Consider the following 144,179-nt stretch of genomic DNA (forward strand, 5'->3'; position numbering starts at 1 on the left):
ATTAGGCTGCGGGCCGGCAATGCCAAAAGCTACGAAATACTACAAACTGCTTACGTCAATGCGTAGAGCTCTTACCTACGGTTGCAATTTAACAAACGCAGTCGCAACATGACAACTGGGGAGGGAGTAGAAAGCGCGAGAAGGAGAGGAGTGAGCGCCGTTAGCTTACGCTGTGTATTTCTTATCCAAAACTTGTAAAAAAATTACACAAATTGGCTTTTATACCTTAGCCAAGGTTTTTGGGTGGTCAAAACTAATAATCTGGAGTTCTACCAAAGTTGGGAAATAATTGGCTAATACAATCTGGAATCTTGTAGTTTATCCGAGAAAATAAGAGTTACAATATTCCCGATTTATCAAAATAATAAATGTTTTACAAAGAGAACTCCAAAAAATGGTGTTCGTGTAAGCTGCTGCTAACATTACCCTTGTGTCGTCCCTTGACACAGCTTTATGGGCTGAAATAGTCTTCGGGTTGATGACTCGCGAGGTGGTCTTTAAGCGCATCCAGTGCCTTCTGGTATGTGATTCTTCTTTCTTTGTCGGGAACTTGCAAAAATTGCATGGTCACTGTATTCTTCAGCTCCACCATTGAGTAGCCTACAAACCTGGATGTAAGGTTGCTAATCACCGGCGCAAATATCTTCGTTCACCAGGTGAAGAATTCAGTGTAGATAGCTTCTTCAAATGCCAACATATTATTCGATGGCAAGAACATACATCTGGCATACAAGCCGTAAAGGACTTCTTCCGAAGGTTGACCACTCAGATATCGTAGCATAAGCCTTTGTTACGTTTTAAAAATGACATCCATGGGGCTCCTGTTTGCTCAGGCTCATTAAAAACTTGGATGCATGCGAGCAACATTCTGTAGATCTTATATAACATGGCACATGAGAGATCCGGTAGACTCTTGAAGAAAGACACGGCGCCCGGTAGGGTTTTCACCATGTATTCCTTGGTTGCTTGTCCTCTCTCGGGAGCTGGCAGTCTAGGGTAGTTTAGCCAAGTTGGCCTCTTCTTTGTCAGTGATTCATGCGCTTGCCATGTCCTTACTCTGGGTACAGGACAGAAAGTTGGATCTCTTTGAAGGGTTGCAGGTGCTCTTGTGAACAGAATGAGATATCTCGGATTCTTGTTCAACCAGCTTAACCTCCACTTTGGGTGGTCTTTATTTGCACCATCTTCTTGCATGTCTTTGTACATCCTCTCTTTTACCTATAGTAATTCCACTTTGATGAGAGGGTATGGCAAGGATTGCTGATGCCATTAAGCATTGATCTAATTGGGAGTGAGTTGAGTGACGTTGACAGAGTGTAGAACTCTCAACTCCCAATCCATTGCGGCTTTCCAGTGCTCATCCACTTCTAGGGTGATCTTCTCTTTCAATGCGTCTTCTTCAGCTTTTGACATATGGACCATTGGCACTGTGTCTGCATCTGTGATGTGAATTTGAAAATCCTCATCACCCACTTGGCTCTGTTGTGGGTTGTGTCTCAAACTCAGCAAATGAGACCGAAGGTATGTCTATCTGTGGCGGCTCTGAAGGGCCTGCCTCTTCCAGTGTTTCTGGCTTTCCATCTCTAGGGAGTTGGTTAACTCGCTTGAGCTCTGCTATTTCCTTTAGGAGCTCCTCTGCTCTCTGAACCCGCATCAGTGCCAGGTCCCAGCGCTGTGATTGTTTGAGCTTTAATTCCAAATCAAGATCTTTGTTCTTCTTTTTGAGTGCCTGGTATACTTCGTCAGTCCCTTTGATCAAGGCCACGGCAGGATTTTCTCTTATTTGCCGTAAGAAGATTGCCTGATCATTGATCCGCTGTTTAGAGTATTATAGAGAAGCATTGGCAACATCTAATTGCACCTAAATTTTTGGAGTTGACAAATATTTCATAAGAAGTTCATGCGTAACTTTTGTCAGCTGCTCGTCTTTTGCTTTGCAAGCATCATATAATTTGGTGAGAAAATCACCTACCTCCTCCATTTCTTTTTGTTTCCTATCTCTAGCTAGCTGATGCTGTTCAGCTTCTGCTTTCATCTCTTGCACCTCCGAAGATCGGTGATGATAGTCATCATGTCTTCTAACTCTCCTTGGAGAGCGTCGATCACCATCTCAAGCTCTTTGGCCTTTGTGCTGCAGCTTAGTGCTGCTGAACGGAGTCTCTCCGTCATTTCTTGCATATTCATTTACTTGTAGTATAACCTCGTCGTTTGACTGCCAATCCTCTTGTCTTGCTAGCTGAGATGTGCATGCAGCCTCATGTGTGTGTCTTTCTGTTGCGTCATAGCTGTTGGTTCCTCTTGTGTGGAGGTAGAGGATCGGTCTTCTTCTTTGTCATCCCGAGGCCTTGTTGCCTCGGTGGTTTTTGGCTAAGTGGAAGTAGAGGGTGTTTCATCCTTCTCTTGCTGTGCTGCAATAGAGGATGTTGGATCATATCTTGCTATCTCTTTTGGTGCCGAACTTTCTTCCTTCTCTGGCTCGGGTTATTTCTCTTGTGCAGTGGTAGCCCCTTTTTTTGGCTCTGCTTCTTTATCGTTTTATTTCTCTCGCTAGTCCACATCTTGTGCAGATTCTGCTTCTTTGTTGGATTTAGATTCATTGGTTCTCTTTCTCAGGTGATGGTGGTGGGCTTGGCATGGGATGGTCATGTTGTTTTGTAGGGGGTGAGGTGGGTCTGGGAGATCAGTAACTTTGTTCTTGTGCTTCTTCTCTAGCCGTCTCCTTGACTTGTCTTTGTTCCTCTGCCTCTTTGGCTTTCCTTGCTACGTCTTATGCCTCCTTCAGCTTGAGGGCTTCAGCCGATGAGAATGAAGAGCTCCCAATTTGAGCAGGTGAACGACTTGCTGCAAGTGGAAAAAACTTCAACCCTAAGAGCCATCCCATATTATGCCCGGACAAAAACTATGCTAGTTCATAGTATATTATAGTAGTTTACTATATCCTATAGTAATTATATGGATAATATATAGTATATAATATAATATACGTTTACTAATCAATATATAGTTTATAATCGATCTATATGCTATGTACATTATATAGTATATAATATTTTTTAGGTATAGGAGTTAATCTATAGTATGTAATATATAAATCTTCTATATTATAAAGTATAAAATATAGTATACGTATATTGGTATATGATAATAATGTTAATTAGTATATACAATATATGATAGTATTATATAATTACATAATACATTATACGTTCAATATAATATGATATTTTAACATATAATATTATATGTTAAATATATATTACAAACATAGTAATATTTTATTAGTATACTGCATCTTATATTATAGATACGTATAAATATATATAATAAGCATATGATGTACGTTTGTAAACTATAATTATATAAAACGTATACTTTATATCTTTACAATATAATATAGTACGTATAGTTAAGATACTATATTATATATCTAATTATATAGTAGGTATGGTTAAGATAATATATACTCTATATTTTATTCATGGTTTTATTTTAAATAAGTATATAATATAGCTATAGCTATTACTATTTATTGAACGTGGTATATATTGTAAGTATAGGTTATTATATATAAAACTATAATTATATATTTATACTTATAATAATAGTTTATAGAGTTATACTCGTAGTTATTATATTCATACTATTACATTAAGCAAGTACATCTAAAACTATAAGCATATATTATAGGTATAATTATTCTATGTAGGTATTAGTTAGAGCTAATAAGTATATGACAAGTATAAATATACCTCTATATATATTATCTACTATTATTCTATATTATGTACGTACTATATTCTATATTCTATATATACCAAATATAAGTATAAATTATATATATTGTAATTATAATTATAGTACCTAATTATAGTTATATTACCTAATCATAATATTAAGTATATATTATATCATTATAGTTTATACAATATAATATACCAATATATTGTATACCACAATAAGACTATATTATTGTAGTATAGTTCTATATACTATATACTTAAATACCATATATACTATGTCCATTTTGCTTTTAGAGTGCTTAATTAGGGATATATAGAACTATACTCTACACAATATATATACTCTATATTCTATTCTATATATAATTTTTAAAACATCGTATATTTTATATATTAGATTATATTTTTAAATGAAAATATTTTGAAAACTCTAAAGGTTAACAGGTGGATTTGACAAAATGCTGATTCAAATGAATCTTAATGGCTATGATTGTTCAAATCTTAAAGACTAAATATTCCGAATCTACTTAGAACAGTTTTCAATGAACACATTAACTTCGTGCAGATGCATGCTTTTACTCTTTCTTTGTACCTTATACACATTTTCTTCCTTCTCTTTTCGTCATTCTATTTACCTCAAGTATTATTCCTCCAACATGACAGCTACTACTACAACTATGCTTTCATGGACGATTAATGATGCTCAAATGGATTACAGAGTCTCATTACAAAATGGAGAGCTCCTGCTTAGTGAATATTTTCTTCAAAGTTTTTTGCCTCCTTCTATTAAGTTTGAAATCTTGCTTGCAGTAGTTCAGACAGGGAGCTGAGAGTCTACGGTCAACTTTTTGCAAGATGGGATCATGAAGATAAAAAACATTACCTTCTTGACCATACTCTATCCTCCGCTTACCACATTATTCATTCAAATGACTTTGTTTATGTAGCTGACATTTTAAAAACAAATGAAGAAGTCGGTGATTCTTTTGTGCTAGCTACACCATGTAACAAAATATTGACTACATCACATTTAAATGTTGATATTGATGAGGGTACAGAAGAAGTTGTTTTAAAGGAATTAACCAGGCCAATAGAGGCCTTTCAAGACACACAAGATGGGGTGGAGCATACAAGGTAGTATATATCCATCATTTCATGGATGAAGGACAGAGGTAAAGCGTGCAGGTTGTCTAAACTTTTAGGATTTTTGTGGACCTCCCAAAAAGGTTGATGAGATCCCAAATTTTTATAATGGCAATGTCTGTTTCGAGCTTCCTCCAGTTCAATACAATAAAAGGATGCTCGGTAAAAAGGAGAAGTATGACGGTCACCTTTGGTCTTGCCCAACATCGACAAACATGGCCATAGATTGCATTGTGCATTTGAGTTATTGTCTTGGAAGCCTTCAATGTTGCAGAGTGACCTGCCCTTTTTAACTTGGTGAGATACAATGATTCCTTCTTTCATGGACATTTGGACAGACAAATCAGCAAGGGATATCTTGATAGCGAAGGTAAATCTGGAAAAACATGCCACTATTGTGACAGAACGGTCACCTGTTTAAATGTCGATAAGTGTATGATCTATTATGTGATGCCAAAGGAAACATCAATAACACGTTTGGTGATCCATCTGGGAGTGCATGACCACAATGTACAGCTAGGAACTAGAAGGGTAGCTCTTGAAAAGGTACGCAATCTTATTAACACTAGGTTGGTAACCTAACAGGACATAAAAGTGTCCTTTCAGGGTTTTGAAAAAAACCTCCAAAACCATAGTAGATCCACTCATTTTGTAAAATCCTTTCATGAGGTTATAGTTCAAGGCCTACTACACATGGAAAAAATAAGAAACTTGTAAAATTTCTCATCTTTTGGTCACACCAAGCCTCCAAAGTTGATTGACCAGTACATTTTCATCAAAACAGTCATTTCTTACGTTTTGTTGCATAAAACTAAGATTAGGGATTTTTGTAGGACTTGAGATAAATTCCCTAGCTAACTTCAATGGGTTGGTGATCAGAACATATGATTGCTTCTCACTCACTATTTTTTGTTTTGCCAAAAGAAATAGGTACAAAAAAGCTGAATTTTTACCATTCTACAAACCTATCATCAAAGTTTCTATAGCCACGCTCAATACAAATAATATATGCATGTTTTCTTAGTTTCCTATTGTCCTTTAGGTTTATAAGGAGCCATGGAGCATGTCAAAATAATGATACATCTCTTACCAAGGGGAATCTTGGGGACAAAGATGAAGTGCTAAATACAGCAAACATGAAAAAATTGGGTTCAACATTATGAGTTGTAGAATCCCATAAAAACTATTCAATATCTAGCCAAATTTGATCCTTATGAGTAGATATGGTTACTACCTACAAAATGCATGTAGTTGTCACAAGAAACTAACAATATTGAAAAAGCTATACTTGATATACTAGAATGTTTCGTTTTCTTCTATAATTGAAAAAATCAACCATCGTTGTCTACTATGCAAAATAGGGTATTAGGTGCCCCAAAACTCAAGGAATATTAGCTTTAGGTTACAATATGCGACATAGAAAATCAAAACTGCATTTGGATATCATGAAAGCCACCAAAAAAAGCATAGAAGAGCTAAAATTGGCTAAATAACAGGATTTGACAAATTTTGTAATTTGGTCATAACTTACAACTTTAACATTTATTTCTTCCTAGAAGCATCAAGCCATGTTGAGGACTACTAAAGATAGTTCTCTAGCATTATAGACCTCACAAACATGAATTCTACAGTGGTATAGTTGCAAAAAGTTGAAAAAAGCCAAAATCAGGACCCGTTTTTTCACACAGTTTAGGTTGTGAAATGTGTGTAAGGACAAGGTTAACACTAGGTTGGTAACCTAACAGGACATAAAAGTGTCCTTTTAGGGTTTTGAAAAAAACCTCCAAAACCATAGTAGATCCACTCATTTTGTAAAATCCTTTCATGAGGTTATAGTTCAAGGCCTACTACACATAGAAAAAATAAGACACTTGTAAAATTTCTCATCTTTTGGTCACACAAAGCCTCCAAAGTTGATGGACCAGTGCATTTTCATCAAAACAGTAATTTCTTATGTTTTGTTGCATAAAAATAAGATTAGGGATTTTTGTAAGACTTGAGATAAATTCCCTAGTTAACTTCAATGGGTTGGTGATCAGAACATATGATTGCTTCTCACTCACTATTTTTTGTTTTTCCAAAATAAATAGGTACAAAAAAGTTGAATTTTTACCATTCTACAAACCTATCATCAAAGTTTCTATAGCCACGCTCAATACAAATTATATATGCATGTTTTCTTAGTTCCCTATTGTCCTTTATGTTCATAAGGAGCCATGGAGCGTGTCAAAAGAATAATACATCTCTTACCAAGGGGAATCTTGGGGACAAAGATGAAGTGCTAAATACAGCAAACATGAAAAAACTGGGTTCAACATTATGAGTTGTAGAATCCCATAGAAACTATTCAATATCTAGCCAAATTTGATCTTTATGACTAGATATGGTTACTACCTACAAAATGCATGTAGTTGTCACAAGAAACTAACAATATTGAAAAAGCTATACTTGATATACTAGAATGTTTCGTTTTCTTCTATAATTGAAAAAATCAACCATCGTTGTATACTATGCAAAATAGGGGATTAGGTGCCCCAAAACTCAAGGAATATTAGCTTTATGTTACAATATGCGACAGAGAAAATAAAAAATGCATTTGGATATCATGAAATCCACCAAAAAAATCATAGAAGGGCAAAAATTGGCTAAAAAACAGGATTTGACAATTTTTGTAATTTGGTCATAACTTACAACTTTAATATTTATTTCTCCCTAGAAGCATCAGGACATGTTGAGGCCTACTAAAGATAGTTCTCTAGCATTATAGACCTCACAAAAATGAATTCTACAGTGGTATAGTTGCAAATAGTTGAAAAAAGCCAAAAACAGGACCCGTTTTTTCACACAGTTTAGGTTGTGAAATGTTGTGCAAGGACAAGGTTAAAGATGGAATTGATATTCCAAAAAAATGTCGAGTTTTTTTCAGCTCATGAGACAACTTTATAGATAGATAGCACCTCAAAATCCATTTTGAAACTCTTGACATAATTCAAGGAAAATGGCCACTTGACAGGACATAAGAAGATGATGTAGAACCCACTGATGTAGAGCTTAACCATTTCCTTGAGGAAATGATGCCCCTTGTTCAGAATACGGCCTTCAAAAGTATTGTGGCAAATGAGAAAGCTAAACAGGGTCAAGTTGTCATGGATGGATACGACAATATACTATTGCTACAAAAACGGTGTGTTTTTCCATTCTTTCATGGAAGTCGTTTTCTAGGCCAAGGTGGGCCTGTCGATAAATGCTACGTATTCAAAATGTCCACAAAAGGACCAGCTTCTAGAGTTGAGCTAGTCAATAGAATGAGGTGAGGAGGGACAGGAAATTTGAGTAGTGCTTGGGTGCACTTTGATCATACTCATCGGATTGAAGGATGGGCAACTATGTCCTTCTCGGTTTATGATCCTGGGTAAGTGAATTTATAAAAATATGATAGATAAAGTGTTTTTTTATAAGTTAACTTTTATAACTTATTTGTTCTATGTGTATAGAATGAGAGCATTGTAGGTGATAGCAATATGTGAATGTAAAGAACAACATGAAGATACACAAATCTTGTTTTGGAGAAATTTAGACTCAGTTATGGAGAGGCGTGGGCATGAACCAACAAACTTTGTTGGGTTTATGTCTGATGAAGCCGGGGCTAATTGGTTGGCAATATGAGCTGTATACAATGGAGGATGGAATAATGTAATGGAGGGGAGGGAGAACTTGTGTCTTATCCATTGGGAATAGAGTCTACACAAACACACAAAAAACATGTCGCTACAGATAGACAAACGCATCATATTGAACTGTGTGGAGCACGGTGCCTAGCAAAGACTACAAATGAGGCCTCCCATATAGCTTCCACAATACGAGAATGGTGGGTGGAAAATATGAAAGGGGGTAATAAAAAGGTTTTAGAGAGATGGTGTAATTGGTGGGAGCAATGGATTTCTCATTGGGGAAGCTCTGAGACAATGGTATATCAGCGAGCTTTTTATTCTCATTATATACATGAGAACAGATATTTACATGTTTATGGTTTTACTCATTTTGTATTTATAGGTCGGTAAGAGTCCATGGGAGAAAGCTCAAATACCAAGCATAAACTTGTCAGAGAGCATCCATGCTAGTTGCCTGGAAGGTGAAGGTGGTAAACATAGAATATCACTATATAATGCATGTGTCAGTGATGTTTTGAATGCATATATTCAATGTGCAAAAAGATTGGGATACACCACAGGTAGATACATCAGAACGGGTCGTTCCATAGAAGCAATGATTGCCAGCTTCAAACGTAGAGAATCTCCAAATCCAATTCAATTTGCGAGTACCTTAAAAGGCTTGATTGTTGGTAGTCCTTTGATAAGGAGCCTTTTATGGAAGGTGACCAAAGAGATAGTACAACTGAGTAAGAAAAATAGTGTAGTCGGTACAAGCTCACATAAACCTCGATATGTAATGGAAGCAAGAAAGCGCAAAACTAGAGGGAGACCACAGAGTATACATTTTGATAGAGAGGATAATGAAGAAGTATATGTTGTCATTGACAGTGAAGCAGGAGAGAGCATTCTAGTGCAGTCTGGGGAGAACTCAGCAAGGTGTATTCAAGAGGTCAAAGTTGCCCACGAAGAGTGGGCTTTACGAAGGATGCCGGCCAATTGCATGAGGAAATGTTTCGGAATGGTAAGGAAGAAAAGTTGTGGTAACAAATTACAGAGCCGTCAAGTGGGAATGGTTGCTCCCTGTTTTTGAATTGAGAGAACTTTTAAAGACAAGACAATCTCCCAGTGGGTATGGTTCTGCAATTTTGAAGTTGGCCACACACAAAAAGTACAAAGACAAGTAAAATTATCGTCATACGTTCCTACTTTCTAGCAAGTGGATATTCGAACAAACTTATCAAAGGAAGAAAAAGACAGTTTGGTACAAAGTGGATTTCAATTTGCAGATTTTGCAACACCACTACGATGCATAATCAACACAAATACTGCTCTTACACAAGGAGGCTCAAGTAGCATGAAGCACAAGTGGAGACATGGTATTTCCAAAAAAGCACAAAAGAGATTAGAGTCAGCTGCAAGTATGGTTGCAACGGTCTTGGATAAGAAACTAGAAAATGATGTGAGGCCCTTGCCCCTTGTTGAGAGGAGCGGAGTACCTTTGATAGGTCTCCAATCCTGAGAAGGAAAAACCAACGGACATTGCCTTAGCTACTACGTAGCCACAGGCATGAACCGTTAGTGAAGGATTGGTCCTATCTCGCTATGGCGGAGCGTGACCACCATAACCCTATCTAAAAACTATCGATAATCAATTATACCTAAAAGTATAAATCTTAGAGTGACCAACCTGTGCGCTTATTTCCCCATGTTTCAGAAGCACAGCCGCAAAGGTTTGTCTCTTTTAAGATTTATGACTTAAAAGAAATAATTTCTAGTGTTGGAAAGTTACCCGACTCATCGGGTCCACCCGTCCATAGAATGATACCGTCCGGGTATCATTCTCCCACTTTCCACACCACACTCACCCTTCTTTTGTTATCTAATTACTACCACACTGTTAAAACATACATGTTCCTTTACTTTATTTATGATACTGGTTCGTTAAAATAGCCCTTCAAATAGTATTACAAACAATAGTCAAACAAGAAGTCGTCCGATTTTAAACCAACAACCCTTGGATTAGGTTTACTCAAGAATCTCTATTGGTGCTATTATGTCGGATCAATGTATACATTATTTATAAAAACCCTTGTCCTCATGAGCATCCCATACCGCTCGACAAGTACTCGTTGTGCTAATGTCGACGTACTCCCGCCACAGCAACAATGGTGCCAAGCTGGGCGTCATCCTCACGCCACGAAAAAACAAAACTACAGTATCCAGCTGGGCTAATCTGGGTGTGCTCCCACCACAGCATCAGCGGTGCCATCTTGGGCGTCATCTCATGCCTCGGCAACTGCCACATAATACCAACGCTAATAAGTAGAGAGACTTGAGAGAAACCATACCGAAGGTTTTGGACAAACATTCTTTCCTATAGCAACCAGTTTAACCAGACTATCTTTCCTACTTGTCAAACATATACCGAGTTTCTTGGGGTTAAGCCCCTTGGTTTCTGTCCGTGTTTTCTTTTCATAAGGTAAATAATATATTCCTATGGTCTCGCATATACAATGATGCATAACTTGAAACAGCAATACTAACCTATACCATACCTCCGATTGGTCCGATTGGTGGAGACATAGCATGTTCCGCAGGAGTTCCCCCATTACTTGTACCGGCTTCATGATCATTAGCGCCTTGTGTTCGTGCACGCTTTGGAGCCATTTTTTTTGTACTACACTTATGTTATACACTTAGAACTTTAAATTGGTCAATTTCCCTAGTAGTCTCCTTGTTTCCAAAGAGAGTCTGTAATTTGAACCCTCGCCAACTCGGATTCACACTTAGTGTTGTTGTTTTACATCTAATTTCTATACATCAAATATTTGCTAATCTTAATTGAATCTTACTAATCCATTAGAAAGATTAGAGTAAAAGAGAACACACACACATCCTTTTCTAAAGCTAATTGAATCTTACTAATCTATTAGAGAAATTAGAGTAAGAGATAGCATGCACACACACATAGCTAATTGAATCTTACTAATCTATTAGAGAGATTAGAGTAAGAGATAGCACACACACATGCATATCCTTCTTAAAACTATTTGAATCTTACTAATCTATTAGAGAGATTAGAGTAAGAGATAGCACACACACACACACACATATCCTTCTTAAAACTAATTGAATCTTACTAATCTATTAGAGAGATTAGAGTAAGAGATAGCACACACACATACATATCTTAAAGTTAATTGAATACTTAATTAATACGCACCTTATTAGTCCACTAGAGTTTTTGCTCTCATAGTGGTTTGTGGACGCCTTCTCTCTAAGAGAAGTGGCGTGGCAGCACTTCGTGAGCGCTATAGAGGCAATCTCTATGTCTAAAGTGTGAGCATGGATGCTCTATTTATAGCAGAAAAAAAACGTCCAACTTTTTTTTTTTCCAAAAATCATACCCGCGTTTTTGGTACCCTTGTGGTACCCATCAACTTGACCACTTTGTCATTATCATCAAAAGATAAGGCCACACAGTCCCCCCTCATTATGATTAGTCAAGACTAGCCTCTCCTTTTCATGTGGCAGTGCGTCCCACTTTGTCCCCTCCTATGTGAGTCCAGGTGAGTCCATGTGCCTTCATTTTTTATCCCTGTGTATTCTTTTATCTTTATAATTATTTTATTTATTTCCTTAATGATAATTTACTTTATATTTTTAAGTTAAACTTTACAGTCTTATATTAACTTTACAGTAGTAAAAGAAAATTTTACAATCAGTAAATAAGTCTTGCAATAAGTTAGTTAGTGATTTATATAGCTAAACAGGTCAGAATTTTGTATCATAAATTTTAAATTCTAGGTTTTCTCAGCCTTCAATTCATAATTTGAACTCGAATATCTTAAATAATGAGTGATGGTTTTAAAAAAATTCAAATGCATAATAGAACTTGTGTGAAATTTGAAAGTAGAGACCTTACAATCTCCCCAACTTAGAATTTGAGATGCCCTCATCTCAAGAACAGTGAAGGGTAATCCTTAAGAAGGGATGTCTCATCTTCCCAAGTAGCATCTTCTATAGGGAAATCCTTCCATAAGATAAGATGTTCTTTGATGGATCTATTCCTAAGATTTCTCTCTCGAGTTTCTAGGATAGTATCACGTTGGAGTTGTAGAACATCCTGAGTAGGTAAAATGATTTTCTCATCATCAAGGACATGGCCAGGGTTATATACATAAGGTTTTAATAGACTTACATGAAATACATCATGCACTTTGAGATGAGAAGGGAGTTTTAGTCTATAAGTTTGATCACTTAAAACCTTGATTATTTCGTAAGGTCCACAATATCGGTAGCTAAGTTTCTTATACCTTCCGAGAGACAGATTTCTCTTTTTGGGCTTTACTCGTAAGAAAACTTTGTCACCTTCTTTGAAAATCCGATCAGATCTTTTTAAGTCGGCGTACTTCTTTTGTCGATCTTGAGCCGCTTGAATATCCCTTTGAATAGCTTTAGTTTGAGCTTCCATTTCTTCAAGCATTTTCTTTGAGGCTTCTACCCTTATAGTGGGGTAAGAAAAGTTAAGAGGTGATAAACATTATTGACCATAAAGAGCATTAAAAGGTGTCATTCCAATACTTCTATGAGTAGAGGAATTGTATGCATACTCTACCAAGGGTAGGTATTGAATCCACTTGCGAGGTTCTCTATTGCAGTAGGCTCTGAGAATGTCTTCAATTACTTGATTGACTCTTTTAGTTTGGCCATCAGTTTGAGGATGATAAGCAGTACTAAAACATAACTGGGTTCCAATAGCTTGAAACAATGATACCCAAAACTTAGAAGTAAACTTGGCATCACGATCGTCATCGATGACAATCCTCTTGGGTAAACCATGAATTTTGAAAACCTCCTTCACAAACACACAAGCAATATCTGAAGCTGTAAAGGTTGTCTTGACTGGGATTAAGTGAGCCACTTTAGTAAGCAAGTCGACTATGACCATGATTGAATCATAGCCAGCTTGGATAGAAGGAAACCCGGTGATAAAGTCCATGCTAATACATTCCCATTTCATTTGGGGAATATCTAAAGGATGTAATTTACCTGGCATCTTTAGTCTCTCTGCTTTAATCCTTTGACAAGACAAACACTGCTTGACATAGCGAAGGACATCACCCTTCATACCTTGCCAATAGTAACTTCTACGAATTGCATTGATGGTTTTGGCATAACCTGGATGTCCTGAAGTTGGGCCATCATGTGCTTCATATAGGATAGCATTCCTTAGGGTAGAATCCTTAGGTATGCATAGTCGATTCCTATAGTAAATTTTCCCATCTTCTAAGGAGTAATGTAGATGTTTAGGCTGATTTGATGATACCCTCTCTTCACGTAGGATACTAGCAAGCATTTGGTAATTTGCATCTCTGACAGTAGCATCCGAGACCTTGTCTAAAATAGGGTTGTTAGCCATGGAAATTGCCCCCAGAAAAACTTTACGACTTAGGGAATCTGCCACAACATTATCCTTACCTAGTCTAAATTTAATATCAAAATCATATTCGTGCATGAGCTCTATCCATCTCCTCTATCTCATGTTAAGGTTAGGTTGGGTAAAAATCCACTTAAGGCTCTTGTGATCTGTTACCAACTGGAATTTGCGTCCCAATAGATAATGTCTCCATAGCTTGAGAGCATGCATAATTGCCAGCAATTCTAAATCATGTGTAGCATAATTCACTTCATGAATCCGAAGCTTTCGAGAAGTATAAGCTACAGGCCTTCCTTCTTGAGTAAGGACTCCTCCTAATGCAAGGTTACTAGCATATGTGATCACCTTGAATTCTTGGGTGAAGTCTGGAAGTTTTAAGAGAGGTTATGAAGCAAGATACTCCTTAAGCTGTTGGAAGCAAGATTCATGTTTTTCTTCCTAGAGTATCGTAGCTCCTTTCTTTAGCAAGTCAGTTAGTGGTGCAGCTTTAAGAGCATAGTCCTTTACAAAGATCCTGTACCACCCTGTGATACCTAAGAACCCTCTAACTTCGGTTTGTGAAGTGGGTTGAGGCCATTCCACAATATCTTTGACTTTGTCAGGGTCAACAGAGACTCCTTCAGGTGAAATGATAAACCCTAAGTAATAGACCTTAGAGGTAAAGAAGGTACATTTGCTTTTCTTTGCATACAGCTTATTTCGGCGTAAAAGCTCTAACACTTTCCTAACATGTCCTTCATGCTCTTCCTCTGATTTGGAATAAATAAAGATATCGTCAAAGAATACTAGGACAAAATCATCCAAGAATTCTCTAAAGATATCGTGCATCAGACGATTGAAAGTTGCAGGAGCATTCGTAAGTCCGAAAGCCATCACCGTAAATTCGTAATGACCATAAGGAGTGTTGAAAGCTGTTTTGGAGATATCAGCCTCCTGGATTCGGATTTGATGATAGCTAGATCGAAGATCAATCTTCGTGAATATTTTGGCTCCATGTAATCTGTCCAGCATCTCATCAATACGAGGAATTGGATATTTATACTTGATGGTGATAGCCGTTTTTCGGCTCTCCGTAATTGCCATAGTGAGTTAACCCACCCTACCAAAATCATCCAAACACTGTGGCTATCCCTACCATTTCACTGTATATAGGTGTGTGTGAGTTAGGAGACTTCTCCCATATCTTCTTAAAAACCCTCAATTAGCTAGTCACTGGGCTAGTTGAGGCAAAAATTAAAAAAATTTAAAAAAATTATAAGTATATTATGGCCCATTTGTGTGTAAATTTTATTGTATATAGGGCCTAAATAAAAGGATTTTTCATAATTATTTTGGTATTCACTTAAATATTTCTACCTATGGTGTGTTATTTATGCTATGTACATTGACTCACCATTACCATATTTTTTCTTACCATTTTGCATACTCTTTATTCCATATAAAAATAATTTCATGCAAGCTTCTCTTATTTTTGGTGTAACTCCATACCAACAAAAATCATATTTTTTCACTATTGTGATTTTTTCCTTCCTACATCTATTCTCTATTACTCTCATAAATTAGACCGCCAAAAATATTCATCTTTTCATGGTAGACTTATAATGAGAGAGCTTTATTTTGACCCCTTTATATTTTTTCCACCTATATTATTTATATTTGACATGTACATATTTTTTTAGACCCCTCAATATTTGATTTTCTTAGTTGTACTATGCACTTATATCATGATCTCAAAAATATCTTCAATTATAGACCTACCAAATAAGGTCAAGGGTATGTGGCATGCATGCATGCACTATGGGGGACTCACTCTTGGAGGTATTCAAAAGAATCATCCAAAGAAGGACCTCACAAGGACTTTCTGCAAAGGAAAAAAACAGCGGGTTTTGCTGAATTTTTAAAGATCACATGATCTCCGAATTTGAAAAGGTGATACAAACAAAAGTTGTAGCTGGTGTGCTGAACTTTTACGTCAAATTTTTTCATATTTGTTTGAGCTACGAGCTGTGAGCTATGATTTTATTGGTGGACCCCAGTTTGCCCATGCTATGCAGCCACACTCCCTCTTCCACTTTATCATTTTCCTCTTTCACACACACTTCTCCACTCATCATCCCTACCTCTCTCACCACTCCTCTCTGCACCCTATTCACCTTCTTCTCAACCTTGAAGAATAAGAGAAACCATGGTGAACTCATGTCTCCTACTCGCACTTCCATTCCAAAATTGACCACCTAGTCTCATTTTTCCTCTTTCATATTACCCATATCTATCAAGAAAACCACAAAATTCAGCCTCTTCTCTTGAAAGACAACACCATGTTGATTGATTACTCATATTCAATCACCTTGGCTCTCAAGGAAGGTCAAGAGTGGAGAAAAAACTTACCGTCAAAGCTAGTGGACCGTCAACAAGCGTCAAAATTGACCCTACTCAAGACACTTGGAGCATCAACATTGTAGGAAATCCATATTTTCTTACCTATTAAGAGTTTTTACTTTCTTATTTGTATCCTATATAGATATTCCCATTGTAAAATCCAATTTTATTTGTAAATCAATAAAAATATTAACTCTACTAGTTTACTAACACTAACCTACTATGAAAACTCCTATCACCTCCACTTCTCTCCTCTCTCTCTTCTTCATCTATCCCCACCAACTTCTTGATAATTCCAAGCAAAAGAAATTAGATAAGTGCTGAAAATCTAACTCAACCATGGTTAGAGGAGTAACCCTAGCCCTCAAAATTGCTATAAAAAGAGGGTGTAGCTAGCACAAAAGGGGGGGAGCCATAAGCAAGAGCACTATGCTATAGCTTGAGAAGCCAAGCTCAACCTCTCTAGAAGGAGCTCTTGAGTGGAATCTCATTGTCTTATGCAAATGCATGTGTTGTAATAGGGATGATTAGCAAGGGAACGCTATGCCATTGTAAGAGAGAGTGGTCATTCAATTGAGAGTAGGAAATCTATCATTTCTCTTACTAGTGTAAGCCCAATATTTGCTGAATCAAGGAGGGTGGATTTGGACTAAGCTTGGATACTTTGTCTCTCTTCCAACGTGAAGTAATGGAAAACAATGATGTGTAACTGTCTTGGTGTTTTTTTAAAGTTCTTGATAGCTTGTCTCTGGGTGTTGTCATCAATTTAGCCATAAATCCCACATATTGTAAGAGGGCGACAGGGTGGAGAGGACTCCCTTGGCCTTAAGACATTGATTGGGGTGGCTTTTCTTGTGATGTGTTGTGGTGAAATTTACTGAAGCTATGTTGAACAAATACTAATCTCACTTTGATTGGTCATGACAGATTTGTAAGAAGGTATTAATGCAACAAGCACCCCCTCCCCCTTCTCTCTCTTTCTTACATAAATAATTGTGTTTGCTTGATCATTGCCGATACATTTCAAAGCAGCCCGAGCACTCTCTCTCTCTCTCTCTCTCTCTCTCTCTCTCTCTCTCTCTCTTTACGCGTCGTAGTTCGCATCCAAAACTAGGTGGTGCCCCAAATTTGTGTAAGGTTAGGTTGCGGGTTTGTGTGTGTGTTTGTTTTTTTTTCCAACCCCAACCCAATTGAGCAGCACGGGAGCCTAGAAGGGTTCTTAGAGGCCACTCTTCTTGTTGCCCACCCCGGTCTGCCTTCAAATTGGTGCCCCTACGGAGGAACCAACTTGTGTATGTTTTTGTGTAGGATCAATCTTTAGAATAGTCAAGTAGTTTGCATGAATCATGTGAATTTGTATGATCCTTTCATTCTGATTGCAAGGCAAAAGGTACACATAATTGTTAGTACTAAGTTACAATTTCAACGCGTAATTCGTAGAATTTTAGGTTCTCTTAGGTTAGCCGAAATAAATGGCTCGATAAATCTTTTTATTTTGCCTCTCATTAGGTACGATCTTAGTTTTGATGTATATATCTTTGTTCTATTTTAGGCATTAGGTTATGTATAGAGCATGGATAATGGCCCAGAAATTTTCCCTTTTTACTTCACACCACATATTAGGATAAATATTGCACTCAGTAGAAAGATACATTTTTAGCAGCGTATGGTGCTTATGTTTGGGGCTGAAAGAACAGGGAAAATTCTTGGATCTCCACAACCTGTCATTCTACCTCTCATCAACTACCACACTTCTTTTGATGTACATGTGTTCATTTTATTTTAAAATGAAGTGCAGCCAAACAAAATAGTGTGTATGTTAGCTTTTTCTTTGTCCATGTTTGTTACAAAAACAAAAAAAACAATCATTTGTTCTAACAATGAGTGTGTGTGCAGTGAAAATTCAATCCTTAGAGATCTAGCTCTTTTACCGATTGAGTTGCAGGAGCAGGTAGTAAAGTGTCTCCCTCATAACAAGAGGGTGGTGAAGCTAAGACGAAAGGTCCTGCGTGTGGATTCCATTTTCCTTTTGCTGTTGGACACTAAGAAAGACCGTACATTCATCCAAATAGTGTGTGCGCTAAGATTGGTAAATAGAGTAAAATTTGGTGTTTGGCAAGTGCATTTCACCATTGAGGAAGACTCTTCGGGAAACTTGAGGCCAGAGTTCATTCTTCATAGACTCACATTTGGTGATTTTTTTTCTCAATTGCGTCTTATTAATAGTCTTCCTTTCACTTTCAACAAAGGAGATAGGGAGCTATTTAGGGCTTGTCTTAATAAAGAGAGCATAGAGAAGATTGCAAATTTGTATAAATTCTCATCCTTCTCTACTTTCTATGACACTTTGTTCATAGAGACATTGTAAATCTCTTGATGCTTATGAATGATTTAACCATAATCCTAAGGAGTTTTTGTCCAGGAGTTTTGTAGCACAAGTGGAGTCTTTAAATCTTGCAAGCTTGATTGGACTTGAGGAGGATGTTCTTTATGAAATTGTGAGAAGGTTGCCTCATTCCGACTATGTGGAACTGGAAGGAAAGGAGCTCCTAGTCAATTGCTACTTTCTCACAGCCTTCAACGAGCATGAAGATCTAGTTTTTATACAAACCGCTTGTGCATTGGGAATTGTAGAGCAAGTGCAATTCATTACTTGGGACGTGGTTGCTCTTCTAGATCCAGAAAATGAAGTTTTAGAGATTTCTGTATATCGCCTTAGCTTTGAAGAATTTCAACCCTTCTTAGAGCTCATAAATAGTCTACCCTTTTGTTTTGATCAAACAAATCGAGACCTCATTGAAGCTTGGATAGGTGAAGAAGAAAACCTAGAGTGGTACTTTCTTACTTCTTCATTTGCAGGCGAGTGGTTCTAAATTTCTATTGTATCCCTTGTTGCAACTCATGTTGTAATCTTTCATAATAATGGAAAGCCAACGCCAAATGTCCGGATACCCTCTTTTCTTTGGAGAGCCTGGAGAGGATGCTGAATTATTTTTAGCAAATTTCAAGATGTCTTGCCGTATCAAGAGGATAGTAACTGATCAAGAGCTTGTAGAAATGTTTGAGGTGGTCCTTAGGAAAGATTCTAGCACTTGGTTTGACTCTTTGACTGAGGAAGTTAAGGGGAATTACACAGAAGTTTTGAATCATTTCAAGAGATACTTCTTTGATTCCCAAAACACTCAAAAACTATGGAAAGACATTGTTTCTCATAAGCAAAAAGATTTAGATGACTACTACTTATACAAGCAAGAGTTTCTATGTCTTTGGGCTCTATGGATACGAAATGTTGCTAACCCTGGTGATGGTGTAGAATTTCTAAATAAGGAGAGATTCATAGTTGGACTCTTTCCTAATCTTAAGGTAAAGGTGGAGGTGGATGCACCTGCCACCTATGATGCAGTTGAAATTAGAGCTTCCAAGAAGTATAGGAAACTCAAGTGCCTAAGGGGAGAGGTTCCAATAGAAGGTCTTCGACCCAAAGGTAAGTCACAAGCATCGACATCTAGGGAGCTTCCTGAGGTAACAGCTAAAGTAATCAAGAAGTTAAATGAATCTTTAAGTAGCCTGTCAATTCACCTTGCACAAGCTGTAGGTCCAAAAGGACAAGCAAGGAAGTCTGAAGAGCGAGATCCACGACCTAGGAGAGTCTTACAATGTTGGAATTGTAGAGAGTCTGGACATGGGATGTATAATTGTCCTTGGCCCCGTGGGGAGCCAGGGAGACCTAACTTGAACTACCCAGTGATGAATGCAGGTGAAGGAACTAGTCAGGAACCACGACTTCTACAAAGGCCAAATGGAGCAAGACCACCTCCACAAGGAGTGGAAGGAGTTCCACCTTTGCCAGACCCAAATTTTCATGTGGTAGAGGGGACAAATTCAAAAGAGGTTGACATGGAAGAAAATGGCATTAAGCGTGGCCGTGGAAAAGGGAAGGAGAAATAAGGAGTCACGTCACAAAGTGATCATGGACGAGAAAAGAAGGCAAAGGAGACCAAGGAAACCAAGAGGACTCGACGTCGTATCAACCTCCAAGACTTCCCTCTTGGATATGGTATGGCTCCATACAACTTGTTGGAAGATATGAGAGGTAAGGGTCCTGATATCTCATGGCCTCAGTTTCTTGCATTATGCCCACAAGTTAGGAGGGATTTAACAAAGGCAGTTAGCACTAGGAGAAAGGTAAAAGAGAGAGTGCCTGTTGTAAAAATTTCACAAGCTGAAATGAATGAGGATATTACACCGGTGCTAGATTGTTACATCAAAGGAAGATTGGTTAGGAAAGGTCTAGTGGATGGGGGTGCACAAATTTTCATCATGACAGAGGGACTTATGCAAAGACTAGGCATGCACATCCATGAGACACCTGAAGTCAAAGTGAAAATGGAAAACAATAGCAAGGCTAGGTGCGTAGGCATTTGTAAAAATGTTTTTGTGGAGGTCTTTGGAAATAAGAAGGCACTGGATTTCTATGTCATGTCTACCAAAGGAAATGGTTACCCATTTATCCTAGGAAGACCATGGCTAATGAAAATGCGAGCTTTGCAGGATTGGGAGAGTGGAAAGCTAATTTGTAGGAATGACAATCATAAGAAGGTTGTCTTTGACATGAAGGAGCAACGCCAAGAGGAGCTCCATGAAGAATCATCTCAAAGTGAGACGGAGGAAGGCTGGACCGATAGCACTTCAGAAGGAGAAAGTAGCGGCATCATTACTAAAGAGGAGTCTTCCATTGAAGTCATGGGGGTAAGGATTAAGCCAAACAACCAAGAGATCTCTTGCCCATGTTTGGAAGAGGTAGGTTCCCAAGAGAACCAAAAGTGGAAGATGAAAGAATGCTAGAAGGTATGTTATCTACAACACTTACAAAGGATGAAAGAGAGGAGCTCAAAGGTGTGTTAAGAAAATTTCCTAGGATTTTTGCTAAAGACTACACCGATGTGCGTGGAGTAGATGCTGTTCAATACAAAATTGAGTTGAAGCCAGAGGCCACACCTAAGGCTCAGAAGCTACTAAGGCTAGGAGTCATCAAGGAGCAAGATTTACTCAAGGAGGTAAGAAAGCTTCTAGCAACAGGTTTCATTTATCCAGTGGAGAATTCAGAGTGGGTCTCTCTCGTTGTTGTCACTCCTAAGAAAAACAGCAAGTGGAGGGTGTGTGTGGATTACCGTCCACTCAATGAGGCAACAACAAGAGATCACTTTCCCCTCCCATTTCAAGATGAGATACTAAATGAGGTAGCTGGTCATGAGAAGTACACTGTGTGTGATGGCTACTCGGGCTACTTTCAAATAGGTATGGCATTGGAAGATCAGTTGAAAACAACCTTCATCACTCCTTGGGGTTGTTATGCTTTTAGAGTCATGCCATTTGGACTGACAAATGCTCCTGCAACTTTCCAACGCTTCATGAACATGGTGTTTCAAGCATTCTTTGGAAAGTCCATTAGGGTTTTTATTGATGATTTTTGCATTTATAGCTCAAAATCATTGCATCTACAAAGTGTAGAAGAAGGTTTAAAGAAGCTCTACGACATGGGAGGTCAACTCAACTCCAACAAGTGTCACATAGGTGAGGATGAAGTGATCTTGCTTGGTCACAAGGTTTCCTATAAAGGCATTGAGGTAGATCCTTCAAAGGCAAAGGCTCTTATTGAGCTCCCATCACCCAAGAATCTCAAAGAGGTCATCTCATTCATTCAAAAGGTGAAGTATATGTCACGCTTTATTCACTTAGCTTCGGAGTTGCTTCATCCTTTGCAAAAGTTGACACAACAAGTAGAATTTGCATGGTCTTATGAGCTTGAAGAGTACTTTTGTAACATTAAAGTCATTTTGTCAGAGCTACCAACACTCATGCCTCCTTGTTGGGGGTACACGTTCTTTGTTAGCTCTAGTGTTGGGAAGAAAACAATTGGTGCAATTTTACTACAACAAGATCCCCACATTACCAGGATGCGACCGATCTACTTTGCTAGTAGGGTCATGAATGATTTGGAGAGAGGCTACATGAAGGCAGAACTCATGATGCTTTCTCTCATGTTTGCGGTGAGAAAGTTTAGATCCTACTTGGTACCAAAACCTTTTGTAATTCTCACTGCAGAAAATTTGTTTCCTTGGGTGTCATCTCAAATGAATCTTAGCACTAGGATCTGAAAGTGGATTATGGAATTGCAAGAGTTCCAATACTCTTTCAAGGTAGAAGATAGTGTGCGTGCACAATTGGCATGGATCCTTACTTATAGGATACATGAGAAGGAGATTAAGGTGCCTGAAGTAAAGACCCTACCATTGCCACCACCTAAAAGTATTCCTAATGCTTTTACCTTGTTCTTTGATGGAGCTTTTCGACGAGCCACAGGAAAAGCAGGGGGAGGGCTAGCGTTGCTCAATCCAAGTGGGGAGGTGGTCATGAAAGAGAAGGTCAATCTACCAGGTTCAACTAGCAACAATGAAGCAGAATACGACACACTACTTCATGGTTTAAAGATATGCATTGGCCAAGGTATACAACGTCTCATGGTAAAAGGGGATGCACTTCTCATTGTGAAGCAAATTTTAGGCGTTTGGGAATGCAAGAATGAAAGCCTAAGGACAAAAGTTCATGCCATTCGTAGATTGTTTAATCAATTTGAAGAAGTGCAACTGTATCATATTCCTAGGAAACAGAATGAAGATGCCGATTTACTTGCACAGCAAGTAGTTACATGTGTTGAGAAAGAAGTGCGGGTCATCATGGTGGCAGCAACTGTCAAGCAACCGAGATACCAGGGATTGGAGTCATTGACTCCCATTATTAGATAAATTTTGGAGGGTGAGTTTCCACAAGACTTCACGAAGGCAAGCACATATCTCTTCCTAGAAGGATCCCTCTATCAAAGAGGGAAGGATCAAGTGTGCAGAAGAGTACCAACTATCAAGGAGATTCCAGCCATTCTAAAAGGTTTGCATGAAGAGGCATGTGGTGGTCATTTTGCCCAAGAGTTAACTGTGAAGAAGATTTTGCTTGCGGGGTATGTTTGGCCAAGTCTACATGTGGATGTCCAGCATTGGTGTAAAAGTTGTCACAATTGTCAGGTAAATGGGAATAGAAGATTGGTTTATGGTCCAAGGCAAATCGTACTTGCAAATGGACCCTTTGAAAAGTGGGGCATTGATGCTATGGGTCCTCTGCCTAGGACAAAAAATGATAAACTCTACATTCTAGTTGCTGTAGACTATATGACTAGGTGGGTGGAAGCACAAAGCGTGGCAAAGGTAAATGAGAGGACAGTGAGCAAATTTGTGTACACTCACATTTGTTGTAGATTTGGCACACCTTTGGAGATTGTTTCTGATAATGGTCCAGGGTTTAGAAAGGGCTTGCTCACAGAAGTCTGTGAAGAACTTCACATTCTACATCGTCATAGTACACCCTACTATCCCCAATCAAATGGTTTGGTAGAAAAAGCTAATGGTGTCATTGCAGGCATCATTAGAAAGATGGTGAAAAACAAGACAAAGTAGTGGGATGACTTCTTAGATGTTGCCTTGTGGGCGTATCGAACCACATATAGGGAAGCCACGGAGTTCACACTATTTCACTTGGTCTATGGTCAAGAGGCTTTACAACCAATTGAGCTCAACATTCCAACAATGCGACTTCATGGCAAAGCAACACAAGATGATCAACAAGCATGGATGGATCGACTTCTTACCTTAGCTGAGCTTGAGTGGAAAAGAGAAGCAGCATACGAGTGCTACAAGAGGAAATCCACACAGACGAAAGAAAAGCTTGATAAGAAACTGAAGGACAAAGGCATCAATGAAGGAGATCTTGTGCTAAGGTATGACAATCGACTCGATAATCGTTTTGATGCCAAGTTTGAAACTAGATGGCAGGGGCCATACATAGTCAAGAAGTTACTATCAACTTATGGACTTGAATGGGAAAGAGCACTCTAGGAAGGTAAACAGGTATCGCTTGCAGCCTTATTTGAGTCGCCTTCTACCAAAGGATCTACCAAAGATCTGTTAAGGTCAGCTGTCTCATGTAAGTATTGTTACATGAAGCATGAGTGTAACTCCAGCCAAAATTCTGAGGGTCCAAACAATGAAGATCTCGTCAAGGACTCTGAATCACTCTCTTCGGAAAAGATGCTCTATGATGGTACATGAATATACCATCATCCTGGGGGAGGGCTAACGATAGCCATTTTTCGGCTCTCCGTAATTGCCATAGTGAGTTAACCCACCCTACCATAATCATCCGAACACTGTGGCTATCCCTACCATTTCACTGTATATAGGTGTGTGTGAGTTAGAGGACTTTTCCCATATCTTCTTAAAAACCCTCAATTAGCTAATCACTAAGCTAGTTGAGCCAAAAAAATAAATAAATTATAAGTATATTATGGCCCATTTTTGTGTAAATATTTCATTGTATATAGGGCCTAAATAAAAGGATTTTTCATAATTATTTTGGTATTTATTTAAATATTTCTACCTGTGGTGAGTTATTTATGTTATGTACATTGACTCACCATTATCATATTTTTTCTTACCATTTTGCATACTCTTTATTCCATATAAAAATAATTTCATGCAAGCTTCTCTTATTTTTGGTGTAACTCCATCCCACCAAAAATCCAAAAAAACTAGTTCTATATTTTTTCACTATTGTGATTTTTTCCTTCCTACATCTATTCTCTATAGATTACTCTCATAAATTAGACCACCAAAAATATTCATCTTTTTATGGTAGACTTATAATGAGAGAGATTTATTTTGACCCCTTTATATTTTTTCCACCTATATTATTTATATTTGACATGTACATATTTTTTTAGACCCCTCAATATTTGATTTTCTTAGTTGTACTATTCACTTATATCATGATCTCAAAAATATCTTCAATTATAGACCTACCAAATAAGGTCAAGGGTATGTGGCATGCATGCATGCACTATGGGGGGCTCACTCTTGGAGGTATTCAAAAGAATCATCCAAAGAAGGACCTCACAAGGACTTTGTGCAGTGGAAACAAACAGTGGGTTTTGCTGAATTTTTAAAGATCACATGCTCTCCGAATTTGAAAAGGTGATACAAACAAAAGTTGCAGCTCATGGAATGAACTTTTACCTCAAATTTTTTCATATTTTTTTGAGGTAGAAGGTGTGAGCTATGATTTTATCGGTGGACCCCAGTTTGCCCATGCTATGCAGCCACACTCTCTCTTCCACTTTATCATTTTCCTCTGTCACACACACTTCTCCACTCATCATCCCCACCTCTCTCACCACTCCTCTCTGCACCCTACTCACCTTCTTCTCAACATTGAAGAATAATGGAAACCATGGTGAACTCATTTCTCCTACACACACTTCCATTCCAAAATTGACCACCTAGTCTCATTTTTCCTCTTCCATATTACCCATATCTATCAAGAAAACCACAAAATTCAGCCTCTTCTCTTGAAAGACAGCACCATGTTGATTGATTACTCATATTCAATCACCTTGGCTCTCAAGGAAGGTCAAAGTAGAGAAAAAACGTATCGTCAAAGCTAGTGGACCGTCAACAAGCGTCAAAATTGACCCTACTCAAGACACTTGGAGCATCAACATTGTAAGAAATCCATATTTTCTTACCTATTAAGAGTTTATTCTTCTTTATTTGTATCCTATATGGATACTCCCATTGTAAATATCCAATTCCATTTGTAAATCAATAAAAATACTAACTCTACTAGTTTACTAACACTAACCTACTATGAAAAGTCCTATCACCTCCACTTCTCTCCTCTCTCTCTTCTTCATCTATCCCCACCAACTTCTTGATAATTCCAAGCAAAAGAAATTAGATAAGTGCTAAAAATATAACCCAACCACGGTTAGAGGAGTAACCCTAGCCCTCAAAATTGCTATAAAAAGAGGGTGTAGTTAGCACAAAAGGGGGGGAGCCATAAGCAAGAGCACTATGCTATAGCTTGAGAATCCAAGCTCAACCTCTCTAGAAGGAGCTCTTGAGTGGAATCTCATTGTCTTATGCATGTGCATGTGTTGTAATAGGGGTGATTAGCAAGAGAACGCTATGCCATTGTAAGAGAGTGATCATTCAATTGAGAGTAGGAAATCTATCATTTCTCTTACTAGTGTAAGCCCAATATTTGTTGAATCAAGGATGGTGGATTTGGATTAAGCTTGGATACTTTGTCTCTCTTCCAACGTGAAGTAATGGACAACAATGATGTGTAACTGTCTTGGTGTTCTTTTTAAGTTCTTGATAGCTTGTCTCTGGGTGTTGTCATCAATTTAGCCATAAATCCCACATATTGTAAGAGGGCGACAGGGTGGAGAGGACTCCCCTGGCCTTAAGACAGTGATTTGGGTGCCTTTTCTTGTGATGTGTTGTGGTGAAATTTAATCAAGCTATGTTGAACAAATACTAATCTCACTTTGATTGGTCATGACAGATTTGTAAGAAGGTATTAATGCAACAAGCACCCCCTCCCCCTTCTCTCTCTTTCTTACATATATAATTGTGTTTGCTTGATCATTGCCGATACATTTCAAAGCAGCCCGAGAACTATCTCTCTCTCTCTCTCTCTCTCTCTCTCTCTCTCTCTCTCTCTCTCTCTCTCTCTCTCTCTCTCTCTCTCTTTACGCGTCCTAGTTCGCATCCAAAACTAGGTGGTGCTTCAAATTTGTGTAGGGTTAGGTTGCGGGTTTGTGTGTCTGGTTGTTGTTTTTTCCAACCCCAACCCAATTGAGCAGCACGGGAGCCTAGAAGGGTGCTTAGAGGCCACTCTTCTTGTTGCCCGCCGCCCCGGACCGCCTTCAATGGTAACGTGATTTAAGCCCCTATAATCTATGCAAAGTCGAAGAGAGCCATCATTTTTCTTTTGGAAGAGAACAGGTGCACCCCATGGAGATGAACTAGGTCGGATAAAGCCTTGCTCAATCAACTACTTGAGCTGCTCCTTGAGTTCTATAGCCTCTAAAAGTGACATCTTGTACGGCGCTCTTGAGACTAGTTCACTACCTGGAAAAATATTGATTTCATGGTTTACCTCCCTAGGTAATGGTAGCATCCGGATTCTTAGTAACAATTAAAAGATAAACTTCGATGACTTTTAATTCCTCTGCCCATCGAAGTTTCTTGAGGTTGGTATCCATGCACCATATCTTGTCAGCATCGATGGTATAGATGGACTCCAGTTGATGCCCCATCCTCTATGCACCCTTGGGATAGGTGGTGCAAACACCCTATCCAAAATCATCATCACCCTTTTTCGAAACTGATAATTTGGTGATTGGCATGCATTTTCAAACATGATGGTGAACACCTAGAATTTTTGGTAGGCTGAATGACAATTTTCCTATAAGTTCAGTCTTCAATACCCTATAAAAACTCAAAACAATTTTTCTAGGTTCTTGTGTTATTTCAAACATTCGCATCATTTAATATCCAAACATCAATCTAAAAATCTCCCCAAGCTTTAACCTAGGCTCTGATCATGATACCAGTGTGAGGTCCCTGCCCCTTGTCGAGAGGAGCGGAGTACCTTTGATAGGTCTCCAATCCTGAGAAGGAAAAACCAACGGACATTGCCTTAGCTACTACGTAGCCACGGGCATGAACCATTAGTGAAGGATTGGTCCTATCTCGCTATGGCGGAGCGTGACCACCATAACCCTATCTAAAAACTATCTATATTCAATTATACCTAAAAGTAAAAATCTTAGAGTGACCAACTTGTGCCCTTTTTTCCCCATGTTCAGAAGCACAACCGCCAAGGTTTGTCTCTTTTAAGATTTATGACTTTAAAAAAATAACTTCTAGTGTTGGAAAGTTACCCGACTCATCGGGTCCACCCGTCCATAGAATGATACCATCGGGGTATCATTCTCCCACTTTCCACACCACACTCACTCTTCTTTTGTTATCTAATTACTACCACATTGTTTAAACATACATGTTCCTTTACTTTATTTATGATACTGGTTCGTTAAAATAGCCCTTCAAATAGTATTACAAACAATAGTCAAACAATATGTCGTCCAATTTTAAACCAGCAACCTTTGGATTAGGTTTACTCAAGAATCTCTACTGATGCTATTATGTCCGATCGGTGTATACATTATTTATAAAAACCCTTGTCCTCAAGAGCGTCCCATACCGCTCGACAAGTACTCGTTCTGCTAATGTCGACGTACTCCCGCCACAGCAACAATGGTGCCAATCTGAGCGTCATCCTCACGCCATGGCAAAACAAAACTACAATATCCAGCTGGGCTAATCTGGGTGTACTCCCACCACAGCATCAGCGGTGCCATCCTGGGCGTCATCTCACGCCTCGGCAACTGCCACATAATACTAGCGCTAATAAGTAGAGAGACTTGAGAGAAACCATACCGAAGGTTTTGGACAAACATTCTTTCCTATAGCAACCAGTTTAACCACACTATCTTTCCTACTTGTCAAACATATGCCGAGTTTCTTGGGGTTAAGCCCCTTGCTTTCGGTCCGTGTTTTCTTTCCATAAGGTAAATAATATATTCCTATGGTCTCGCATATGCAATGATGCATAACTTGAAACAACAATACTAACCTATACCATACCTCCGATTGGTCCGATTGGTGGAGACATAGCATGTTCCGCAGGAGTTCCCCCGTTACTTGTACCGGCTACATGATCATTAGCACCTTGTGTTCGAGCACGCTTTGGAGCCATTTTGTTTGTACTACACTTATGTTATACACTTAGAACTTTAAATTGGTCAATTTTCCTAGTAGTTTCCTTGTTTCCAAAGAGAGTCTGTAATTTGAACCCTCACCAACTCGGATTCACACTTAGTGTTGTTGTTTTACATCTAATTTCTATACATCAAATATTTGCTAATCGTGATTAATCAAAAATTAAGTGTGTAAACTATGAGTGAAAGTTTAGGACTGCATTACTTTTATGCATGACATTTCTAATCCAATTCTAACTTCCATTTCTATACGTCAACTGAATCAATTTTTAGTATTATTCAAAATTCTTCTTAATCTAATTGACAACAAAATTTTTGAATGATAATTTCATCATGTATAGTAAGAATATGATGAGTTCCCATATGTATTAACTTTCAATTAACTATACATAAGTTAATAGTGAAGATGTACTAATTAGAGAGAGTAGGTATACTTAGAGAGATTAGAGTAAGAGAAAACATACATACACATCTTTTCTAAAGTTAATTGAATCTTACTCATCCATTAGAAAGATTAGAGTAAAAGAGAACACACACACATCCTTTCCTAAAGCTATTTGAATCTTACTAATCTATTAGAGAAATTAGAGTAAGAGATAGCACGCACACACACATAGCTAATTGAATCTTACCAATCTATTAGAGAGATTAGAGTAAGAGATAGCACACACACACACACACACACATATCCTTCTTAAAACTAATTGAATCTTACTAATCTATTAGAGAGATTAGAGTAAGAGATAGCACACACACACACACACACACACACACACACACATCCTTCTTAAAACTAATTGAATCTTACTAATCTATTAGAGAGATTAGAGTAAGAGATAACACACACACATATTCTTCTTAAAACTGATTCAATATTACTAATCTATTAGAGAGATTAGAGTAAGAGATAGCACACACACATACATATCTTAAAGTTAATTGAATGCTTAATTAATACGCACCTTATTAATCCACTAGATTTTTTGCTCTCTTAGTGGTTTGTGGTCGCCTTCTCTCTAAGAGAAGTGGCAGCACTTTGTGAGCGCTATAGAGGCAATCTCTCTGTCTAAAGTGTGAGCATGGATGCTCTATTTATAGGAGAAAAAAAACGTCCAACTTTTTTCTTTTTCCAAAAATCATATCCGCGTTTTTGGTACCCTTGTGGTACCCATCAGCTTGACCACTTTGTCATTATCATCAAAAGATAAGGCCACAAACCCCCCCCCCCCCCCCCCCCCCCCCCCCTCATTATGATTAGTCAAGACTAGCCTCTCCTTTTCATGTGACAATGTGTCCCATTTTGTCTCCTCCTATGTGAGTCCAAGTGAGTCCATGTGCCTTCATTTGTCATCCCTGTGTATTCTTTTTTCTTTATAATTATTTTATTTATTTCCTTAATGATAATTTACTTTACATTTTTAAGTTAAACTATACAGTCTTATATTAACTTTACAGTAGTAAAAGAAAATTCTGTCTTTTGAAAATCAAAAGAGCACATGGTCATTGATCATCCTGCACTAACTCCCACAGACCTAGCATTTGTATTGGGGCAAACCCGCAAGATAAAGCATGTGGTGTAGTAAACTTAAATCTTGGAGAATGTCATGTAGATGTATGCAGTCAGGGAGATTTCTCTTTTGTATTAGATGTGGAGTAGCTTTTCTAGACCAATGAGACTTTATTTGAATTCCTTTTTGAAAGAGAAGCATGCTTGGTGGTATCTACCTAGACAATTGTACAAGCTCAAAACTATGGCTTTTGGAAACTTGTACATGTTTTTTGTGTGTATTGTTGAGACGGGAGGCGGAGGTGGGGGAGGGGGAGGAGGCGGGGAAGGCGGAGCGGTAGCGTTTGAGGAAGGAGGAGGTGGAGATGGAGGAGCTGAAGTGGACAGGGCCTCCTCAGACAGGTCCTGCTAAAAGGAGTCAAAACGGTTCCCTCTCAGAACCCAATGCTGTTGAGATGTAGAAGGTCAGCCACCAAGGGGAGCAGTGGGGCGAGCCCTCCCCTAGCGGTGGTGCCAAGGAACCTACTTCCAACCATCAACTGTCTCATTTCTGGTCTCAGTCGAGGTACCAGCCTACACATCCTATGTGTTTGGCTATTGTGCATGCTCAGCCTTCGTAGGCTACATCTGTGCTATGGGTTGAGGTCTCTTGCCAGGACAGGCCTTTGCCAAATGGCCCATCTGTCTGCAAATGAAATATTGATACATGAGGCTGAGTACACCACACTCTGGCAAAACCAACCCCCACTCACCCTAGGGAGTAGGATGACCTTTGGGAGAGTGTGGGTGTTCCAAACTAGAACACGTATTGTAGGTATGCCGGCTACCTTGGCAGTTATAGAGGCAGTGGTGCGACGTGTCTCCAGGACAGTCCTAACCTCGACAAAAGTGGCAGGTATTCCCTTCTCAAACCGGGAAAGCAGATGGAGATGGGCAGGTCTTCATCCTCTACCAGAACATCTATAGCAGGATCCAAACCATGCCTCCATTGTCGAAAGTGGGCTCAAACTTCTCTGATGGACAAGGGACTCATTGCGATGACCTTGGATGCCATGTCGGAGGTCTTGAACTCTATTTGATGGTAGCCATGTTTGAGAAACTGAACATCCAAGATTTTTCCCACCTCAACAAGAAGGCGGGCCTGGAGAAGATTGTGCACCTCTCCTCTAATGGGTTTGGTGTCAAGAATCTTGCAAATGATGGATGTCGCCTTCAGGTGTGCCACCTCTACTGCTGCAAGGCTTGCTTACTCTGTTTTGGCAAGAGAGAAAGTCAGATGGTGGACTCTGCGGGGTTGTGCGAGGGGGCTTCCTGAGAGTCCCTCTAAGGTGGAGCATGAGCCTCCATCATTGTCTGCTACCATGAAGAAAGGTAAAAATGTCGATGATGAGTGGTGGCCCTCTGCTAGCCGATCGACCCGAGCGCAACAAAATTGCTGACGAATTCATCCAAGCCAAACCAGAGGGGGGGGGGGGGGGGGGGGGGGGGGGGGGGGTGCGATGCAGGAAAAACAAGAGTGCAGGCCTAGGGTGGGCGGGCGGCTGAGGCATTGCGGGAGGGGGGCTGAGGTGCAGTGGGCTGAGATGGATATGTTGCCCGCTGTGGGGCTGATGCGCGTTGGTGCTAATTGTAGACAGTGGGCGGGTAGGACAGGGCAGGCAGCACGAGGGAGATGACGGGATGCACGCTGGCACAATCCAAGCAGAGTAGGGCACGGCAGGGCAGACAATGCGAGGGAGGTAGGGAGGGGGGGTCTAGAGCGTGGGTAGAGGAGAAGGGCGAGGGCAGCAGCAAACCTCCAAAACTTGATCACATCAAGAGTTTAAATTTTGGACCCTTTAAGAGTGCTACCTCTAAAAAAACTTGGGCGGATGATAGAATTTTCACAAATAATATCAAAATTTGTTTGAGTTTGTACATCTTGATTCCTTGTTTCATCATCTTTCTATTGAAATATCATGCACCATAGATCTTAGAGATCTAACTCGTGTCACTATACTACTTAGCATATGTTGTTCTAATTAGCACTATCTGAGACAACTTAAAACATATCACGCTAACATGATTTCACCCTTCAAGACCCGTGTGCCAAAGCGATCCTGGCTTGACAAGGAATATTGGAAGAAACAAAAGAAAAAGCCACATGAAAACCTTGACAAATACAAGCATTTTAAAGAGAAAGTGAAGGCACGATGGAGTCGGGAGTTTGTACCACTCAGGGGGGTTACTAGAACAAAAAGATGCATATCACGTGGGTGCGACATTGGGGATTATTTTATTCTATATATTTTCACATTTTTACAAATAGAAGGGTCTTGTAAAAATGTCCTTGAAAAAAAATTACAGATTGAATAGGAAAAGGGCCCTCTTATTGATGAGAAATTTACAGATAAGGGGTTTTATAAATAATGCTTGAACACACACGATATATAAATTTTAAGTATAGTGACCCCCCTGAGTTATACCACTTGGGCAGTGTTGGATGGGTGAGCTTTGAGGGGGTGATTTTGTAAGTACGATTGCATTTAATATTTTTAAGTAATCATCACTTGATTTTTGTGTTACATCTTAATTCTTTTAAACAGTGAGTGATGACAAAATCACAAAACTATCCCATTTGAGCACATTTATGGTGTAATCCACGGTCTTGCTGAGCTCATGGAGATTTCAAAATCTCAACCCGGTCTAGTAAAACATATAAACTTTGATTACTAATTTCATTTGTGTTAAACTATGTGTTTGTATATAGTTTTGTTAACTAAACTTCTTTAATTTCCTTTTTTTGTCTCGCAAAATATGACTTGAGGCCCCTTGGACTGTGAGGAAACCTTTTCACTAGAGTCACTATAAAACTTTCTCAAAGTTTATTGCGGCCATTTACTACATTTTGTACTGAGAGAGTTCAAAATGGGGTGGTCAAAGAGGAGAGAGGGGCTGAGAAGGATTTTTTTTGTAAGTTAACCATTACCATGTATATTTTTTTGTAAGTTAACCATTACCATGTATATTATCACATATTACCGCTCTTATTATCGTGCTTGTAACTACTATTATTACCTCTATCATTACCGCACAATGCTTTGGAGTTAAAATACTCAAATTTGGGTATGTATTTCTATTTTACAAAAATAAATAGAGCCACAGTAAATGATGGATGTTTAGATAGATAACCTTTTGCAAGGCATCCAGCCACTTTGTTTTACTAGTGATGGTCCGCAAGTAGGACAAGCATTGTGGCCCAATGTGGACAACCCTGCACTCACATAATTTGAGAAAATCTCTACACTTCAAATAATAAAGAACATTGAGAGGAATGAGGTGGACAAATCTCCTCCTTGGTGTTAGCTGGACCAATCTCCTGTGTGTAACTAAGGAATGTTCTTTTAGTTAACCTTGAGCTAGACGTGTTTTTGTTCCTAGTTGGAGCAATGTCATCATCAGTTAGAGTGCTGACACATCCTTGTGCGCACTCTCATCTTCTACTCCATTCAATGTCCATTTGAGACCTCAACAAATTGATCTTTTTGGGCCCTCTTGGAATGAACAAAGTCAAATCATTTTTCACACAATAGAAGAGGTTTGCACTCTTTTCCCAAACTCCGCACACACTTTACCCAAGCGAGTACATCCTCACTATTCTGAGAGGATTTATACACTGGGGGGTGGAAAGCTCTCTTGCTATGAAGAGATACTAAGAAAGAGGCACAATAAAGGAGCTCTTTTTCAAAGCACTCTTGCACTACGAAAAACACAAAATGCTGGCTCCACTTGCAACCATAACTCTTCAAACAACAACATAATAAAATGTATGAAGGTGCATGTGTGTGTGTGTGTGTGTGTGTGTGTGTGTGTGTGTGTGAGAGAGAGAGAGAGAGAGAGAGAGAGAGAGAGAGAGAGAGAGAGAGAGAGAAGTTATACCCTCAATATTACCTCTAGCATTAGCCCATAATACTTGGCCTCATCACTATCTATGTCAAAGCTACCCATGATGGTACAATCCATGATGGTTCAATGCTTGTCCTCAAGGGGGGTCACTACAATAAAAAATGCCTATGATGTGGATTCAATAGTAGGGACTATTTTATTCTACATTTTTTCACATTTTCACATACAGAAGGGTGTTGGAAATATGATCTTGAAAAACAACTTACTGATTGAATAGACAAAGGTAACCTTTTATTGTTAAAAAGGTCACAACTACGGGGTTTTATAAATAGTCCTTGAATGCACGTGATGTATAGGTTTTAGATATAGTGACTCCCCGAGCTCATGAATATGGCATGTACAAAAGTGTCGACCCTTTGACCACATAGCGTTAAAGTAAAGACACTATATAATAGAAAAAAGTATACAATCAGTTACAAAGATAAAATCAAGTAAAAACTATGATATGGTTTAGGTGTATGAGTACTCTACCTTTGGCATGCAATCTCTTGCATACTCCCATTCCTTGTGGGTGATGTCCTCTCTAGGTGCCTTTGCTTCATTCATTCTCTTATGGATCCACTCAAAATTAATGAGTTTTGGAGAACATGCAAGGTGTTGAGGAACTAGGGGTGGCCTTGTACCTCCATGGTCTTGCTTCCATGCTTTCCTTTATTAAAAATGTGTTGCCTTGTACACAAGTCCATCCACTTGGTCATAATCTTCGTATTGAGGATGCAAAAATTATTGACCACTTGGCATAGATCCATGTCCATGTTTTTTTTTTTTTCTTTCCACTTGGCAAGTGTGAAGTCATTCTTACACCCTCCTCATCTGACCACATCCAAGGCATAGAGGGATCAATAGAAACCAAATAATATGAGATATATACAAATGCCTCTTGCACAATCCATCCTTCTACCATGTATGCCTTTGGACCTAGCCTGCGGTCCAAAGGCGTTCCAAAGGCATAGAGGGATCATAGAAACCAAATAATATGAGATATATAAAAATACTCTTGCACAATCCATCTTTCTACCATGTATTCCTTTGGACCTAGCCTGCGGTCACTCAAGAAAGAACATCCATCGTGAATGGACTAGTCCACATATAGCTATCTCCTCAACCACATGAAATAGGAGGTGGACTTGACTAGCAAGTACGGATCAAGGGAATACACCCTCAATGGCACACATTGTTTCCACAACAAGCATGCATGTCATCTATTTCTATTTCTTTGGAGCTTACAAATCTACAAGATAACACAAAAGAGTACACTAAGTACATGTTTAGGATTTACTGTATATTGAATAGAGATATGATTCACCTTAGTAACTCACAAAGTTAGAAAATAACTTCCCTCACTTTCTTGTCCCGGCATGCCCACATACTCACGAGCAAAATGAACTACAATGTGAAAAGATTAAGACAAATTTTTTTTTTCATACACAAATTTCAAGACATAGACTAAATGAGGGACAACATGAACATTGAAGTATTACATGTATATCTTGTTCCAATCATGTGACTTCAGTCCATACAATTGAATGCTTCCATCTTTCTTTGCCTTTGGGAATCTTGCTGGTGTATGAATAGAGGCAATGGAACCCTCCACTAAATCAAGCTTGTCTCTGGTTAGAATTTATAGGGATTTAGGAAGAATGATCTTTCCATTGGGTCCTCAACTTGGAGTGACTGATTCAAGGTCCTCAAATCCTCCCTCACCCCCAATGCATCCCTTTTTCCCTATAATGTGGTCCTAAAATGTGTGAGAAACATTTTTGAAGCATGGGATCCAAGAGGTGTTGAATTTTTAAGTCCTTCCACTATAGAATATTTAAAAATATGTAGTACCTTGTCATACCTTTTTGTGGAGTAGATGAAGGTGGATCGCTATTGTATTTCTCTTCCAATTTCTTGCCCAATCTCCCATTGTACACTTTAGGGGGTCTTCTTATTTGTAGGAACCTTGTATTTTCTATGACTTCATGAGGTAGGAGATTATTATTGTTTGGACATATTACCTTGCACAAGGCATCTTGCCGCCTTGTCACCAATAATGGTTTGTAAGTAGGATAAACATTTTGGCCCAATGTGGACAACCTTGCATTCATATTGTTAGAGAAAAGCTCTACTCCTCAAATAATAAAACAAAGAGTAATGAACACAATATACCAAAAATCTCTTTGAGGCCAAGATAGTCATGCATAGTCTACATAAGGATACCCCTCACAATGTCCTCTCTTATCTCCTTTGGAAGTGATACATCCACAACATAAATGTCCTTCCATGATTCCTCCAACTCCTCAATGAGAGGCTTGAGGTAGACATCAGTGTTTACTAATTTTTACTTCTTTGGCACAAGCAAAGAAAGAAGTATATTTCTCTTCTTAATTGTCTCCCATAGTGAAATATTGTATTTGATGATCACCACTTTTAGTGGGAATTTTTGGCTCTTCTAGTGTAGTGCTACAGAGAGCAGAAGAAGAGTCACAAAGTTGTGTATGTACACACATACACACACCCACACCCAAATATTTGGAAGAGAAAGAACTCAACCTGGAGCACTACAAAGAGCTAGATAGATAGATAGAGAGAGAGAGAGAGAGAGAGAGAGAGAGAGAGAGAGAGGAGTGTGATTACTACTGCTCGACGTGTGTGTTCCTTACGATTGGCTCTGCTCACGAGCTGTTGTACATACAAGTTTTTTTTCTTTTTTAAGGTATGGTGTAACCTGTTGCTTTCAATTAGACCCTCAAGCTACTGCTTCGCACGTAGTTTTAGGTGATTCCTCTGTATAGTTCATTCCGAGTTGATGGGCTCTTTGCTTAAGGATGCCCTCACCCCTGATCCTCAAATCACTAGTGAACATTGAGTTACCTTGACTCCCAAGACTGTTTGGCCGTAGCTATCCATCTTTCAAGAGAGAGGATTGGTCCTCTTTTTTACAGGCAAAATCCCCACTATACAAGATATTGCAAGGAATCTTGATGGGGGTTTTCAGCATCCAGCAGTTGTGATAAGATTTTTTACTCAGGTGCAAGGTTATTCGAGTTGCTGTTCTTTAAGCCAGAGGATAAAAATACTTTGCTTTCGACTTCGACTATCATTCTCTGTGTTCAAGCTGTTCATATTATTCCTTGGCAGCCAATTAAGCTTATTAAGGAGGAGCTTGATCTCACAAAGTGTCCGGTATGGGTTGAGCTCATTGATCTGCCATCCTTTTTACGGCCATGCATTGGTGAATTGGGGACATCTTTAGGGAAAGTTCTTTTTTTACCTTCTTTACACTGTCCCAATAGAAATTGAGTTTGTGTGCTTTGGCAAACAGATAAAAAGTTACCTTCCACTATGGAATTTGACTTGATGCACGTTGGAAAGCTGGTGATTTCACTTAAGTGAGGTACTCTTGCGGGGCCTTGTTTTCATTGTGGCAATGTGGGGAATTTCTCTAAAAATTGTCCTAATAATGTGCCCAACTCCCTAGTACTTATTCCGTCCTATCCTGGTAGTAAGACTTTGGTGCCCAAGGAGCAGATCTTTGGTAAGGTTGTTGCTCATGTGGATAAACCTACACCTACTTCTGCTCAGCCCACGATGACTACCTCCAGCTCTCCTGTTTATGCCAAGGTTCCTGGACCACCTAAGAATGCTACAGGTAAATCTCGAGGCTTATCCAAACCTCTCTCTGATAAAGACAAAAAAAATTCACTTGCAAATGTGACTCTTGTTTCTTTTAATAAAGGGAAAAGAGTTGCGGATGATGATGGATGCACTCCACCCAAAAAAACTTTTAAGCCTAAGGGTCCCTTTTCTGGCTATACTACACCAAATTACTACGAGATACTCATGGAGGATTTGCCCTTACCTAGTAATCTTGATGATATAGATAGGATTATTGAGAAACATGCTTCCGCTAAGGAATAGACCTCCTCACTCCCTATGCAGGATGGTGTTCATCTTGAGGTTAACATGCATGATGCTGTTTGTGAGGGGGACACGCAAGTTGTTAAGTCCTCAATATGAAGTTTGCCTCTTTTAATGTAAGGGGTTTGAACAACCCCACACGTCTATATACCTTTAACAGATGGTTGGTGTCTCAGAATCTTGATGTATGCTTTGCTCAAGAGCACACGATGCATCATAGAGAATCTAAAACTTTGTTTTATAGAGGTTCCTGTTGTTTTTATGGGGGTAAACCCAATGCTTATTCTGGGGTGCTCACCTTGATTAAGGCCTCTCTCAATCCCCAATGACTTGTTGACCACCCCTCAGGCAGAGGATCTCTTTTTCTTATTGATTCTCCTTGGGGTCCTCTTACTCTCCTTAATGTATATGTTGATAATGGTTCTAGGTTGAGAAGCATGATGTGGGATTGGGCTTCTGCTTTGCCCTTGTCGCAAGGGCTCATTGGAGGAGACTTCAATATGGTCTGTAATGGTTCTGCCACTACTTCTTGTGCTTCGGTTACTTCTTTGTTTGAAAAGGAGTTTTGGGATCGATTTGTTGTCTCAGCTGGTCTTGTTGATGCTTGGCAGTCTATTGCCACCCTACCTAGCATGGGTTCATGTTTCATTTTTTATTCCACTTATTGTCTTGGCCTCGTCATGATAGGTTTTATTTTGTTCAGTCTCAATGGTTGCTTCATGCTACTACAATGCAAGTGGATATGCAAATTGCTTTATCTGATCAGTTTTTGTTGTTATTAACCTTGTCTGATGCTGATATCGGTATGGACGATATTGGATATGTCAAGCCCTTGATGATTAATAATACCTTGCTTCATCATCCTGACTTTGAATCTTAGGTGGTTGCTTTAGTTAATCCCATCAAGGCTGATCATGCCCTTGCTCCCGCTGGTGCTTGGATCACTTGTGTATTGGCATGCAACAATGTATGAAATCTGTGGGCATGGCTATAGCTAATCAGGGCAGGCAGGAAGTTAAAGCAACATGTAAAACCATTGAGACTCTTTTGCATCGGGATGTATAATGCTTGACGGATCAGAATTTGGTTTGTTTGGCTGATGCAAGGGATGTATTGTCCACTTTTGATGTGAAACTGGCTAAAAGAGCCAGTTTTATGTAGACAAAAGGAACTGCAGGATACTCAGGGGACCTCGAAAGCCTTTTATGCCAGGCTCAGACAAAACAATGCAAGAGAATGTATATCCTTGCTTCGTAAGGAAACTCGGGAGCTCATTGATACCCTAGAAGGCATTATGCAGGAGTGTGTTCACTACTATGAACATATGTTGAATCAGCCTGCAGATACCTCCAAGGAAAAATACAAAGCTATAGATCTCATGCTATATACTGTGGATGTATGTGTGGATCCTTTCACTGTTGCAAGACTTGACCAATTATTTGATGAGCGTGAATTGCGATGGGCTCTATTGAAGTTACCTAATGATAAGACTCCTAGTATATGTGGGCTTTCAAAGGAGTTTGTGTTGGCTAACTGGGAGCAACTCAAAGATTTGGTGGTTGAGTTGGTTAATAGTATTTGGATGGATCGGGACATGCATCCGAGCCTCAAGCAGGGAATTATTAAGCTTGTACCTAAACAGATGTTCCTCTCTTCCTTGAATCACTGAAGACCAATACCAATGATGGGCACCCTTTATAAAATACTTGCAAAGGCTAGTTCTTTGAGACTCACTCATGTTCTTAGCAAGAATATACATAGGGCACAATCAGGCTTCATAGCAGGAAGATCTATTTACGATAACATTATTACAAAGATGCTTGTCATGGAGGTAGCTAGAAAAAAAAAAACAAAAGCTTGTTTTACTTCAGTTGGATTTTGCGAAGGCTTTTGACTCCGTGCAGTGGGACTTTATTGTGCTGGTTATGCTGAAGCTTGGATTTGGCCCTCGAATGGCATCTTGCATAATCTTATTAGGAAATGGAGAAATTTCGAGGGTCATTATCAATGGTAACCTGATTGCTCCCGTCAATATATGCAGATATGTGAGGCAGGGTTGTCCACTTAGTCCTCTTCTTTTTGCCATTGCCACACATCCCCTATTTTGCTTTTTGGAATTGCAAGCCAAATTGGGTAAATTGCATGGTGTGACTATTGCCCAACATCATTTGGTTGCTCTTGGGTTTGCTGATGACACTTCTGTCTTTCTCCGAGCAGATAATGTAAATACTAGTAAATTTATGTCATATGTTTTCGTCTTTGCTTTAGCAGCTGGTTTGTCCCTTAACTTGGATAAGTCTCAGCTTATAAATATTTTAGCTGATAGCTTTGACAGATTGATTTGGAGTGGTAAAAGAGTTCCTTGGGGGGTTGTCTGTAGACATCTTTGTTAACCTTTGGGGGTTGATATATCTCGCAAACAGCTTACTGAATGGGTTCTCACTCGAGTCTTTGGCAAGATTGCCTCTTGGCACTCTGATTGAATGGCCCTTGCTTGTAAGGTTAAAGATACTGAAATCGATTTTGCATCCCTAAATCATGTACTATCTTCCCCTTTTGTCTTGGTCTCATGCAGCACTCAAGCCGTTTCATTCTACTATTTTGACGTTTTTCTGGGGCTCTTCCCATTTTGCATGGTTAGCTTGGCAATATAAGCAAATTCCCATGAATCGAGGCTGGTTGGGAGTTTCTTGATTTGTCTAAGCATGTGGAGGCTCGCAGAGCTACTTTATTGCAACACATGCTCTACAGAGATCGAATTTGGGCTAATATCATTTGGGACATTCTGGAGACTTCTATTGTTTACTTTCATGGTCATTGTCACCTATTTGTATGGGACAAACTGTTTACTGCCGCTCTAGTTAAGTCAGGTTGTGATATTGTTGATCTGCTTGTTGCATCTTGGAAAGTTATACTATCTAAACTTGAATGGAAAGGTAGGTAGAGGTATACAGGTAAGTCATTGGGCTTGGAAAATATGTTCTGGAGATATGTATTTAAAACTCCCCCTGATCTAATTATTAGCAGCAAGCCCTCTCCCTTTCTAAAAAGGGGTTAGGGTCAATCCAGCAAGTGTTAGATTTGGAAAGAAATTTTATTGCTTCTGTGATTGCTAGGAGGCAATTTCGGCTTGGATTTGGACTCAGGATTTCTTGGAATAAGTTGGGGGAGTGTTTGTCGGATCTTCAACTACCATGTAATTTGAATGTAGAGGATAGACTCCACGATTTCTCATTACTTGCTTCTGAAGCCAATTGGTGGTTATTGTCTACCAAAAAATTATACTTTGCTTTGCCTCCTGATGTTTTTCTACATGTAAGATGCAATCAAATTTGGTCCATGACCAATGGGTCTGAATGGTGGACTGCTAAACTCACTAGTATCTGGTCTCTGCAATGCTCGTTTAGGCACAAAGTGCTGAAAAAAAATATTACGGATGGAAGCTTCTCTCGTTGTCGCAAACTTGAATCTGCTAAACACCTCTCATGGTCCTACCCTATAGTACATCATTGGTGGAAATGCATGCATGATCATTGGAGGAATGCTTGGCAGATCACGCTTACAAAGCTTAATGTTACTTTTGGTGCTTTCTTGCATCATGACCAAGGTATCACTCTATGCGTTTTCCTGGTGAGAATCTGGAGGTTGTCTTTCATTTGGTTTGCTTGTAATTCTGCAGTTTTTGGCACCTCTACATTTAGTAGCTATTCTCTTCCTTGGTCTCGCCTCTTCATTAAGATCAAGGAAGATCTTATAGCTATGGATATGTATCATGATTCTGGTGTATAGTTGGTTTTATTTGTTCTTTGTTGTAATATAACAATCGAGAGAGAGAGAGAGAGAGAGAGAGAGAGAGAGAGAGAGAGCAAAGTCATTACCACACATAGTGTGTGTGGGCTTCTTTGACATTGGCATCTCACTCACTCTGGACTCTCCGACATTGAGCTATCTGATTTTGACTTCGTCTTCTTCGGCTTTGCATCGACATGCACAATGTGTGTGTGCACATTGATTTTGGCATCAACTCTCATTGACATCAGCTTCGGTGTCTTTGACATCTCCGGCATCATCCTCTTTAGCTCCCACATTTCCCACATCACTTTTTTGGCATCAACATCACTCCCACACACATATATAGATTGGATTTATGTCTTTTGTGGATTGATTGATGCATATACCTGTGGATTTTTCTTGAGTCCACAATTCCCACTGCAAGATAAACTTTTGCTCGATTAGTGGGACACAAAGATCAGCTACTCTATGTGCTATTGATCTCTCAAGAGATGCAATTTCTTGAGCACACTGCTTGGAGGCATAGATTCGACATTGACACTACAAGTGGAGTTAGCATTGGAAATATGATCGTAGATTGTTTTCCAGTTGAGGGGTAGCGTTTTGCATAAAAATTATAGGTGGAGTTTTACAAGTTTTATAGGTTTTTAGATACGCATAGGTACAATGCCTTTCACGCATTCTTGGTAATCATTTTGGCTACAGTTTCTCTCCAGATGGTCATGCCTTGAGACATGCATCTTGAGATCACACAATGCCATTGAGCTCTTTTGAGACCAGATATGTAATGGAATATGACTATGACATGGATAGTAGCGGAATTTAAATAGCCATAGTGAACATTTCCTTTAAGAGGGTTTTTCAAGGAGCATAAGAAGAGTAATTCATTAAAAGTTTATACCTAAATAGATTGGCATGAACAATACTTGTAAAAGAGAGAGAGAAAGGATTAGAAAAATTGCCAACAGTTGAGGATTGGATTTACTTAGAGCCAGTCCCCCCTCCACGGTCCCCCCTCCAAAAGGCTGTTGTATTATAGATTCTCCCATGTAGAGAGACTTGGTACAATACAATAATTGTGCTCCTTCAGACCTCATTGGTGCAATGAAGATGGAAAGCTTCATGCACCAAAATTATGCCCTTAATTGTCTTACCAAAGCATTAACTTGTCCCCGGCCTCATCCCCAAGACCTCAAACTCCTTTGAAGGTGGAGAGAGCTAGCAGGGAATGAGGGTAGGGAAGAGGAAGAAGAAGTAACATACCATTATACATAGAGCTTAGCATAGTAATGGAGATGAAGAAGATGGCTAGAATAGCATTGAAGGATGGCTCTTGGTTGGATTTGCATTCCATAGCCAAGAGTTGTTGGTGAAGGCTCTCAACTTCTTAAGATTGGAGAAGGAGATTGTGTTCTTGCACACCACACTATGAGAATGAGAGTGTATGCGAATGAATGCGAGAGGGTACATGGTCAAGCACCCCCCGTCCTTGCTTGGGTCGACCCGCTCTTCTACCTCTAGCTTGGAGATGATTGGACCTCCTCAAGCCTGGCCAATTACATGCTTTGTGCATATCCAACAACAAGGGTAGCATTAGGACAAGTGTCCTTCATACCCCTTTGAGAGAGAGGGCTTTAATAATGGTTAAACAATTAATCAAATAAACTAAATTCTCATTGGACCCCTTTAGAGGTCAACCAATAGACTTTAGGCACTACATGAGGGTAGCATGTGTAGGTGCTTGACATGTGTCATTGTTGCCTCTTAGGTCTTGGGCTTGCCTTGAGTGAGTGTGTGTGCTCTCTCTTTCATGTCCCTAGATTTAGGGCTCACCCCCCTTCTTGTAGGGATATTGACTTTGGAACACCTCACCTCTTGAGCTTATTAGTCATGAAGCCCCTCAAGCACCTCAATCATCAACCATGACAACCACCTCAAGCTCCTTAGTCAGCAAGCACGACAAGCACCTCAAGAACCTTAGTCAGCAAGCATGACAAGCACCTCAAGATTGGGCCGGGTTCCCACCTCAATCCTAGCTTGCCTAAGGTCCTAGGTCAAAGGACTTTTGACACTAAGCTTTGGAGGTCTTTAATGAAGCTAAACCTAATGTCTTTCAAGCTCCATTAGCTAGCATTGCTCTTTAACAAACCATATCTCATTTGGACCCACTGACTTTGGTCCCGTGTTAAGATAGATCCATAAGCACATGTATATATTCTAAATCTTGTTCCCATTTATTCTCCCACATTAAATGATCAATTTAGTATGAGAAAATCATTTGGTTTAGTTAGATATTAGATGTTATGACATTACCTCTCTCTTGAAATCATAGTCATCCTCGACTATGAGGTAGAGGAAATAAAGCCTTAGTCATTAATCTATATTTATTAGTGGGTAGAGGATCCCTTTTAACCCTACAACATCTTTCCAGAATGTATGATTAACCCATTTGGTGCTTGGGAGACTTAGCTTCCACAAGCATGTCTGCTCTTGAGTCCATATCATAGTCCTAAAGTAAAGTGACAAATTCTACTTGGTGTTTGAGAGACGTCGTCATGACAAACATGATTCTAAGCATGCATACTACTTAAACTTATGCACAATAAAAAGAGAGACCTAGTCTTACAAGACAGAAATATCGATCATTTAAAAGAAACATTTATATTTTCTTATTCTAGTGTAGCAAAGTAAGCATTGACAAGGTTCATACTATCTTTACGTTGTGTTACTTGCATCCATCTAGCATCTTGAAAAGGATAATTTTTAAATTTAATAAGATGATTGTCAGATAATCTTACCCTGCTGTAGTACCTTGTCCTCATGTCAAAGGATAGCTTTGGATGTAGCACCTGTTCTTGATCTTCGATCTCTGGGGGGTCTTCAATAATCGGGTTTGTTGGTGGCTCTCCTTTGTAAGGCTTTAGTAGGCTCACATAAAGAGCATTGTGTAGGAGCCAATGGATGGGCAACTTGAGTTGATAGGCCATCCATTGATTGTCTTAAAATTTGAAAAAACCATAGTATCTTTTTGCTAATTTAGCATAATACTTTTGGTGGCCCGTAGGATTTTTGCCCATAGTCTGCTCTAATCGAGCCTTGGGAAACGTAAGTAAGACCCAATCATTTTCTTTGAACATTAAGGCCCTTATGTGCTTGTTAACAACAACTTTTTGCCTTTGTTGGGAGATGGATATAGCCTCCTTAATCTTTTGGAAAGATTCTTGTAGGTTTCGGCCATACTCATCTACAACGAAGATCTTCCCATATACCTTAAATAGCAAGGGACTTTTAGGCCTTTCCTCTATGATTTAAAAAGGTACCTTTACTATAGTAGTATGGACAATGTTATTCTATGCATACTCTACAAGTGGTAGTAGATACTTCTCCCATTGTGAGCGTTGATCTATTTCTGTAACATAAGTCTTTAGTAGATCAAGAATCATAAGGTTAGCTATCTCACTTTGGCCATCCGTTTGTGGGAGATAGGCTAAAGATAAATTCAACCTTGTACCTAGATTTTCAAAGAGACCTTTTCAAGAATTACTAGTCATTCTAAGATCCTATCTAACAGGATGGATGTTGGCAATCCATGGTGTTTGAAAATTTGAGATATGAAGAGGGTTTCCATTTGGTGTGCCTTAATATTCTTTTGACAGGAATAAAGTGTTCTTGCTTGCTATACCTTTTGACTATTGTCCATATTCATGTATCCAAAGATAAAATCCATGGATGTAATCTCCCATGGAGAATTAGAAATTGGTAATGGTTGGAGTAGTCCATGTTGCTTCCCTCTATCATACTTGGTCTTTTGGTATACCACACATTTTGAGACATACTCTTGTATGTCCACTTTCATGGTGGGCCAATAAAAATATGTCTCTACTCCTCAAAGAGTAGTTTGAATCCCTCTATGCCAAGCATACGGAGGAGCATGGGATTCATACATCACTTTCTCACACGAAGGGAGTGAGTAAGACATAGCCTGTTGCCATGGAGAAGATAACCATCCTGCAAGGTGAATGGTTCCTCTTTCTTCCCTAAGGCAAGGACTGACATTATTTCTTTAAAATCGGGTTCAGTAGCGTACTCATCTATCATGGAAGATAGATCATTGTGAGTTGTTATAGACACCTCATTTGCCCTCGATTGTTGTGATAGTGCATCGGCCACTTGTTATGCTTACCAACAATATGAGCAATATGAAAATTGAATTACAAAAGAAAATTTTACCATCTCATTTGTCTATCGGAGAGCTTGGTTTGTGTCATGAAGTACTTGAGACTTTGGTGGCCTGTTTGTAAGATGAATCTAGTCCTCAATAGATAGTGATTACAAGTGTCGAGGGCATGTAGGACAGCTAGTAGCTCCTTCTCGTAGATGCCCAAAACTCACTCATTGAAATTGATTCTTCGACTCTCATATGCTATGGCATGCCCTTCTTGAAGCAAAACTGCTCCAAGGCAATCTCCATAATCATCACATTGGACCTCAAATGGTTTTGAGAGATCTGGTAGTGTAAGTAGGGGTTAAGCGGTAAGATTTTCTTTAAGCTTCTCAAAAGCATTTTTCTCTTTAGCAGTCCATATGTACTTAACATTTTTCTTGGTTAAGTCATGTAGTGGTCCTGCTATTTAAAAGAATTCAGCTATGAAGAGTCTATAGTATGCACACATACCAATACAGCTTCATAGCTCATGTAGATTCCTTGGATTAGGCCATCCTTTTATTACCTCAAGCATGGCTTGATCCATATGGATACCATCTTGAGTGATAATATGACCTTGGTATTGAATCTCTTGGAGAAAAAATTCACTCTTATTTTGGTAAATGAAAAGTTTATTCTCCCTCATAGCTTAAAAAACTACCTGGAGGTGTTGCTTATGCTCCTCCAAAGATTTGGAGTAGATGATAATATCGTCGAAGAACACTCCAGTGAACTTGCAGTAGGGTCTAAAGATTTTCTCCATTAGACAGTTGAACGTGGCTAGAGCATTTGTCAAACCAAAAGGCATGACAAGATATTCATAAAGATTAAACATTGTACATAATGCGGTCTTTACGATATCTTCATTCACTATTCTTATTATGAGTGTGTGTTTTACGAGCTTCTGATTTCAAGTTTTTGCAATGAAAACCATTTTTGCAAGCTTTTTGACATTTAATTTGAAGCCTTTTCTAACGGCACAAAAACATTAACAAAAAAAACAAACATTACTCACATGATACACACCAAAAAACCGGGTATAAGTTTTAAAAAGTCCTAACTTTGAGCTTGAACATCTAGCAAGATATGAACCGCAAAGCATACATCTATATATATAATTTTACTATATGAAATTATATAGATATATAGCTTAGAATAACATATAACTGTACCATATATATAGCTATACTATATATAATGATATCATTTAATTATATCGTATAAAAATATATGCATGAAAACCTTGCATATGTACCTATTCATGCTCATCTCAGAGAAGATTATCACTGTCCATAATGTTGATGACACTTAAAGGAAGATGAGAACACATAGTGGATGGAAATTCCATGTTTGCAAAAAACAAAAATGATGTTTTGGCCACCATTTAAAACTATGTTGTCTTCAAGAAGGAAGATATGGGCTGGAGATTGCAATCTATGTTGAAAACATCCTTGATTGTGATGTTTATTGTTAAAAATACAAGAAAATGTTAACTTTTAGTCTAGCTTACGTTTCCTGACAAGGTATATGAATTATGATAGTGTCGATGGCCAAGTAGCTAATGGTGTATTGAATACAAACAGGTACTGTAAGTCATGCATGTTGGTAAAGGAAGTGTACAAACCGATACACAAAATTAAGCACAACCCTTCTCCTGTCTAACGGAGCCCGTACATTTCAAACTTGTCATTCAAAAGTTTACACATCTTGCAATAGATTCTATCTGCAAATTTTACCCAGAAGACAGTCCATGCTTAGACACTATTTTCTGTTTCTAGACTACATCCATAATTAAGAAAAAAAATTGACTATTGTTTACTACTCACCTTGTTAGATCTTTTGATTCTAATTAATCCTTGGCAACATCTCAATAATAATAAAAATAATTCTCTTAAGGAAGAGTGCATAATGTATACTACAATTCTCCCTTTTGGTTTCTTGTCTTACAATGCCAATCATGCTACATATAGAGAGGTTTAAAGAAGAGCCTGGTTTAAATCAATTTCATGTGTATTTATTCTACACTACAACACATCGTGCAAAACTTGGCGTAGATACCGATGAGACAAAGCTTCTTTTAAAAGTAAAATGCATTGGAATCCCGGGGGATTCACTCTATATACAAAATGGGATGCCACCTGCAAGCGGACAACTTTGATAAAACCCCTATATAAGACTCATATTAGGGAATATCACCTCCCTTTCTACGCTTATATGACAATCAATGCAAAAAACTACTATACCCTTGTCTTACATATAAATTTTAGGTCTCACATGATCTAACTGAGTAAAACTAGCCAAAAAGCGTGTAGCATAGTGACTGGCAATGTTCTAAGGAATCTCTTTTGTTGATAACTATATGTACCCTCAATGCGTATTAGTTTTACTTTCAAACTATGTGCTCGTTCAACCTGCACTCTAGCTACTCGTCCAATTCAAACCCATCTAAATACATGATTATAAAGTTACGTTAGGTTCTCCATGTAAATTTGCATCTATACAAACTCTTTATAGATTTCATCCCTCAACAAATGAACTATAATCACAAAACAAGTGATTGACACAAAGCAGTGTTAGTTCTTGCATGTATCTTTATAGCTATTGACTCACAAGTTTGATGGAAGAATCTTTTGGGAAGCCATGATTTTGAAACACAAAAACTTCCTCTCCTTTTTCCCTTTTATCACTTCTCCCCCCCACCCCCTCCCAAAAATATGATACCCCCTCCCTTATTTTTAATCTTGGGAGATAAATTATTTGGGGCCTACCCCTAGCTTATATGCTTATGTAACTTGTAAAAAAAAAACCCCTCCCCTGCACTTACGGGGTGCGATAAGTGCAGGGGTGCGATAAGTTTTCCATGGTGAATCCCTCGGGATTGGAATAAGCAGCGAAATACATGCCGGTATCGTGTCGTCTCAGTATATAAACTTATCGCACTTACGGGGTGCGATAAGTTTTCCATGGTGAATCCCTCGGGATTGGAATAAGCAGCGGAATACATGCCGGTATCGTGTCGTCTCAGTATATGCACCGGTAAAGAAACCGTCAAAATGCACGTTGTTACATGCATCGAAACACATGTAGTTACATGCACCGATATATTTTTTAATATACCGATGGTTGTTCGGAGGCCCATACCAGCGCGTGTATCAAATTTTGTATCGACGACCAAATCTGCAAAAAAAAAATTTGCGTAGAGAGGGCTAGGAACTGATGCTGCATGTAGTGCAACAATAGAAAACAACCCTCTCTGCCCAAAGGAAGAGTGCACAAGAAAACGCACTCCACCTACAAGTTAACACTGAAGAGCAAGTGTATACAGATTAGAAAAATTATAAAAAGAACAAAACCACAAAATCAAAAGCTTAATCATGACAAGTTCTCAAAAGCATAACCATAACGTCAACTCCCAAACCATTGGCACAACGACATAAAGATCTTATAGCCATAATTAAAACATGATTCAAAAACTTCAAAACCATAAAGATAACCCACTTCCCATACCATAACCATTACCATAACTTGCTTGTCATACCATAACCATAACAACCATACCATCATTGCAAAATTATAACCATAACCATAATCTGATTGCCAAACCATAACCATCACATGATTTCCGTACCATCATTGAAAAACTATAATCATAACTTGATTGCCAAGCCCTAACCATACCATGATTGCCATACCATCATTGCAAAACCATAACCATAACTTGATTGTTGCCAAACCATGACCAAAACCTCTGTGCCATACCATAACCATAACCTCTTTGCCATACCATAATTGTGAAACCATAACCATAACCTAATTGTCATACCAAAATCATAATCGAAAACAAAATGAAAAACCATAAAAGTAAGCACTAGAAAATTGTACATGCAAACAATCACTGAGTAAGACTGTATCAAGAAGACCACATCTACAAAAAAGACTATATCAAGATGACTGAGTAAGACTGTTCAAGAAGACCCTCATGGTAATGCCTCCCAGTCGAAGTCCTCTCCCTCCTCCTGTAGCTGGGTCAAAAGGGCCACAAGTCCATGCTTGTACCCATACTTGTCCTTTCGGCGTGTTGGAAGGCGCTTCACGGCAACCTCCTACAAAATTATGATTTAATCATGAGATAAATCTTCAAATAACATATATATTTTCAACAATGCAAAGCATATGTATAATAGTTACAAACTCATGTCGAAGTGTTTCATAGCCTCCACTCTCAAGATGTGACACTCGAGAAGACTCCAAACGTGGTTTAGTTGCATCTCTCTACCGCTGAAATCTGTCAAGATTGTCTTGTGTCTCTCATGCAATCCTCGCCCACTCCTCTACGTCCAACCATGCTGGCTTTGAACTATCATCATTGTATCTGTCTCTCACCTTTGACCGACGATGTGACATTGTGGCCTTCCCCACGTTCAAAATCCATCCATTCGAGACTGCATCGTACCCCTCTACCGGCCTGTACTCTCTGTGAATGGCCTCAATGATGTAACTCTTTCTTTCATCGTCAAGATTATCCCAAATCTCCATCACAGATTAACCAAACTAAATTGTACAAAGCTATCAAATCCTCTGTCGCATGGCATTTTTGTTGCACTCTGAAGTGTTTCCCATATTTGCAATACTGCAACCACAAAATTGAAACAGATTTAAAGACGTTATTAAAGTAATGTGATCATGTGGAGCTCAAAAAGGAAGTTGTGAAAATATACATGCCAATTGCAACACCTTGACATCTCCTCTTCCTCTTTAATAATCAACACCCCATTCCTCTTTTTCTCTAAGATTGTTGCATCTAACCATCGCCCAGTTGGAAAGTCAAGTAATTTTTGAATGATTTGGAAAAGAAAGTTTTTTAGTGGCATGATTGCGCTTGAATCGCAGGTGATCTATCAAGCATTGTTGCTTTTCCCCTTCGTACCTCTCTAGCCATTTTTGAATGATGTCTGAGTTGAGAAGGCAAAATCTCATAACGTTTTCTTGCATTGTGATGTCCATATTTCTAATGATGCCTTTTCCCTGCAGCTCGTCCCCTGTCACCTTGATGTTGACCTCAATAGTACACATTTGGGGCATCTCTGGATCAATTGAGCCCAAAAATTCATTGGATGAGGACAAGATACTCTTGTAAAAGCCATGCTTCATCCATGCTAACCTTGGGGCGAGCCCGTTGATGAACGAACCCCTTTAAAGTCTTCATAAATCTCTCCAAGAAGAACATCCACCTGCTATGGATTACCCTAGCAACTGCAACTTCATCGACCACATGCACAAGTACATGCATTTGGATGGTATAAATGTTTGTTGGAAAGTACTTCTCCACCATGCACAATCCTTCAATAGCATTTAAGTGTGCTACAATGATGTTGTCTTCTCTTATCTCTTTTGAACTGATCCAACATACCAACTCACTGATTTTGTAGATTGTTATTCTAATGTCATGTGTCAAACAATCCTTTACAACAATTGGTAAGATAAACTGTAAAAATTTGTGCCAATCGTAGGACTTAAGACCACTAAGATTGTCATCTTGCATAAAATCCGTTTTCAAACATCGCATGCACCCAGTGGGAGTCTTGAATGAAGATATAGTCTTCTTCACTTGTTGCTCTTTTGCATGACTCAAAACCCATGGACCTTTTGGTATAGCAAACTTTCCATTGGGTTTAAGTCGAGGCCACATCTCTAGCATTCGACCCATAGCGAGCACGTCATCTCTTTGGGCCTTGCTCTCCCTTTTTCTAGTGATGGTTTTCCATATGATCTTCCCCACATTCTTGAAGATGTGCATTAGGTTGAGCAGATGATTAATCAACAGGCCACTCTAGTATGGAAGCTCATGGAAAATAGAAAGTCTTTTTATTCCAGGTGGCATGAAATCTCCCCTCTTCAGCCACATGTTTTTCCAATCGGTCGCGTTCAGTGGATGCATTTCATGTTTGCATATGTTTGGTCCACGTGGCCCATGCCCTTCACGTAAAAATCTGCCATGCTCCTTGTAAATTTTCTTGCTCAAATGCTAGAGCGACGTAAGCCAAGTCAAGGACCACATTTTGGACATGCATGATTGCCCGAGTAACTCAAGTGTGAAAAATCACAAAATTAAAATATAACAGCGTTGGCATAGCTAGGTGTAACATGTCTGTGAGGTTTCAAAGGAACTTACCTTAACACTCACCAAAGCAGCCTGGCCAATCATGCATGGTCCACATGAGAATGCCTTGCACATGTACATTCTGTCAACCGATTGGCTAGGGCATATCAACCACATCGATTCCTGTCCACAAGATTTGGAGCTCTTCTATAAGTGGCTCCAGATAGACGTCCATGTTCTTTGTTTTGTACTTTCCTGGGATGATTAGTGACAACAATAGATGGCCCTTCTTGATAGCTATCCATGGTGAAAGATTATAATTAACTAGACAAATAGGCCACATGATCCATGATGAACTTCGTAATCCAAATGGGTTTACTCCATCCACTGCCAGATCAAAGCGGATATATCGAGGCTCATTCTTAAATGTAGGCCAACTTTCTTCTATGTGCTTCCATGCACAATAGTCAGCAGGTACCCGCATCACATCATCTGTCGATCTAGTATTTGAGTGCCATGTCATCAAAGCGTCTAGACTTGCACCTGAACATGCTCTTTATTCTTGGAATGATAGGAAAGTGTCGAAGGACCTTTGTAGGGATAAATTTTCCTTATGTGTCCTCTCTATAGTTGTTTGATCCACAATTGAAACACTGCTACAAATTTTCATACTCATTGCGAAAAAGTATACAATCATTAAGACATGCATGTATTTTGTGATAATCCAAGCCCAAATTAGTAGTAAGAAGCTTTTTAGTGGCTCAATGGGTAGGGGGCATGTGATTCCCTTCCGACAAGATTTTCTCGTTGAGCAACCTATTGTTACATGAACAAGCTAGCCCCTTGATCACATTATTGAACTATAATTTGCACTTTATCATGCTTAGGATACAATGTATTTACCTGAAAAGCTCTGTGATAGAGACGTTAGACCACCCGTAGACAGCATACTACAAATTAAGCATTGCCAAAGTGGTACAAAGAACTGATATTTTTGCACCATTGTAAAGCGGTATGCGTGCAAGAGTTTGCATCATCTCACCCTCTTTATCATTGCTATCATGCTGTTGATATGGACGGGATGCTGAGGTTGGTTGACAGTACTACCTTGATTATTGTCGTCTTTTATGTTTTCAATGATGGGATCCATGTCAAAGAACGCGTCTAACATATGCTCCATCTCTACTTCTTAAAATTCCACATCAGGTATTGGTTGGGAGGACTTTGATGGGCTATTCGTTTGAAATCCATCTTCTCTGGAATGAAGTTGGAGCAATATCTACTTGCGGAGTTTGATCTATTGTCTCTAGACCATGAGATAGATAACGTAGATTTTGTAGTTTCTCTATCAAAAAGAGACTGTGATTGCGTATGCGCTGGTCGTAGATTTTTTGTTTTCAACAGATCTAATGCTTGCAATGTGCACAAGGACATGCCATCCTATCGTCCATACTTTATCTACCAATGATGCAACAAATGATTAAAACACTCTTGTTATAACTACACACTACTAACTACATGACAACCTCACATTCTCTAGCTGCACACCTTGGTCTAGAGGTACACAAAGATTAGGACCACAAAGTACTAATCTCGTCTTTATTGGTCAATGATTATATATTAGGGTTTTTGAAGTTTGTGTACGCTTTTGAAGTTTGTTAGTTTAATTTTTTTATTGATGTCCATTTGCGTTTTGAAGTACACAAGTCATTTTTGAAGTCTGTTTATGTTTTTTCAACTATTTGCCACTAGCTCTAACAACTTCACATTCTCTAGCCATGTTTGATCCTGGCACACCTTGGTCTAGAGGTGCATGGAGATTAGGACCGTAGGGTAATAATGTCATCTTTATTGGTCAATGACTATTTATTAATGTTTTTGAAGTCTGTGTGCGATTTTGAAGTCCAATTGCGCTTTTGAAACCTAGAACCTAAACCTAACCTAACCTAACCTATAACCTATAACCTAACCTAACCTAATCTATAAACTAACTTATAGCCTAAACCTAACCTATAACCTAAACTATAACATAACCTAACTGAAGTTTGTTTGCGTTTTTGAAGTACATGAGTCATTTTCGAAGTCTGTTTGCGTTTTTTCTACTATTAATTTGCTGCTAGCTTTAACCTAACCTATAACTTAAACTTGACCTAACATAACCTATATCCTAACCTAGCCTATAATTTTTATAAGCTAACCTATAATCTAAACCTAACCTATAACCTAAACCTAACCTATAATCTAACCTATAACCTAACCTAACCTAACTAAAGTACGTTTGCATTTTTTGAAGTACACGAGTCATTTCCGAAGTTCGTTTGTGTTTTTTCTACTATTTTTCGCTAGCTCTAACCTAACCTATAACCTAAACATTACTTAACTTAACAAATAACCTATCCTAACCTTTTACATACAACCTAACCTAACCTTTTATGTACAGCTTAACCTAACCTAACCTTTTACGTACATTCTATAACCTAAACCTAACCTAGCATAACCTATAACCTAAACCTAACCTAACATAACCTATAACCTAAACCTAATCTAACATAACCTATAACTTAACCTAACCTATAACCTATAACCTAACATAACCTATAACCTATAACCTAAACCTAACCTAACCAAAGACCGTTTGCGTTTTTTGAAGTACATCAGTCATTTTTGAAATCGTTTGTATTTTTTCTACTATTTGTCGCTATCTCTAACTCAACCTATAACCTAACCTAATCTATAACCTAAATCTAACCTATAAGCTAATATAACCTAACCTATAGCATAACCTAACTTAAAACATATACCTAATCTATAACCTAGCTTAACTGAAGTCCGTTCACGTTTTTTGAAGTACACGAGTCATTTTCAAAGTTCGTTTGCATTTTTTCCACTATTTGCCGCTAGCTCTGACCTAACCTATAACCTAACATAACCTAGCCTAACATATAACCTAACCTATAACGTATAACTTAACATATAACCTATACCCTAACCTAGCCTATAACTTAAAACCTAAACCTAACCGAAACCTATAACCTAAACCTCATCAATCCCATGATGATCATGATATGGTAGCGTAATTTTAAAAAACAATTTCTCCAAAGCATAATTTCAAAACAAACTTTCCCCATAGCATAATTTCAAAACAAACTTTCTCCAAAGCATAATTTCAAAACAAAATTTTCCCATAGCATAATTTCAAAACAAAATTACCCCAAAGAATAATTTCAAAACAAAATTGCATAAAAATTTAAACCATTGAAAACCTAAACTTTTGAGCACTCACATGCGTCCAATTTGAGAAAGAAAGGGTCTAAACGCGCACACACACATACTATGTTAGTCTCGAACTAGAGCCCATCATGATTGCATGTTGTACTCTTGCCTGTCAATAAAGTGTCATCCTTTAGCTCATCAACATCAATACATGTGTCTTCTTAAGGATGATTTTATCTACCAAAAATAGAAGAATCGTTTGGATCATGAGTCCAGCAAGCATACCTATGCATTGTTCTTTTGAGAGGGGTTTTTTTACGGGGGGAGGAAGGTAGTTTTTTTTTTTTTTTTTTTTTTTGTGGGGGGGGGGGGGGGGGTATATAACCTCTACAATGTTTGGAGGCATGACATTCAAATAAACAGAGTCTCAAAAAAGATCACTTGTATCCTCACAAAAACTCGAAGCAACACATTTACAACTCCATTTCAATTGAAAAAATAGTCTAGCTCTGTAGTTGAAGGATCTGTACCTAGCATTGGTAGAAGCAACCCAACACATCGCCTTACCTTGAGTTACCACATGCCGTCAAGATGCAAGCATAGGTGATTTCATTTGAAGAGATGCTCTCGATTGTCATTCGCTCAAAAAATCCCAAAGCTTCTTGGCCTCATCCCTTTAGGGAAAATCCCGTACTTAGTGCATTCCAAGTGATGATGTTCCAGATAAGAAGCTCCTCAAGCACTTATTGTGCTTTTTGACATTACACTTAATATACATGTCCATCAAGGCATTGCCAAGCATTATATTCTTTCTCAACAACATCTGACTAGCAATTTAATCCCTTATTCTTTTGCACAAATCAACATCTTGTGTAGTGCCACATCCTTCAAGATCCAAGCAGAGAGACACCCTCACTTTGCATCCATCAAAAGCATCCCATAGAATCTTGGCCATATCCTGAGAAAAATGTGTGTCAGGAGATGACATCCCAAAGAGAATCCTCCACAAGCATTTTTTGCGCTTTCTAAACTATAGCACAATTGGCATACAAGTCGACCAAGGCATTGCCAAGCATTATCCTTCTTTTTAACAACCCCTGAAAAAAATATTATCATTGGTTCTCCTGCCCATATTAGCATCTTGCCTTATGCCACATTCTATCAAGATGCAAGCATAGGTGATTGCATTTTGAGAGATGCCCTCACTTAACATCCCCTCAAAATAGCCTAGAGCTTCTTTGCCATGCTCCTTTACGATATACCCCACAATCAATGCATTCCAAAAGACAACATTCTAGATAAGAAACTCCTCAAGTACTTGTTGTGCTTTCTCAACTACTTAACATACAACAACAACTTCCTAACAATATCATCCTCAATTATATTGCCAACGTTAGCATCTTATGTACTGCCACATGCCTTCAAGATGCAAGAATAGATTATTGCAACCAGAGAGACACCCTTCCTTGGCATCCATTGAAAGGATCCATGCCCTTCTTGGGAATATCCTACAATCAGTGTGTGTCAAGAGATTGAATACTTGAGAGGAACCTACTCAAGTGCTTTTTGTGCTTTCTAAAATACAACACATTTGGCATACATGTCAACCCATGGAGCACTCACCTATCTGGTGATTTAGGATCATAGAGCGCATCAAGAACCATGAATCCTCTGCCTTGTCTGGCAAGGACTCTCTAGCCTTCAACACCAAACTCCAAGCCTTGAAAACGCAATGGAGCTCGCAAAGCTTGCATACACACAGCCGTGAGGAACGTGCTCAACTAACACATCTAGAGGTAGTGGAATACTGGTGGACATAATAAGAAACTAAAGCACCAATCTCCTCTTCCTGACCTCTCGCCATCGCCAACAACTTTCCATCCTCTTATTAGGTTGGTTAGTTGTGTGTGTGTGTGTGTGTGTGTGTGTGTGTGTGTGTGTGTGTGTGTGTGTGTGTGTGTGTGTGTGTGTGTGTGTGTGAGAGAGAGAGAGAGAGAGAGAGAGAGAGAGATAAATATCACATGTACGGACCAATTCTAGAGCGGATTTCCCTTCCACTCATGGGAGATAATCAACTTATTTTCACCTCATTTTAAATATTATATACTACAGTATGATATATACTATATATTATATAGTAATTAATATTATATATTATGTAACAAGTAAAATAAGTTCGATAAAGATCAAGGGATTTGCAAAAAATGGCAGAGTTGGGTGAAATTTTACGTATTTGCAAATACAGATTTGCAAAAAGAAAGGGGAAGGCAGAGCTACCCCATCATCAAAGGGAGAGGTGGAGATGCCCCATCATCCATGCAGGGGGAGCTTTGCCTCCCCCTTTTTTGGTTTTTTTTTGGCAATTTTCAAAAAATGTAGGTGAAATGTAATAAATTTTCTTGAAACGTAACCCTAAACCCGACATGTCTTGCGTTGTGCTGTAAGAGAAGGTGGTTATCCCTTTCAAATCCTAGCCATGAAACATGGTTGGCAATGAAACATGGTCAGGCAAGGGTCACATACCTTCACACAAGAGGCAGGCCCCATCGGGCATGAGGATACCATGAGGCTTGCTCCATCAGGCACGAGCCACGCATAGGCATCATCACGTAAACCATTGATAGAAAAAACTCCTAGCACAAAAGGTCTTGAAAAAAAAGGGGGAGGCTTTGGAGCCCTCCTCGTGGATGATGGGGAAGCTCCAACCCCCCCCCCCCCCCCCCCTCTTTTTTGTTTTACATTACTTTTATAAAAAAAAATTTCCGTGGTAATGGTGATGGCAATAGCAGCGGGCTCCTCCTAAATATATCATGCCCCCCTCCCTCCTTTGATATTCCCACTTCTCTTGAGCGTGTTTATAACCCACATGCACGCACGCATGCAACGGTTGCGACTGGCTAGCTCTCAAGAGTCAATTTTTGTTGCAGAACATGGTGGTGTCGACTCCTCTCATCCCATCCACTAACTCCTTTCTTCAGGGCACTCTCCTCCCTCTCTTTTTGTAGGGACTGCAAAGGTAGCCCATTCCCTCCAACCTCCCTCAAAAGGTCTTGCTCTTGGGTCCTCTTTTGCAGCTCTTGGAGCCTCCCATCTCCTATGAAGAACCACCTTCTTTGCCTTGCTCACAGTTATCTGTAGCATGTATCGCACTTTGTGTTTCAATTCCTCTCACCCCCTCCATGGCCAACTTCCTCTCCTCTTGCTCATATGTCGATAGTGGACCTCTTGGCCATCTCTGTAGCTATTCCCTGCATGGTCTCCCTCCCCTTTAAGTGGCGGCCCGACATGGAGGCCCGGCTTTTCTCTTATATGGGTGCATTGTAGGAATGCGGAGAGTGCAGTCCCCACCTTCTGAGACTGGATGAATAGGGTGTTTGGTCCCTATTTGGGCAGGTTCATTATAGTTTTCATGGATAGCATTGGATGTTATAGTTCAAGGCTGGATCATTTGTCAAAGCTGCTGCTATGTTTTCAAAGACCTGACAAAGAAGGAGGTCAGTTGAATCCTAAGAAGTGCAAGCTAGCAAAAACTCGAACACAGTTGCTAGGCCATGTGGTGTCACAAAATGGAATTGAGGCAGATCCGGAAAAGGTCAAGGTGCTAGTCTTGATGGAGCCTCCCTCTAGTGCGCAAGGCTTGGCCTCCTTTGTGCATAAGCTAAAGTACTTGTCACATTTTTTCTAGATGCTGTCACAATATGTGCATCCTCTCCAAAAGAGGGCTCAACAGGTGCATGGCTTTGAATGGAATAAAGATGCTCAAGAAGCTTTTGACAAGGTCAAAGAAATTTTGTGTCATCTGCCAACTATGTGCCCTCCAAGCCAAGAGGAAGAGCATACATCTCCTCATGATGACATGGAATTATCATTTCATCACACATCCCTTAGCCCGTTCAAACTCCCTGCATTACCCTCCCCAAAGCCCCCCCTCCTAGCCTTACTCGGTCACGTTCCAAGGCAACACACACCCTCCCCCATGCAACCACTTCCCCTTTTCATGTCTACTTGCATCCCTCCTCCATACACCTGTTGCGGTTGGTGGTGGCCCTTATTTTAGGAAATTCTTATATGCTTCTATGAATGCACCACAAGTGACACGCTTTAAACTTGCTACTACAAGAATAACCCCAATATAATCATTGTAGCTTCATATAGGTGCACCATTGCACCATTAGTCATGGCATCTCCACCACTAGCTACCGCAGCCAAGCTCATGACGGCGGCGATGTTGTCGAGCTAAAGTACTTAAAGGCTCTTTGGATGGGTCTCTTTGTGGCATGTTTGCAGTTTCCCTATGGTCTGTTTTTCAATTATTAGCTTTAAATCTACATGAAAACTTTAAAATATGATCTTGAATATGTTTGATTATTGTCCTTACATTTTGTGTTACATGCTTTCAATGCCAGTTTCTATAAGTTTCTTGTTGACGTCATCTCATTGCTTGCCAATGATCTTGAATATGTTTGATTATTGTCCTTACATTTTGTGTTACATGCTTTCAATGCCAATTTCTATAAGTTTCTTGTTGACGTCATCTCATTGCTTGCCAATGATACTCGTTATAATGGTATTATGTTTCTTTTGTTGATCACTTAAGATGTAATCAAAAGGATTATGATCCAGAACCCATGGATTTTATCTGATGCTTTTGGTACCTTTTTAGTGGAATTCATCTAGGAAGTTCTTGACTACATTACCAAATCATTGATTGTTTCTATATTTCCTATTTTTGTGAAGGATATTATTTGCACTGACTCTACATAACACTATCTGACTACATATGTAGAAACATTGATGAAGCCTCTCTCTCTCTCTCTCTCTCTCTCTCTCTCTCTCTCTCTCTCTCTCTCTCTCTCTCTCTCTCTCTCTCTCTCTCTCTCTCTCTCTCTCTCTCTCTCTCTCTCTCTCTCCCACATTGATGGTTTGGCGGGTTGCATTCTCGACACATTGACATAGGAGCCCTCAACCTCTGAATGCTATTATCGAAGCTTGTTGGTGTGGAAGATGCCCACTGGCATCCCGTGAGAAGCTGGAGGTAGAGGCTACAATCGCTTCATGCATGTATGCACTGTCTTGACTTCATCTCGGGCCCAATATAGCAAGTTAGGACGGTTGGGAATTATTGGCAAAAGGGCACCTGAACTTACCTCACCACTTCCTTGAAAGAGAGTGCTAATAATCTGTGATGTATGAATAATTTGTGACCATATACGAGGGAATCAGAGTAGTAGAGCCGAGGCACTTGGATACTAATAGCATTAAAATAAAGTCCATGAATTTCATGCCGATTTGAATCTATATTAATAGGATATGAGCAACAGATATTGTCATGCTCAAATTTTAAGGAATTCTTGACAGAGATGAGAAGCCTAAATCCATCATTTGCCTCAGGAATCAAATCACCTATACTTGCAAGTAGAAGGCATGCAATTATGTAGATTTTTGAATACAAAACAACAATTCATCTTGACACTTATACTTGAGAGAGGTTCAAAATTTATTTTATTTTGTAGTGCTGATCTATGTATGACAAATTTTGCTACTTTTGAAAGCCCGACAAAACTATTTACTTAATAAACATTGCATATATTATCTTCTATTTATGTTTCTCCTTCCATCCCGTCTAGAAGACAAGTTTACACACTAGTAAATTGAAAAGTGAGAGAAAGAAAGGGCATGGTCTCCATCTCGACGTTTCCCATATTCTTTTGTATTGTCAGCCTCTTGCTCTTCCCTTTTTGTTCTAAAATTAATGAGCCTATTTTTTTACTTAAAATCACTTGGTACCCCTACACCAATATCAAGAAAGGATGTCGAGAAAATTTTGAAAATGGATGGAACTTCCATATGGTGTAACGGGCAGGGCTAAGATGATAATCTAAACCATTGGATGGATGGTGCTCTAATTACTAGGTTCAAAGTGCAAACAAGGGTAGTTTTTTATTGAGTCATGAAAAAGTGAGCTAATGGGAAGTCATTAGAGGTGGTCAGTTGTTGTGTTTGATAGAATACATGAAAATAATAGCTGGCTAGACATATATAATGTGCCAATAGCCGTAAAATTGATCAATCATATTGAAAATATTAAAAATATGTAGCAACTTTCAAGGAGGATCCATCAATACTTCCATTAGGGTACCCCGTAAGAGACTTTAAGGGATTAAAAAGTAAAATCAATATTCTACTATAGTGTGATTGACAAGAGAGGAAGGAAAGACTTGTGTGTGTGTGTGTGTGTGTGTGTATGTGTGAGTGTGTGTGTGTGTGTGTGTGTGTGTGTGTGTGTGTGTGTGTGTGTGTGTATGTGTGAGTGTGTGTGTGTGTGTGTGTGTGAGAGAGAGAGAGAGAGAGAGAGAGAGAGAGAGAGAATATGAGATGCATGTCATACTACCACTTGGAATGTAGTTTGGTTTTGAGGTTTCTTGAGTCAATACTCTCTAGACATTGCATTTTGATGTTTTGATTTGTGTGTTTTGTGTACATGATGGACAGAGGAAGTGGACATGGCATTCTGGTAATTGTTTGACTAGATTATGTAATTGGAGGTTTACTATGTGTAGTAGGATATGCATGTCACACTACTACTCAAAATCTAGTTTGGTTTTGGGGCTATTGGAGTTGACTTAGTAGGTTACTTTGACACTACATGTGTTGTTTGGTATTCTTCATAGTGGGATATTCACTCAAAGATAATTACAAATGGCTCTTTTTTTAACGTTACATTTTTTTCTAATAAGAGAGTGCTTAAGCTTACATCTTCTCAAGCATCGACATGCATGCATGTCACATTTGATTGTCTACTAGTAATTGAAGGAATACATAATCCGGTGTAGACTTTTTGCATGCCACAATCATGTTTTAAGATATCCTTGGTGTAATGCGAGTGTTAAATCTTAAAAATAAAATTTGGATTGCAAAGGGTCAAAAATGAAAGCTCGCAAAATATAAAATCCTCCCTTATTTGATGATAGCCACTTTTAAGGTCAATCCTACTAAAGTAGGTCGAGCCTCGTAGCTTATCAAACATGTCTTCTACTTGCAGCACGGGTAATTTGTTTTTGATAGTGCTCGATATTCCACACACATGCGATATGGAGAACAAAAGGGAGAGGATCTAGGCCTCACCATCCCCTTGCCTACCAACTCATGCACTTGCCTCATAATCTCCTCTTGTTGAGCTCGAGAAACTCTATAAGGAGGTTTATTAGGCGCTAAGTTCTTGGGTAGAAGCTCTATCATATGGTCATCATCTCCTCGTTTTGGAGGTAATTCCGTAGGGATGTCATCAATAAATACATCTTGAAATCCATTTAAAAAATTAGACAAGTCTAATTCTTCTTGATTCCTATCACTTTGTTTTGTTAAAACATTAGCATCATTTAGAGACTCTTTGACAAAAAACATGTACGAGGAAACCCATATTTTCATTGACTTATCAAAAGTATGGGAATTTACAAGTGGTATAGTATGACTAGATGCATTAGAATCTATATACATGTTATTTTTCTTGATGGTGGTGAAGTAGATTCTCCTTTTAGGGATCTTCATGTTGGCAGCCATGCGGTTGAACCATGGTGCCCCTAAGATAATATCCTCATGTTGGAGAGGAGAGATGAAAAGTCTCATGTGTCGATGTAGCTTTGGACATGAAGCCTCAACTTACCAATCAAGGGACTAACAGAGGCTTGTTGTCCCTTGAAAGCCCCACCGGCAGTTACAGTATCTCCCATCTTGAAAGCTTGTATGCCTAGTTTTGTGAGTAACTTCGTTGATATGAAGTTGTGAGTAGAGCCAGGATCAAATAGGATGAAAGCATCATGATCCCTCACCTTCCCTCAAGCATATGAAAGGGATGATCCTTTGCAATGAGCATCCTCTTTTGGAGGTTCAATTGTGGAAGCTCTAGGAGTCTCATTGCAGGCATTTATTTTGGAAAAAGAATGATAGGCATGTCCTTGCTCCCCACACTTAAATCATTTGTGATCTTTGCGAAAAGCCTCTAGATCTTTAGGAGAGAGTTTGTTTTTACCTTTGTAAAATCCTTTCTCCTTGGTCTTGTTGTTGTTGTTGTCCTCAACTAGTAGACCAATCTCCAACAAAATGATCAATCCCTTCGAAGAAGAACCTAGGCAAAGTAAAAGGACTGAAGCTAGAGAAGGATTGGGAGAGTCTATGGTTAGACTTGTAGAAAATCAGTGAGTTAGACCGTCCCAAGTCCAAAAATGGATAAACAAGAAATAATCAGAAGATAAAGATCCAAGAGATCAAGTAGCAGCTTTCAAAAGATTAACTAGAGCAGAGGAAGTTTTGGATTTTGTGACATAGTTTGCGGGATTTGGACTGACTCTGGAAGATGACACACCTACATGGTTTGACTTAATGGAAAGATGCAATTTTGAGACTCTAGACGATCTATTTGAGGAATTCATAAAAGAATTATCACAAAAATAAATGCGCACAATACGGTCTCAAAAATCCATAGATTCAAACAAAAAGAGGGTCAATCAGTACACAACACGACATTATGACTCAAGAGATATGCCAAATTTTGTCCGAGAGCGGAACTACCTACGCAAGCACGGTTGATGTTGAACTTTATCCAAGGAATGAGTCATGTGGGTCTTCAGAAGGTATGCATATGATAAGGTCTGATTGACCCTCATGACCTTGCTGTCAAATTTTACACTTTTTCCATGTATTGTTTGGTTAGACTTTGACCTTTAAATCATACCATGTGTTTAATTTTCACTTTAAGGCTTCTCCTCCCCAAAACCTTAACTTTTGGCACCTTGACACTCTAAAGTTGAAAATCTCTTGGAATTTTGATGAATCTTGCTCAATCCCCATGACTTGATGATTTTCACAATTGGGACCCAAAATTTGCCAACTCTGCACCTAGGGAACATGGATTGCGATTCATGTTGAGAGCCCAATTTTCACCAAACTTGTGGGGGAGCATCTAGATGTGTCCCCTAAGACTTTGGTAATCAACTTTTGTGGTTTGTACCATTTTTTCATGGCCTATGTCAAAATGAACATTTGCAAATAGAAATTCAGAGAATTTAGGGTTTTTGGTTCTAATGATATCCATGGTGACACTTAATCATGTTCTGGCATGTTGGGGGGCATGGATAGCAATGCATCAAGTCCTAGCCCAAACTCCCACCATGGATTAAGATCCATATAGCCTTTTCAAATTTCAATACCAGGACTAAGCGATCATGACCCCCTATTTAACACCTAACCCCAAGTCTTCAATCCATTTGAACATCAAAATACCAGTGAAAGTCCCAGAATTCTCCAAGTCTATGGAAAATTTGTACAATTTGGCTTAGGATCCAAACAAATGATCCAAATCACAAAAGGTTTCACCCATAGAATCCTTTGATCATGCTAAACCAGATAGTGCAAAGATCATTCCAAAATGTGTTCCAACGTGGGTACATCTGGCCTAGGATTGACTTGAACTAGTTTGACCTAGTGCTTGTAGATGTTCTAGACACACTAGTGAAGTTTTGTTAAGTTTGGAGCTAATTTGATCAATTAATGTTCATTTTTCATTTAATGGTTAGGTTTGTGTTGTATCAAATTTTTCGACAACATTTTGATCAACTTTTGGACACTAAACAACTAAAAGTTTGGTAGTAGAAGGACTTGGCTGCATGCTTAAAAGGAGTGGGAAGCAGCCCTCTATGAGAATATTGACATCTTATCAAATGAAAATACTCATGTCGCGGATAGAGAGCTAGAGTAGATCCCATGCAATCTCTTCATTGTAAAATTCTAGGCGGTTGAAGGCACTAAAGTTAAAGCTATCATCTTTCCAAAGGAGCTCTAGACACTACATCAAAGACTAGAGGTGATAGACAGTGCAAGATGTTCACAATTAGAGAAATGTTTTAGATTACAAACATGGGGGATAGACTTACAGAGATCCCACGAGCTCATGAGCACCATACAATATAATGGATAAGCAACCTTGACAGATAAAGATGGATCCACAGTTTGAGTCAAAGTCACAAGTGATCTTATTTTCCAAGCACTATATCTACCAGTAGGCAACCACAATCTCTTGCTAAAGACCAAAGCCATAGATAATGATAAAGCTCTCATCAAGCATCAAGGACACAAGCTAACCTACAAGGATTTGATATACTAAAAAACAACTCTACCTTTAAGAATGATATCCCAACATCTGAAAGTACCAAAACTACCTCACTATACACAACCCTTACTACATGTAGCAGTGGCCATGACTATTGGGTTAGCAGAGAGAAGGGTCATCAAGTGCGACCTTGGCAGATATATCCTCGATAATCTAGTAGAAGCTAATCTGAAGAGCAGCAAAAGGAACAATTCCTATATGAATGTTGGGCCAATACTTACAAGGATTTCTTATTTGGACCTGGGGATGATAGAGGATTTATCAAAAGGTGAATCTCAATTAACCTCCTACATAGAGCAAAGAAAGCAGTTAAGGTGGTGAGTAGCTCTTTGACAACACCAACAAAGAGAAGAACACGTGGCCAAAGCTCCACAACACCGACTACTATTGATAGTGAAGCTACAAAGCCTAATTTTGATATTCAACGTGAGAGGAAAGACTAGAAAAGAGAATGGAGGAAAAGAAGAAAGAAGAGGAAACAGTGAAAGAATTATCCACATCAAAATCCGATGATGTTGGCCTAGATGCCCAGCTCAAGAAACTTAAAGAGGAGAGATGCCAAAGGTGATAACACAACTACCAATACGAGATGTCAAGGATACTAAAGGTGATACACAATGAGAAAATTACAAGATAGAGAAACTCAAATAGCAAATTGTCAGGCTGCAAAAAGATAAGGAGAAGCTCCTCTAGACATCCCTGAAGAGAGAAAAAGAAGATGTTGCAAGTATATACCGAGATCTGGAGAAACAGGTTGAAGCCAACATAGAAATCCAAGTGGAGCGGAAAGCTCTAGAAGAGGCTCTAGAGTGGAAAAAGAAGAATTTCGCAAAGCTTTGTGACTCATACAATGTCATCAAGCATACCCTCTCCACTCTCCTTAGAACAATTCAAGACATAGTTGCACCCGTGTCCACATCACAATTTGCAGTAAATTTTGTAGAAATCAAAGCATTGAAGGTGGAGCTTGAGAAAGAGAAGTGTAGAGGAAACTTTCAATGGTAGGAATGGTTGCTCAATAATGCTCTCAATAATTTCACAAAGAGAGCAACACATCAAAGAACTTCAAGAGAAACTAGCAAAAGGTAAAACAAACTTTACTGCCCAAGCAAAGATGCATGCCAAAGAGATGGAAGCTAAAGCTATGGAATTGGGTGCTCTACAAACAACGATACATCTACCGATCACACAGACATCATCTTGAGTTTGAAAGTACTGAGGTATCCCCAGTGAACCTACCATGCACATAATCTAGGGGATAAATGCAAGAGCTGAAAGAAGAAAAAGAATTAGTGGATGCCAGAGATATGCTTAGCACTAGACTGGTAACAGGACACTTTTATGTCCTTGGACACTTTTATGTCTTCTTAACTCAGCAACTTCCTAGAATTATTGCTTGAGATGCCAAGGAAGTTCTAAAGTGCTCTATATCCACAAAGCTATCTTATGACTTGAAAACACTTTGGAATTTCTTAGAGCTACTAATTCCACATTTCGAGTTGGGTTTGAATAAATTTTTAAAACCTAACTTGAGGGAGAAAAAAAATGTGTGCTTTTTTTGGCCAATTTTTATGAAATTGGCATTAGATTTCCCTAAAACACTACTTACTGACCTCTAAAATGCTACATAGCTAGCATAGGTAGCTCTAAAGGTGCTCTTGTTTTTCTACAAAATAGAAATCCTATCTATTGGAAGCTATGGTTCATTTGTAGAAACATTCTTTGTGCTAATTTACTATTAAAATTCACATTTTGATAATTTTTTTGGAAGCACTTTTCCTTGATGACATTGCAAAGATGCTTGTAATCCAAGAGAATGAATCACTCTCTACGCTCGCTATCTATGTGGCCACAAAGAATCCATGGGGAAAGGAAGCTCCCACACAATTTGAAATTGATTTTGAAGACCAAACTCTCTCTAAAAGACTCTCCTATCTAGATGAGGTAGATAGGAGAGTCTTCTATCTACCCAACTCTCCCAACAAGACTCTCTTACCTACCCAAGGAAGATAAGAAAAATTTGATGAAATTAATAGCATTAAACACCCTAGAGGAAATCAATGTCATGCTTGTTTTTATGAGAATGTGCCCAAAAGAGATTTCAACTCACAGACTATTGATTCCAATTACTGGAGATGATCATTAAAGAATCATCCTAACAGAAAAATCACTTAAAGAAATGGATGAGGGTACTGAGGAAAAATTTACTTAAACAATCGTCTACACTTTTTGTACAAATAGAAGTAATGATCATTAAAATGTTTTGCATACCACATATCATGTTGATAAAATATCTATGGAGTCTCTTCACAATGTGTTCGTTGGCAAGGATAGTTTGCTATGACACTGCTCAAGCCATCTGGGAGCTTCCATTCTTTGAGTAGTTCACACAGAGAACTTGGGGCATAGTGTGTGTGGAGCTCCTAACGTGCAAGGCAATTGAGAGCCATCCTCAAAAAATATTTTCTCACTCTTAATGCCAATAAATGTATACTAGTGTATCATGAAGCCACCCTATATGCCTTTGCAAGCAAGCAGCATGGGTTTGTTCTATCCCACTATGCTCAAAGCTTAGGTCAAGGAGTAAGAAAACTTGAACATTTGTAATTTTTTTTGGGATGAGGCTTGTAATTCATTCCATTGTAGCTGATGTAATTTGTAGAATGGCACACACTCCTTGATATAAATGCAACTACAAAATCCGAATGTCTGCTTGCCCTATTCTGACACTAGAGAGGGAGAAATTGGCAAAAAAACCTAAAAAATGGGTTTTTGACAAAAGGTACGCAAGGGGCACTCCAATTTTTTGAAAAAGGACCTCTGCATGCTGTTGCAAAAAAAAATTGGAGTACCCCTCCCACGCCTTTCGTCAAAAACCCATTTTTAAGGGATTTTTGGCAATTCTCCTACTCCGGGTATTAGAACAAGCCAAGTAGACTATTGCTTTTTAGGTTTCTGGGCATTCCAAACAAATTAGTGGTGTCAAAATATTTAAATTTTGACACAAATTGACAGTTTTGTGAATTTTTTCTTCATTTCAGTGATGACAAAATCCATATTGAATGAGCCACGCCGACTTCGTGAAAAAGACACTCCCATTTAATGAAAAGGTGGCCGTTTTTAAGGACCGTTCAATCATTGAATGAGTTGGTGATACCTTTTTCACATCTTTGTTAATGTTAGCCTTTGTTTCTACGTAGCGTTGGCCCTTCTCTCATTGGAAGAACTCATTTTTCTCTCTCTACTAAAAGGTCCTCTAAAAGAGCTCCGAAATTTCCTAATGGTTCAAGAGGTGCTCACAAGGTCTTGAGGAGATACATAGATCATGGAGTTGAAGCAAACTCAGATGATAAGCGGCTAGCAAACATGCAACATTTGTATATAGCTTCTCAACTGGAAGCTAGAGATAAGATTATCTCAATCGAGGTTTCCTACAAAATGTACATCCCTTAAAGCATGTTAACCTGTCGCGCTTTTTGTGCTAGTTAGCAGTTTCAAGTTAGCACATCTTCAAAAATTTGGGCGTCCGGTAAATTTTTTACAAATAATATCAAAATTTGTCGGAGGTTATACATTTGGATTCCTTGTTTCAAGTGCTTTCTATTGATATATCATATGTCATAGATCTTGGAGATGTAGCTCAAGTTATTGTACTAGTTAGCATATGTCAAAATTGTGCTAGTTAGCATTGTCCGGGACATGAAAAAGCATGACAGGTTAACATGCTTTCATACTATGTATTGTTTTAGTTTTGCTTTCATCTCATAGGATGCTTCAAATGTGCAGATGATATATATTGTTTTTTCGTTCTTGCTGATATTTTTTCATCCAGATTTTAGAGCGGGAGACAATAGGATCCTTCGTATGCACCTTCAAAGCCATTTATGTGGAACAGCTTGCGAAGCTCTATATAGTTGCACTTATCTTAATCAGAGATATACATTGCCCAAGTAATACAGTTTTATTTGTGAAGACATCATGTTCCATTGATGTATTATCGTAAAAGTTATGAATTTTTTTTCCTAATTTGATTAATACAATTTTTTGTATCTCTTTCCTAAGCACATTTGTTCATTTTTTAAGTTTTGTGGATTATTCTAGCTTTTACATTTTTGAATGAAATTGTTCAGGTCGATTACGGTTGTCAAATAGTTGAGATGGTGTCTTGTGTATTGTTTTAGCACAAAAACTTATTTTAATTTTAAAATCTTAGTTTTATTTTGGATTTTTAAAAAACGTTTGTTAAGTGACATGGCAACATAAGTCACTTTAAAAGTTTTTAAAGTTCATTCCTCAATTTCACCAAACTCTATCTCTAAGCTCTCATTCATGGTGGCTCGTGGCATAGTGCAAAAGAATGTTTGTACTATTGCTGAATCCTTTGGTTTGTTATCTCTTATACCCTCTACTTACTAGCATTGATATGAGGTGGCAGTTGTTTTGGCATGAGATGATGCCCAAGGCCATTGTTGTTGTGATGGGAGTATGTTTAGGTTGGCCCAATGGAATACTACCAACTTCTTGTTTTGCCATGTTGTGAGATAATGTGCAAGTTGACACCGACGTTTTTGTGGCAAGAGTACACCCAGGCTGGCTCAACGAGCTACTTGCCGAGCAGTATGGAGCACTTGGGAATGACAAGGATATTTTTAATGGATAATGTATATATAAATATGTGCTCATCATGCAAGTTGAATCTATAAGAGAAACCTATTCCAAGAGTGTCTTGGAGAAGACTAATGTACTCGTCTATTTTTAAAGAATATCTTCAATATTGTTTGAAAGGAATATGTAACAAACATGTGAAAGCTACAAGTATAGCAAGGGAAATGTCCACTGGTTATCTCTTAGTCTATGAAAATAGAGTTGGAGACTTACCAAAGGTATCCCATACTTCATATTGATTGGGTGGGGACCTCATACTTTTTGGCTTTTGTCCCCTTTTGCACAACTCCCCGGTGGCTTGATTCCGACAAAAAATTCTCGTCGAGTTCGCTCGCCACTATGGATTTGTACTTAAGTTAAAGAACTTGCTGGAAAAAAACTAAACAGCTTAAAATGTGTAGTTGCAAAACATGAGACAAGATGAGTCATTCATGTTATATAAAATAGTTACATTTCTCAAAAGAGTTTGGTTTAATGGGAATAATCTATTTCTTATGGAGAAAGCTCTCATTTTGTAAATTTATGGCTAGAGTTATGTCTGTGTTCTTCAAGGTGACCCTCTTAGCGTGCACTATACAAAAGACTCCATCTTGAAAAAGCTACAACCAAAACGTCCTCTGTTGAGGACAATTGCTCTATTGGTCCCATAATTTATTTGACTACTTGAGAAAAAGTTACTTTAGGAATTATAATCTCTCTCCTCTCTAATATTTCCTTATCTCTCAAAGCCATGATTCTTGGCTTTCATCTCCGTTTCTTTTGAGTCGTTGGGGGTGGTGGTGAAGCTGGCTATTGGGCCCATTGAGTAAGTTCCTTTTTGTATTGTTTCCTCCTCTCCTCTTGTACCTACTACTCTTCAAGATCTGACTTGTCTTTTTTACTTTTGGACCGTTTTGTGGACATTGTGGGATCCTTGTGGAGTTGGAGATCCCAGCTACACCTTGCTAAGTAGCTCTCGCTTGGCCCTCATTGTCTTTCTTTATGCCTATGTCCTTGCTTGTAAACTAGCAAGTCGATCTCTCTCAGTCTTTGCCCTTGTCCACTCCTCTTGTTCCCACCGTCTCTCTTCCTCTTGCTTCATTGAGTCTCTTTTTTTTCTTCCTCCTTATTTTGCTTCTCTTCCACTCTCTTGATCCGTTTTCTTCTCTTGCATCTAATCTAGGGTCACTGGGCATGAACTTCTTAACTTTGTGCTTCGTGCATGGGGCAAACTCCTTTTTGTGGGTTGATCGGGTGCATGTTCTATAGGCACAATATATGCATTTAGAAGATAGCCCCATGCACTTCTTTGGTGGCACTTCTTTCATCCTCTACTCATTTTTCTTCCTCCCTCTGCCTTTCGATCTAGAGCTCTTCTTCCGTTTGAAGTACCAAAAGGGCGGGGGGAGGGCAAAGGGTGCAGACCTACCATGCGTCAAGGGGTAATGATTATCAAAAATTTGTTGCATGAGAGAGAGAGAGAGAGAGAGAGAGAGAGAGAGCATTGGTGCCCTAAAGAGAGATTGAGACTACCTTAAGCATCCAACTATCAAAGGATTAGGGGCCCCCTTTCAATGTCCATTTCACGATTAGAATCTAAAATACAAATATGGTGGCCTAGACCTAGAGAACAATCCCTTTATCCTTTAATGAACGAACACCCATCGTTGGTCATGAGAGAGGTATATACCACTAAGTGCATAGAATGTCCCTATAATACGCACTCACACGCTCAAATTGCAAAAGCATTGCGAATTCTCATGTACCTTTTCTAACGTGAAAAACAACCATCTTCCATCTAGGGTAGCTCTTTGAGGTCTCTTGAACTTGTTCCTATGACTTGTGTTCCTTTTCTCTCTCTCTCTCTCTCTCTCTCTCTCTCCACACACACACACACACACACACACCCACAAAGAAGCCCAACACCCCACCACAAAGTGTGGTCTCTTGGGATTGCTCCTAGTTCAAGACTCGTTGAGGTTCCTTGGACTTGTTCCTATGACTTGTGTTCTCTCTCTCTCTCTCTCTCTCTCTCTCTCTGTCTCTCTGTCCCCCCACAGACACACACACCCAACACCCCACCACAAAGTGTAGTCCCTTGGGATTGCTCCTAGCACATTAAAACCTCTCTCTCTCTCTCTCTCTCTCTCTCTCTCTCTCTCTCTCTCTCACACACACACACACACACACACACACACACACACACCCAAAATAGGCTATACTAACGCTATATAGTGTTGTTAATGTCTTATCGTTGGCATCAATACTTGTCCAAAAGACGATGTAAGCCTAGCATGTTGCACAAGCCTTCTTTTTCGTAGACTACCCACAAGGAAAGCAAGGGGGCCATCCTGGATTTTTAGAAGGTAAACAAGGGTGGGAACTTCGGAGGTTCACAAGGGCCTACCTATGTGTGTGTGTGTGTGTGTGTGTGTGTGTGTGTGTGTGTGTGTGTGTGAGAGAGAGAGAGAGAGAGAGAGAGAGAGAGAGCCACTTGGCTGTGATTGAATAGAGAGAGAGAGTGTGTGTGTGAAGTTAAGTTTTGGTGAGAAGTTAAGTTAAAGAAAGGAGAGAGAGAGTGGTGTGAAGTTAAGTTAAAGAAAGGAGAGAGAGAGTGTGTGTGAAGTTAAGTTTTGGTTGCATTAAAAAAATGACTTGATAATGTTCACTCTTGCTACCTCCACTCCATGCTTGCTCATATAATTGCCATTCAGATTACATTGATCTCTCTTCGTCTCTTTCTCTTTCATGGTACCTTGTTGAGGTAAGGCGTGCTACTCGGATGCCAAATAAGACTCTCTTCGTCTCTTTCTCTTTCATGGTACACCTTGTTGAGGTAAGGCGTGCTACTTGGATGCCAAATAAGCAGGCCCAACCCTGATGCCAAAGAAGTTTATGAAAGAGCACACATGCACGGCCTTATCTTTGATCACTACATTGCCATGTTGTCAAGTCCATCAACTTCAACAATAGCATTGCAACAATGTTGTCCATGACATACTTCCCCATTAGAGTCATTGCCCACTTGTTTGAATGACGGAGAGGAGGAAAGCTCAAGAACAAAAGAGTGATTGATGGCAATCACACCTTACTAAAGATGTTCAGGAATAAAACAAACAAATTGAGAGAGAGAGAGAGAGAGAGAGAGAGAGAGAGAGAGAGAGAGAGAGAGACAGCCACTTGGCTGTGATTGAATAGTTTGTCTATCTCCTCGCTCTCTAGACTCTGTCTCACTTTTTCTCTAACCCTCCATGGAATTAAAGCCACAGAATCACATGGCTATGAGAGAGGACCACTTGGCCATGGTTGAACAGTTTGTCCCATACTTTAATTAAAGTCGTGACCCAAAACATTGAAAACATTATGCTTCTCAAAACGGCCATGAATTTCTTGTCCAAGACCTCTTAGATTGCTTTTTCATGGAGCTAACCCATGAGCACATTAAGCAGCACATAGCCCAGATCTTCAAGCCAAGCATTCTCTGCATATCAAAAGGCAAGTTAAAAGCGAGTACTTTTGAATGCGGGATAGAGATTCTGATACATATCATGACATTATACCCATGTACAGGGATTTCATTCAATGTTGGACGGAGAGCGATTCACACACCTATGAAGTGCATGCAAACACTAGCTAGATCAACATAATGTCAATCGAGGACACAGATGACACGATAGGCACACGGAGGAAATCTCTTTAGCTTGTCAGGTTGAGACCATCCTACACATACAACACTCAGGAAGGTCAACTAAACCACAATCAAGAACCTCACTGCTCTCAACTACAATACCTAGCCACATACACACATACGGAAGGTAACTCACCTAATCATGCCAAATTCATACGAAACGTAAGGAACACCATCCCCTCATTAGGATACACCTGTCCCTAAGCTTCTACACTCAAAACCCTCACTCTAAATCCATATGCGGAAAACGCGTAGGATGACAGAGCTGAATTTTGAAAGTGCCCGAAACTGAGATTTATGAGTACCTATGCGTAGCTTATGTCGCCACGATTCTATAGACTACTAGCACGCAGAAAACAGACATCGTTTGATACACTTACGACCACAAATAGCTCGTAGATGCGTCGACGTGTGCGTTTCGTCTCGCATGGAATGCTTGGCGTTGTCGCGTAGCTCTCCTCGAGTCTATAGAAATGGTGCAGTCGGATCTCAAACAAACAAATTGAGAGAGAGAGAGAGAGAGAGAGAGAGAGAGAGAGAGAGAGCCCCACTTGGCTGTGATTGAATAGTTTGTCTATCTCCTCACTCTCTAGAATCTGTCTCACTTTTTCTCTAACCCTCCATGGAATTAAAGCCACAAAATCACATGGCTATGAGAGAGGATCACTTGGCCGTGGTTGAACAATTTGTCCCATATTTTAATTAAAGTCGTGGCCCAAAACATTGAAAACATTATGCGTCTCAAAACGGCCATGAATTTTGTTAATTAACACTGTGGTCACACAAAAAAACACATGATGGCGTGAATATGAAATCCCTGCCATGTGCGACCTACAAAGCTCACTGAAATTCTTGATAGGAAACTAGCCGTGAGTGAGAAAGACTCTAGACTCTAGAGTGGCCATTGTCTCCATGTCTATCGAGCTCGAGCTTTCCTAGATCATGGCGCTCCGTCATATTCTTGCTAATGTTTGTGCCACAATGAATGCCCACTAACCTATAATGCACGAGGCTATTTGGTTCGCCCCTTTGAATAAACAATTGAAGAATCAATGGCTGGAATCTCGATGGAATGAGGTCACGAAGAACATTTGGAATCCACAATGGCCGTATTTTATGAAGGTATTTATGTGGAAGGTGTTGTGGGGGCCTTTGCCGACAACAAGATTTAGGCACGTGGTATTGGATCTGATAGATGTTCAGGGTGCAGATCTCGGCGCTAGCAAAGACATCGCCCACCTTTTCATGGAATGCCTGGCAATTAGAGCCCTGGCAGGGAAGGTGTGGAAATGGGTACAAAGAACGTGGAAGATAGGGTTTTTCAAGAAGGACATGTGCCTTGGTGGGAAGCAGTTTTGAAGCCCTGCACTTCTAATCTGCACGCAAATGTTTCTTCAGTAATATCTGGAAGGCCATGAATTGCCGGTGACTTTGATAGTGTCCTCTATGTGGCTAGCTTCTGAGAGATAGTGCAAGAAAGCAAAGAGTTCATATTTGTGTTAGGAAAAAGGCAAAGCCCGGATGATTGGCTTAGGACGACTCTTGCCATCTGCTCAAACCTTGCAGTGTGAAGGATTGGGCTTTTGGTAATAGTGTAATAGTAGATACTTCTCTGATGTAATTATGTGGCCCTCAAGGCTTGGCATGAGCTTGAGGCTTATTTGTAATTTTTTTGTGGCATTCTAATACACTCACAATTGTGAGTTTAGATATTTTTATTTACAAAAGTATCATGTTTTCACTAACTCATGAGGGGTATCAATTAAGGAAGTTCAAGAAGTAATTTATATATTGAATAAAGGGTGTGTTTTAACCTTTAAAATTTCATAGGTAAGAGATTTTCATAATACCCCTTGGATGCACTCGATATTGTACTTTTTACATGTAGTAAACACCCCAAGGAAACCCTCTACTTTTTTCCTTTGCCTCCATGGCGATTGTGCAAAGAGCTAAGTCTATCTCTTTTTCCATTGACACCAGATTCTTTATCCTTCCAATGACATTATTTATGTATTTGAGAGAGATATGCATCCTCTACCCAATAAAAAATCCATTGTCCATGCTAGTTGTTGGTCCCTCCATTTGCCCAATAAAAGAAGATTTCTTAGTGTCGAGACCCTCATAGTCTTTAATGAATTGCGAGATCTTCTTTGTTGGAATTAGGGTTGCAGGGATGCACACACAACTTGGATAAGATGATGAAGCTCAAGGAACACAACAAAGAGTATATTGCTTAGTGCATAATAGAAAGATAAGTTAGCTCTAGAATAATGGGCGTATATACAATGCATGGGGAAAAAACCTCCTAGTGAGAGAAAAATGCCACGGCGTTTCTAAGTTAGTTCACACACATCAGTGCCACATATATGGTAAAAAATCCCCTTGGGAGTGACACAGTGAACGAGAGTTGACACATAGAGTATAAGGAATTGTCATGCCCTGAGGACATGAATTTCAAAGCTTTGTAAAAATCTTCATACTTCTCATGAGACAGTGCCTTTGTGAATAGATATGCAAGTTTATCCTGCATTGGCACATAAGCCAAGTTGATCTCTCCTGCTGAGAGTCTCTCTCTGACATAGTGATAATGCACCTTAATGTGCTTTGTGCGAGCATGAAAGACTGGGTTTCTCACAACTGCCAGTGCGCTTTGACTGTCAGTGTAGATGATGTTAGCAGTGCCCTATCCAACACCCAAATCAACCGTAATGCGTCTAAGCCACACACACTTAATCGTGGTTGTAAAGACTACCCTGTACTCAGCTTCACAATTGGAAGTGGCCATAGTAGGTTGCTTCTTGCTCAACCATGATATGCATGAACTGTCGAGCATGAAAAAAAAACTACTTGTGGACAATCTCGTGTCATAATAACCAACCCAGTTAGAGTCTAAAAAGCATGAAAACTTGCATCAAAAGGGTGTTATCCAACATCATTCATCATCGATGAGCTATCATTGTCCATTTATCTCCAAAACTCATATACACGATGTACAGGGTATCTAGATGGCTATCATGGCTTTAGATTTGAAAAAAATGCAGCTTTGACTAGGCATTAGACTTATTTTTTTAATAAACCCTTAGCTTATGTTCTCTAGTCATAGCCTTCTGACAAAGTTTGACTGGATTTGGACTTTTATTTGGCACTTTTTCGGATGTCAGTCTCAGGAATGAGTGATGGGTATCTCTAGCACCTTATGCCTTCCAATTATATGTAGAGCTAATGATAATGACCAGAATTTGGCTTGACCCTTGGTTGGTCTTGCAAACATCTATCACGATAGATGAATGAACCATCACTTTTGCCCCTTTTGTTCTTGTCAGATTTGTTAGTCTTTTTTGTTTGTTAGGCTTCATTAAGTGACATATAACATAAAAGATTATAGTATAAAGATCTACTTCCTGTATACGGCCTTGTAGTCACATAAAGTGTTTCATAGGCAGCTTTGCACTTGATGGTTGCTTTTGTTTAGTTGATCACCAACTTTCTTTGTCCTTGTAGTCGATCCCCGATTTTATGACCATTCTCATGTAATGTTTGGCCTCGCGTTGTTGTGATCGATGGTTGATAAGTGTTTTTTTCTTACCTTTGGGAATTACCCATTGTGTATATGGCTTTCGAGACACGCTTTGTGAAGTGTCATTATTTTCTTGGACCTTCTTCTTTTTGTATGGCTCAGCATCTCTTCAGTATTTTCTTCATCTGGATTATGTTTTTTTTTTCATGTTTTTTGTTGAAGATCACAAAAATAACAAAAAAAAACCAAAAAATCAAGTCAACCAAAAAGAAAAATCATTAAATATTCATATAATAGGTTCACATTTAGAATGCCTCCCCCCTCCTATTTGGAGCCCTCCTTGACGACAGAGTATCACCAAGGGTATGTGTTGTACTTGGGCAATCAAAAATTGTGCCTATGTAGGCCTTGTAATGTAACCCTATTATGCATACACAGTCAATGCATGGAAAAAGTTTATATTGTGCAAGATGTGGGTATAAGCAATTTTCTTATTCACATTTGCTGACGAGGCTTCCTCTTCTAAGCAATATGATGGTCTTTGAAGCTCCTGTGCAGCTTGCTTGAATGAAGGTTGTAGAGATTTTTGAAGGCTAACTTATCTGTTTGATGCTTCTTTGGGATCCATTTTAGCCTTGTGTTGGTTGTCGTGTTTGGCCTTGTTCCTCAAAGTGGGTTCTCTTCTAGCTATATTGTAATCGTAGGAGGAATTAAAAAAATTCAAGCGGTGATGCAGTGACGGTAGGTTTATTGATTTCCTTTGGGACCCACTTTGTCATGATTACTGGTTGTTTGCTTGATGCTGCTTGTTTTGAAACCCACACTTGTCGTTGCTTCTTTTGTGTTTGAAGAGACTTCTTTGGAATCCACCTTTTCTTTGCATGATTCAATAGCGGCTTTTGCTTCATCCCTTGTACGCTTGGTTGGGGATGGGATTCAAACTTTGGGAGTTCATACTTTAATTGTTTTGGAATCCACATAATTTCTTGACCTCTTTGTGCCCGAGTCAACTTCTTTGGAACCCAAATCTAATTTGCGACTTTGGGGTTTGCTTAGCCGTTCTTGCAGACTTTGACTGTTTTTCTTTCGGTGTTGGATCTTGTGATTTTTCATCCGAGATCTTCGTCCTCTTGATCCATACCTGCTTTTGGTCAATTTGGCTCTTTGGTATCCAAATTTGTCAAACTTTTTGGTTCTGACTTGTTGTTCTTTGCTTTTGGCCTTCTTTGGCTGTTATGGAAGTTGCTAGTCATGGTGATGACCTAAGTTTCTGGTAAGGAATGTCATAAGAATCATCACTATCATTGCTATCCTCAGCAAGGTTGCATTCTAGCACTTTCCCTTTGTGGTTTGGCTGGTTATGGAAAGCTACTCTTTGCTTACTCTTGGGTTGTTGTTTCTGGGATGACTTTGGTATCCACTTGATTAGAGCGTAGTTAGCCGGTTGACATGGTTGTGTTCTTCTTGAATGAGTCTTTTCTTCATGTATAGGAGCCACATATAAGGATGCTTGTTGAGGTTGCGTTTTCACCATTAGAGATTTTGGAATCCGCTTCTAATGCACTTTATTCTTGTAGCGATGACATTGGTTCCTGGGTCTTTGATCTAGACAATCATAAAACCGTGCATTTGTTAAATTCTCTTCATGTCACCTAATGAATTGTCTGGAATTTCATTGTCGGCATAATCTTGAAGCTCCAAGTGTTCTACATAGTCGTAGAACTCATCTTCGTCTTTGTCTTCTTTTTCTTGGATCTCACTCACTGCAAAGTAAGGAATGACATCATAGCCATCTTCATCACAAACTTCATTGTTGGATCGTCTTGAATAGCGCACACATCCAGAGTAGCCAAGATGTGTTCCCATTCAAGTGGATCTAAAGCTTCCTTAAGAAAGGCTTCTGGGAAATAATCATTATCTTCAAATTCCCTTTCTAGGATGAATTCCTCTCGCTTTAAGCTTGTGCATTGTGAAGCTCCACACATTCACAATTCTTTAGGCTTACCCAACCATGCTAGAAGTTCTGATCCTGCTACAGTAGCGGAATCAAACTCCTCCATAAGTATTCTCGTCACATCCCTATAACTATGGTCCTCCATATTTATTCTTGTTGTTATTTCTATATGTCTCAAGTAGATATGGTCGTATCCCCAGTCCTGGATCATTTTCAGTTGTCGCATGAATGGTCTTCCTAGAATGATGTCATGTCAACAATAGCAAAGGTTTTCTCATATTCAATTCAACAAGAAGTAACAACTGCTTTTTCTAGTAGTCTTATGGGCCTTTCCATGTGTCCGTTTGCAAGTTGCAGTTTCATCCTTGTAGCCCTCATTGTTGGTTTTCCCCATTTTTTCCAAACCTCTTTTGTTGCGATGGCAACACCAGCTCCGTTTTCAAGGATTGTCATGGTTTTTACACCTTCAAATTCCAAAGGAAGAGTGATGTTCCCATCTTCTCCCTCATAATACTCTTTGACCTTGTTTAATGGAACTGGACTAGTGTTTAGCTAAGGCATTTCTAGCTCTTTGATCCCTTCCTCGATTTGAGTCATTGGTTTTTTTACACCAAATTTTTTTAGGCATTTTTCCACAATAGCCCACATGTTTGGTCGTATTCTGAGCATCTCGGCTAACGTTACAAGTGTCTGATGTTGACAAAATGTCTATAAATCCTTTTGAATCAATGACCTTGTTGGAAGACAGTCTTTGTGATGGACGATAGGACGGTAGTGTTCTTAGCGAATGGGGTTGATTGTCCATAGATTGTATAGATCCTTTGTCTCCCCAATACAATTCCACTTCTAGATTCATTTGAGAACCATTCTCAAATTCCTCTATTGGTGGTGGAAGAGACACTCCTCTTCCATCACCCATCTACTTAGCTCGCTTTCTTCATTGGCCTCCACAATTCGTCAAGACCATCTATTTCTTTATAGCTGTGAGGTACAGCTATGTGAAATCCCTTGGAAGAGTTATCTGTGGTATTTAACACTATTTTTGGTTCTAATTTTGGGTCCTTAATCTTTGGTCAATGCTTGTGACTAGAATCTGGCTCTATTCGTTCCTTGTTTGGTGGGATTACTGATGTAGTTGGGACAAAGATCACACCCTCGGGTTTTCCAACTTGTGATTCTACTAAAGCTTGGGCTGTTTGAATCATTTTCTTGCACATTGCAAACCTGTCCTTTTTTAGATCCGCATATGGATATGTCATCCACATCTATTCTTGGGTTTGGTTGTTTTTGAGCCGCACTTCATAGGCTTTCAAGAGGGCATCCTAATGGGTCATAACCTTTTCGACCAACACTGATCCTCTAGAACTAGCAATTCTTGGTTTCTCATCTGTGGATGGTTCATTTCGAGGTTGAATTGCCTCTGTAAGAGAGGGTGAAACACTCTCCTCATGTTGTATTATCTTCTCTTTAGCTTGGGTAAGCTCCTCAGCTAGGTATCTCTACTCTTGTTCTCTATGTGCTTTCATCCTAGCCTTTCTAGCTTTCCAAATGTTCCATTTGCTCTTGGTTTTCTGACTAGGTGCATCGATATTTGGTTCACCCGTCTCTAGATTCACCTCAGTCTCTGTTTTCTCTGTCTCTTGGTTCTCATCATCTTCCTTTTGAGCTTGCACTCTCGTAGCTACTTAAACTAATACAACGTTTTCATTTTTTGAGCTACTGGGTAGCTGAATGATTCCTGAGACATTCATTGTGATCTTTATCACTCGGTTTGGGTTTTTTGGACAGTCGGTAATCTAGTGAATGACACCACAATCAAGACAATAGGCATTCTCTTGAGTGATCTCCGTTGAGGACATTGTTTGACCAAGTGGTTGTCATGGATTTTGTGACAATCTATCTCTAGTTGAGGATCTTCTTCTTGCAATTCCTCTTGGTTGTAAATAGGCTCTGACCTAGATAATCCTCTATTCACAATGAACCACAATGTCCTTTTGTTCATCTCATACCTTCTTTCTTCAGGCTGAAACGTAGGAGGTGGAGGTTGTACCTGCCTCACCACTCCATTCGTTTCTCTCATCTTCTGTCGCCTTGAAGGGCAGTACCCGCTTTGGTTGTTATAATATATTATAGTTGGGACTAGCGCTTATTCATTAGATGCTTCCATCATCTGTGTGTATCTCATGTCTATAAGAATTCTTGAACTTGGCAATAGAGTTTGTTGTCCTAAGACAGACTGTGGTCTTGTAACTCCTATTGGAACTGGTGCATTTTCCATAGCGTATCTAGGTAGAGGAGATGCTACTAGATTAGGTTGTACATACCTCTCCTTATCATATTCCATGCCATAGTAGCACTGTTCTCTTGTATGGTTTTCCATTTTCTCTCAGTTTCATACCACTTAAGCTCTCTCGGATCAACATTTACAAATTAAGGAGCTAGCCTCTTGACCATTTAGTTGATAAACTTTTCTTGATCGATAGGTGCCGTTGGTTTTGCAATGGACACACTCATCTGTGAATCAATGTGCTGAGAGGATGTGACATCCTCTTGACTATTACAATCCTTTTCTTTATATTCCTCACAGTTATCCACCAGATAAAGAGCTTCTTTGATCAATTCATTTAGCATCAAGCTCCTTATCATGTGAAAATCTTTTTGAAAACCCTCATGTCTCATCCCTTGGATAAAGAAAAACATTAATCATGCTTGCATAGGAAGTTTTGCTCTCGGATAGAACTTGACATATCTCTTGGGCCATAATGTCGCTTTGCATATTGATTCACTCTCTTTATGTTTGAATCTGTGGATTTGTGAGACCGTATTTTGAGCTATGCCTTTTTGTGATAATTCTTCAATGAATTCCTTAGACAGCTTGTGTAGAGTCTCAAAATCACATCTTTGCATTGAGTCGAACCATGCAGCTGCATCATCTTTCAGAGTTAGTCCAAATCTTGCAAACTATGTTACAAAATCCAAAACTTCCTCTGCTCTAATTACTCTCCTAAAATACACTATGTGATCTCTGTGATCTTTATCTTTGGTGTAATTCTTGTTTACCCATTTGTGGATCTAGAATGGTCTAACTCGCCGATTGTCTACAAGTCTAACCATACACTCTCCCAATTCTGCTCTCGCTTCAGGCCTTCTACTATGGTTGGGTTCTTCTTCAAAGGGATTGGTCGTTCTGTTGGAAATTGGTCCTTGAGAAGACATGTTTGCCATCTCTGTGATCACTGTATCTCTCCTTATCGCTCTAGAAGGAATCCAGGTGGCTCTCTTTTTGGAATTCTCGTAGGAATTTTCGTGTTTGGTGGAGGTATCTATGGTCCTTCATTGACCAAATATCCACCTATGTCTAATGCAGTCCATGGATTTGTGCTTTCTACTACAACTCTGTATTCTCATCCATACTTTTCAACAACTATAGATTTCCATTGATAGTCGACTCCGTATGTATAGACATATAAGAGCTTCTAATTTGTCAGCTCTTCTGGGTAGGGCTTTGAGCACCTATAGATGCTGAACTCATTGTCGTCAACGTATCTATATAGTCCTTTACTCTCCTGACTTTTCATCCAAAATCTCACAACAAAATTGGTCTTTATCAATTGTAATCTTGGCAAATCCATTATGGGCAGACGCTCCTCTATCACCGGGATTCTGAATCTTATATAAGCTGAGTTTGACTCTAAAGATAATATGATCTCTGGGATTAACTCCTCTAGCTTGATGTAAGAAGGCTTATTCCAAAGTGTTCAAGTGCTTTGGTTAGGGAAAAGTTGAAACTATGTCCAAAACTACGACCATTTTCTCACAATTCTCTCAAATTGTTGATTTTAAACACCCCTAACTTCCGGATGAATTTTGAGGCTTTAAACAACATTTTTTTGGACACTGACCAACGATGAATGACCCGTAGAGTCTTTGACTTTTGTTCAAGATTGACACTGAATGTTGTAGAGCTACTCTAGAGCTTTGTTTTGATATAAAAAAGTTCTTCTCTTGAATCTCCATATAGATAGCATCATTCTAAGGGTTTTCCATTATAGGAGTGATTTGAGGGTTCTCCTGAGTGTACGCATATATTAACGTTAATATTCATAATAAAACATTAAGGTATTTTCTAGACCTAGACTTATCCAGTCCACTAAAAGTTCAACCACATGACTTTACCAATCATGACTTATCCACTCTATTAAAATTTAAATCACATGACTTAACTAATCACCACTTATCCAATCCACTAAGACTCAATTAAATGACTTAACCAGTCAAGCAATTCATTTTAAGCAAACCATTACTATACATAAATTCATATAGGAGTCTACAAAAGATCTCTCCATGAAAATATATAATAGAGGTTCCAACCACAATTGTCATACACATCAACTGACGTGTCGTAATATCTTCGTGAGCCGGGTAATGGATCTCTTCACATCAAAAATTTATATAGGAGTCTACAAAAGATCTCTCCATGAGAATATATAATAGAGATTCCAACCACAACTGTGATACGCATCAACTGACATGTCATAAGATCTCTCTGAGTCAGGGTAATGGGTATAGAAAATCATACATATGAGGAAGCTTGAAGTAGCCAATTAAATCTTTTTAACCTAAGCTTTGATAAAAATTGTGAGGTCCCCAACCTCCAAAATATTGGGAGACTTGATAGATGGACTTCCTTTATTCTCAAGTTCCGTTGATGACACCCTACTCCATTTCCACAAAGTAGAGATATGTGCAACAGAAGAGACAAATTCCTCTATCCATCGTGATCGTGGGCATAAGGGTCATACACCACAAGTCAGATTGATAATCAAGGGATTTTAATGGGAGCTAATTCTTATATCACAAAGATAAAATCTCATTGACATATTTAAAATCTATAAACAACACCTGTTTTACCATATTTATCATAGGTGTGATATGAGACTTAACTAACTAATAATCCTGTAGAAAGTACCCGACTAATCAAGTCCATCTGTCCATGGACATAGATCGGTTTTGATACTAGTCTCCCACTTTCCACACCGCACTCACCCGTTCTTCTTGTTTTCTAATTACTACCACGTTTTTTTACATGTACAGACATTGTTCCATTATTAATTTTGACCAAAGATTCTTTCATACAACCCTTTAAACATCATCAAAATAATTCTTTCTCAAACATGGTCTAATGAAGACAGACCTACAATTCAACAAAAATGAATCTTTCAATTATGGTTAAAAGTTTTTCGCTACCCGCGGACTTTCTCTATTTTACCATTAGAGCAAAGGATTTACTTATTCTCTAACCGCGAAATGTGCAACTTTCCCAGTCGCTAACCGCAAGGGAGAATCTCACTAACCGCAAGGTATCCTGCTAACCGCAAGGCATCTTGATAATCCTGCAAGAGACAAAAAGAGAGCTGATAACCTCAACTTATTCTCCACTAACCGCAGAATCACCTCGCTAACGGCAAGTTCCAAATGGGAACAAGATATTCTTTCAATAATTATCTTCTTTAAGTGATTTTTCAAACATGATTAACTAACTTCTAATATCAAACAGAGACAGTTTATCAAATAGTAACCATTAATTGAACAATCCTTTCACTACTCTATGAAATCATATGCTTGTTTCTTGTGATATATAACGTTTCTTTGCTAGTTTAAGAGAATTCCTAGGCTTGACTTATTGATCATCATGTATAACAATGAAAATTTATAAATTCATCTTATCTAATTAGCACACGTTTGAATACCTCTCATGGTTGAAGTTGGACGGCTTCGACTTCTTTTGCAGTTGATACCTCCACTTGAGCTACGCTTGGAGGAGTTGATGTCTTATTTTGCACCTTTCTTGGAGGTGTAGCGTCTTGAGCATCCTTTGAGCTTTGAGTCACTTGCTTTGCGGCCATCGTATCACAAAAGAGAAGGGGGAAAAAGAGAAAGAGAACTCAAGAATCTGAGGGGCAACACGCCAGCTATAGAGAAGAAGTTGGAGATGGAGATGGATTGAGGGTAAGAGCTCGAGGGAGAGAAGGTGATTCCGATGCCAAGGCAAGAGAGCTTTTGCTTCTGAGAACTTATGTGTGTGTTTTGAAAGTCAAGGGAAAGGGATCTTTATATAGGCTCTCAAGGACAAAATCAAAAGCTAAGAATAACGAAAAGCAGAGAAATAAGTTTGCGTGCATTCGTGGTTTCTTTTTATGGACGCAGATCTCAATGTGCGATTTTGAGTCTCTAAGTTTAGGAGAAGCTTGGCTTTGAAGAAAAGAAGCTCTAAACTTGACTTACTTCTCTTTCTTCTCTAAAAATACTCCTTTTTTTCTAAAAATACTGATTCTACTCCTTCTCTTCTAAAAATACTCCTCTTTTTTTAAAAATACTCCTTCTTTCTTAAGGGTCAACTCTTATCTTTAGATATAGTCTTGAGGCTTAAGTTTTCCATATAACCTATTATTTCCAAGTGAATAAGAGCCATAATTAATAATTTCCAGAGTCTGGTTACGAACCGATTGTTCCGTTGGAATGCTCTATGATTTAACAAAATGAAAACCTTAAACATTTTTGCAAAGTAAATGAAATAGTTTTTGTTGCTCATTGATATCCTTGACACCAACAAGGAAAATGTCCATATCATCTTCCTCATGCATAATCTTCAACTTCAGCTCGTTATGCAGCATGCAATTTTTGCCTCATTGTGACTTGCATAAAGACCAGCCAAAATATCCCAAGCCCGTTTTACAAATTTTGCTAAATAAATTTGAATAGTTATAGTGTGCTTCCTAGACAATGCGATCAATGCATGAGCCTGTGCATCTTTTACATCCCAACAAGCTTGCTCAGCCGTAGGCAAAACAGCTGTAGCAGTAGCAGTCCTGCCACCAAAGTCTACAACATTCTCAACATTGCCTACATCCTCAAAACTACGGCGTACATCAATGCTCTGCACAATATTCCAAACACCCTTTGACACAAGGACATGTTGCATCATATAAGCCCACATAGAGTAATTGTCCGCATCCATCAGTAGTAGCAAACATCTTGAACACATCTGTGTTCTTGTCAGCCATGGGAAATGTTGCACTTGATGTGAAAAATACTCAAAAAGAGGATAAACAAAGTGGGAACAACGCGTGCTATATAGCACAAACCGTAGAATATTGTAAGAGACCTGTTATGTAAAAAATGGCATTGATAAAAAAATTTAAACAAAATGACAAAATAGCTTGTGCAGTTTTCTTGTAGTGGAAACAAAAGCCGAAATGATCCCGAATCAAAAATGTGAGTAGAAAATTTGGAAAAAGTGAGCATGTGTGTGCTAGAGCTGCTGGCGACGAAGCCCAAGAGAGGACGCAACCTACTCTGATACCAATTGTTGGCATTAGGGTGGCAGGAAAAGACACACATCTTGGATAAGACGAAGGAAGATCAAGGCACACAACAGAGAGTATATTATGTAGTGTGCAATGGAAAGATAGAAAGCCCTAGAGTGATGGGTGTATATACAATGCACGGGGGGAAAAAAATCCTAGTGAGGGAAAAAATGCCCGAGCGGTCCTAAATGTGTCCACACACATCACTACCACATGTTTATGGTAACACAAACCCCTCTTGTACATGAATTTTTGTAACTTTTTGAAATTAAAAAAACCCCTCTAGATGAGCTAATGTGCTACACTTACATATTTTGAGGTGGATCCCCCAAGAATTATGAAAGTCATTGTGACATTGCAGAATGTATGTGTTGTAAACAAAAACTACTAAATTTAGGCCTATCATAAAGTCCCTTTCTTATCTCGCACCTATTTGATGAATTTGAGACCCTGTGGTGGTCTAGGGTGGTGCATCTTGTAGATATGTAGGTGAATCACATGCGCTCGGTAGGAGGGTACATTCGTATCAATTATAGATTTACACTTACTAATGGAGAGGTAGTTTTGTTCAATCCAAAAAATGTGTGAAGGGAGTTTTTAAATAGGCTCTGATCATAGGCAATATAGAGGATTTTGTAAGGTGCACCCCCCAACGGGTGGTCCTAGATGGTCTTATATATCTTCATAAAAAATTTGGTCGCAATTGCACCCAAGAACACCTCTGTCATGTAGTAGGTAGTAGGTAATGTTGTCATCTCCATCTATTTTGGTAAAGTATAGCATTGATATATCCAAGGGTAGACTTGTTTTCCCTTATCATGCACGTACAGAAGTACATTGTTGAAGTCAACAATGACTGCCAAATCCCTATTGCCATCAAAACAACTGATGATGCAATGAATTCTATGGTCAATGTGCTCTACCTCATTGGTGGTAGGTAGGGGTTTTGAGCCAATGTTCAACATGAAAGTTTACTACGGAACACATGAACAAAAATTCAAAGAAAACACTTATATATTATATAAAAGATACAAAGCTGCAAGAAGCCAAAGCTTCTTGCATGCTTTGGTTTTGGGGGGGAGTATGTTAGTACGTTTTTTGGGGGTCGTGGGTCAACCCATCCTCCACTTGCTTTTTGCTTTTCTTCTAAAGCTCCCTTGCAAACAATTGCAGGGTTGCCTGCATTTCAGGATCCAACAACTCAGTAGGCAGTGTCGCCCTTAACAATATCAAAACCCAAGTTCACTATGGTAAGGCAAGTTAGGAGCAAGGGTAGTAAATGGTGATCACAATGAACAGTCGGACCATGAATCAGAGATGGGAGGATAATAAGTAGACAAAACCAACATTACATGCATTGCTTGCAGAATGAGGTGTCTCCTTCAGCATCTCCCCATTACCAAGCTTATCAATTTTCACAAAGTTCGTGTACTTCCTCAGCAAGGCGTCCATGCTGAAGAGCTCATCCATGTCATAATAACTAATATCTAATTCTCCTTAATGATTTTCTCTTGTTAAATTAATCATTTAATATGGGAAAGTACCAAGGGAGAAAAAGCTAGAATATTGGTTAAGTTGGTCTACTGGCCACAATAGAGATCCAAAGGAGGGAAAATAGGATCCAAAGGGGGGGGGCATCTTCAAAAGAGGAATGTGCAACAATGGGCTTCAAAGACCCTAAGGTTCAGCCCATTAAGACTTCCAAAATGCTAAGGTTCCAAAATTCAAAGGTTATGTCCAATCGTCCAACCCTAGGGAAAATTGGATGCTTTGCAGTAGTGTGCCAAAAAGTCTTTGCAAGCTCCTACATAAGAGGGGGCAAACCCTTTTAGTAGAGGATAAGAGAGAAACACACATACACACACACACACACTCATGCAAGCCCCTTTACACAAAGGGCATAGTGGACACATGTCAGCTCCCTAGGCCAATTTCCCACAAGGTGCATTCAAATCCTATTGGATGGCCATACAGGTGGACCAGTGAGAATTAGGCTAGAGTAAATCTAGTTTAATTCATTTAAAAAAAACACTTAATAAAAGAACCAATAAGAATTAAGCTCTCTAGAAGACTATTGGCTAGTCTCCCAAGGGGTCCAATGAGCATTCAACAGCCCAATGGCTTGCCTGATTCCTATTGAATAGAAGACTAAGGGGCCCAATGAGAGTTTAATTGCATTAATTAATTACCAAAAATCTCTCACAAAAGGGAAAAGGGGGACACTTTTCACAAGGCTATCACTTATGCTTCTCAATTTTCATTAGCTAAGCTTTGTAGGGTCCAATGGGGTGCCAGCATGAGTAAATTGCAAGAGGGCGGTGACCAAGAGAGAGAAGGGGCTGATTTTGGCAAGCCATTAACACACACACACACACACACACACACAATCTCATGTGTGAAGCAAGAAGACTCTCTCTCTCTCTCTCTCCTTCTCAAGCTTTAATGGAAAGCTCATCATCTACTCCAAGCTTGGAGAAGGGAGGCCTACACCAACAACTCTTGGCTTTGTGATGCAAATCCAACCGAGAGCCAAGCTTCAATGCATGATCATCTCCTCTACCATGCTAATTACTAAGCTATGCTAAGCTATTATGAGTGATTATGTGAGGAGCTATACTTCTTTCTCGTAAGACTACTCCTTCTTCCTCTCAATCTACTCTCATACCCCGCTAGCTCTCACCATCTTTGAAGGTGTGTGAGGTCTTGGGTCTGAGACTGTGAGGGAATTGATGTGTTTTAAAGTGTTTGCTTGGTGCTTGAAGCTTCCATCTTCATTGCACTAGCTAGTTATTTAAGGAGCACAAATAATTGTATTGTAAAATGTCTCCCTTGATGGGGGAAACCTATAATACGAAGCTTTTTGGAGGGGGGACTGGCTCCATAAAAATCTGGTCCTCAACTATTGTCAAATGTTAATTTCTCTCTCTTTTGAAGTATTGTTCATGCCTATCTAACTAGTTGTTATGCTTTTGTTTCTCTCTCCATCCAAGCTTTCTTGCTCATTAGGAATCTATTCTAGTAAAATGCTCACTATGTCTATGCTATTTTCCACTACACACAAGTTATTAGGCCATTAAATGCTACAATCCATATCGTGCGTGAACGATGTGGAAGCACCTAGGTCAAAAAAATTTGGACCTTGTGTTTTTAGATTCTCCTTTTGATCCAAGTTTAAATGCATGCTCATCTCCTCTGCCATATAATACCAACCAAGATCGAAGCTTAAATGTTTTGACCTGAACAAGATCCAAGCAAGATGAGCAACCATGATAAATTATTAATATAATACCAACCATGCTCATCTTGCTTGGATCTTGTTTAGGTCAAAACATTTTGGACCTTGTGTTTTTAGATTCTCCTTTTGAAGATCTATCCACTGATATATAGTATGATAGGTAGTTTTTCATGTGACATGTAGAAATTGTAGCTCGAAGGTTTGTCAAAGGTGCTGTCAAGGACAGTCCTTTTTGTACCACCAAAGCATGATTTTAGCCATAGAGATAGCATCCTTAATCTTTTGAAAATATTCTTGTAGGTTTCGGTTATACTCATCTGCAGACTGAAGATCTTCTTGTGTACCTTAAGTAGCAGGGGACTTTTAGATCTTCCCTCAATCACCTCAAAAGGTGCTTTTTCCGTGGAGGTATGTACAATGTTATTGTAGGCATACTCTAATAAGGGTAAGTACTTCTCCCATTGGGACCTTTGATCTACTTCCGTTACATAGGCTATTAGTAGATAAAGTATCGTTAAGTTAGCTATTTCACTTTGGCCATCCGTTTGCGGGTGATAGGCCGAAGAGAAATTTAGCCTTGTCCTTAAATTCTCAAAGAGACCCTTCCAGAAATTTCTGGTCATTCTAGGATCTATATCCGACACTATGGACATCGTCAAGCCATTGTACTTGAAGATTTGTGATATGAAGAGGGTTGCCATTTGATGGGCTTTGATAGTCTTTTTGAGAGATATAAAATGAGCTTATTTGTTGAACCTGTCTTCTACTGACTTCTCCATATTCCCGTATTCCCATGGATGGACTTAGGCAATCCAAAGATAAAATCCATGGATATGATCTCCCATGGTGAATTAGGGATTGGCAAAGGTTAAAGAAATCCAGGTTTATTCCCTCTATCAAACTTCGTCTTTTGGCATACCATACATCTAGAAACATACTCTTGTATGTCTCCTTTCATGGTAGGCCAATAGAAATATGTTGCAATCCCTTTTAGGGTAAACTGAATCCCTTTATGCCCCATAAAAGGAGGAGCATGAGATTGATACATTACTTTCTCGCATAGTGAGTTAGTAACGCATAGTCTATTGCCATAGAGAAGATAACAATCTTGTAAGGTAAATGGTTCCTCTTTCTTCCCTAGTGCAAGAGCTGAAATCGCATCTCTAAAATCGGGATCAATAGCATACTCATCTATCATAGAAGATAGATCATTGTGAGTTTCAATGGAAACCGCATTCACTCTCGGTCATCTTGAGTGCATCAGCTACTTGATTATGCTTACCAGCAATGTGAGCAATATGAAAATGAAATTGCAAAAGGAATTTTTCCCACCTCATTTGTTTGTCGGAGAGCTTGGTCTGCGTCCTGAAGTACTTAAGGCTTTGGTGATCCATCCGCAGAATGAAAGGAGTCCCCAATAAATAGTGCTTCCACGAGTCTAAGGCATGTAGAACTGCGAGGAGTTCCTTTTCATATATGCCTAGAGCTTGCCCAACAAGTTCGAGCCTTCGACTTTCATAAGCTATGGTATGCCCTTCTTGGAGCAAAACAGCTCCAAGGAAATCACACAAACGTCACATTGGACCTCGAATGGCTTTGAGAGATCCGGCAGTGTAAGCTTTTCTTTAAGCTTTTTGAAAGCATTGTTTTTCTTGGTAGACCATGTATACCTATTGTTTTTCTTTGTTAGATCATGTAATGGTCCTACTATTAGTGACAACTTTTCTATGAAGCGTCTATAGTATGCATATATACCTATAAAGATTCTTAGTTTATGAAGATTCCTTGTATTAGGCCATTCTTTTATTACCTCTAGCTTTGATGGATCCATTTGGATGCCGGCTTGAGAGATAATGTGACCTAAATATTAAATCTCTTGTAAGAAAAACTCACTTTTCTTTCGATTAACATAAATTTTATTCTCTAGTAAGACTTGAAATATTACCTAGAGATGTTGCTTGTGTTCGTCTAGTGAATTAGAGTAGATGATAGTATCATCAACCAGTAAAGGTTCAGTGAGGCCTGAATAGCTTCTCCATCAAGCGGTTGAATGTGGCTAGTGCATTGGTCAAGCCAAAAGGCATGACAATGTATTCGTAAAGACCAAACGTAGTGCGAAATGCCGTCTTTACAATGTATTGATCAACTATCCTAATTTGATGATAGCCACTTTTTAGGTCAATTCTACTAAAGTAGGTTGACCCTTGTAGCTTATCAAATAGATCTTCTACCTGTGGAATGGGAAACCTATTTTGATAGTGATCCTATTTAGTGCTCTATAGTCGACACACATATGATATGTGCCGTATTTCTTTTGCACTAATAGCATGGGTGAGCAAAATGGAGATGAGCTAGGCCTAACCATGCCCTTCTCAACTAACTCATGCCCTTTCCGCATAATCTCCTCTTGTTGAGCTTGAGAAACTCTACAGGGAGGTTTACTAGGCAGTGACCTTCCTGGAAGAAGTTCAATTGCATTGTCATCATTTCCTCGTTTAGGAGGTAGTTCACAAGAGATATCTTCAATAAAAACATCTTGAACTACCTTGAGAAAATTGGGTAACTCTAATTCTTTTTAATTGTTTATGCTAAAGCATTAGGTTCATTTTGAGAATCTTCAACAAAAATCATGTACATGGAAATAGAGCTCTTTATTATATACAATGGGTATGGTGTTACCCAAATCCTTAGCATCTATGTACATATCTTTTCCCTGAACCTAAAGTAGATTTTCCTTTCAACGAATTTAACATTGGCAGCCATGCGATCAAACCATGGTGCCCCTAGGATTACGTCATCCTCGTGCTTAAGAGGAGAGATAAAGAAGTCCTATTTGTTCACATAGCTTTAAACATGGAGCCTCAATTTCTCGATTAAGGGAGTGACTGAAGCTTCTTGCCCATTGAAAGCACCATCAGCAGGTACAACATATCCCATCTCATATGCTTGGATACCTAGCTTGGTGGCCAACTCTGTTGGATAAGAAATTGTGAGTAGAACTTGGGTCAAAGAGAATAAAAGCATCATGTTCTCTTACCGTTCCCCAAGCATGGCATAGAGGAGATTCTTTGTGGTGAGCTTTCTCTTCTTGGATTTCAACCAAGGTAGCTCTATGAGGCTCATGGCAGGTGTTCTTTTGGGGCCAAGCGAGGTACGCATGCCCTTGCTCTCCGCATTTGAAACAACGGCTATCCTTGCGAGCGATAACACTCAAGCTCTTCAAGAAAGACTTTACTTTTGCCTTTATAAACTCCCTTCTCCTTAGCTTTGTTTTTGTTGGCGTTGCCATTAGGAGACTTTTGGACATTGTCCTTCCACTTAGGCTCATTGTTACGGTCCTTGTTCTCCGTGGGCTTAAGATTTCTCTTAGCCCCTGTTTGGAAATTGATTCGTGAAGGCACCATGGTATGGTGTATGACCATAGATATGGTGCATGGCCTTTGAGAGTTGACACACTCCACCATTTCTTCAGTTCAGCCTGCACAAAATTGTTGTTTTTTCTCTCCAAAATCCATCTTTTTGAAGACAGTGACTTTGAGATGTAAGTCCCAAAACTTGTCTACATATTTGTGAATGGATTCATAGGGAGAGATCTTCAAGCTTCTCCATTCGGTGAGTACTTTGTCTTTGGAATCGGTGGCCAAAAACTGCTTCATAATGGAAGCTCTTAAAGATTTCCGTGTTTGTGGAGCTTCACCATTTGTCCGTAGGCTAGATCACCATTGCCTGGCGGACTTTTGAAAATGCATAGCTACATGGTGTAGCTTAGAGTACTCCCTCAAGCCCTCATCTCCAGATTCCGCATTGAATTTTTGGATGAAAGCCAAGGCTTTGTCTATAGCACCAAAGGTGCCATCGTAGGTAAGGAAAGAGATGCTCTTTCCTCCCTCTTTGAACTTCTTGAGCTTGGACGGTCTCTTCCACACGGCATAGGATTTCCTATGGCCTCTTCTTTTTTATGGTTCTAAAGTTGTACCATCACTTTCTTCAGAAGATGAAGAATTTGAGGAAGATGGTGACCTCTTTCTTGCCTTTTTCTTGCCTTGTTCCTCTTTGTCTGCACCATCACTTTCTTCATAAAACGAAGAGTATGAAGAAGATGGAGAAGAGGCTGACCTCTTTCTCGCCTTTTTCTTCTCTTGTTTTCTGTCATCCCTCTTTGAATTATGGTTTGGAGAAGTGTGCGATGGTCTTCTCCGCCTAGGAGGTGATGGAGAGCACTTTGCCCGCCGTCTTCGTGGATCCATCTCCACCGAGGTGGCAGAAGACTCACTTCTTTCTTGTTCTTTTGGTGGGGTCTTTTGAGTTCTCCTTTGGGAAGGAGATGGGTCATCAAGTAGTGAATTTTGGAGCCCTTCGTACGGATCCTCTTCTTCTTACCGAATCGGAGAGAGGTCTCTTTTGGAAGTCTTGCAAGGAGGCTTCCTAGGTACTCTCTCGTCATGGTGGGGCGTTTGGAGAATCCCATGAGCACGTAGGTGCCATTGCACTTGACTTTGGAGGGATGGATTTCCCATGGCATGTTGAAGCCTGGAAACAAGGTGATTAACAAGCATAGGAGCATCATTAGTAGCCTGCTCATTAGCAAAATCAAAGCTATCAACATTAATTTCACTCTCTTTACTATTGTCAGCCATTCTAACAACTTTTATGTGTAAACTTTTTTAGGTGTATTTTGGCACTTCAAGCCCTAGTTGCTACTCCTCTTTACCCCTTTAGAAAAGCACTCAAGCTACTGTACTTGTCGCTCGAATATCATTAATTTCAAGGAAAAGAAGAGAGGATCTTTCAACACCAAAATTGTACAGTCTCCTATCAAGCTTCTAATAGCTCAATAGTGGTTAAGCCGTAGGCAAGCACTATTAAGACCATAGCTCTCAATGGTGATCCCTTGTTATCTGCACGAAGGCACGCACAGTGCAAGGCTAAAAAATCCCTATTCTACTTACTCAATTGCAATTAATAATACCAACCATTTGTAGCTAGCTTGAGGACATCCCTTCTTGAGCAAGAAAAGAGAAACCTTGTGCTCTCTGATACCAATGTAACATTAATGGCCTAATAACTTGTGTGTAGCGGAAAATAGCATAGACATAGTGAGCATTTCATTAGAATAGATTCCTAATGACCATAAAAAGAGTGCTTGGATGGAGAGAGAAACCAAAACCATAACACCTAGTTAGATAGTCATGAACAATACTTCAAAAGAGAAAGAAACTAATCTATTGACAATAGTTGAGGACCCGATTTTTATGGAGCCGGTCCCCCCTCCAAAAGGCTTTGTATTATAGGTTTCCCCCATCAATGGACACATTTTACAATACAATCCTATGTGTTCCTTCCAATAACTAGCTAGTGCAATGAAGATGGAAGCTTCAATCACTAAGGAAACACTTTAAAACACAACATCAATTCCCTCACGATCTCAGGCCCAAGACCTCACACACCTTCGAAGATGGTGAGAGCTAGTGGGGTATGAGAGTAGATTGAGAGGAAGGAGTAGTCTGATGAGAAAGCAGTATAGCTCCTCACATAATCACTCATAATATCTTAGCATAGCTTAGTAATTAGCATGGCAGAGGAGATGAGCATGCATTTAAGCTTGGATCTTGGTTGGATTTGCATCACAAAGCCAAGAGTTGTTGGTGTAGGCCTCCCTTCTCCAAGCTTGGAGTAGATGATGAGCTTTCCATTAAAGCTTGAGAAGGAGAGATAGAGTCTTCTTTCTTCACACATGAGATTGTGTGTGTGTGTGTGTTAATGCCTTGACAAAATCAGCCCCTTCTCTCTCTTGGTCGACCCCTCTTGCAATTTACTCGATCATGCTGGCACCTAGTGGACCCTGCAAAGCTTAGCCAATGAAAATTGAGAAGCATAAGTGATAGCCTTGTGACAAGTGTCCCCCTTTCGTCTTTTGTGAGAGTTTAGGTAATTAATTAATGCAATTAAACTCTCATTGGACCCCTTAGTCTTCTAGCCAATAGGAATCAGGCAAGCCATTGGGCTGCTGAATTCTCATTGGACCCCTTGGGAGACTGGCCAATAGTCTTCTAGAGGGCTTAATTCTTATTGGTTTTTTTACTAAAGTTTTTTTAAATGAATTAAACTAGATGTACTCTAGCCTAATTCTCATTGGTCCACCTCTATGGCCGTCCAATAGGATTTGAATGCCCCTTGTGGGCAATTGGCCTAGGGAGGTGACATGTGTCCACTATGCCCTTTGTGTAAAGGGGCTTTCATGAGTGTGTGTGTGTGTGTGTGTGTGTGTGTGTGTGTGTGTGTTTCTCTCTCATCCCCTACTAAAAGGGCTCGCCCCCTCCTATGTACGAGCTTGCAAAGACTTTTTTGCACACTACAAAGCATCCAATTTTCCCTAGGGTTGGACCATCGGACATAACCTTTGAATTTTGGAACCTTAGCATATTGGAAGTCTTAATAGGCTAAAACTTAGGGTCTTTGAAGCCCATTGTTGCACATTGATCTTTTGTAGATGGCCCCCCCTTTGGATCCCTATTTTCCCTCCTTTGGATCCTATGGGATGCATGTCTAACCTCCCCATCCGATCTTATTGTTTTATTACCGAGAACCACGATTAAATTGTCAATCCATGGGACGAAGCTGAGTCGACGAGTGCATAGAGGATACAAGAGGTTGTCAATCTCTTGGAAAACAACTAACAATCTGCATCTAACTCAAGCTACTCTCAAGTGTCTGAAATCACCAAAAGCCAATCGCAAATCACATCCGTTACAGCATCAAACGACATCCAAGCGTAATGAAACTTCTAGGACACATTTATAAGACCTAAGAACACATGCTTATGGTCTCAAACTCCACTTTAGGTCAATTTTGAAAATAGAAATTATTAACAATAGTGGATTTTTGGCCTAGTCGTTTTCGACCCAGAATGCATCTAAATGCTTAGCATTGATGCCCCAATACCCCGCCTATGCTTAGTTTTTTATTTGAAAGTGTAAATTACTAGTTATGATGAAATTTTGGCGACACCAAAAGCTACGAAATGCTCTGAAATGCTTATGTCAATGCGTTGAGCTCTTACCTGTGGTTGCAACGAAACAAACGCGACTGCAATGTCAACCAGGGAGGGAGTAGGAAGCGCAAGAAGGAGAGGAGTGAGCGCCGTTAGCTCACGCTGTGTATTTCCTTATCCAAAACTTAATAATAACTTACAGAAATTGACTTTTATACCTTAGCCAAGGTTTTTGGTGGTCAAAACTAATAATCTGGGAGTTCTAGCAAAGATGGGTAATGACAGGTTGATACAATCTAGAAGCTTGTAGCCCCAGCTCATTAATTATAGAGTTTATTCAAGAAAATAGGAGTTTAAATATTCCCGATCTATTAAAATAATAAGTGTTTTAGGATGAGAACTCCGAAAAATGGTATCCGTGTTAGCTTGCTGCTAACATTCCCCCCCTCCTTGCATGTGTCATCCCTTGAAACAGATTTATGGGTTGAAGTAGTCTTTCGACTGGCGGCGGCTGACGAGACATTCTTTAAGCACACTTAGTGCCTTTTGGTATCTGATCTTCCTTTCTTTATCTGGAACTTGCAAAAAGTGCATAGTTACTCTCTTCTTTAGCTCCATTGCTGAGTGGCCTACAAACCTTGATGTGAGGTTGTTGATCACTCGTGCAAATATCTTCGTTCACCAAGTGAAGAATCCCGTGTAGAATGCTTCCTCGAACACCAGCATATTGTGAGAAGGTAGAAACATGCATCTAGCATAGAATCCATAGAGGACTTCTTCAGAAGGTTGGCCATTAACATCATAGCACAAACCTTTGCTACCCTCAAGGAATGACATCCAAGGGGTGCTTGCTTGCTCTGGCTCATTGAACACTTCGATGCATGTGAGCAGCATTTGGTAGATCTTATATAGCATAGCACATGAAAAATCTGGTAGACTTTTAAAGAATGACATGGTGCCCTTTAGGGTTTTCACCATGTATTCTTCAGTCGCGCTGGTCCCTTTTCTAGAGTAGGAAATCTGGGGTAATTCAGCCAAGTTGGCCGCTTCTTTAGTAGTGCCTCATGTGCTATCCAGGTCCTTACTCTTGGTACATGACAGAAAGTCAGATCTTTTTGCAGGGCCGCAGGTGCTCTCGTGAACAGAATCAAGTATCTTGGGTTTTTTTTCAGCCAGCTCAACCTCCACTTTGGGTGGCCTTTATCTTCGTCCTCGACTTGCATGTCTGTGTAAAGCCTTTCGTTTACCTATAGAAACTCAACTTTAATCAGAGGGTAGGGCAGGGACTGTTGGTGCCATTGCGCATTTATTTGATTGGGAGTGAGTTGTGTGACATTGACAGAATGAAGTACTCTCAGTTCCCAATCCATTACTGCCTTCCACTGCTCATCTACCTCTTGTATAACTTTTTCTTTTAGTACATCTTCTTCAGAATTGGAGAGCTGGACCATGGGCACTGTGTCTTCTTCTGTAATGGGTACCTGAAAATCTTCCTCGCCACTCAGCTCTACTGTGGAATGTGGCTCTATTTCAGCAAGTGATAATGAGGGTATTTCTATCTGAGGTTTCTCCGAAGTGCCTGCCTCTTCTTACATTTCTCGCCTTCCCTCTCTCAGTATAGTTGGTTGACTCTTTTGAGTTCAGCTATCTCCTTCAGCAGTTCATCTTCTCTTTGGACCGGCATCAAGGCCAGGTCTCTACGCTCAGATTGCTCTAACTTCAGCTCCAGCTCAAGGTCTTTATTTTTCTTTTCTAGTTCCTTGTAGACCTCGTTTGTACCTTTGATCGAGGTGACGGCTAGATTTTCTTGTATTTTCCGCAAGAATATCGCCTGATCATTGATTATTTGTTATGTGTACTGTAGAGAAGCATTGGCTACATCTAACTATACCTGGATTTTTTGAGTTGATAGGATGGTAGTGAGATGTTCATTTGTAACTTCCGTCATCTGATCATCCTTGGCTTTGCATGTTCACCCAGATCTTCCATTTCTTTTTGTTGCTTATCTCTAGCGAGCTGATGTTGTTCAACTTCTGCTCTCAGCTCCTAAACTTTCCTTTGCAAATCGGTGATGACATTAGGTCTGTCAACTAACTCCTTTGGAGTGCGTCTATCACCATCTCTAACTCTTTGGCTCGTGTGCTACGGTCAAGTGCTGCTGAACGAAGTCTTTCTATCATCTCCTGCATTTTCTTAGCCTATTCGTTCACTTGCAGGATGACTTCATCATTTGATTGCCAATCTTTGCTTTGTGTTATTTGCCTTGATGTGTCTGCAGATTATTTTACCTCTGGCTGCGTCATGGCTGTCGGTTTTTGTTGTTGCCCTTGTGGTTGCTGATTTTACTCTGTGGAGGTAGAGGGTTGTATCTCAGCCTTATCTTGCTATGTTGAGGTAGAAGGTGTTTCCTTGGCCTCCTGTTCTCTTGTGTGCTCAAATCTTACAGAGTCCTCTTCTGGTGTAGGACTGGATGCCTTTTCGGTCTCTGGCTTTTTCTCTGTTTGCTTCTCTTGATTAGAGACATCTGATTGGTGTGCTGTTTTAAAGGCTTCTTGCTGTTCAAATTCTTGTGTAGCTTCATCTTTCTTTTCATGTTCATCTTTTTCTTCTTTTATTGGCTCATTTGTGGTATCTTTAAATGCCAGTGACGGTGGTGGGCTCAACATTGGTCGATCTTGGTGTTCAAAGACAAGAGAAGATATGTGGGGAGACACATCACCTTGGGTATGTTGTGCTTCTCCTTGTGCAGTAGTTTCCTCTGCTCTCTTTTGTTCTTCTTCCACCTCTTTTTCTTTTCTCGCCGCTTCTTCAGCTTCTTTCAGCTTTAAAGCTTTCGCTTCTTGGTACATCTTTCAGCTTTAAAGCTTTCGCTTCTTGGTACATCTTTTCCAAGGATTCCGTTAGATCTTCCAAGTGCTTCCTGGTATGATTCTTTGTTCTAGGCCCTTTAAGCTCAATAAGCACCCACTTTTTCAGGTCCTTTCCTTGTGCTTGTTGAGTGCATTGTATGCGTATTTCTCTCTTCCAAACCGGGCTTGCTTTTTGTTAACTGAGTCAACGTCAGTTAACATAAGCTGCTAAAGACTGAAGACGTATGGATGCACATCGAAGATCAAAGTGAAGAAGCAATAAAGATTGGAGTTACACATTTTCCACGTTTTCCCAAAAATGGTCACGTATTGTAAATTCTCGATTTATTTCAATCCATTGTAATATTTCTAATGTGTTATGGGCTCAATGGGAGTTCCAAGTTGTAAAGAATAGGTCACTTACTGTGCCTAGGTTGTAGATTCATTAAGTGGTGATCCCTAAAGGCCTTGGGCGCCCGGATGTTGCATATTTTTACCCTAGGTATATAAGGCAGTGTGTAAAAAAAATTAGGGTTCTCAAGTCATTTATCGAGAACTCTTTGGTGAGAGCTCTTGAGGTGTGTGGCTATAGAGTCCTTGAGCTTCTCCTTGCTCATGAGACTTGATTAACACTAATCAATGATTCATTCTCTCTCACTATGCCTCTCTCTTACTTCTTATGATTGCCTATGATGCTTAGATTAACTAGATCTTCACTAATTATTGGTTAATCCCTCTCTAATCTTGTGTGATTGCCCTCTTTTGCTTGTGTGTGCATGTAGGTTTGATTGGAGTGTGGTGCTCAATAGATCTATGTGTGTGTGTGCTTGCGATTAGTGTGTTGCATGATAGGATTAGTGATGTGTGTGTCTTGCAATCGTAGTGTGTGTGATTGGGTTGATTAGAGGAGAAGAGAAGTGGATATGGAGATTGCCCTTAATTGCGGCTTAGCTCCTCCATAGGCTGAGAAGCTCGCCTCGTAGAGTTAACCATTTGTGTTGCCACGATTAGCTCACTAACCGTGTGACTGTTTCCATGCCCTAGTCGGATATATAAGGCAGTGTGTAAAAAAAAATAGGGTTCTTAAGTCATTTGTTCAGAGCACTTTTTGGTGAGGGATCTTGAGGTGTGTGGCTATGGATCCTTGAGCTTCTCCTTGCTCATGAGACTTGATTAACACTAATCAATGATTCATTCTATTTCACTATGCCTCTCTCTTACTTCTTATGACTGCCTATGATGCTTAGATTAGCTAGATCTTAACTAATTAGTGGTTAATCCCTCTCTAATCTTATATAATTGTCCTCTTTTGCTTGTGTGTGCATGTAGGTTTGATTGGAGTGTGGTGCTCGATAGATCTATGTGTGTGTGCTTGCGATTAGTGTGTTGCATGATAGGATTAGTGTTGTGTGCATCTTGCAATCGTAGTGTGTGTGATTAGGTTGATTAGAGGTGAAGAGAAGTGGATATGGAGATTGACCTTCATTGCGGCTTAGCTCCTCCATAGGCCGAGAATCTCACCTCGTGGAGTTAACCATTTGTGTTGCCACGATTAGCTCACTAACCATGTGAGTGTTTCCATGCCCTAGCCGGGTAGCTCATCCCTCCGGATTGATAATTTTGTTGGTCATTGGAGCTATTGCAACGATGGGACCCCCAACATTTGGCGCCGTTGCCGGGGACGATGGCCTACGCTAGTGTAATTGTGGCATAAACGAATGTGTTCCCTCACTGATTTCAGTACTAATTTCACTTGTGTGTTTATGTTTTTGTGGATTTTGAATGTGTGTGCATGAAGCATTGTGTTCATATTCCCTAATGTGTGACCATATCTTGCCAATTGTGTGTTTACACACACTAATTTATCACTAACTCTTTGCTAATTTGACTAATTTTTTCCAACTTACTAATGTGCTATGGGGATTGGGGCATTCGATCATTCAATTGATCTTCAACGGAAAGGTAATTAGGTGGTATTCTCAACCTCCCTAAAATCTAGAGATGTGTAGAATTGTGTAGATATCCCACCAAGATGCAATGCAATGTGATGCAATGTAATGCTATGCTATGTTGATGCAATGCAATGTGATATTAGGGTGGAAAATTTTGCGATTTTTCATTTTCACGCCGTCGTAATGCCGAAATTTTTAAGAATTGGCGGCGCATGAATTTGATAAGTTTCAATTGCTAATTGATGATTTTGTGTTGCTAATTGGGTGCTTAATTGAGTTGATTTCATGCTTGGATGGTCAATTTTAGGTGTGTCTCCACTAATTTCAAGTGTGTGTGCATTCTAATTGAGTGTTTGTATGCTAATTTTAGGTCTGTGTGCACTAATTTGCCCATGTTTGTGCACCTAGAAATCAATGTGTGCGTTATGATTTTTGAATTGTGATGATTGATTGGTGTTGTGCTCATACCTAATTATTGATTTGTGCAGTCACATTGCAAATCCGACAAATTAAACTCTTTTGTGTGCGCACCTAAAAATTGGTAAAAACTACCAATTTTTTAGTGCGTGTGTGTGTGTGTGCTTAAAAAGTGTTAAATTTGCATGATTGATTCATATTTTGATTGCATAAATGATGTGTGTAATGATGAATTTTTGCGTTTTTGTGTTCAAAACAGGAATTTACACACTCTAATTGCGTCAATTTTTGACCTAATTTTGCCGGTTTAATTACTTAGTCTTGATTTTATTGATAAAATTATTGGCAGTTGAACTGATGTGATTTGGGAAATTTTAATTGGCTGCACCATTCCCCAATGTGTGGAGAATTTTTAGAAAATTTTTGGATATTTTTCAGATAATTTTTGTAAATGTTTGGCAATTTTTTGCTAATTTTTGCATTAATTTTTGGATCATTCCATAAAAAATTGATTTTACGATCTTTACGAGCCATATTGGGTGTGCGTACTTATGAAATCATTTTGTTCGCATTTATGCCTTCCATGGTCCAGTTTTGAGCGTTTTGCTATTTCCGGAGGTAGGGATGATATTTGTGTCATAAATAGCGTTTTCGATAAAATCTGCTATTTTCGGTGTGCTTTTGCATATCGAAAATGTTTGGTTGTGAATGTCGGTAATTTTCTAAGATTCCTAGAATTTTTTGAGAATGTTTTGGACTTTTCTAGTAAATTTTGGAATTTTTTGGCGATTTTTAGAGTTTTCGGCTAATTTTTGGCCTATTTTTGGCATTTCTGGACGATTGGAATATAAAAAAATAATAATAATAATAAAAGAAAGCCGGTTCGAGCTCGAACCTCGTGCCTTGCGGCGCATAAATACGTCTCTTCTTCTTCCTCCCTCTTTGTGTGAACCAACCCCACACCTTCACTCTCTCTCTTCCCGTCACGCTTCCCCTCTCTCTTGCTGCAGCACGTGATTAGTGTTAAAAAACCGGGGTCCAATGTATTTTAACCGGCTAAAATCCTAAAATTCCGTTTAGATTTTGAGCTTGCCTTGAAGGAAACCGATAAATTTTCACGGGTTTTAGTGTAATTACCGGCAAAAGCTTTAAATTTTGATCAAAAAACCGGTAGAGCTTCAAGTTGCCCTTATTTTTTTCGGTTTTTTTTTTTAAATTAGTCCCTACTCTCTCTCTAACTCCCCCTACTCTCTCTCTCACTAACCCTCTCTCTCTTTCTCCCCATCTCTCCCTCCCCGTGTGCACCCTCCCCTGACTCTCTCTCTTTAACTCTCCCTTCTCGTCTAATGCCAGCCCACGTGAACCCTCCCCCTCTTACTCTTTCTCTCTCCCCCTCTATCTCTAACTATCTCTCTCCCGCTCTTTCTCTTGTCTCACTCTCTTAACTCTCTCTGTCTCCCACTCGAACGCCGCTTTGCCACATCATCGCAGTCTGCACGCCCTCTCTGCCAGCTCGCGCAATAAGCGCCGACAGCTCCCTGCTCTCCCGTATCTGCCGTCTCTCTCTCTCATGTCCGCTGCGTTGCTGCCTTCGTTTGCGCTAAGCGCGGTGCATTGTTGCCACATCGCCAACAGGTACACGCGATGCTGATAGCGGGTACAAGGCGTCATCAGGTCAACGCACGCGTGCTAGGTTGTCGAGTGCCCACTCCCCCTCGCACGATTCGGTGCTGTCAGCAGCTCTAAATCTCATCGCCTCCATTGGCTAGGTAAGAGCGTAAGTAATTTTATGTATTTTCAAAACTTCACTTAAATCAAATTTAAAAAAATCAAAAGAAACATTAAAATTTTCAAAAATCAAAAAATTAAATTAAAAATCCAATAAATTAGAAAAAGAAATTAAAATTTTAAAAATCAAAAAATTAAACAAAAAATCACAAAAAACAATAAAAAAACTCATAAAAAGAATTTTAAAAATCAAAAAATTTTAAAAAAAGAAAAAAACACACATAGAAAATCACAAAAAAAATCTAACATTCACAAAAAAATATTAAATGACATAGAAAATAATAAAAATTTCAAAAAAGAGTTTTAAAATTTCTTTAAAAATAGAAAAAAACATAGAAAATTCACAAAAAATAAAAAGGTCATAGAAAATCATAAAAATTGTCCCAAATAACAAATTCAAAAATCAAAAATTGATCAGAAAAAATCCCAATAATTTAAGAAAATCATTAAAAAACCCAAAAAATCACACAGATAAATCACAAAAAAACTGTAAGAACTTCATAAAAAGTCAAGAAAAATTCATGAAAAATCCAAAATTGTCCTTTAAAAAAAATATTTTAAAAAATCAAAAATTTCATAAAATCTTCAAAAATCCCAGAAAATTATTAAAAAACAAAACTTTTCCAAAAAAATCATTAAAATACTAAAAAGATTAGAAAATTTAAAATTTCACAAATAATTAGGAAAAATAAAAAGGAACTCGTCGGAAGTGCGAGTAAAAACCAGCAAAAGCCAGAAAAAATCACAAAAAGCCAGTAAAAGCCAGAAATAGTCAGAAAAGGCCAGAACGAGACCGAAACGCAAAACACACACGGACCGCCGGAAAAAGTCACACGCCGAGCAAACCGCACAAAAGCAAACAAGTCGAAAAGGCAAAACCAAAAGAGTACCGCACACCAAGGAAACATTGCAAAGCCAGAAGATTCACAAACCCCAAAAGCGAATCAGATCAAACGAGTCAAAAGACCAACTGAAGCCGTGAGCGACAGAAATTTTTGAAATTTGCCAACATCAAGCACTGCAAATTGAGCTTCTAATCAGACGAACAGGGCCACAACTTGCATACAATTGCAGATTAGGCTAGTACGAGTAGGAGAAATTCTGCTAATCAACACTAGCTTCTGCCGATTGACAGTTTTTGTGGGTTAAGCCAACATGGACTCAAATCGATCCGAGAGTTCAAGTACAGCAGGACAAGTCAATAGTAGTGGCATCACAAGTGCAGCTACAACCGACAAATTTTGCATCTATATGGCTACAATAGAGACAAAGTCTTATATGTAGATTCAAAAGGCCATAGATACTTGGTAAAGTAGTAAAAGCAACACAGGAGCCAAGATCCTGTTGATCCAAGCAAAGCCAATCTCAGAGAACTCCCAGATGTTCACTGACTTCAGTGGAGCCAGGTATTGCAAGATCAAAGATGAAGTGCAGATAGAAGTGCAAAAGATCAACCCAAGTGTTTATTCAGAAATCTGCACAAGTCCGCAAAGCATCCATTTAGTGCATATGCAATCAGGGTCATTGTACATGGATTACAGTGGTCAAATCTATAGTTGAGAGCCAGTAATGGAAGATCCAACAGATCAACCAATAGAAGCCAGTCTAATTGGAGAACCGAGCCAAAGACAGTACCAAGGTCAAGATGGAGCAGTCTACAGCTTGATGCTTAGTGTTTTAAAAGAAGATGTTGACAACTCGGCAAGCATAGAAGCAGAAACTTCTCAGGTAGAGCTTGACATGATACAGCCAGATAAAATACCACCAGTCATGCCGTATTGCTCATATTGTGGACGAAAAGGTGGACATTTTTCTGAAGATTGTCCTAGAAATTTAGACAACAGGGATACATCAACTGCCAAGCAAGGTACCGGGAAAAGTGGAAATACGAATCTTGATGTAAGTGCATCTAGCTTGTTGCTGTCAATGCAATCAGATGATTTTGCATTACCATTGGAAGCACTAGTAAAAACTCAAAATCAGCATAAGGATGCACAGGTACCTAAAAGCTTAAAATTGATCCTTTGAACAACAAATTCTTGCTTGAATTTAGTCAAGGTGTCGAGATATCACCAAAGGTTGAAAAGACTGTTAAATTTGCAAAATATTTTGTATCCACTGACACAAGTGTGCAATCATTCACGAGTCTAAGGGACACATTAAACAGAATGTTGTTAGCATTGTATGGCACCCATAATTCATATGCACACTATGTAGACCAAAAAGGGAAATTGTACAAAAAGGATCAACCAGTGTTTGAACGGCCCACATACCAGCTCATAGATGTGATTACAGTGATAGATAAAAAAGGATGGTTCATTTCAGAGGAAAGAATCTATTATAGCCTATCCTCTCTAGAGCTGAAGGATATTAACTGAGTGAACCTAGAAATCTATTCAGAGCCAAAATCTCCTCCATCGAAAATCAAGCTTCGATGTTGTGACCAAACGAGCATATACTTTGACCAAAATAGTCGTAGATATAGACAAAATTCTAGCATCTATGATGCAGTGGGTCCTGAAACCATAGAAGCTCATATCATAGGAGACCCATGAGATAGACAGTATCAGGGCAAAGATAATGCTATCTACAGCTCAAGTTGGGAAATAATTTGTCATGTTTCATGAAGATACATAGGAAACTACGTAGAAGGTTTGAAGATGCCAAAGTGGTACCCAGAGTGTACCTTCACAGTCCCAAAAGGTGAGACTAAATCAGAGCCAAACAATTTTGAATTCTTACAATAAAGCAGGCTATAGTGATCACCCTAGGAATGGGGGAGCTGCAAATCCATCAAGCTCAGCTTATGTACCAGGAAATGCTACACCAATTAGAAGTCCTAGAGCTTCTAGCCAACAGACCCCTTCAAAGCAAAAATGATTGAAAGATCATATGGTTGTTGGAAGTTTCCAATTGACCCAGATTCCATCAAAATCTGCAACAAATGCTTATATGAAGATCATCAAGGACAGAAGTTTCAGTTGATATTCACAATTCAAAGCCAAAAGCCGACAAAGCCCATAGTGTTCAAGCAGTTACATGTGATCAAGCTCACATATGCATATCAAGATGCACATGGTAACGAATATCAGCTAGATCATGACCTTGTACAAACCCCTACAAATGGCCCGACTGAAGTGAAATACTATCTGAAATGATGCAAAGCCTCAAACTTGCCACTACAGATGATAGAAAAGTCAAAGTCAATGGGAGTTAAGGTCTAGAAAGCTACACAAAGGTCACCACCAAAATCTCCTCCGAAGAGACAGAGAGTACAATGGATCTTGTAAGGTCAAAGGTTACTCAAATGTAGGTGGATAATGCTCAACAATTGTAAAAAAGTACAATATTACAGCAATATGAGTCAACATCAATTGAAGCAGGTGGTCAAAGCAAAGAAAATGCAGATAAAGTCCAACCAAAGGATGTTGCCATAGCAAAACAAGTCAAATCAAACACAAATCCTCAAAAGATCAAGTGCAACATTGTTGGTGAATACGAAGACAAACTGTCAAGAGAAGTAAAGCTAGATTTTTAGCTAGACAAGAACCTTATGTCTTTTTGCACTTGGAAAAGATGTGGCCAACCACAACTGGAAGATGCTCCTGAATTTGTGAGCATATCTGGAGACAAACGAGCAGAATGCTGGGGAATCATCTCCACTACCATTGAAGTAAGTTCACAGATCATCATAGCTCAATTCCATGTGATCACAGCAAAGGATATGACAAATGAAATCGTATTAGGAATGCCAATGTCCCAGAAGATGTTAGAGATGCAGAATGTAAACATTATGCAGTCTTCACAGACAACAAAGAATGGAGATCAAGATTGGTCACCCACAGACAACAGCACAAAGTCCTCAAGCACAGTTAGAATGGAGACTAAAATCAGAGTATATCTTATTGAAGATGATTCATCTCCATTGAATAGAGCTTCAGAAGAGCTTAAAGCAAATCAAGCAATATCAAGTGTAGATCAAACAGAGCAAAGAGAAACCACGGAAGCTATTGAGCAGAGAATGCCATCAAAGCCAGAAGTTAAGAAGAACGACATTACAGACAGTCAATAAGCAATAGGAAGTCCAAGGATCAATCAGATATTGCCAACTAAATCAGCTGAAGAAAGTCAAATTGGAAAACAAAGCCTCAAGCCACCCTCTAGAGAGACACAGTTAGATCAAGATGAGATCGTGACAAAAGCAGACCAAAGATCTTCAATAGAACAAAAAATGCTAGATTCAGAGTTGCACAAGTCACAAGAATCAAAGAAAAATCTTGTAAACAAAGGTAAAGCTAAAGTGGAACTTCCACCAACTAGCAAAGAAGATGTGATAGCATATGTCTCTACATCAAAGGACCCTCATGGATCGGCTTCTTCAAGCAAGTCAGGCTTTCAAAACTTAAAGTCAATTGCTGACCCAACAAAAAACTCTAAGGAGACACCCATAAAATCAAAGATATTTCAGCCAAAGTACTCAAGAAAGCAAAGGAAAGTCAAGCAAGTGTTTGTTTAGAGCAGTTTAGTCAAAGTCAATGATCCAGTTTGGCTTAAGGACAGGAAATTAACACAGAAAGACAAACACATGGGATGGATAACTTCACAATGGAGCTTAAAGGAACAGGAGTATTATGGAGGTAACAGACAGATATTGGCGCCAAAACCACAGGTTAGAGCATATGAAGTAACTTCAAGTCCCTACCAAGAAAGAAGGCCCACAAGGTATCAACCTCGACAATATCCTAGGATACCTAAGAAGCAGGTATACAACAGAACAACATTGAATGATGCTGAAGTCTACCACGGCTCACAAAAGGATACAGAACAAAGATGGATCCTAAAGAATGTTCTTCTTGGACAAGGATTCTACATGGGATATACAAAGATTTGTCTACCAATCAACCACAAGACAACTGCAACTACACCAGACTTGCATGAAGATCTCAACATCTCAGTAGGACCTAAAGCTCAACAAAGTCAACAAACGAGTTACAAAGGTCATCAAGAGGTTTGGATTCCTAAGTTTTCCAACGCTCCTAGTCAAAAGCCAGATGCCAAAAGTGAACAAAGGCCTCCAACAACATCAAAGACTTCTATCAACAGGCCTAATTGGAGAATCAAACAATCAATGGAGTCTTCACAGTCAAAGAAGGACAACCCAACCAATGCGAATACAGATTCAAAGATGATAAAATAGATATGGCAAAAGAAACCTTCAATGCCAACTTGGTCCTTCACTAATCCTCTTTTTGAGGATTCAAGCTTACTTTTACCTGAAGAAATGTTTGTAGTAAGCACAAGAATGTAAAAAGTCAATTCGCCAAGGTGCAAAAAACACTCTTTGGCATAGTTAGAGTCAGGCTGCTGAGCCATAAAATGAGCAAATCATTAGTCCCAAAGCTTCAAGTCATATTAAACTATGTGCTAAGAGTCATAGTTATTAGGCTTACGCTCAAGCTGGAAGAGTTGAGCATATCTAAAGTCATGTTGCTCATGCTGGATGAGATGAGCATAAAAGTCAAAGTCTATTAACTTACAATTGGTGGAGTGTCATAGAGTCCAACACTCACGCACAATGCACAATAAGATGAGAGAACATATCCTCGTCAACAAAAACCATTCTTAAAGGGGTGCCATCTTGCAAAGCCATGTCATATGCTTTTATAGCTACAACATCTTTCTGAAGAACCCCTCAAAATCTTTCTTGCACAGCATATTTTTTTCCATGTATTTCTGTGAATGCATAAATAGGATGTCCCATCATCGGACATACGCATTAGACACTCTTTTTTTCTTCTACCTATGCACCTTGAGTGGACTACAACAGGAAAACCAATGTTCCATCATGCTATCCTCTCATATTTGCTGCCTTTTTAATTCCATATATAACAGCAAATAATCTCTTCAATACTTTATTAGTATTTCCCATGCTAATAAGTACCCCAATAATGCGCGTATCCGAAAGGCATTTTTTTCCCACTAGGTTTTTTCCCTTTGGTCATCCTTGTATTAGACCCTAATTTAAAACCTCGTCATTCTACTTCCCTTGTACATACTTTTCATAAATAAACATTAGTCTCATCACTATGCTATTACAAAGGACAAATGAAACATCATCTCTCACATGAAACAACTTTGGACCAATGAAGATGCTGCAGCAAAGTGAACCTCATCAAAAAATTCACCGACCAATGAAGACAATCAACCCATCAAAAACCAATCAAAACCTTCCCTTGCCTCCACGGACACTTTTCAACACTGCCCGAGGACAGGCACTAAAATAGGAAGGGGGGAATGTTAACTGAGTCAACGTCAGTTAACAGAAGCTGCTAAAGACTGAAGAAGTACGGATGCACATCGAAGATCAAAGTGAAGAAGCAATAAAGATTGGAGTTACACATTTTCCACGTTTTCCCAAAATGGTCACGTATTGTAAATTTCCGATTTATTTCAAGCCATTGTAATATTTCTAATGTGTTACGGGCTCAATGGGAGTTCCAAGTTGTAAAGAATAGGTCACTTATTGTGCCTAGGTTCCAGATTCCGTAAGTGGTGAGCCCTAAAGGCCTTGGGCACCCGGGTATTGCATATTTTTACCCCAGGTATATAAGGCAGTGTGTAAAAGAAATTAGGGTTGTCAAGTCATTTGTTGAGAGGACTCTTTGGTGAGAGCTCTTGAGGTGTGTGGCTATGGAGTCCTTGAGCTTCTCCTTGCTCATGAGACTTGATTAACACTAATCAATGATTCGTTCTCTTTCACTATGCGTCTCTCATACTTCTTATGATTGCCTATGATGCTTAGATTAGCTAGATCTTAGCTAATTATTGGTTAATCCCTCTCTAATCTTGTGTGATTGCCCTCTTCTGCTTGTGTGTGCATGTAGGTTTGATTGGAGTGTGGTGCTCGATAGATCTATGTGTGTGTGCTTGCGATTAGTATGTTGCATGATAGGATTAGTGTTGTGTGCGTCTTGCAATCGTAGTGTGTGTGATTGGGTTGATTATAGGTGAAGTTAACCATTTGTGTTGCCACAATTAGCTCACTAACCATGTGAGTGTTTCCATGCCCTAGCCGGGTAGCTCATCCCTTCGGATTGATAATTTTGTTGGTCATTGGAGCTATTGCAATGATGGGACCCCCAAAACTTTTGCACGGGCTCTTTTGGTGTGCTGCCATGGATTTTCTCTTCATTTCCTCCCTTCGTGCTCTATTTTATTCATTATCCGAGCTTTCACTATTGTGCCTTTCCAGCCAGATTTCAGCCGATTCTTCATCAGATTTGTAGGATCTCTTGGCCGATCTTGTAGCTCGAGGAGATGGTTGAGCTGACACTATCCAAGTGTTTTGGTCTGGGATAGGTGGTAGGTTGTCGGCCATGCTGATGGCATGGTATGAAATTCTTGTCAATACCTCTGGTGCACCAAGGTAAGTTATCTTTCCTTCTTTCTTTGTGCCTTTCAAAGTGGTCAAGGCATATTGTGCGTGGTCCACCGGTTGCCTGGTTGTTGACTTAAGGACTTGCATGAAGGTGGTCGCAACCGCATGATTGCGCATGGTATACCTTGGTGGCCTTTTAGCAAGGAAATGAAAGTGTTGGTGGTATAACCTGGCTAGCTCTTCAACTTGTTTGTGAATAAGGTCAGTAAAGGTGGCTGCGGCGGTCTCTTTGGTGAAAGTACCTACCGTTTTCTTGTCCCTTGCCCTCATTTTCATTCCCTCTGTGGTCAGTTTGAGTGCTTTTGCCACTATTTCCTTGGTGATCACCACTGCAACTTTTTTCCCTTGTGGGTTAGAAATCTGTGTAGTTCCATCTTCTTTGATCCGGTTGGATTCTTTGGTCTTAGACTTCGTGGCGACATCATACACTTCTTTTGGTAGGAGTTGAAACTCTACCTGATGTCCCTCCTCACTCTTGAATCTGCCGGTGAACATTGTGGTGTGATTCACTTCAAGCTGTTCTTTTGAAAGATAGGATGCCTTGGCGGCTTTGACTGAATCTGGATCCAGTTGGTATGCGGGTAGCTCTTGCAACTTTTCTTTTTGGTTGAGCTTCTTCTTGGCCCTCTCTACTGCTTGCATGGCTCCTGTGCAGTGAATGGAGTGTCAAAGTTAGTAGATTTGACATATTTTTTTCTGAAATGTCCTTTAGTCTGAAATGCCGACAATTTTGGTCCCGTTTGCTTTAAATCAATTTTTGAACAAGTATATATGCATAAAAACATGTAAGGAACAAAATTATAAAGTCCAAACAAAATTTTGCAACCAAAGTAAATACTCGTGATTATTTACAGCTGAGTATTTTTTTCAACAATTTGCAAACATGGCATCATAGGCTTGAAGTATATACCAGATACATACTCTGAGTGAAATATGGGCTCATTTGGATGCATAGGATAGAAATGGTACCAAATTTTGGCTTTAAGTCGCTGAAACAGTAGATATAAAGGAAATTTGAGATTTTGAGCTCCAAATTGGTTCAAAATTGGCTAGTGGGCTTAACACATCATGTACTTTGGATGTATGATGGTAGAATAGCAAAATTTCCCCATTTTGGCATGAAAGTAAATAATCACGCTTATTAACTTTTCTACCAAAATTAACAATTTTTGGTACAATTTGGTTCTAAACATTGTATAGACCCTGTGCATGAGATATGAGGTGATTTGGATCAAGAAATGTGGTCCATAACCCAAAAATTGGCTTGCAAAGACTTCTTTGTGTTTTTTGGTAATTTTCCAAGTTATAGGTGCTCATTTTGGCTCATACTTGATTTTTGGCATGTAATAGGTGTGTACACATGATAGGTGAGGTGATGATACAAATTTTAAGCAAAAATAGTGCAAAAGTAAATAATCGCGATTATTTACAGCAGTCACAATTTTTTTGCAAAATTTAAAAATTTTGACCTAAACACATTCTATACGCCTAAAACAAGTCCTAAGTTGAATTTGGTCAAGTTTGGTTTTGCCAGCATCACTTTGTGCTTTGCCGACTCTAAAATCTCTGATTTCAGTGACTATACTGCCTGTTGAGCTCGTCAGTCAATTTTGAGGCTTTGAACTTGTCCGCAACATAGTCGTGAAGTAACTCATCCAATTCTGGCTCATTTGGAATCAATTTGACCCAGTATGTTGAATTTCACGCTTTGTAGCCTTCAAACCGTTTTTGCTTTTCGAGGGGTTTTCTTGATTGATTTTATGTGCGCATATGTCGCACGTGTCAATGCAAGGAACTTGCCGATACGCCGTGTGCGAGCCACAAATGGCTCCAAGCACACAACAAGCCTAAACTAGTAAGCTCAAAGAAGGCGATGGTGTGTCACTCACCGCTCAACGCTTGCTTCGTGGAGGATTCCTCGCCGCGAAGAAGAAGGGGACGCCGCTACACCGCGCTCAACCGCTTCACCGCCGTCGTGCCTTCGTAATGCTCGATCACCCACACTCTCTCTCTCTCTCTCTCTCTCTCTCTCTCTCTCTCTCTCTCTCTCTCTCTCTCTCTCTCTCTCTTACACACACACAAGGAGGTGAAGAAGAAGAAGATGGAGATGGAGATGGAGCAAGAGCACTCTTCTATTGCACAAATGAGAGAATAAGTGAATTTTAGGTTTAGTTGACTTTTATATGAGCTCGTCCCATTCACACTTGGGCGCCCATGCTTAGCCAACTAATCCCTTGAATGTTCCAGTTAGAGTGAACCTCTCATCGGCGATCACTCTTACCCTTTTCCTATTGGACCGACAAGCCCGGTACCTAGCTCTACCAAATAAATAATACAATGTCCGCCGTAGGTTACAACGTCCGTCGTAGGTAATAGGGTGTCCGTGAACCGTGATGGTTAACATGCCCCCCTTCCAGATGTAGATTCCGTCCTCGGAAGCTATTGAGTTGAAGCTCGTTATGTCCATGTTGTAGAGCATCTGGATTTGAATCTGCAAGGCAAAGTCACTATTTCATCAAGCGGAATTATATTTACATAAATCATGAGGGGAATGTAAAGTACATGTGGAAATGAGTAAATGCAAGATTTATGAAATGTTAGACTGCCATTAAGGGCAAATAAATTTCTCTTTGAGTAAATTAATAATCAAGAGTTTTGGGCTTATGGATGAGTCTATCAATTAGTTAGCTATGACTAAGGTTAAAACAACTACTCTAGTACTAGCTAAGCTAAGAAGATTATCTAAATGCAAGATTCCCTAATTGTGCTTTTCAGCTTTGATTAGCCAACTAGCTCTAACAACTGCAAACAAAAGCTTCAAGTGTTAATTGTAAGCTCGATGGAAGTCTTTTAAATGTCATTAATTTTTTTCTTTTTCTCTTTTTTACTTTGGTTCACAATCATTTGACGTGTGTGCTTATTTTGTATGTCCGGGGCTTTTTTCTTCTCAAGGAAAAGCGCCCACACTGGTAACCTCTAGGGCTCTAGTACCATAGACAATACATGTGAGTGAAGTACCAAATCAAGCCAGGATTTCTCTTCCAGCATTAGATTTTTCATTTGTGGCACTTATGTTTTTTGCTTCTATTTCCTTTGTATTCTCACTAGTGTTTTTGTTGTTTAAGTGAGCAAGCTTCTCTATGCCTTAAACATTCCTAAGGTCTCAAATACTCAGATAATTTTATCAGCTAGGCCTAGTGGTCAAGTAAATAAGTTAACCTAAAGTCACGGTCTCCTAATCTCAAGGCTCATCCATAAGATTAAACTCTAGTTCCATCAACTTAAGCAAAGACAAATTTATACATCTATAATGGCAGATAACAAACATAACTATTGCACTCAAACAAACCATGAAAAATCATGATTAGCAATTATACATATCCACCAACATGAATCATGGAAAGTAGTACACCTGGAGGTATGGAGTTGCTCATTTTGTCGAAGCAGATGTCCTCAGCCATGTGGATGGAGATCCATATAAGTCCTACCTAACACATCCAAAAAACAAGCACTATACCTCTAGGAGGCATGTCAGTGTGAAAAAATTAAAACTCCTAGAAAACAAACTCAAAACACAATCCAGACCCCTAACCTACCTATCTGTCATCCCTTTTAGAATCAAGGAAAGAGGATATTATATAAACCGAGTGGCCACCCTAAGGCTAGGCCTCTATCCTCATCATCTAGATAAACGAAATCATTTTCCGTGAGGCCATAGTCTTCCTCGGTCTCTATTATTTCTTCTTCTTCATCCTCTTGCACAAGCGTGTTAATCAAGAACCTCGCGATGCGTAGATACTCATCCTGTGCAAAAGAATAAGCATGTGCCACCGGAGAAACATTCGCTACTGGGTAGGGATCACTAGTTATCCATAGACGTATCAACCATTCTAACTCCTCAAAATTTCGCTCACGTGCAAATCTCTCTACCAAATCCCATTCACAAGAAAGTACAGGGTAGCAGATGTGAAACACTTGAGAAAAGGAAAAAGGGTAGGATCTGATAGGGTGCTCTCTCGTTGCTAGTCGCTCTTGCTCTTTTAATTTTTATTTTTTTTAAAAGAAAAAATCTTTTTTTGTTTGTTTGCTAGAACTAATATAAGGCTTTATATAGACATTCCCTAGGATTGGAGATTGAGAGGTCGGGGAGGAAGGTTGAGAGGGAAGCAAGTGAATGATGAATGTCAGCAAACACTCCCCCTTCCTTGGGTAGATCATACCTTTTGGAATGATGTCATCACCTTTTGAAACCAATTGTTCCAAGTTGTTATGGGTGAAGGCTTTAACCAATAGTTTTCGATCGCCCTATGTGTTTCATCTAGTTGCAAGGGTGGTAAGGTACTCTCCCATGATTTTATTTGCAACATTGTTGTAGGTGGTGAACCTACAACAGGAGGTGCAAACTCTTTCTTGCTTGTATGGATATGTACAATGGTAGGTGGAGGTTGTGTCGAAGCTTCTATTTCGATATAGGAACTACATGAAGAGCAAGAAGCCTCATTTGCTTTCCCTGTTCCTACGCTAGGTGGAACAAATCATTCTTTCTTTGGTACCCAAACTAGCTCTGGAGCAAGTGTGTCGCATTCCGTTATTTTTTCCTTTCCACGATTTTCAATTTTTTTTGAAGCCATAGGATTGGGTTTACATGGACCGGGTGACAGGTAAGAGTACAATGTACGTTTGGGCACCCAGATTTGATTATTTCCTTCATAGTATCCTTGGGATTCCAATAATCGTTTAGGGATCCAATGCCACGTTTTCTTACATTTCTTGGGGCGAGCGGTATGTTTCTTACAAGGCTTCTGTTTTTTAGTACTAGCCATGGTCGCTAAAGAAGCTTTAGGGACCCACTTGTATGTTTTCTTCGTTATATTAGGATGAGTCTTGTCAGAAGCTATATGCATTCCTTGTAGCATATTTAAAGGTACAGGAATTTCATCCCCCTCAGGTGTTACCCAGGTCATCCCCCTATTCCCCCAAGTGTCTATGGTTGCTGCTAGGTGGACCCAATCCACATTGTCCGACTCAGTCATCCCAGGTAGTACATCCATATAAGGATAATCTTCCCCAACATCAGTGTCCGCTTTACACGTGTAACAATACTGCAATGGGGCCGAGTGAACTGTGGTGTCAGATCTATGATCGATTATAAACCTGTTTCCTATAGTATGTGCTCAACCCGTCACAAGATCCACTCGAATGATAGAATCTTGGAACTGCAAGTAGACATGGTTTTTAGACCAATCATGCACCATTTTTTATTCCCTCATGAAAGGACGTCCTAAGATCATCTCCGATGCCATAGTGTGTTTGGAGAAATCCATAACAATAAAGGTAATCTTTATTTTATGTCCAAAGACCTTGATCTTGAGATCTTCTAGCATCCCAATAGGTTTAACAATAGACCCATTGGCCATCTTCACTACTATGGTTGTGGTCGCAAGGTGAGGTCTTCCCATAGTTTCCCAGCAATTTTTAGTCACAATGCTAACCCCAGCGCCACCATCAAGGATTCCCTTCACAGTTAATCCCTTAGTAGTGATTGGTATGGTCGCATTGGATTTGTCACCCTCAAAGTATTGTCCCAACTTGTTAACAGGTATTTCTATAACAAGGTTCTCATCTAGGTTGGGTTGTGGATCTATGTATTCCTCCTCTATTGGCATCTCCCCAGATCCATCCATCTGTGCAAATTGTGGTAGCCCAAACTTCAGTTCTCCATTGAGGAAGGCTCGAAGAGCTGAGACTAGCTCAGGGTCTTTATATAGTTTGGACATGATGGTGGTTCTAACTTCTGAAGACATGAAATCCATCAATTTGGCAATGTTTAATGGCACCTTTTGGCCTTGAGTCCCTTGACGTGGGGAAGATGGGATCTCCATTTCTTCAATAGGATCGCGTAGTCCCTCTTTAAACATTCTTTCCATCAAGAAGTGAGTACGCCCACTTTCCCATGACTTTAAGTCACTTTCTTCTTGGATGACACTAGGTATGTCCAAGGGTCTATGGACTTGGTGAGGTTGTTGTTGCGTAGGGAACACGGTGTCTATAATTTGGATCTTCCTAGGTGCTGGTTCTAGATCCCTTTGGGTATCTTCTACCAAACTCCTTAATTGCTTGACTTGCTCAATCTCCTCTGTAGGGTTTGGGTACGTTCATATCTTCTTTTTGGATCCTGAACATTGTGGCTCATGAAGATCTTCCTTGTTGGTTTCTATGTTAGTGGTTGTTTTGGTCTCCATGGTTTCACCTGAATTAGAATCTTCTTCAGCGTCGTTCATATATACGGGGTCATCATCAGTCCCTATGTTGGTCTTTGAACTGGGGTCTGACTTCGTTGCTTTGTGTGATCTCTTTCTTCATGTTTTATTCTTTTTCTGAGATTGGGCAATTGATGCCGTGTCTCTTTCCTCAAGAATATAATTTTGTTTTTGGAGCATCGATCGTGTGAGTACGTTTACTGGTACCATGGGTGTACTTGGTGATGGCTCCTCAGTAACTTCAATCAAGTTTAATGGCGTGATCTTCGGTGCATTTGGATTATTTGGACATTGGGCAATCAAATGATCTATGCCACATCGATTACACATGAGTATCGGCATTGTAGACGTGCTTGCTTGATTGGTTTGCATTAGTGTGGCTTTCTTTTGTAGCCTAATAGGACACTCGGCTACACGATGTGGACCTCCACAATCATAGCATTGAATAGGTGGTCTCTTAGCGGTGTAATTGATATTTTGGCCTCTTGTCGCAAGAGCAGCTACTTGATATACAGGTTTGACTTGTCCCCAATAGTCCTCCATGTAGTATTGTGGACTTTCTTCAAGCACATCCATCCCATAGGCGATATTAGGATCTATATCTTCCTCATAGCCTTGCAAACAATAAATAGATGACTCACAACCCACTTGATTCACAGAAGTGATTCTCGGATGTGGTGGTTGCGGTCCTAGCACTGGAGGTGGTAAGGGTGTTGTTTGAACAACATTTTGGGCCCTAGGGACCATATGTTGTGATGTTTGTTCAAGAGGTGGGGCCGGCATCAAGGCAGGCACTCGAGGTGTGTCTGTCCATGCTAAGGTTGGTCTATTGGCCATCGCACGCTTAAATACTATGCAATCCTTAGCTTGATGACCATACCTTCCACATGCATTGCAGTTCCCATTGAATTTTACTCTAAAAGTAGGGCATTCACTGGTACTATGCGGTCCATAGCATACTGAGAACCATTGTTTCTCCCTTCTTGGATACATATGATTGTTTTGCGGAGCACGATTGTCTCTAAGACTCTCTTGAATAGCCTTGGTGAGATCTGATAAAGTCATCTCAGAAATCTTTGGCTCCTTAGCAATAGGCTTTAGGGTCATTGGATGATGCCCCGATGCTTGTGAGCTAATAGATTTAGGCTCAACAGACACTCTTTCTCCTTGAATCATTAAATTATTCTCCAATTGGATCGCATTGGTGGTGACTGCTTCCCAAGTGGTGATACCTCTAATGACTAGGCCATTGTAGATATCCTCATGTCGTAATCCCCTAATGAATCTATTAATCAATTGGTTATTGTTGAAGCGCTCATTTGGATTACAACGAGAATTCAAATGCTTCAAGCGACTTATAAATTCTCTCATTGACTCTCCTTCCTCTCGTTGGGCTTTCTGGAGCTGAGAGGCTACACCCCAAAGCACTCCCTCTCGTATGTATTCCTTTAAGAACAGTCTTCTAAGAGTAGGGTAAATCATTTTTTCTTCCACCCTTAGGGCTCTATACCAATCCCCAGCCTTTCCACTTAAGGTTAGGCTTAAAGAATTGCTCTTATGTAGGTCATTGTGTTCTCCTAGAGAATCACATATTTGTTCAAAAACTTCGATATGCTTTCTCACATCCCCGTCTCCACTAAATTTTTGTGTGAGCTTGGCTATTTGTACTGCCTTACTTCTAGTCTCTCTATCAGGCGTGTTATGCATATTCTCAGCAATATATCGACCAATAGCTTGAGCAAATGTTGCCAAGTCACCTAAGTGAGAAGGCACCGTGGGTGAAGGTGCTCCAGAGACTACATGTGGAGTAGGTATTGGCATTGGTCTTGGCGCATAGGAAGCCCTTGGGTTCCACGTTGGGTACGATGTTGTGCCATGTGGTGGTCCATAGTTCATATGAGTGGCCCTAGGCATAGCAGGCGTCGGATGTGACATGCTAATGCTAGCCGGTATAGTCCCATGGGAATAAGAACTTGTGTATTTTGGTTGTGGAGCATAGGTAGTTGAAACAATAGGAGGGGTAGGGACTACATGAGTGTGAGCCATAGGTGCATACGATTGGTACACACTTGTAGGTACTGTTGCAGGCATTGAGCTACCATGTTGTAGTGCTTTACTAACAAATGAGGTCCATGGTGTGTTTCTTGGCATGCCCATCATTGGGGTAGGCATGGTAGCCATGGTGTCATCAAGGGAAAGATGAGCTAGACTTGGAAAAGTAAAGCTATCACTTGTGGGCTCAGATTGCATTGAGACCCCTGGCGAAACAACATATGGGGGATAGATGGGACTCACTGGGGGAGTCTCCATTTGTGATAGAGTGGGTTGTTTCCCTCTGTCCGTGTCTAAAAATCGCATAGGACACGTCGAAGGTATGTTTATTCCTCGATTTTGCCTCTCGGACTGGATAATCCTATGGATGACATTGCAGATCATGTGTTGTTGTTCCTCTAGACTAGTGGCACTAGATGTGGATTGTACAACTTCTAACCAACCCACATGCTATGTGTAGCCCATGTATAGGTCGTTCAAAGTCTCCGTGTGTAGGTCATATTCCCAATTTTCATTGAGAAATACCCCGTCCAAACTTGGTGTACTAGAGGGTTGACGTGAGGTGGATGCAATGTTGCTTCCCATGTTTTGACTTTTAGTCGCCGCTACCTTAGAGGCAACTTTGGAAGGTGGTAGCTCGGTAAGGCCCTCATTAAATGAGGTAGGTAGAATGTCCATGTGGACACTTTGAGGGAGTGTGGGGTCTACACGAGATGTGAACATGGTGATTCTACTTCCCCAACCCCTTCATTTACTTCGCTAGCCGTAGGTTCAGAGCGCGTTGCTCTACTAAAAGTTTCCATCAAACGGCTAAAAACACTAGTTCCAGGTTGTTGGGCCCAACTAGGTACGGTTTCATTTTTTCCCCCAGGGCTTTGTGTAAGATGCTCTTCCATAATATCATAGTCAGAGGAAGAGTCGCTAGCCGCTATATTTGGGTCTTGGGTTGCACTACCTTGGGTCCCTGCCGAGGGCATAGACCCTAGCGTGGAAGGATAGTGAGTACCCCCCGTAAATCGAAGCACTAGCTAGTTGTTCGGACTCTAGCACACGACTAGAGCGTAGATACATGTGCTTTGGGTGCCCTACAAGTGTCGGCAAGTACCCTCAAAGGTTACTTGCTTTGTTTTGTGGGTGTTTTGCACCCCATTTTCTACTTGATTTTTTTTCTTGCTTTTGATGTTTTTTTAATGTTTTTTAATATTTTCTAATGTTTGATTTTTTTTATTGAAGTGTGTGATAGCTCGAAACGAGCGTATCACTTAAAGGGTCGTTGTGTGCTTTACAACACAATTTTCGGGCATCTGACGTTCCGTTGGTCCTCAAAAAATCGATTTTTAGCTACTTGTGAAGCTAAAATTCGTTTTTTTAAAGGCGACTGAGGCCTAGGCTTGAGCGTGAGCTTGGGCTTGGGTCTGGGCTTGGGTCTGGGAGATATTCCCGATCTTGGTTCTACCTTTAAATTTTTATTTTTATTTATTTTTATTTATTTTTATTTTTATTTTTAAAGGATAAGGTCGCCGCGGCCTGCGCGAGAGCACACACACACTCTATCTACCTACTTCTAACTAATATACCTACTCTTACACACTAACACACTCTATTAACTCACACTAATCTACTTCCTACTTACTGTACACAGAAAACTAACTACCTTAATACACTGAGAATAAACACAGAACCTTTGAAATCTCTATTAACAAAGAAAACTAACTACCTTAATACACAGCGAATAAACACAGAACCTTTGAAAACTCCATTAATAGAAAAAACACACACTATAACACCAAATCCCTCTTCTCAACACACACACACACTCCTTCCTTACCTTTCCTACAATAGAAATTGCACCACGGAGAAGCACAGAGTGCTACTGGAGCTTCATGTATGGCATTCCGCGGCAGCGACGCCAAAAATGTGCGCGTATGTCGCACGTGTCAATGCAAGGAACTTGCGGATGCACTATGTGCGAGCCACAAATCGCTCCAAGCACACAACAAGCCTAAACTAGTAAGCTCAAAGAAGGCGATGGTGTGTCACTCACCGCTCTACGCTTGCTTCGTGGAGGATTCCTCGCCGCGAAGAAGGAGACGCCGCTACGCTGCGCTCAACCGCTTCACCGCCATTGTGTCTTCGTAATGCTCGATCACCCACTCTCTTTCGCTCTCTCTCTCTCTCTCTCTCTCTCTCTCTCTCTCTCTCTCTCTCTCTCTCTCACACACACACACACACACACACACACACACACACACACACACACAAGGAGGTGAAGAAGAAGAAGATGGAGATGAAGATGGAGCAAGAGCACTCTTCTATTGCACAAATGAGAGAATAAGTGAATTTTAGGTTTAGTTGATTTTTATATGAGCTCGCCCCATTCACACTTGGGCGCCCATGCTTAGCCAACTAATCCCTTGAATGTTCCAGTTAGAGTGCGCCTCTCATCGGGGATCACTCTTACCCTTTTCCTATTGGACCGACAAGCCCAGTAAGCCCGGTACCTGACTCTACCAAATAAATAATACAATGTCCGCCGTAGGTTACAACATCCGTCGTAGGTAATAGGGTGTCCTTGAGCCGTGAGGGTTAACATTTCACTAACCGAATCATATACATTGTATATGAACCTCGTAGACAAGCTGTCTGTGGAGTCAGATCCAAATTTTGGCATTTGCCAAAAACCTAGCTTTTCTACTTGGGACCCCCTTGACCCCTACCGACTGGTGAACTGATGATATAGAAAGTTTCTATTATGTTAGGGCATGCTACAGTTCAAATCTCATCCGATTTGGTCGTGCTGACAGGCCACTATGGTCAGCTTTTGGTCATAGGTCTTCGTGCACTGCTCGGTTTCTAGGGGTTTAGACTAGCTACCGGCCATACAAAATGGATCATTGATGACTAAAGGAATTACCCCTCATGTCTCATGTGAGACGGCACTGAAAACGGACAACTGTAGACTCCGGAAAAGACGTACGAAAGAGGTCGAAAAGCTCTCTCTACAAAGACCACAAGTGGAAATGAGGGGGTTTTAGCCTACCTTGGATATCTATATCCGGACTTCCCGAACCAATTTTCCCTAGATTCCCTCATTAGTCCTATTAGACCGTGAAATCTATGTTAGACTCAAAAGTTTCCTTGATCGGATTCCTATAGCTCATTCTGCAAGAATTTTGCAAAAGTAGGTTTGGCCGCCTAATTTAGGCTTCCCTCTTCCATCTTCTGGTTTCATTGAGAATTTTTGTGCTTATCCACCTTGTCTTTTTTATCACCATCGTGTCTTCCATTATTCCATATGAGCTTCTTTGCTATTTATTATTAATTTTTGACATGTTTAATGAAAAAATAAAAAAATGCTCATAAAAAGGTAAAGTGAAAATCCAATAATTAAGAAAATCTATTAAAAAACACAGATTTATTTTTTTTGTTGGATTTCTCTATTTTTAAATCTCATTATCAATAAAAATGATGAAAAATAACCAAAAAGGTCTATTTTTTGATGATTTTCTGATAGTATATACACTATTTACACTCATCGGGAAGATATTATTAGTGAATATTCCCTTGATGATGAATTAGAAGAGTATTATTGTGTAATTTTGCAAAAAAGTCACACGTTGACATCAAACTTTTTCCTCCCTCTTCAAACATTACCCTTAATTACTTAGTGCCCTTCCATCCCTCCTAGATAGCATACTCCGGGACGACTGTGTGCATGGGTTGAACAATTGGGTCTTATGCATAGCCTTGGTTGGTTCTACCATGTTTTGAAGATCAATGCAATTCAAACCACTATGTTGTGCAAGAGCTAGGTCTTGAGTAATTAACTCAAGGGTTTCTGATGTCAAGGCTTTACGATACTGTCTCCCAAAGAGCAAATCTTGTAGCTTGTGTGCTCTCTGTTTGATTGTACCATCAGGATGCTTCAGCACACTAATTGCTTGAGCTGTTGGTAGCACTTTTGACTGTTGTCGAGCTTTTTCTCTCCATTGGTACCTTGGTTTGCTTGGTGATGTATGGTGTGGTGGAGTCTTTTGAGACTTAACTCGCCATTGCTTGATTAATTTTACGGTGTGTGGAGAAGATAAGTGCTCCTTTTTCTTTCAAGTCCATTTCAAGTTAGATTCCTTGCTCGGAGATGCTCGTCTCTGTGTTTTTACCCTTGGAACCTTCTTTTGTTTTGTCGGTGATGTTTTGGGGTACCAGATTTGAATTGGCTTAATCTTAAGCTGTGCTTTTGGTACCCAAATTTTCCTGACTCCTTGCATGCTACTTGTAGCATTTGCTTGTCGAGGGGATAAGGAAGATTTGATTACTTCGTGGTTTGGTCTGTTGATTGCTTCCTATCCATTCATCCTTGCTTGGTGCAATTGGAATAATGAGTTGCACACCTTTAGGTGATAGCTTGAGCTGATTTGTATCCCAATATGGTATTGCTTTGTATGTCCGCATCCAGGGAATTCCAAGAATCATCGTCTCATTCATATGTTCATCTAGTAAACATACAAATTGATGAGGACATGAACATCCATGTACTATCACGTTCAAGTTGACTACTCCCAATGTTGGGGTTGGGTTCTTGTTGCATCCTTTGATTGTCGCTATTCCAGCTGTCAATGCTTTACTTGTTGCCTTCTTGTACGTGGAATAACTGACTGCATTTACTCTAGCTCATGTGTCAACCAAAGCATTGGTGCTATGATTGTTGAGTTGTACTTTGATGCGCAGGTCCATTTTATCTAACCAGTCATCATCTATTGAAACTGCATCTTTATAGGTAATTCCCATTGTCAGTCATCTATTTCTAGAGTGTTGATGGGAATCGGTATCTGCTCATTCTTGAGAGCAGCTTTCCGTTTGAGTACCCAAAGCCGAGCTTCCTCTTGGGCTTCATCAATAATCTACTTCCATTTAATCCTTCTTTGCGTGGCTGCATGCATCCTTTCTAGCAATCCATTGGTTAGTGGCAAATTGTATTAAACGACATCCAAATCCAATTAGCCATTGGCTCACCATCTAGGGTAGACAATTTTACTGCTCCACTTGGAGATACATCTTCAATGATAAACGGTCTGTTTCCCTTTTTCTTAAACTTGGGAATGTGTTGCTTAAGGGAATAGATTAAAACTAAGTCCCCTTTCTTGAAGATTTTTGTGATTAAGTGGGAATCAAAAAACTGTTTTTGTTTTCGCTTTTGTGCATAGATGTGAACTACAGTAGTTAGCCTTCGCTCATCTAGCTTTTCCAAAACTTCAAGTCTTTCTAACAATTCATATGCAGTCCACTCAAGATTCCTTGCTACCCTTAATGTCGGCAATAGAAATTATATTGGCAGTATGGCATCAAGACCATAAACAAGGTTAACGGGTGTAGCATTTAAAGTTTTTTTGAATGAAACTCGATAAGCCCATAGAGTAGCATGGAGATTCATTTCCCAGTCTGTCCTTCTTGAACTAGCCACTTTAGTCAGCACCGAGCTAAGAATTTTGTTCGTATGCTCAGCTTGTACGTTTTCTTGTGGGTGATAGGGAGCTAATTTGTTATGGATGACCATAAACTCATTAAGCAAATACTTGATTACCTCATTGAGGAAATGAGTTTCCCGATCACTGACAATTTCTATTGGCAGTCCATATCTCATGAATACATACTTATATAAGAATGCAGCAGTGGTTCTGGCATCATTCTTTTGAGTTGCTTTAGCCTCGGTCCACTTGGTCAAATAGTCCATAGCTACAATGATATATTGATCCTGGGTTCTATAAGCAGGTGGTTGTAGAGGCCCAACAAAATCTATACCCCATTTCGTGAAAGCTCTAGCCCCCATCATTGGTCTTAAGGACATGCTATCTACACGTGTTGGCATTTTTTATCGTTGACAAGCATCACACCTTCGCACATATTCTTTGGCATTTGCAAAAAGTGTTGGCCACCATATGCCTACCATCAAGATTTCTCTTGCGGTGGTCTCACTAGAAAAGTGACCTCCAGCTAATCCAGCATGTGCTTGTTCTATAATTGGAATATACTCGTCTTCATTTGCACAAAGACGCAAATGTTGATATTTACCTCTCCGATACAATTGGTTCCCAATAAGAGCATAGTCTCTTGCTTCAGTTTCAATTCTTCTTTGACGGTGTTTACTCATACCCTCAAGAAATGTTCGGCTTGATAAGTAAGTAAACAGATAGTTACTCCACTTAGGAACATGTGACATTTGAAACAATGTTACATGAGGTATGGGTGTTTGTTTTTGACATTGAGGGCAATCCTTTACAAAATATTGAACATCACTCCTCATAGTCGGCCAAAATACTCCAAGTCTCAAGATTCGTTGCACAGTTTGGTCTTCCGCAAAGTGAAGTCCTACTATGGTAACATGTATTTGACTTAGGTACTGTTTTTTTTCTTCAGGATTAACGCATAAGAGCAATATTCCATCTCGATTTCTTTTGTATAGCCTGCCATCTAGTAATTGATACATAGCCTATTTCTTTTTTATAGCCTACCAGCTAGTAATTGATACATAGTCGATTGCTCGATTAATCGGATCGTAATAGGAAGTGATATTTGTTAATCCACTTGAGCTATTGTCATCAATGACACCATGTTTTCTGACCATCGAGGTATCATTTCCACGGAGAACAAATAGGCATCCGGTAGATAATCGTCTATCACTTTAGGTGATTCTCTTGAAACAATCCTTGACAAATGGTCTGCGCGTTGATATCTAGTACCCTTTTTTACAACCACAGTGAAATCAAATTCCAGAAGAATGATGAACCATCTCACTATTCTTCCTGTGTTGCATGGCTTGTTGACCAAGTACAACAAAGCTTGGTGGTCCACAAAGAACACAAAATTGTTGGCTAATAGGTAATGTCTACACTTTTTAACGACATAGATCATTCCTAATCCTTCCCTTTTGGTGGTGGTGTAATTCTTTTCCTCCATGTTCAAATGTCGACTAGCATAAGAAATAGGAAAGTCAATTTTCTTGTCTCTTGGTTGAGCTAGTATACAACCGATAGCAAAATTGGAAGCATCTACATGTATGTGGAATATCTTATTCCAATCTGGTGCTTTCAATGTTGGAGCTGAGGTGAGAGCTTGCTTAAGCTATATGAAGGATTTTTCACATGCCTCTATCCACTCAAAGTGTGTAATCAAGCTATACATGGGTTTTGCAATTATAGCGTACAAGTAGATGAACCGTCTGTAATATCCAGAATGCCCCATGAAGGCTTGTACTCCCTTGACTGTTGTTGGTCTATGCAAATCAGCAATGACATGAATTTTTTTAATATCAGTAGCTATGTCATTTTTAGACAATATATGTCCAAGAATTTTTCTTGTCTACCCATGAATGTGCACTTTTCAGGATTTAAGTAAATCCTATAAAGTATACATTTTTCGAATACCTTTTTGAGGTGTTCAAAATGATTAGCTGGAATTGATGAATGTGGCTGGAGCATTAGTTAATCCAAACGGCATAACCCGATAGGCAAAAATACCCCATTCTGTTGCAAAAGCAGTTTTATGCTGACCTTTTGGGTGAACCAAAAGTTGATTGTATCACGAAAAGCCATCCAAGAAGCTGTAAGCTTCTTTTCCTGCAACTCATTCTAAAACATGCTCAGTAGTTGGAAGGGAAAATTTGTCTCTAATGGTAGCTGCATTCACGTTTTTGAGATTGACACACACTCAAAATTTTCCATTCTTCTTGGGTACTACCACAATTGGAGACACCCAATTCGTGTGTTCAATTTCGTAAATGAATTCGGCTTCCTTTAGTTTTTCAATCTCTTCTTTTATCTTCCTGGCAAAAGTTTCATTATACGTGTATGGCCTTTGTCTACTTGCTTTTGCATCATCTCTCATGAGTATGGTATGTTGAAAAATTTCTGGATCAACACCCTTGAGATCCTTGTAAGACTAAGCAAAGATACCTCAGTATTCTTTTAGCAAGCTCAACAAGAGATCTTCTTATTTCTCTGTTAGGTCGTTTGCAATGTAAGCAGGTCTAGGATCTTCTCCTGGTTCAACCAAGTCTATCCTTTTAGCGTTTTCAGGCCCTTCGTAGGACTCGACCTGTTTTCGTAGTTCCCTAACAGGTTGTTCGACTATGATTCTTCAATCTTGGAGAGTATACTTTTTGTAATGGGATGGAACACTCAATACATCCTTACCATCCTCTTACGTGGTTTCCAATTTGGTCTTATATATCTCCTTTAAACCTTTTTTCAACTCTTGATATTTATTTTTCCGCTCAACTCGTGTCATGATTGGCTTCTTATCCTGTTTGTTTGCTTGAATATCCTTCCTTGTTTTTCTCAATGTTTTAGATATTTTTGGATTTTTGTTTGAAGGATATCCACATCTCTATAAGTGTGATCTTTTAGATTTACCCTTATTATAGATCCCACTCGCTTCAATTATAGATAATTGTTTCCCCAATCTTGGATAAGCTGTACCTGTCGCATGAAAGGTCTTCTCAATATAATTTCATAATTGAGTTTTTTCCCAAAGTCTACTATGGCAAAAGTGTGGTGATATTCAATTCCACTGGAATTAACTATCACTTTTTCAAGCAGCCCTAATGGTCTCTCAATGTGCCCGTCAACCAATTGCAATTTCATTCGATTTTGTCTAATGGCTGGTTGTCCCCAGGATTCCCATACTGCTTTCGTGGCTATGGCTATGCTTGCTCCACTATCCAGTATTGCCATGGTTTCAATGTCATTATATATCACTAGAAGGGTGGTGTTTCCTTCTTCCCCTTCGTAATATTGTCCAACTTTGTTCATTGGAATAGATCAAATCTCTTTGTTGTCGACACATTTCATTTTTCAAATTTTCAAAATTTTTTGAGATTAGCCCCGTAATCCCCACCTTCTCTAGGGTTTTCTATAGATCATCCCATAAATATGGTCTGAGGTTTAACAGTTCTCCCAAGGTAAGAGTGCATTGGATGGGTATAGACATGATTGAATGAATGTTGTCTACTTCTACGGTCTGTTCAGCTCTTTTTACTTGAGTAGTCTTACACACTATGGATTCATTTTCGTTATCTCCCAAGTAAGAGGGTAATGTTTTCAAGGTCAATGGTTTCGACATTCCTGAAGCTTCAGATCCACAATCCCCATACAAGGATTGTACATCCATATTCATATCACAAGGTAGGTATCCAATCAAACTTCCTCTATAGGAGCTGACTTTAGAGTTAGGCTCCCATCATTGATCTCTCTAACTTTTTTCCATAACTATCCTGGTCAGTCTTCCTCTACGAATGGAATTCCGTCTAAGGCACCTTCGTTGTCCAGCACTATAAGTTCTGGTTCTTTTGTTTCAAGGTGGGGTTCTGCCACCACATTGGGTTTTCTTTAGTTTCTCTTACCACAAGCTCTTCAGATTTTGTGATACTTTCAAGCTTGGGTTTTGTTTTTCCAGCATTTCTTGCGTGATTCTTACCAAATTTTGATAAGCTTCCAGCTTAGCTTCTTCCATGTCTTGAGAAGGATAGTTTTTCCATTTGTTTTCCATGTTTTGGCCTGGTTGGTAGGATTCCAAGGCTGCATTAATAGGCTCAAAAATTTTATCAACCAAAATGGATCCTCCAGATTTCACGGTTGTTTCCTTGATTTCACTTCCAATTTCTTTCACCTTTTCCTAGAATAGCTTTTTTGCTTTCTCCTCGATTTCAATCCGTTGTTTTTGTTTTCTCATCTCATATCTTTTGCTTCTGCTTCTTTTGATCCTTTGAAAGGAAACTTTTGTATTTTCCAAATCATCAGATGTTTCTTTTTCTTCGCCTGGGCTCTAGTAATTACCTTGATTGGAACAATCGATTCAGTCTCTGATGAGCTACTAGGTATCACTTGGACTACATTTACTATTGTTTTACCCTTGTTTAAGGGATTTTTAGGACAATCTTCCAAAAAGTGTCCTCCCTTTTTGCAACATTGTATGCAATAGACTTCAATTGGCTTGAGTTTTTTGTCAGGCTCTGGACATTCATTTTTCCAATAATCATCTGCACCACAGTTGTGACAGTTTCCCATTCTTGGCTTAATCATGGGTCTTACCATGGGAGGTCGGACACCTTGATTAGCTACATAATACATTGGTGCGAGCTCTGGTGGAGCATAAGTCACGGTTTCTTCCATTGGTGGTGGATGTGAATTATACCAATATCCTTCTACCATTATTGTAGATGGACTAGGCTCCGCATAGAGTGTAACAGGCACTAATGCTTGTTCATCTATGACTCCTTTGGAGTGCATGTACTTTACACGCACTGCATTATGTCCTGGGTACAAAGGTTGTTGACCCAACACAGGTTGAGGTCTTTCCATACCCATTGGTGGTCTTTGAGCTTGGGCCATATTAGGTTGATATATGTACATGGGTTGTCCTTGTGGCCTCATATGCACGTACTGAACATTCCCATCATACTTTGGTCAGAAGTAGCACTCGTGGGTCTCATGTTTGGTCCATTTACCCTCAATTTCACACCATTTTTGTGGCCTAATTAGTTGTCCCTGTTGAGGTATCCCTTGTCGTGGTCCCCTCATAGGTGGTTTTTGCATGTTGTTTATCATGTCGTTCATCCTTTTGAGCATATCTTCTATGGCTGAAAGTGGTGTTGCAGCAGTCATTTGAGCTTGAGCTATCTCTATGAGACTTTTGCACATTTTGAGTCTATGTTTTTCAAATTTTGGGTAAAGATATGTCAACCATCTCTGTTCTAGTGTCTGAATGGTTTTCAGTCTATTTGCATAAGCTTGTAATAGAGCCTCTAAGGGCTCTATAGCTTATCAGCTAGGACTGAACACCTCCTATTGATGTCTTGGATGACACCCTCTGGGGGTCCACCTAAAAAATGTAGGTCTAGCACATGATTTTACCCGGAGGAGTTTTTATATACCAAAGAGTTACGAAATTGCACGTACAAGAGGGGTATAAAAATGGAAAATTAAAAAAAGCTACAATTTATGAAGGAAGAGTCTTTTAATTCATGATAAAGTGTGTGTAGAGGGGTTTTAAAAATACCTCTTAAACGCACATGCTATGGGTATTGAAAGGTGGACCCCCTGGGATGACACCGCTCCTCCTGTTTTCTCTTTGTTTTCCTTTTCATGTTTTAGCTACTCTTCCTCGCCTCTCAACTTGCACACGCTAGCTCAAGTCCTACCATCTCAGTAGTGATCTATTTTATTCTATGTACAGTGCCATATATGGGGTTCAAGCTCTTGACCTCATGGCCCCATCCACTTGACTCTTCCAACTAAGTTATGTATGGATTCTCTCTCTCTCTCTCTCTCTCTCTCTCTCTCTCTCTCTCTCTCTCTCTCTCTCTCTCCCCCCTTTAAAATTTTGATCACTTACCTCTTGCCAGTACAAGCCAAATGCAATTTTTAGTTCTCTTCACAAGCTTAGCAACATACCAAATTCCATCCTACTTGTTTGTCAATATTACACTTTTTGCATTCCTCTTCCACTTACCCAAGGTTGTCTTCTCCTCAAGATTGCATATTACCTAGAGCTAAATAGTATCAAGAAGAATATTGCATAAACACCTTATTCTTGCATTTCTTAAAAAAAGCTATTTCAAGCACCCTTGTTTCTCTTTGCATGGGCATTTGATATTGGTGAAAAAAAACGAAGGGCAAAATTACATACCACAAAGCATTTTTTTGCTTAGAAAATCTAGTACGCAAGCTTCTCTTTTTCTACAATATGGTATGGGTAGTGTTTCCATTTATTCTCCAAGTTCTGTCCAAATGGAGAGAGAGAGAGAGAGAGAGAGAGGCTTTTATTCTCTTAAAGGCAATAATGTGGGGTCCAATGACTTGTATCAAATAAGAAAACAACTCTTGCAACTACCAATCCTCAGTACACCATTAGGTTGGAAGACCTAGTGGATTTGATTTTCAAAAGTATGACACGTTCAATTTTGTTTCCTAGCAATGAAGGTCATGCCAAGAGTAATCACTAAAAATTTGACATGGAAACATGGAAACATGGAAATATGGCATTGTAAAGAACTCAAAATGAAAGACTTTCTCTCCATAATAAACACCAGCTTCTTTGTTCCCTTCATCTCCCTTATTGTGGCCATTCACATTCTCTTGTACCTCTTGACCCTATCCACCTAATCCTTCCACTTGTGGCTAGGTATTTGGTGATCATTGAGGCAGTAGAGCTAATCATGCTTATGCCATTTCATGTATTGCAATCCTTGTTTTGTCTAAGCATGCATCTTCCACGCATGAAAATCTCTGTCGCATAATTTTTAGCTTTACCCACAAGCTACCTATTATGAAATTTTCCATGCACTAAACACCACTAGCTCGTCATTGAAGGAGTAACACGATCAATTGCAGCATACAAGTGGGAGTGAATCCTCTTGAAACATTGGAGGTGTCAAATAGTTTAAGCATGCCAAACCTAGGAAATAATTGACATATACAATGGGTTTAGGTTGTCTCTCAAAAAGACAAAACATGTGAGTCAAAATATATAGATCATCGGTTAATGAATCGACATATCGGTTGTTCTTGTAGTTCTCTTTAGAAATAGATGGACTTAGCTCCTTACACGACCACAACAAAATAGTTTAATCTTGAATGTCTACATTAGAAACTCAGATATTTTCTTGCTGACAACCTGACACCAAGATTGCCTTGCCCTGCACAAAGAGAAAATATAGTGTTTCTCCTATCCAAAGAAATCTTATTAGAGAGCCTTGTTGGGTATGCAAGCCCACTTCTCCGGTCTAGCTCGTGGGTACAAGCCCTATAGCATGCAGTTCACTTTCAGTTGCAAGTCAAGCTTTGCATGGCCTTTTTTGGCTTTATATATACATTGTAAGCATGATCAAGAAATAGAGTAGTGTGGTTTTTTACTGCTCTACCGAATCTCTCTCTCTCTCTCTCTCTCTCTCTCTCTCTCTCTCTCTCTCTCTCTCTCTCTCTACTGTTGCACCACAGTATCTCGCCATGCCTCCATAGCCTAAACCCATCATATGGTATCAGAGAGAGGTTAGGCTTGTGCTCGGAGAAGCTTGGCAGGACCGCTGCCTACAGAGAAGAAAGCAAGCATGCCGACCTGCAACAAATTTAAAAAAACACCATCAACCTGTTGGCCCTAGCCTTTTGGTGAGTTTTCGACACTTCAACTACTCCTAAATCGGCTCACAAAGCCCGCTGCAAACACCTTTGTCATCCACACCATCGGCAGCCCTCTGCTTCAGAAATCGCCAACTTTTTGCTTGATTTCACACTCAATTTAAAGTGTCCATCTCATTTGACACAAAGGGATAGTCACACCCTATTCACCCTCGACAAACTTTGATCCTCTGCTCGGTGCTCACAGTAGATAAGCCAGGTACTTTCGGAGGCTTATGTTCAAGGTGCATCTGTTGTAAATGAGTATTTAATGAATGCAGTTGCAACCACCTCTTTAAAGCGGTCCTAAAGGTTTGATTATTTTATATTACGGATCCATTGATGCATTAAAATTATATAATCAAGATCGACGGGCATTACTTGCCTTTGCCAGCATAGCAAAAGGGCCAAACTATCCTTGGCATATCAAATATGGCCTCCAAGGTGGATAAATTCAACAGTATCGGTTTCCACACTTGGCATATCAAAGTTAAAGGTTATCTGATGCAAAAAAAACCTATGGAACGTGGTCAAACCTCTCACACCCTACGAAGCAGGCACTACAGCTGCAATAACTCGAGCCCTCTCTGCCGAGCAACAAAGGAAAGACGAACAAGATTTTGGTATCATTCTAACTTCCTTAGACGACAACTTTATTCATTATTTGGATGATGTTGATTCTTCAAGTGCTGCCTGGATAGAGTTAGAGAAGCTTTTCGGTGCCAAAGCTAAGTATTCCAAAATGAGTTTAAAAATGGAATTATATTCTCTTTGCATACGTGAAGATGAAAACATTGCAGCTTTACCGAATAGATTGAAGAGCATCAAAACATAGCTTATGTTGAACCCCCTGTGCCAGATGAAGATTTGATAGCCATTTTTTTGGATAGTCTATTGGTAGAATTTCGTCAAATTGTCACTATGCCCCTAAGACTTGCCCTTTGGGCAAGCTAGAAGAAACAAGGCTTAGTCAACTTGCTTGGCTATTAAAGGTGTTTATATAATGAAAGGATTTTTGTAGTAGTTATTAATGTCAACAATGGGATATCAACAGCATAATGGACGGAATTACGCGATGCTAGAGATAGATAGATTTTTTTGGTCCACAGTGGTCAAATATGATCTATGGGACCAAAGATACATGTGATGTCCTGTTTGTGGGGCTGATAAGTGATTCTCAATGCTCAAGGATCGTGGTGATGAGAATCGCAATGAAGAGCCTGCAATGTGTCTGGGCAAGGAAAGTATGTAGGTCTAGGTCATGGCTAAAAATGTGAGTGAAGCAAGTTCGGATGTGAGAAAAAGCTCATAACTCTAGTAGTGTGTGGTACTCGGACTCTTGAACTTGCACGCATGCGCGTAGAGAGAGAGAGAGAGAGAGAGAGAGAGAGAGAGAGAGAGAGTGTGTTTTTTCATGGTGCAAGAAATCACATGAGCATTCGTAATGTTATCAAATAACTTTGAGCTAATGCAAGCAAGCTCTTTAAAGCTTGTGACTTCTTTTGCTACTAGAAAGCCAACAGAAAGGCTTGATGCTACGAGCTACTGTGTGTTTCAAGGGGTTGGAAGAGCGTAGAGTGGGCAAGGAGGCACTGCCCTTCAATCCTCCCTCCTCTTTATTATATATCATGTGGTCACCACGCTTTCAAAGTCTAGCTTCATTGTCATTGTCGTTGTCGTTGTTGTCGTTGTGGTTGTCGTCGGCGTCAGCGTCAGCGTTATCGTCTTCGTCGTCGCAGCCACTTGAGGCCCACCAAGCAGTGGCGTAACCCATCACAGCAGCAGTCATCATAATTGCTACACTAAATGCTGCTCTGTTCCATCTCGACATCTCGTTGCCCATTTTCCTCAATGCTCTCCTTCCACAAGAAAGCCTATATATACTAAATGTTTCTTGTGGTCGGTACAAAAATGGGGCTCATGGACATTCTTTAAAAAATTCCAAGATTATGTACAAAAATGGGGCTCATGGACATTCTAAAAAAAAATTCCAAAAACACTTGCATAACGGTTTACGGAAATGGAATCATGAGTTAATAATCTTAAGCAGTGTTCGGGGAAATTGTGTCTCAACTTAACCTTGAGCAGGTTACAAATTCAAGACAGCCAATTTAGAGGAGAGTGAAGAGGAAAAATGTTGCTTGGATTTTGCAAGGAAATAGAACAGATATAGCTAAAAATATAGTTTAATCTACAGATTTTCTACTTGAGGATTGGCATAAAGGGGATTTTGTATGTTTGGGATAAAGGTTTTTCCAAAACATTGATATGAAATCCTAGAAGCAATGGGGATGACAACATCTTTCTATCCAAAATCTGCATCTACATCACCGTCTACTCACAAGGTATCCTCTCCCCTACTCCAAGAATCCAATTTCCATCTCATCTGATAACTATTTCCATCCCAATTCCTAGAAGCAGTGGGGATGACAACATATTTCCATCCATAATCTAAATCTAGGTCACCATCAGCTCACAAGGTATCCTCTCCCCCACTCCAAGAATACAATTGTCATCTCCACATAGATAAAATAAAATTTAGGATACAAATTTTTAGCTTAAGGAATGGCTTAAAGGGATTCGAGAAGGCCTGGGATGAAGGATTTTTCCCAACTTTAATCTTAATTCCAAGAAGTAGTGGGGTTGACAACATCTTTTCATCTAAAATCTGCATCTAAGTCACCATCTGCTCACACAAGATATCCCCTTCCCCACTCCAATAATCCAACAACTGTCATCTCATCTGATCACTCTCTGTGAACAACATAAAAATGGAGATGTTTTGATGTCAACTACTAAGATTTTTCATCCCCTTCTTATTTGGCATGTGTATTAAAGGGACATTTTATGCACTTGTAGAATATGCTTGGTAAGTCAAGTATATAGCAGCATACATTGACATTTATTTGGAGTTATGCCAATAGCAATGTGGATACTTGAACACATAGTTCAAGGCTGGTAATACTTTATTTACTTATATCATCCCTACCATCTTGTTGAAGTAGCTTTCACAAGAATCACATCCCATGGAAGAACTAGGACACACTAGCCATACTTATCCCTGAAGACCTTTATCAATAGAATGACAAAGTGGTAGCACTCATTATTTACAGTGCACCTTTGAGAAAGTTCAGTGCATAACATGCATTAAAAAGGAATGGTATTTTAATTCACACATTTTATGTATTTTAAATTATTTTACTTATAGAAGGAGATTTTAATTAAAGATTAAAAATTTTGCAATTTAAACAAGAAAAAAGGGTCATATTATTGCTTCACAATATGTAGGTACAGGGTTTTTTTAATAAAATTTGAATGCGCATGATATAGATGGTTTTTGATAAGTGCATCCCCCTTGAGTTATTTGTATTTTATGCTACTTTTTGATCCATCACCAATTTGTTTTTAGCATTCAAACGTTAGTAGATTTTTGTTTATCATATACATTCAATCTTGGTAGGTAATAGTTGATTATAGGATCTATAAATGATACACTGAATAATTTAGTATAAAGAAACTCTCAAAAACTCACTCCTAGTTGGTGGGGTTACTACATATATTATGTTGGTCAATCTTAAACATTTCCATCCATCATAAGTGTATTGAGTGACTCACACTTCTTCCATACCCCGACGAGTCAACTTAAAATATGTAATAGTAGCACGTGAATTCATCCGGAGGGGGGTTTTAAAATTTCAAAGAGTTACAAAATTGCATGTACAAGAGGGGCTAAAAAATGAAAAATTTAAAAATAACGACAAGTTTATGAATAAATAGAACATCTTTTTATTCATGGTGAAGTTTGTGTGTGGGGGGATTTTATAAATATCTCTTGATTCTTCACTATTAAAGATGATGATAAGGTCTACAAGATGTAAGTGAAAAATATAACATAATAAGAACTATGTACAATGTCCAATGTTAAAGTGCTAGTGAGTGGGCTAGAAAGATAGGTGGCCATCACTCTCAGTAGGTAGACCATGTTGGTGAAGTCTAGATGTAGTACCAGTAGTGATGGTCCCTGTGTTTCCTACTTTGGGACAATGATAAATGTATGCAACCAGCCATCCAGATGTACCATGTTTTGATCTTGACATCTTAACACTCCCCCTCAAAGTCCATTGGTCATCCAAGCATCACTTGAAATTGCCTCAACTTCTCTGTTCCCAAGGACTTTGTAAAGATGTATTCAACCTATTCGTCTATCCTCACATACCTAAAATGGATATCGCTATCCAAGACCCTATCTCTGATGTAGTGGTAATGTACTTCAATGTGCTTTGTGCTCGCATGGAACATTGGGTTCCACACCAACTTTATGTAGATTCTATTTTCCACCATAACCTTGAAAATCTAAATTGAGGAAATACCTCACTCTTCTTCTTAATGAAGTTCACCCATACCTTCCTTGTATGGTCATCAATGAAGGTAACATAAAACCTACATCCACCCACAGACATAGAATGCACTATCTCTAGAGTATCTCTATAAATTTTTTGCTTACATGCTTGTCATGAGGAAATTTTGCTTTTGCTTGATTTTCAAAGGGCAAGCTTCAAAGGGTGGTACTAAAATTAGTGTCCTTGACATTTCTTGTGAGGCACTTGTGGATGGTGTTTTGGCATAGTTTTTAAGTAACTTCTTGCAAAGAAAAACTTTTGCTAACATTGAAGAAAAATCTACAAGTGCTTTAACGGATTCTTGATTTAGTCTCTCGATGAATTTTTGTCTTCCTTTCACCAGCTCACATTGACTATATCATAAGTTGATCTCTCTCTCTCTCTCTCTCTCTCTCTCTCTCTCTCTCTCTGTGCATGGTGTAGGTTTCTACCTCTCTCTCTAGCCGTGGCACTAAGGAACATTGCTAGAGAGAATATGCAAGAGGGCATTAGTATGGAGAAGTTGTAGAGGAATTTGGGCACCAAAAATAGCGTCCTCACCACTTTCATCATACATGGCAGCCCATTAATGCAAGCTTTAGCTGGTTGGGAGAGAAAAATTTAAACCATCAAGAGACTCCACATAGTTCTCACATTGGATCTCAGCCCAAGAGTGTAGGTGTCAGTGGTCTGGAAGTGGGGGATGTGCACTAGGGGCAGCCCATTAATGCAAGCTTTAGCTGGTTGGGAGAGGAAATTATAAACCATCAAGAGACTCCACATAGTTCTCACATTAGATTCAAGCCCAAGAGTGTAACATTGGATTCAAGCCCAAGAGTGTAGGTTCACTGGTTTGAAAGTGGGGGATGTGCACTAGGGGCATTCGCTACACAATTTTTTGCTTCGAATGCAACTGAGGATTGTGGAACCAAAAATTAGACAACATCCTTCAAACATTTTTTACTTGTTTTATGGAGAGGGTATTGTGCACAATCTTCTTGTTGTAAATTTCCCAATTTAAAAGCCGCACACACCCACATTGGAGTGTATTTTCTTATCCATTAGGACAATTTAGTTTTTGCTAAGGTTTCAAAGTCCAATTGTTGTATTGGTGTCCTCAAGACATCCTTATAGGAATGGTCCTTTAAATTTACCCTTGTAATTGCTCCAACTTGTTTTAGGTAAAGATAATCATTTTCCCAATCTTGGATCACTTGTATCTATCTCACGAATGGTCTTTCCAAGTTTCTTTCTAAAATCTACAATGGAAAAAGTGTGATGGTAGTCAATTCCATAGGAACCGACTATCACATTTTATTGTAAGCCCATCAGTTTCTCAATCTGTCCATCTGTCATTTACAATTTCATCCTTGTTTGTCTAATTGTTGGTTTTTCCTAGGCTTCCTACAAATCTTTTGTTGCTATCGCAATGCCTGCTCCACTTTCGAGAATAGCCATGGTTGTTATGTCCCATTGAACTATAAGATTACAGTTGTCTTGAAGGGGAAATTAGTCATCAATAGCAACCCCCTCATGGCCACATGGAGCACTCACTCACAATACGCCAAGAAGCCACACATAGGATATGACAATATTGGGCTATGATGAAATGAGAGAGTCATAGGAGGAAAATAAAACATAACGCATCATGTGTGTCATCAGAAGAAGATATGAATTAGGTTTGCACAATAATGGTGAAGTGTTGGCAAGAAGCTACAAAGGGCATGAATTGAGACTCGAAGAAAGCCACCTTTTGACTACAATAGCCAGCTTTTGGACAATTGCACCATGGGTTTGAGAAGTCTATACTATGCAAAATTCAAGGCACAATCACTAAAGTCAACGTATCCTTGTTTGAAGAGGAGATGAAGCATAAAAGAGCTTTATGCATGATGTTACTCAATAGCGATGGGATCCATCAAGGTCTGTAAGCAATTTTGAGATAGCAAGGCCCACAGGGTTCCATCGATGAAACTTTGCAGCACCCAATTCATGATTAAAGAAGCTAATGTTGGAGCATTTCCATTGCAATTATGCAAGTTTCAACAACCTCAAAGCCATTGCATCACACTAGAGATAAAGAAAACTATTTTTGCCTTTTGGCAAACAGAGATGCGAGTGTCACCAAACCAAAAGGATGTTTTCCAAAAACGATTGGGTAGAAAAGCCTACATAAATCATCCAGTACATTTTCTTGTTGACGAGTCACAGGTATGGCCAGAAAGGGTTCCATATAGGTAGTGCTAAATCAAGTATGATGCAAAGAGCCCAAACTAGATAGGCTTAGTACTTATGTACTATTGTCTTGTACGTAAAGCTCCTGGCTAACCATAAATATTGTTGTTCTACGATGGAAGGTGCATAGGCACACAAGGCATCAATTTATAATCTTGGGTGGGGATATGGTAGGTGGAAAGATCCAAACAGTTATACTTTAGGTAGAAGCTAGTTCCTTGGAGAAAACAAGTACTTCATATACACACATCATAACCTCGAGCTTTCATAAGATCACATGCACTAGGTATACATGAGGTACAAGAAGAACTACCTTAGTCATGGGATTGGTGCAAAAGAACAACCAATGTTTACTCATAAGCTACAGTAAGGCACTCTACCAGCAGCAATGCTTACCTAAAGTTAGTTTGAAACCACCTTGGTAAACACATAGGTACTAAATATAGGTACTTTAGAACCACAAATATGCATGCATAGGTCTCTTAAGGTACTTGCATGCATCAAGATTGCCTTTGCACTAGTTGGAAGCCTACAAAAGACCAAATAAGTACACACAAAATCACCCAAAAGTACTTTGGGGAAAGTGCTTAGGCTAGATATATCAATATCACCAATCTTTAGGCTAAATGTACCTAGTGGTAAATATTGGTTTCAAGATATTTATTATCCAAAGGGATTGGGGATCATAATAGACCACTATAAACTCATAATTAAGGTACTCCTACACCACCAATGTATACTCAAAGGTAGTTTACAACTTCCCTTCTAAAATCATAAGCACTACTAAGGTACTCTAGAAGCACTATTAAGGTAATCTTGGACCACCAATGTAATCTCAAAGGTAGTTCAAACCACCATTGTAAACACATAGGTACTATACATGGGTATTGCACAACCACCAATGTATACGCATACACTCTCTTGAGGTGCTTGGAAGCATAAAAAGTAAGTTGACACTGGGAAAATGCTAGCACAAGACCAAACATGTACTTCCACAATACAAACTCTAGGCCTATAGGTAATTCATCGGTACATTTTCAGGTACTCCTAAAGTACCAAATTTTGCAGTCTCAGGTGATCTTTGTTTTAGAATTCGCTGAAAATTACTCTTTTAGGGAGAAAAATGAAATCCAAAAATGCATTGGTACTCTTCACAAGTCACAATCCTAGTGCACCTCACTTATGTTCAAAACAAGGCTATTAAGGTGTTAAAGTATATACATTTTTACATTTGTATGACAAAGATCATGACACATTGTTTGTGCAGCATTGCCTACAAATGCATAGTGTGCGGCTATAGGAGCAAGGATTCAGCTTTTTGAAGTGGCATTGGGTCTAGTCAGATGGATGCACTACTCAATTCAAGGCATCTAGACCCTTTTTTTTTGTCAAGGTATGGACACTTCTTCTAACTTTTAAACATGCTTTTCAAGTGTTTTGTTCTTGCCCAACTTTGATATGGGTGATTGATTCATTAGATACTACTCGTTTACTAGCATTCAGATGTTGTGGAGTTTCTCATGGCAAAGGAGAGCATGATGGGGACAACGTTGTTGTCAAAATGTCTTTGACACGTGAGCAATTGAAGCATGATTATGCATGGTCCATGAAGTGTGCAAAGGATGTGGTGATCTTCTTCAAGCATAAATTTCATGGTGAAAATACCCAGTTGAGGGTGAATCCCATTTTTTGGGAGTTCAAAGGGGTTGATGTGCCTAGGTAAAGGAAATGGAGCTACAAGAAAGTGGAAGGCTCATGTTTATTGCATTGTGTGAATGGATGCTCCACGAATGACAATTGTGCACTTTTCTATAGAGCTCTCTCATGTTTGTGCTTGTTTTGGATGTCATAGTATTGGAGGTGATGCCTTAAGAATACACATGTCGACAATTGGGGGTACATCACCATTGAACCCTTGGAAGGGAATGATGAATAAAGTGATTAGTCAAGTGACAATGAAGGATTGGATTTGCCTATGTATGGTGGACACCACAATGGAATTAGTCATGCTATGTGTGTAGATGATACCTTCACTATGAATGCAAATGAAGACGGAGTGGACTTCTACCTCTTGAAGTTCTACTTAGGGGGTTCACTATATGTAAACCACCTATACGACATGAGTTCAAAGGGTATTTAAAAAACCTCTTATCTGTGAATTTTGAACCAATAAAACAACCCCTCTTTCAACTTATGGGTTTTTTTCCAAAGTGAAATATAAAAAACCTTTATTTGAATATATTTATGTAAATCTACCCAAACATTTTGAATTAAAAAACCTCTCTGGTTGAACTCTCATGGTACACTTACATATATAGAGGTGGACCCCCCGAGAAGTTCTGAAAGGAGAAATACAAAACAACCCGATCTCTAAGAGAAACTTGGGATAATTGCATTTGTGAAGGTACCAAGAACCTATATTACATACCTCCTAGTCGATGGTACCAAGGATGTGTATTACATACCTCCTACTCAACTAAAAGTGTTATTGGCAACTCAGTTTGATCCGTAAGATACCTTTAGAACCCTTGCATGAGGAGTCACATAAGTTCATATTGTCTCCAAAGGTTTATGAAAATGTGTACAACAACATACCAATGGTGATGTAGATTACAAAGTTGTGGTTACCATATACATGTGGTAGTGATGTGTGTGAATACACTAGGACCAACGGGGAATTTTTTCCCTCTTTAGGAAGTTTTTTCCCCCGTGCATTATATATACGCCCATCACTCTAGGGCTATCTATCTTTCCATTTCACACTAAGTAATATACTCTAAGTTGTGTGTGTTGAGCTTCCTTCGTCTTCTCCAAGCTGTGTGTGTTTTTCTACAACCCTAATTCCAACAATTGGTATCATAGCAGGTTGCGTACCCCCGGGCTTAGTCGCCAGCAGCTCCAGCACATGCCTGCTCATTTTCTTCGATTTCAATGAGCTTTGTCAAGCGTTTGCATGTCGATAACTTTTCTGGGGAAGCTCTTAGAGCTGAGTTTGCTCAGATGTCTGATTCGGGCTCATTTCGGCCTCCGTTTCTACTAAAACCAGGTCTGCACAGGAAATTTCTTCATTTTGTATAGAATTTATGTCAATTCCAAATACTGCATACAAGTCCCATATAGTCTGTTGTGGATTGTGCTATATAGCATGTGCTAGTCTTACTCAGTTTCTCCTCATTTTGGGTAGTTTTCACATCAAGTGCAGGCATTTTCCATGGCTGACAACAACACACATGTGTTCAAGATGTTTGCTGCTGAGGACAGATTGGATGGGGACAATTACCCTTTATGGGCTTGAACACAGATGTGTTCAAGATGTTTGTTGGCTGAGGACAGATTGGATGGGGACAATTACCCTTTATGGGCTTACATGATGAGACATATTCTTGTGTCAAAGGGCCTCTGGAATATTGTGCAAGGCATTGATGCACTACAAGAGGCTCTTCATATTAGCGACGCTCACACAGCGACGCTCAAAAAAAAAAATTCCCGGCGTCGCTATGAGCGTCGCTATGAGCGTCGCAAATTTCTTTGTAAATTTGCGACGCTCATAGCGACGCTTATAGCGACGCTCATAGCGACGCCAGCTGGGGTAAAAAAAATAACCGAGCGCGCCCAAAAACTCAGATCTCAGATCTGAGTTTTTCGGCGCCCTCAAGCAAAGAGCAGGTAACGCTCTCCCTCACTCTCTCTCTCTCTCTCTCTCTCTCTCTTTTTCTTTTACACACACACACACACACACACACACACACGAGGAGAGGAAGGAGAGCCAGGTATGCTCCTTCCCTCTCCTCATTCTCATGTTCCCTTCCCCTCTTTCTCTCTCCCTCTCTCTCTCTCTCTCACACACACATACACACACACACATAGTGTTTTTGAGAGAGAGAGAGAGAGAGAGAGAGAGAGAGAGCGAGAGAGAGTGCAAAAACGCACACACATACATAAACAAAGAATGCACACACACATTGAGAGAGAAAAAGAGAGAGAGAGAGCATGCATAAACAAAAAACGCACGCATTGAGAGAGGAAAAGAGAGAGAGAACATGCATAAACAAAAAACGCACACATTGAGAGAGGAAAAGAGAAAGAAAACATGCATACGATCCAAAAAAACGCACACACATTGAGAGAGAAAGAAAGAGAAACTAAGGGAGCGTCGTAGGAAACTAATTAAAATTAAAAGACCTAAAGATCTAGCCGATGAGGAGTTGAACTGAAGACCTATTATTCAAGAGAGAAATGGCATAATCAATCTATCATACTTGGCATGGGTGATAGAAAGGTTATACCATTTATCTCTTTTTATTGGCACACACATCCA

Source organism: Adiantum capillus-veneris, chromosome 30, assembly GCF_014529385.1.
Source record: "Adiantum capillus-veneris isolate H3 chromosome 30, ASM1452938v2, whole genome shotgun sequence".
Lineage (NCBI taxonomy): Eukaryota > Viridiplantae > Streptophyta > Polypodiopsida > Polypodiales > Pteridaceae > Adiantum > Adiantum capillus-veneris.